The following is a 144179-nucleotide window of genomic DNA, read 5'->3' as shown; positions in this document are numbered from 1 at the left end:
AGAGAAATCGACAGATAGATAAGGGATGGACATGTTGAACAATAAGTTGGTTAGCCATTGATGGGGTAGGCCTTTCGTTTTATGGAGTCAGGCTGGCAACAGGGAGACCTTAATTATTTGGCATACTCGGTGAATAAAACGTAATAAAAAGAGTCTTATATCTTTGGATTTGGAATGACTTCTTCGTAATAAAAAGAGTCTTATATCTTTGGATTTGGAATGACTTCTTTTTACGCCTCCCCTCTCTCTCTCTTTCTCTCTCTCTCTCTCTATACGGCCTCTCTTCCTCTCTCTTTATCTACCTATCTATCTTTCTTCATCCTCTCTCTATCACTCTTTCTCTTTCTCTCTCTTGATCTATAATTTATCTCTCTCTCTCCACTCTCGCTGATATGCAGGTCTCTATCTCTTTCTCATTCTAGTCTCTCTTTCTCCCGCCCCTCCCCCCTCCCCCCTCCCCCCCCCCCTCTCTCTCTCTCTCTCTCTCTCTCGCTCTCTCCCTTTCTCCCGCCCCTCCTCTTTCGCCATTCGGTGTTGAGTATATTAAACATAATTATGCCTATAAGTATAACAACAATATATTAAGGTCTTTAATTATGGTAATAGGTAAACTATAAAGGTTTTACGGGCCGACTTTTCCCTACTCTAGTTTTTAGGTGGTATTTCAAGCGTCAACGGAATTATAATAGCCTTTCGCAAAAAAAAAAATTGTGTGTGGTGTATAATAGGTCTACCTTTCAATGATACGTTTTTGTCATACTAAAAAAGGCCCCTAGTTATATGATTTTTGGCATTCCCTGGTTAATAAGTATAAATTAAAAGTTAAGTTTTGTGCGATTTGAGGACAGTGGGGCAGTAGAAGCACCCCCCCCCCCCATATCACCCCTAGATCCAACCATTTATCATCGTCATCAACAAATGATCATCATTTAATATCATCACCATGCATCACATCGAATTTATCATCATTCATAAATTATCATCATCTTCTTCTTCTTCTTCTTCTCCTATTCTTCTTCTTATATTCTTCTTCTTCATTTTATTCTCCTCCTTCTTCTTTTCCTTCTTCTCCTTCTTCTCCTTCTTTTCCTTCTTCTCCTTCTTCTCCTTCTTCTTCTTCTTCTTCGTCCTCATTTTTCTCCCTTCTTCCTTTTTAATTCTTCATCATGTAACTTGGTTATATACTCCCAGGTATATATTTTTCACGTATCATGATGAACATCTTTTTCTTGGCTTCTCCTCCTCTTTCTCATGAAATCTTCTTAGTTAAAAAATAATAAAGTTGCTTGTTCTTATGCTTCGTTTAGCATTCTTTCCTTCCTCTACTTAGTCCCCCTTCTTCTCTTTATATTCATATTGTAAAGACTGGTAAAGAACGTTTATGACTACCATATATAGATGTGTTACGTATAGTAGTTAGCTACGCATTATTTTATTTCGAGATTTTTCGATAGAGCAAAGCCAGCTAGCTAGCTAGCTGAGCTCAGTTCACAAGCGTGCGAGATTGATCAGCACGACCCTGGCCCTACGAGTCCGACTATCTTGACCAAAGTTTCTGACCCTGTCGCAAGTCCAGCTCTATATCCAAGATGAGGTTCATGCTCACATTTTTGAGGCAGTAAGTTTCATTATCTTATCATGCTTTACTTTTAAAGTTATGGAGTCGAATACTGAAATCGCCGCATTGGCAAAAGTTTAACCATTGTTTACTTCAGTCCCAGGAACTGGAAATTGTGTTGGCTGGTACTCATCGGTAAGGTATTTGTCAATTGTTGTGTGATGATGTGATCATTGATGATCGTTCTATGACTCTCCAAAGCTCCTAACCGGTCGGATTTTAAACATTTACTTTATTTGGACTCCAGGAATCTCCAAAACAGTGGAGGGATCAACTAAGAAGAAGAAGAAGATGCATTCAAGTAGTAATAGTATGCACAACTTACGCGGCACCAATCAGCCAGTAGGATTATGATGAGGAGGGTCCAGGGAGGGGGGTATTTATGCACATTAAAATTTAGCTTGCTTGTTGTTGCATGTTGGATTTTATGAAATATCATTGTCATGATTGTGAAGTATTATTTACTGGAAGTGGTACTGGTAGTAGTACTAGTAGACCGAAATTTTTGTCTCTTTCGTCCGTTAGCCGCTGATTTGGGTAGAGTCGGTTCCTCTCTTTAGACACAGAAAGCGACTATAGGCGCTCCTGTGTGGGTTTGGTGGATTGATCTCGCCACCCAACTTATGCCCAAATATAATATTTTACCGGATGCAAATCCAATGCATTTTATTTTTAATATTAGGCTAAGGCTATTTTGATTGGTTCTACTTACAAACGTGACTGAAATAATCCGTTTAATGGTCCCTTTTCAGGAAATTATGGGTCAAAATTGACATCCATGTTGAAAATCTTGCAGCCGTATTATAAACTCTCGCTGCGCACGACGTCATCTAAATCTCATCCCTTCTAGTCTATGTGCAAGGCAAAATGATTATGAAGGAAAAACTGTGCAGGTTGGACACACACACACTACCCCCCCCCCCCCTGCTTATTCTCCGGCTGGCTGATTCGCGGATTGTGTCGTTTCCATGCTCAAGCTCGGATCGACGCCCTTGTAGTTGTAGACATGGTATGGTAGAGTCAGAAAACGGCTGAATGGGGAGACTCTTTCCTATTTAGATTCTTTCATCTGATCTTGTCTTGGTTTTCTTTTGTAGCGGTGAAACTGACTGGAATGCCCAAATGAAGTGTCAAGGTCAGTCCGATGTGCCACTCAATACTGAAGGAGAAGAACAAGCCAAGGCTGTAGCAGCTTACCTAGCCACTGAAAAGTTTGACTATGTTTTCTCAAGTGACTTGAGCAGAAGCCTTGAGGTTTGTAAACTTTTATATTCTCAAGTCTGTGAAATTTTCAGAAGGAGTTTGATCGAAGTAGCCATGTATAGGGAGGGGTACAGGAATATTTATTACAGGATTGATTTACCGGTAACAAGAATAATAGCAAGGGGGAGGAGGGTGTGCTTCTGGGTTCTGCATTTACTTTTTACATGGGCCTCATAACAATGGGAAGGGTGGGGGCAGGCTAGGGGGGAACCCCCCCCCCCCCCCCTCTAGAACCATTACTGTTTCAGTTTAAATGAGTTTAAAGCCACGCTGTGCTAGAAGCACTACTGCAAAAATCCCCTCGAGCGCCATCTCGGGTCAGCTGTAGCAGTATGATCCTGTAACTTGCTGCACTGTTGGTTCTTGCATCGAGTCATCTGTCTGCAAAGCAGAAATAAGGTATTTGGTTAAAGGGGCATGTTCCCCGTATTCCAGAGGGCGTTCAAAATACGTACCCGCTGGCGGACGGTGCTGGCTGCCTATTGACACCAACAGAATACTGCTCTTACGCAGATGGCATGTTCCAAATGCCGGCACAATGCCGATTATCGCATACATGTGCCGAAGTAATACCAATCGCAGTTCGGCTCTAAGATTCGGCTGCTGTTTCCACCCACTTTCGTGACGTCACGATCGGCAGCGATCAGCTGGCTTGGCGAAGGCAGGCCAGTCCGCGCGTACTTATATTGACAGCTGTATGCAAATTAGAAGTTGATCTTCGGAACCAAGATGGCGATGACTAGAGCAGCGATAACTACACTGGCGGGAACGTGCCCCTTTAAGCATTCAGTGTTGGCATGTTGACTATGAGGTGGTTCTGTGCTATAAACGGTACACTAGGGCTGGGATATCATCCGTTCAGGAAAGTTTTAAAATTGCAAGATGTGTCCCACCTTCTAGTTGAAGGTAGCACAGTTGAACTAGGAGTAAGCTAGGAATTCAACTTTACATGTACAGATACATGGTCTTGTTTCTCTCTATCTATATCGGATTCAGTTTTCTCTTTCCCCCCCCCCCCCCCCTCTCTCTCTCTCTCTCTCTCTCTCTCTCTCTCTCTCTCTTTCACCCTCTCATTCTCCACCCTCTTTCTCTCTCCCCTCTTTTTTTTCCCCCTCTCTCCCTCTGTCTCTCTCTCTCTCTCTCTCTCTCTGTCTCTCTCTTTCTCTCCCTTTCTCCTGTGTAGCCTTCTAAGCATGGGTGTCAATCCTTACGTAATACCTATTGTTCAGGGGGTGATGAATGAATAGATCATCCCCCCCTGAACAATAGGTTTCAATTACAGATTTACGCCCATGCTTCTAAGAGCCTTCACTTCTATCGACTCTTCTTTCATGTTTATAATTCTCTTTACGTTATGTTTGCTGCAGACTGTAAAGAAAGTAGTAGAGCTTGGACCCAACCCAAAGCTGGAGATTGTACAAGACAAAAGACTGCGGGAACGGGTGAGTTCATGGTGATCTGAGTTTGGCCATATTTGCACTGAAGACATTCTTAAAGGGATCGTTTAACAATGTTAAATCTAAGATGCATGGCCCTACGTGTTACTACCAGTGTATGTGAAATGGTGTAATATTGAAGCCCTACAAAATGGTGCTTCAAAATAATCATGAAGTGCCTCAAAAAAGTAAAAATCTTTACCATACTCTTTTTCCCTTAATAGACTGTAATGTTATAAAAACTGTTAGAAAAACAAAAAAAGGAATTTTGATTTCCAATCATAAATATCCTGATAATCAGACAGGCGCTCGGCTTGTAAAAGTCATGGGATTCCTGACTGACCTAAAGGTTTATAATTATGATTGCAGCATAAGCTAAATCCAGGATTTTGTTTCACAATCTAAGGCAATTTTGTCAAAGATGTAGGACTGGGGTTATGTTTGAGCAAATTGGATGGCTTAGTTACCGGTATGTACAGTAACCATTAATTTTCAAGGTTTTAACTTCAATAAATTCCTCATTTTTACTGTATACTTTTTTTCCTCTTCAAACAAGCTATGGTGACATGAAAATTTAAAACCATTTTATTTGTAAATGAATGGCAAGAGATTATCATCATCTTCATCATTTATTAAAGTAAGCATTATCCCTCCTATGAGAGGTTACTGATTTTCATGCCATGATGACGTTGTGTGTTTGACGTACATCATCACGCATAACATGTACCGGTACCTGTAGAGCTACATGTAGCTAGGTACGTACTATCGCTATAGAGATACTTATTATATTGCCTTTCATTTATTTTGAAATCTATCTCCTTTTCTCCTCAGAGCTTTGGGGTGTATGAAGGAATGTCGTTTGATGTGTACCAGCATGCCCTTCAGAACTGTGTTGGACAGTTTGTTGTAGAAGGTGGAGAAACTCCAGAACAGGTACTCAACAAATTATTTTGTGTTTTTAAAGGAGAAAGTGGTAATCTTAAAGAGAAGGTTGAGTTCTGGGAAGAGGAGAAAAACAACTTGATAGCGTTATCATTGTATTATGCAAGTGTGGAAGAACATCAGATGAAAAGATGTTCCCTGAAAAGCATGGCTCTTCAATTGACTTATTATTCTAAGTATGGTATGTAACATCATAAAAATCGGGACAGATTTTTTATGCCTCGTGTTCGTGTAGTCCCATATACATCTTTCTGTGTACAGTGCTTGTAACTTTACCAAGACTGGGCCGAATTTCTTATCATTTTGATAATTACAGAACCTTGCAGTACACACCAATACTTATTTGCTTGATGGTCAACCTTTTCTGTTCGATTCCACGTTTCTTTCACCATCCAATCGCATGACCAGAACTCAACTTTATCTAATAAAAGATTGGGCGGAGGGGGGGAGGGGGTCTCAAATTAAATGAAACTACCAAACGTTGAAGACTACAAATGGGAGATGCAAAGGTCAAGGGTTCAAATCCCGACACGGCACTAATATCCTTTGGCAAGTTATTTAGCTGCACTTGCTACTCTCCACCCAGGTGTTAAATGGGTACCCGGTAGGATGCAACCGTCATTGTTGGTCAAACAGTTTTTGAGCGTCAAGTAACGCCTGGCTGGAATGCTCTCCAGGGAGTGGAGATTGTGCACACAGTGCGTGCTGAGTGGCAAGTATGGAATCCAATGACCGGGGCAATAGTATATCTCTAAAGCGCTTAGAGACATTTGTATTAAGGGCTATATAAAAGCGGAATATTATTATTATTATTATTATTATATTTACAAGACATATTTGGTATAAAATGTATGAAAGCTGGGTATCAATAAGCATAGGAAGTATTTCGTATATTTTGTTTGTATTTTTTTTTATCCAGGAAGTTCAAGGACAGCAGTTTTTTGACACACTTTTATCAATCAATGAACAAGAATATATGAATAACGTATGTAAGTATCAATAAACATATAAGAAATTTTGTATTCTTTTATTTGACCAGGCATTACAGAGATTAATTGACTTCCTCAACGACATGTGCAGGAATGTGAAGATGCAGGAAGCAAACAAGACCAATAGTGCAAAGAGTACTGGAGGGGCCTCGAGCAGTGCGGAGCCTACATCAGACGCAGCAGGTGGGGCTTCATCCAAGGTCTTTGTATCTGAATTCACAGGAGAGGACAAGGCTGCCAGGATACTCCCTCACATCCTCCTCTCCACCCACGGCTTCATGATCAGAAGCTTCCTCAAGTACCTACACTGCGTCATCAACGTTGAGATCCCCGAGGGCGATTGGCTGATCGACGACGGATGCCCGAACACCTCCCTCAGCACGCTGGTCGTGGAGACGGACAAGGACGATAAGTTTGATTTTGAAAGGCTGATATGTTACTTCATCTACAAGGTGGATCATTTTTCATAGTGACCGAGGGGAGCATCTTTACAAACAGCCAGTATTAGGAACTAACAGGACTAGAAGCAATAGAATAGGCGTAGAGTTAAGAATCATTATAAGATGATGACGTGGATCCTAATCAAATGATTGGTTAAGAGCGTACTCGTGACCAGGCATTTATTTTGCCTAGAACGTAATTTTGATAATGACCGGTCATTATCTAATTCTAATGACCGGTCATTAGTAAAATCATGTTTAAAAACATCATTTTATAAAACATAATCTTATGAAACAAATAATACACATCATTTTGTTGGGCATTAGTAAAATTTCAAAACGGTCCAAACAGAGTGGTAGACTGTTCCAAAGGTACCTTGTGTGGGTAAATCTTACTAATGCCCTTAATGCTGTGTATTATTTGTGTACTATTGACTGAGGAGAGCGTCTTTGCAAACAGCCAGTACTTAGGAACTAACAGGACTAAAAGCAATAGAATAGGCATAGGGTTACGAATCACTAGGCTTTATGCAAAGTGTGTTTGGAACACCCTAACTCTAGCCTTGAATACACAATGTGAACATGTATAGATAAGTCCTTACCCCCCCCCCCCCCCCCTTCTCTGTTTTTCTCGTTCTCTCTCTCTCTCTCTCTCTCTCTCTCGCTTTCTCCTTTTCTCTCTCTCTCTTCCTCTCTGTTTCTCTTCTCTCCTCTCTTTCTCTCTCTCTCTCTTCCTCTTTGTCTTTCTCTCTCTCTCACTTTCTCTCTCACTTTCTCTCTTCCTCTTTCCTCTTTGTCTCTCTCTCTCTCTCTCTCTCTCTCTGTCTTAGTCTCTAGGCTCAGCTTTGAGGGGACCCTCAAAGCTCCAGATTATGGTGCTCAATTGATATTTATTCAAATAAATTATTCATAGTTTTGCTCAGACTAATAGTGGAGTAGTAAACAAAGTGTAAACAGAAATGATGCACACTGTCTTACCTCCTTGTTTTTCCTGCCTCAATGTTTGATCTACTTTGATGCAGTTCAGGGCCAAGAAGGAATCAAATGATTTTATTTCTTGTTTTTTATTTATTCATTTTTCTTGTAATCAGCCAACATTTGATGTTTACTTTTTCTACTTCTCTAAATATGAATTTGATACATATTTTGATTTGCTGTGGTGTTTTCCTTTTCTTTTCTTTTTGGTCAATCTGTGCAATAGATTTAGGCTGCGTAGGAACAGATAAAAGATGAAAATTGGCAATTGTGAGTTTCTTTGACCCATATACTGTAGAGTGCGTCCCAGAAAAAACGAAACCGAGAAGTTTTACTTGCTCTGCTTTATAGTATTTTGATACAACTAGGTTGTTGCTATGTCAGGCAAGCATTACCAATTGTTAACATTGCCAAGACTAACCACATTTATGGTATAGGTATGAGCAGGGAGGTATAAACGCGGATATGGTATATGTATACTTTCTTAATTTATTTGAGGTATGAGGATTGAGACTAGGTATATTTTTATTGAATAATGTACTCATAGAGTTTCTATGCAATACTATTTTAATCATCTTGCCGAGATTTCAAGAAATTGAAAGAATTGGTCAACGGTCCTCCAATATAGGTCATTTTCGCAATGTAATCAAATTTAAAGCACAAATCTCTGTAAAGTGCCTCAAAACAAATTAAATGTATTTCATTCAACTGTTAGGATTAGTAGTACATGTATGTATGTAAATAGTCAGAATCGCGTACATCAGTTTATCAAGTTCAATCATGTACCAGTATTCAATTGATTTAATGGAATAAAACCAGATTTCTTGTCTATCATTACATTCATTCATTTTGGTCAACGAGTGTTGATTATATTTATTGTTAATTATCTGTTCAGTTTATGGGGAGTTGGAAGTAGAGAGAAACCAGAAATGATGGAGTTGTATTGGGGAAAAGAAATTAAAAATAAGAAAAGAAAATGCATGTTAAAGGTAATGCAAAGTTTTTGAAGATTGGATGGATAGTAATTCTGCAAAATGTTGATATATTTGGATGCCCCTACTTTCAAGAAATTGAGTAATCAAAATTTATCGGTGCTCCTGGTTCAATTTCAAATGGCTCTTAAGGCCATTCCATGGTAGCTGCAACCATGAAAATTTCAGATTTTGCAGTTCTAATATATAATTTCCAAACGGGAATAGCGAATCAGTCGATTGTAGTAAAGAAACATTGTTTTAAAGCTAAAGTAATATCAGTCTTGAGAGCAGGGAGCTATACAACATTATTTAATATTAGATAGCTTAGACAGATACCGACATGTGATTGGTCCAGAGCATGGGCGTAAATCCTATTGTTCAGGGTGGGATGAATGAATAGATCATCCCCCCTGAACAATAGGTATCAATTGCAGATTTACGCCCATGGTCCAGAGCTCGTCACGTGATATCAATTGCCAAGGATCCAAATTGTTATATTTTCCTGGCCAGTTATATTTTACGAGCTGGTGAAGTGAATATGTTTTTAATCCAGGGGGGGGGGGGCTCAACTCCGCTTCTGCATCCGTCTAGCCATGGGGAGATTTTGGAGGGTCAAAAAGTGTACGCTGCTTCCACTTATCGTGTATTAGCCTATGCAGACGACAATTTTTTAGTGCACCAGCGAAATGGGGATTTTGGACTGCGCACAGCGCGTAAAATAAGTAAATTAAAATTTGGAATATTCATGAGCTCTTTTCCACTTATCAGCATATTATCGTAATGAAAAAAAGACAATGCGCATACGTTACTATGGACAAAATCCTTGGGCCGGATAAATGTAGAACAAAGGTCAGATTTGGGGAGGTGTGGGGGGAGGAGGAGGGGGGTAATAAACTTTTGAATGGTTCACTTAGTTTGGGCCACAAACTTCGCTGTCACCAGGATGGAAATGAACCTGTAGAACTTCCCTGGCGTTTCTTTCTTTTTTTTCTCCAAAATTTGAAAATTCGGCCGATCGATATTTGATGCGGATGGGGTGGGGGAGGGGGGGGGGGGGGGGGGGGGGTAAGGCAAGCTTTTTACGCCTTTGAATGTTTTTTTGAAACAGATATATGGCGCCATACAAATGCTGTTCATCATCATCATCATCATCATCCATTGTCATAATTTTTTTTATTTTTTTTTATTTATTTTTTTATATTTTTTTATAACAAAATACAAAAGGGGGGGGGGGGGGTTCGTTCAAAACATACACATAAAAAAAGTCAAAGGGGGGGGTTAAACCCCCACCCCCCTCCCCTGCGTACGCGTCTGCATAACCCTGACATCTTTCCCTTTAGTACACATTCACTACCACCATCATGTCATTATCATCATTCTTATCATCTTAATTTTCATCATCATCATCATTATCATCATCATCATCATCATCATCATCATCATGAAGCACAACATCCGCCAATACGCACCAAGAGGACAGCGGCCATTCAACTTTTCGTACGAGAAGAAGAATTCCCGACAAAAAGTAACAGTTTGGGTGTGCCTTTTAGGGAATGGAACGCTCATTTGCGTGTGTGTGCTTGTGCCTGTGCCTGTGTGCAGGCGCGTACGCAGGGGGGGGGGGGGGGGGGGGGGGGAGTCGAAGAGTCGAACCCCCCTCAATTTTGTTGTTGTTGTTGTGTGTTTTGGAGGAACCCCCCCCCCCTCATTTTTGTTTGATAAACATATAAACAAAAATGGGCTAACGGTTGACCAAAAAAAGGTGACCTTACCCCCCCCCCCCCCCCCCCCCCCCCCCCCCAACGAAACGAAATCGATCGGCCAAATTTTCTAATTTCGGGCCAAAAAAAAAAATGTGCTCTTACAGTCGATGATGGTGAGGTGAGGTGATGACGAAGACGACAATCATCGTGTCAACACAACACAACAGATACAACGGAGCCAGACGCGAACGCGAAACCACACCCCCCCCCCACTAAAAAAAAAAAAAAAAGTGCCCCCCCCCCCCCCGCTTATTCAGCCGCGATTTTGAAATTTTAAACCTCCCCCTTTCAAGAATCCTGCGTACGCCACTGAACAGAGCCAGACGATGACAATCATCGTGACAATACAACGGAGCAGATGATGGCGAGCAATGGAATTGACAGATCCAAGTAGAGGTCACGTGGTTAAGACCAAACGCGTTTACACCACCGCTCCGCGATTCGCGTTTGAATGATAACTTAACTCTATATCAAAATATCTTCGAGCGTCTCATGTAGCTTAACGCATACAGTTAACAAATAAATTATTCACACCCCTTGTAAATTTGATGTTTTGTGTATCTTTCGTAACTCAAGAATGAATTGTGGACTGAATTAGGGCCAACGTTAAATACTTTAGATATAAGCTTTAATATGTCACATCCTTGAGAAACATAAGTCAGGACAAATCAATTTTTCACATACTTAAAAAATTACAAAACTTGGTATTAAAGAGTATGAATAATTTAGTTGTTAACTGTATAGTAAAGCATTTATAACTATGCAGAGAACACGTGAGCTTACCAGTTCCAAATGACACAAACAATAATTGTGCTTCTCACTCGTTCGTTAATAGGATCTTGACTGCAAGTGCACTTTTCTGGAGGTCAGAAGTATATAAGTAGCTCAGCTCTTACCAGGCGCGTACGCAGGATTTTTCAAGGGGGGGGGGGGGGGGGGTTTAACATTTATAAATCGGGCCAAAAATTTCGCAACAACTCAGCCAGCCGCTGCATAAGCGGGGGTGGGGGGTAAGAGGTCACTTTTTTTTTTTTTTTTGTCCCCAAAAAATCGCAACGACTTAGCCGACCGCTGAATAAGCGGGGGGGGGGGGGGGGGGGGGGGGGGGTAAGAGGTCACTTTTTTTTGGGGGGGGGGTCTCTAAATTTGAAAAATTGACATTTTGCTCCGTTGGGGGGGGTAAGGTCAGCTTTTTTAGGTCAACCATGGAACTATTTTTTTTTTTTTTTTTAATAGAAAAAAAAAAGAAAAAAAAAATCCAAAAGGGGGGGGTTTAGAGAAATGTAGGGGGGGGGGGGTTTACACACAAAAAATTACCAAAAGGGGGGTTTAACCCCCCAAACACCCTCCTGTGTACGCGCCTGGCTCTTACTTATGTCCAGTTTGTTATTGGTGGGATGACCGCGATCTATCCAATCGCACTCATGAGTCACTTTCAATGTTAGAGGTATAAAGTTGTTTTTTCTTAATTGATAGTAGAAATAAAATAAAATAAAACATTTCAAAAGCACGAATATCAGTATAACAAACTCATTGTGATGATCATCGTTTTTTTTTTTTTTTTAATACATGAAATAAATTAATGTAAAATAAATAAGACAAGTATTTAGCAGGAAAAAGAAATCGAAATGAAATATATCTCTGGAACTGGTATTTATGAATTGGGAAGAACTGGTTATTAAACAAATGTGACTATTGTCTATCGGTTGATGTGATTTTGAATTTCGCATATTCTTTAAATTCGAAAAGATTGACAAAAATACCCATCGAAAGAGTATTATTGGGGTTTTTATGAAATAGACAAAACCGACAGAGGGGACGGGTCATCTTATATAGCCAAAGTTCTGTAATAACATCGTAGTTCATTGTATTCCTTCCATGGGGGTGGCTGGGGTAACGATTATATAGAAGACACAGGAACAGTGGCGTAGCTGCAAAAGAATTGGGACACGTGCCCCGCTCCCATGGAGTGGTGAAAAACAAAAAGATAGAAGAGGCAAGAAGAAACTGAGAGGGTTAAGAGGCAGGAGTAATGGAAAAGACGAGAAAGAGAGACGTTGGACTGGCTATCTTCCGCACTATCCCACTATACTCAGTAGCCTTGTGAATTCCCATTTTATTCCGAGACAGAACGGTGCCCCCAACGGTATATATGTTTTAATTATATTATTGTCATAGTATTAGGTAAGAAAGATGTACACATTCACACACACACACACACACACACACACACACACACACCCCCACTACTTTTTATTCCACTTTTCGCAGTTTCGTCAGGAAATGACGACTTCACGTTTTTCCAAAACAGTTTCTGTAGCACTGAACAAAAATGAAAATTACAAAGCACATAATTCTGTTGCTTGTATTCACACTTTATTTATCACAGCGATTATGTAATTCAAATTGATATCACGAACTGGAATTATAATTAGTACACAGAGAGGGTTGTATATCAGTTGTAACATAGTATACGTACATTAATAATAAGAGTATTAATATTGATTAATTAATAATTTGGCGATATCTGTTTGAAATAGCTTACATAGTCCGGCTATTAAACACAGAATTTTAATCTCTTATACATAACATGTTCATTAGAAATTGCTCTAAATTGCATTGTTTAAATTATTTAACCATTTTTTTTTTTTTTTTTAAGAAGAGATTTTTTTCTCGATATATCTGTATAATTGTACTTTCCTAAAATCTTTCCTTTTTATTTTATTTGTGTTACTTCCTAAAAACTTTGTGCAATACATTTAAGTTATTACCATGTGAATACCAATGATGTACTTCTACTGAACAAATTTATTTTTCCCACTCGAAATTTTAGTTTTTAATTTGAAATATAATCTTTTGCAAATTCTCATCTTGTCTTTAGATGTTTACAATGGTTTTGAACAATCACTAAATTCCTGATGTAATTTGAACAACCCATTTTTTCTGGAACTCACATTTGAACTTGTTTAGTTTTCCGTTTATATATTTTAAAGCCAACTGATTAATATACTCTCGACACAATTATATTGCTTTGAATCTACATGTCTATCACATTATTTTAACTAGAATTTCTGTACTTTAATTTCTATTTCGTTTTAAATTTATGCCAATCTATCTTCCTTGTTATTGATATGTTTATTTTGTAACTTTGCATGTTTTTATCTGTGAACTTTATCACAATTCAGCCATCAATGGCTGCGAAGATATATTTTAATAAACCATAAAACCTTAAACCTTGAATCGAACTTTTAGGAAGAACAGAGCCATTTTGATAATGGCTCTGAATAGAGCTTTCCAGCCGTTTTTTTTTTTAAATTCTTGATTTGTATTATATTTGTAAATTTTATTTGAATTTGTATACGGAAAATAAAACCAACAAACCAACCAATTGAATTGATTTGAAATACAGCCCATCTTTTAATATATTTTTTTTTCGGAGGGAGGGTGGGGGGGGGGGTAGGAGACTTGGTGGATGTTACAGTAACGCTGAGCATCCGTTGTCATGGATGAAATGAGAGTGACGTTAATTGTACGATGAAGATGTGTTGTTTTACAAGCTCCAGTAGACTTCACGAAAACTGGACAATCACTGTAATAAAAGTGAATAAAAACCACACATGAAAACGACATAGTTATTAATCAGCATAATATCCCGTCCCCCCCCCCCCCCCCCCCCCCACTCCGGGGTCGGAGTGACCGCATGCGTGTTACCAAAATGTCCGGTAAAGGGGTACTTTTCGTACGACAAAGTCCGGCCCGAGAATTGTAAGAAAAGGGGGTGTATTTGACTTTCACCCGGAGATTTCTTTAAAAAGGGGGTGTTTTTTTTTTCTTTTTTTTTCTCTCATCTCTTTGGACTCCTGAGAAATTATTCCGAATTTAGGGGGGTAAATTGAGCATTTTTCCGAATTTAGGGGGGTACTTTGAGCATTTTTCCGAATTAAGGGGGTCTCCAAGGCAGGAAAAGCCCGCGAAAAGCCCGCGAAAGGGGGGTTCGGAAATGATGGCAGTCCCCAGATAGGGGGTGCTTTCAAAAAGAGGGAACAAGCATATGCGTACCTTAAATAACACTGAGTGGGTGGGGGACGGGCATAATATTAACTGTTACATGAAACGTGGGGGTCTGCGCTTGAAATATAAATACAATATAGCAATAATAATGATACAGCGTGCATGAACATGGAAAAGATAATCCTATATGACAGTTCCCAACTGGTCAACTAAAGGTTCTTAATTAGGCTTAGCCTCAGCAGGGACAATAATATTCATGACATGACGTTGCGGGCCACCGGTCGTTACACAGTATAATAATACATTATTATGAAAACAATTGTATCTTTATTTTTTTCTCGTTAGACGTCATCATTTTTTTTATTATATCATTTTTTTTTGGGTGTGTGGTAGATTTACAAGCCTACTGATATGGGCATGGTGTGGAAAATAGTCCATGCCTTCTCCTTTCTCATTTTCTCTCTTTTCTGGCCTTTTCTGAATTTTTCTACATTCTGACTACTCAGTGAGATGCTCTGGACACGTCCACCCTTCCCCCGTAACTTAAGAAATGGTAACAAAAAATAATGTTGAGCTGACAGTAATTCAAAATGCGAGTAATACAATATAAGTAATTCATGGTAAATCTTACTTTTTCCCCTCAGCCAGTGGGAGTGCAACCGAACTGAGGAGAACAAATTTTCCCATCCCCTTTCTCGATGACAGTGGTGTCCATATCTCCTGATTCAACTAAAATGATGATATAAAGGCAATCAGCAATACTGTATTGGTTGAATGTGTATCGTCGGATAACGCAGGGACGGATCCAAGGGGAGAGGGGGGAGGGCACAGGGGGCACCTCCCCCACCCCCGACCAGAAAATGACTGTTGAAATCAGCCCCAAATTCGCCAAAAATGTACCGGCAAACATCCCCCCGGCCCCCCCCCCCAAAAAAAAAAAAAAAAATAAATAAAAATGTGCTCTCGACCCCCCCCCCCCCCCCCCGCTTATTCGGCGACCGGCTGAGCCGTTGCGATTTTTGGGGAAAATATATATATATATATATATATATATATCTCCTCTTACCCCCCCCCCCCCCCCGGATGAAGAAAAAAATGTGCTCTTACCCGCCTCCCACCCATTAATAGGTTAAATACGCTGATTATTTGTATCCAATTGTAATAATATATAATTATGCTGGTCCTTCAAGTCAGGGTTTCAATATAAAAAGCAACCTGAAAAAGAATTTTTGGTGATACAGGTTTTGAAACCTTTTATTAATTTCAGTGGTGAAATATTCATCTTTCCTATACGAAAATGGGTTGCCATTTTTGCAATTGATCACTACGATTTGAAGCAGATGGGGCTCTTTCTTCAGTTGCTTATTGTAAAAGCATATTGATATTTGAATCAATTAGGAACAATTAAAAAGAAAATATATATTATGCAGTTTCTTCCGGAATGTTATAATCAAATCACCTGCGCGGTGGCTTAAAATATAATATTAATACAACAGTTGCTTCTAATTAGAGGCTAATGACTTATAGATTGTATTTTGTCGTCATCTGGGTAATAATGTGCAGGTGAAGTTTAAACGTATTTTTTTGGTGGTAACCCACTGGGGGTATTTAACAGTTAGTTTGTAAACGCAATCCTTGCCAGCTTTAACGTATAGCACCTAAAGGGGGCCTTAACCATAGCGTTCTGAGAGAGACAGTTGTAAAAAGCGCACTTACCCTTTTCACATCTACCAAATATTGCTTAACCCCGGGAAATAGGTGGGGCTAAGGGGGCTCTTAGCCCCACCAATTCCTTCCTTAGCCCCACCAATTACCCGGGGTAATTTTAGCCGGCTTTCTGTTCACATTACGTTTTGCCAAAGTGGGCTAACCCCACAAATAGTACGGGACTATCTGGCCCTGCAAAATAGCAGGGTTAGCCGGGCAATTGCGGGGTTAGCCGGGCAATTGTGGTGCTAAGCTGCGTAGTGTGAATCCGAACCGGGCTAAGGAGAAGCGGGGCTAAGCAACAGCCAATCACAGACAGCGTGGTCGTGTGGTCGTGAATTTGCATTTATCGCGCGCTATGCATGCAGTTCACGTTACGCATGCATGCAGTTCACGTTACGCATGCGCGGTAGCAAAATCATTAATATTCATGAGCTATCGAATAGTCCGGGGCTAAGGCGAACGTAGTGTGAATCGCGTGAAATTTCTTAACCCCGGCTAAGCACATAGTCCGGGGTTAAGAAAATAGATGTGAACAGCAAAAAAAATAGTATGGGGTTAAGGATAGTATGGGGTTAAGGATAGTCCGGGGTTAAGAAAAATAGATGTGAAAAGGGGGCGATCAAAGGAGTATGGTTGGCCCTTCCCCTTAAAACGCATGCCAAGACCATACGCGTGCATGTCAGAGCATACGCATGGTTCTTTCATAACGTACGCGTGGGTCCGTCATAACGTACGCAAGGTTCTGACAGAACGTACGTATGGACATTTTCTATTATACTTCTATGAAATTCTTAACGTATGCGTGGTCCTGTCATGTCATACGCGAGGTTCTGTTATTCTATGGAAGGCCGTTGGTGACTTTATTCACATGCCCAAGACGTATGGAACGCGGCACACGTCTGCTAAATAACAGGCAGACGTCTGCTAATTGACCAATCACCGCCTGGTATTTAGCAGACGTGTGCAAGGTGCGATAGCACACGTCTGCTAGTTTATTAGCACACGTGTGCCCTTTGCGTATGCGTGTGTGTATGTGTGTGTGTGTGTGTGTGTGTGCTATTGTGTGTGCACTCAACCAGACAATAGCGAAATCGTGCACAACAGTCCAGGGGGTGGACTAGGGCCAACCATGAAGGAGCTCCAAATAGTTCCACACACAAAATTAAAAGGCGGTGTCACACAGAGGCCAAAATCCGGACTTTAGTTATCCTCTTAATTAACTGTCTGTCATCAATCATCCCTTCAATAAAAAAATCCCTTCAAAAAGCCTCTAACGAAGCAAAATAATTCTCCCTTGAAAAGACTTTTCAAGGGATTTTTAAAGGGTGGCGTTACTACTTCAGCAAGAAGGGATTAGACCACCCAGTGAGCCATCAAGGTCACTGTGACAGGTGGCTATCTCATTAACTCAGCTCTCATTTAACATAAGAAAAAGAGGATCATGGGGGACCAACAGGCACCGATTTGAGAAGTTTTCTACATAGAGGGAGCAAGTAGCTACAAGTAAGACAGTCTGTCTTTAAAGGGATTTTTCTGTCTGACACCAATGTTTATCTACCTAACGGCGCATGCGCAATGGCCCATCAAAAATTCGGATTTTTGTTATCCGGATTATTCGTAGCCTGTCTGTCACCAGTCTGTCACCGACGTAAATGAAAAAACTAGATTTCTAAAATCTGGTTTATTCAAGATGGGTCGGGATTTTTCTGTGTGACACCATGGACCTACCACATGGTGACACCGCCTTTTATGGGAATGAACTATTTGGAGCTCCACGAATTGACCTTTGATCGCGTACGTGTGCGTGTGGCACAACTACCTCTCTCTCTCTCAATAGGCGGTGCTCCTAACTAATCAAGATGTATAGGCATACTCAGGGGCGTACGCAGGATTTTTTCAAGGGGGGGGGGGGGGGTTTTGCTCCCGAAAATTTGAAAATCGCGCCGGCCGAAAAGTCGCTCAGTGGGGGGGGGGGGGGGGGGGGGGGGGGGGGGGGGGGGGTAAGCGGACACTTTTTTTTTGGGGGGGGGGAGTCCAAAAAAAATCGCAACGACTAAGCCAGCCGAAAAGTCGCTCAGTGGGGGTGGGGGGGGGGGGGGGGGGTAAGCGGACACTTTTTTTGGGGGGGGAGTCCAAAAAAAATCGCATCGACTCAGCCAGCCGAAAAGTCGCTCAGTGGGGGGGGCAAGCGGACACTTTTTTTTTTTTTTGGTCTCGAAATTTCAAAATTTGACATTTTTCTTCGTTGGGGGGGGGGGTAAGGTCACCTTTTTTAGGTTAACCGTGGGTATAATTTTTTTTTTTTTTTTTTTTTTTTTTTTTTTTTTTTGGGGGGGGGGGGGGGGTTTACACACATAAAAATACCAAAGGGGGGGTTGAACCCCCAAACCCCCCCCTGCGTACGCCCCTGGGCATACTAGCTTCATAATAGATATCAACGGAAGCGTTAAAGTGCCATTCTACTTGAGGACATGACGAGATATTTCATCTTGTCAAGTCGACTTAATATCCATATCATGTCGACATGTAAAGATATTTAACCTACCATGTCGACTTATCAACTTTTATTAGTCGACATGGCGAAATAAATTATCTTGCCAAGTCGACTTCACCAAAAGTTCATGTCGTCATGGCGACATAAGTTATCTTACCAAGTCGACTTCTAATACATACATGTCGTCATGGCGACATATATTATCTTACCAAGTCGACTACCCAAAAAGTAATGTCGACATGGCGAAATAAATTATCTTGCCAAGTCGACTTCACAAAAATTTCATGTGGATATTATGTGGATATTAAGTCCACTTGACAAGATGAAATATCTCGTCATGTCGTCAAGTAGAATGGCACTTTAACGCTTCCGTAGATATCACCTTAGAAAGGGCTATTAATATCAGGTAGGCCTATTTAATCAGTACTGTTGTAGAGGCACGTTTTTAACAATAAGTACCAACGTAATTTAGATAAGGCAGTTAATTTTCTTTGTTATGTTTAGTACACAGTACCATGCAGGTAGGTTTAGAGCTAGGTTTAGAGTAAGGGTCGTCTACCGTTTATTTTTGTTTTCATTAAAAAATAGAAATCTTGCCTCTACAACTGATTAAATAATGCATACCAGATTAATAATTATGGTCCATGATATCAAGCTCAGGTCAAGTTGCAGTCGCATCATATCAATCAACTCAGCCCTGCCCATTGTAGCTATTTGCAAGCTGGTTTAAACCTTTATTACTGAAACAACTAAAAACACTTTAAATGGTTCAATAAAGTCTGTGCTGGATAATTATCTTACCGCTTTCAGGTTCAGACGAAGATTCTGAGCCTCCGCTTGAACCAGCATGAACACACACCACCATCATCACCACCATTGATAAGATGAATAACTTCATGACTGCTTTTGATCACGGCTACTATAGGCAAGAATCAACGAAAACAGTGTTGCAAATTTATGTTTCACTGATGACAACTTCAAAAATGTATAATAATGTTCTATTTCTTTTTATAGGATATTGCTCAAATTTTACTAATTTGTTTGTCTCACTTTTCTGCTTTTATTAAAACCAACTAAATATCATGGTGGACTTCCCCTTTAAATGTAATATGTCCCATTTGCAGGCCAAAAAATGAAAAGGTTAAATTCCAACGGTATTTAAAAGATAATACTAATTTAGAACTACCCTCAAAACGAAAGCGCTTGAAAACGGTCGTATGTCGTACGTTTTGTGCGGCACAAAGATTCAATAAGTTTAATTTCGGCTATTACAAGTAGGGCCTAGTGGGGAATTGATGTAGACAAATGCTCATGTACCTGTTACAGCTCATTTTGTGTATGTTATTACCAAAGATAAAAAGATATCAGTCAGTCACTCAATAGTTTCTGACAGTGAAGTCTAGAAGGTAAACGTTTTTTTGTGTGCATAATTTAAATACTAGGACACTGCTAATGTTTAAATTTCACAGATAGGACATACATGACATGTTCATAATTCCTGCAAAGTTCTACAGAATTTGACGTTGGCTGCAAAAGGGACATAGTCTCTTTAAAACAGTTGGATAATATTTTACACATAGGAGATAAACAAAAAAAGGACCAGACATGTTTGTTGGGTAAGACATAAAACCAACACTAGGTAATGTTTAACCAATTTCTGGTACATTTTACCTAACTACAAACATGCAATAATAATAATCGCTCATACCCAACTTTGAGTTTGATAACAGTTAGTATTTTAAAAACAAATACCAATTTATGAAGGGAGGTGTAAGTCAGTGGATTAAAGCCTTACCAAAAGACACTAGCACCCTTTAGACCTCCCGTTTACGAGATCACTGGGCCATTGCACCCCTCAGAATTGCCAAAACATAGCTCCTGTTTAATTTGTACTAAAAGCCCGTTGCACAAGAGGCGAACAAATGTCTAAAGAAATGCAGACCTACGCTCAACAACTGAATATACATGAATTATTCCCAAATTTTGAATCTCAACGTCCGAAAAACGTTTTAAAGTGGCTGCTTCGAAAGATAATTAACCTGTCTTGCCACTTTTAAAAGATCCCATTAAAAAATACTTCTTCCCTCAGTAATGAAGTTTGATTCACCTATCTAATAGTTGTTTGTTTTTCTTCACACTCTGTTACTTAGTAAGCGATGAGGTACTTTTATTTCAGCGCTCCTAAATAATCGATATCATTATCAATACAATTACAAACTGACGGAATCAGAAAGACGTATCACGTCTAACAGGCATAACGTAAGGGATGTTGGGTCCTACCTGATTTCGATGCGGTGTTCGAGTAGAATTCTGTGAGATGATGATATACTTTCTCGTAGCTTGATGTGACCAAGTGTCTCTACCCAGAGATCTGTTGAATGACTGTCTAGATAGCTTCTAGTATTATAGAATATCGAAGCCTGCAATGACCTTCTGCTCGTAACCGACAAGTCACCGCATTCAAATTAAATTGCAAATAGTGTTCAACAACACGATGGTGGATGAAACTTTCTAATATTCGAAGATATATGACCCTCAGATCATATTGTTTCATTATTTTTATTCAAAGTTTTAATCATTGTCAATGTCACCATTCTGGCAACTCCGTTTTTTAATTTAATTTCTTGTCTGTGTATAAAGTACAGTGAATTTCGTATTGTTTGATAGATTGAATAGATATCGAAGCCTAGATATCGAAGATATTCGTACGGTAACCGACAAGTCAACACATTTATATGAAAATGAACAAATCAGTCAATGTCAAAGAATTGATTTATCATCGCTCTTTAATTAATTATTTCACCTTTTAATGTACCTTCATTCTTATGCATCACGAATGAACACTGAATAGGATTATTCAATGTTTGTTTTGATTAATTTCCTCCCCTTTTCTTTCTCCCTGTTTAATACTGATAAAATTTCCAATTTGTCTTACAATCAAGGCAAAATATTATTTTCATATTTTCTTTATGCAAGAGAGGGAGAGAGAGAGAGAGAGAATATGTTAACTGAGAATTATCGAGTACAACTATGAATTGCATCCTTTTCAATATTATTCAATTCGCTGAAAATATTCAGAATAATATGATAAATCCACATAATACACCAACGCTGTTCAGCGCATCCAATGCTTCAACCATAGCCCATATGCCAATACACCATATTTATCAAATATGAAAAGATTTTTAAATGAAATTTGAAGAAAAATCTAATTTACAATGCACTGTAGGCATCAGTTGAAATCATGAATTCTCTGTGGCTGGCTTAGACCTAGTTTCTGAGGGACCAGTTACTGAAGATCCATAATTTTACATGTACCTCGAAAAAAAGTATCGCATACAAACACACACGCACACACTTTTTTTGTTGTTAATGTAATTTGTTTTATTCCTCCAATAGTGTAATACATACAGTTAAATATGCAGTATATATATAACTGAGCAAAAATTGAAAGTAAACTAAGAGTACAAAACATAAGTTATACTTCAATTGTACATATTATTCATTTATAATACCCAAAAAAAAAATATTATATATAAAAAAAATTAAAAATGGAGGTTATTTTACTGGTACTCCCAGATCCCCCCCCCCCCCTCACAAAAACACAAATACACACACACCACAAAACACACAACATTTATACACACAAGCATACATAGACACGCACAAATACGCACACACACACTGTGCTTGAGAAGAGAGTTGCCCATTCCACAGTGGCTGGGGGCTTTTTTAGTGGGGGGGGGGGGGGTGATTTTGTTGTTGTTGATTTGGAATGTTTGTTTTTTCTCTCAACAAACAAAAAACGAAAAATTGCACAATTAAGATACAAAATAGTGCAAAATTATATTGCAAAAGACTTTATACAATTTTACTTATAACCTCATCCGAATGCAATTATATAAAAAATAATAGCTTATATTTGATATATGTAAACAATCACAGTAGGTTCTACTTCCATAATAATTCCGCACAACTTATTATATTTCATTTAGAATAGACAAAGCTTACTTCCGTCATTGTTAGAATAAAGTAGATCATACAATCACGTAGTCGTTAAAAGTAGGCCTACTATGTCCCATTTGCAGGCCCAAAAAATGAAAAAGTTAAATTCCAACGGCATTTGAAAGATAATACTAATTTAGAACTTCCCTCATAACGAAAGGGCTTGAAAATGTCTTATTGTGGGAAAATAACGACCACTAGTTGTCGAGTCTAGTTAAGGAATTGCAGTCATTTTATTAAATAGTCTGATTTACAGACCCTTGTACCGAATGGTCGTACGTCTTGTGCTGCGCAAAGATTCAATCAGTTTAATTTTGGCCATTACAAGATGTGGGTTATTGATGTAGACAAATGCTCATGTATAACATTTACAGCTCCTTTTATGTATGTTATTACCAAAGAAAAAATTAAGTCACTCACTCACTCATACAATTATAGTGTCTGACAATGAAGTCTAGAAAGTAAACGGGTTTCCTTGCATAATTTGAATACTAGGCCACTGCTAATGTTTAAATTTCACAGATAGGACATACGCGACATATTCATAATTCCTGCAAAGTTCTTGATGTTGGCTGCAAAAGGGATACACTACCTTTAAAACAGGCTCCATCGCTCACAAAATCGGTGCCATCTTTCAAATTGGTAAAATCGGCGAAATGTCCCATAATATTGATGCCCTCTATACTAAAATAGGGGTCATCCCATGAATACAAACCAGAAGTAATGAAAGTTCATATTCATGTAAAAGATGTCAGCCACCTAGAGAAATGATTTACACCAATGAATATACATGTATGCATATACAAACGGGAGGGGGTGGGGGTAGGTTGTTGTTTTATTTCTTATGCACCTGTTCGGTCTGTTCACGATTTTCACAAATACGGCGCCTCTAAATTTAATGTAGGCCTACTCCGCTATAATAATAATAATAATAGTAATAATAATAATAATAATAATAACCTAATAGTCCACTCCAAATTTTATTAAACCGAAACGGAAATTCTTTTTGCCCAATTGAGCGTGAGCCCGGCAGCCACTGAGCAGCGCCAGATCGACGTTGCTCTATCCCTTATTGTTGAACGCCAAATAAGGTAGCAACAACTCCCATCTTTTAACGTCTTTTGGTATGACGCAGCCGGGGTTCGAACCCACGACCTCCCGGTTGTGAGGCGGACGCTCTACTGAGTGAGCCAACACTCCGCTATGCAGTATGCAATCCCTGATTTCAAAGGTAGTATCCGCTAGTGAACAAGGTCATGTAAAATTAGGTTAAAAATAGAGTATTGAATTAAAAATTCAATTACATTATTCCAGCCAGATGTTCTGTGATAGCTTTCCACATTTAAATTGAAAAAGATAATCAACAAAAGTAATTCAAGAATAAGTCGATTTGAAAACACCATACGGCTTGCTTTTACAGTTGATCTTGCCATTGCCCGACCTTCACAATGTATGAGCGTATAATGTTTTAAATCTATATTGTTGTAAAGCGCATAGTCATGCCTGTCTACAATGACTCCAACGGCAAAATAGAATAGCACTGAATAACGGATAAAACAGATAGGAAAGAAAGACCATAATGTTGAGAAGATGTGAAAAGGTGGCGAGAGAACAAAACTGTGTGCAAATTATACGGAGGTTATTTGTTTGCACGGAAAACAAATTTCTAGTTTTGTTTCAGAAAATCATTTCCTCTTTTCATGCAAAAACTAATGGTTTTCAGGGTTACACTAATCAATATGGAGAGAGAAAGAGTGGGAGAGGTAGAAGGAACATGAGAGTCAGAAAGAGAGACATGGCGAGAGAGAGAGAGAGAGAGAGAGAGGAAGAGAAAGAGAGAGGGAGATAAAGAGAGAGAGAGAGAGAGAGAGAGACAGACAGACAGAAGGAGAACCCGAGAGAGAGAGAGAGGGATAGAGCATTATCTAGAGAGAGAGAAAGAGAGAACGAGAGAGAGAGGGAGAGAGGGAGAGAGAGAGAGCATGTGTACATTTGTTTTTAGACAAGACGCGTCTAATAATTGTCTTTTGGGGTCCTCTCTTTTGGAATCCCTTTAGTTGTAATAATTTGTTTTTTACTCTTGAGGAAGGTTCAATTATTAAGAATTTAAAGGTGTTTCATGTAATAGACAAGTAGGAGAGTCTTGGGAGAGAATAGATGAAGCAGGGATTTGTGATCACACGCCCCTGGATGAAGGCTCTCGGGTGATGACCCTGAAGTGTATTGAAGTTAAGAATTTGATTCAATTATATAGGGATAATGAGTTTTTTTTAACAGATAGGGCAGAAGCCACCAGTACATGATTGCGTATTGGATTCATTGTTGTCGTGACCCCTAAGGTACTAGACAACACTATGAACATGACTGACAATGAGAGCGGACAAAATATACAGTTCCTCAGGTAGACAAAGGAACATCCCTTACTGCTATTATGTAAAATGTGTAGAACAGGTGTCACATGCATATTCACCTTTTTACATAATAGCTGTGAAGGGATGTTCCTTTGTCTACCTGAGGAACTGTATATTTTGTCCGCTCTCATTGTCAGTCATGTTCATAGTGCAAATTAATGCAACAGGGAGTGAGTGGTCTCTTTGTGGGTGCTTGCCCTTGGATGCATTGACGGTTTGGAACTAATTGCAGTTGTATATGTTGGGATCCTCCCTATTGAAGTCCGTATTGTTGTTGTATTATTGTTTTATGACACTGAAATGTATGGAAGTTAAAGGTACTATGTCCCATTTGTAGGCCAAAAAAATGAAAAAGTTAAATTCCAACTGCATTTGAAAGATATTACTAATTTAGAACTTCCCTAAAAAAGGTGGGGCTTGAAAATGTCTTCAAGTGGGAAAATAATGACTATAAGTTGTCAAATCGACTTTAGGGCTATAGAGCCCAAAAGTAATAGTCTTGATTTTCAGACAATTGTACCGAATGGTCATACGTTTTATGCTGCGCAAAGATTCAATTAGTTTAATCTTGACCATCACAAGAAGTGGGTTACTGATGTAGACAAAATGCTCATGTACCCTTTACAACTCTTTTCATGTATGTTATTACCAAAGAAGAAAAAAAGCCAGTCAGTCACTCGATAGTGCCTGACAGTGAAGTCTAGCAAGCTACGGGTTTCCTTGCATATTTTGAATATGAGGACACTGCTAAAGTTTAAATTTCACAGATAGGACATACATGACATATTCATAATTCCTGCAAAGTTTTACAGAATTTGAGGTTGGCTGCAAAAGGGACATAGTACCTTTAAGGGTTTGATTCAATGATATTTGATATATGTGTATAGATCAATGAAAATCAATGAATAGTGTCAATTTTATTTCGGTAAATGTTAGAGGTTTAAGGGATAGGACTAAACGATTAGCTATTTGTAATTGGATTCAATCCAAAAGTAAGAAAGGGCCGGGTTGTAGTAATGTTGCAAGAAACGTACAGTACACCAGATATCGAATTGGCGTGGAGAAAGGATTGGGAAGGGCCAATGTACTTTTGTCATGGGCAGTATCAAAGGCAGTATCATGTAAAATTAGGTGAAAATAGAGTATTGAATAAAAAATTTCAATTACATTATTCCAGCCAGATGTTCTGTGATAGCTTTCCACATTTAAATTGAAAAAGACAATCAAAAAAGTAATTCAAGAATAAGTCGATTTGAAAACACCATACGGCTTGCTTTTGCAGTTGATCTTGCCATTGCCCGACCGTGCCTTTACAATGTATGAGCGTATAATGTTTTAAATCTATATTGTTGTAAAGCGCATAGTCATGCCTGTCTACAATGACTCCAACGTGCTCATACTAATGTTTTGTTCTACAGTAATAAGCTTTTGAAGGTTGAAGACATTTACTTTATACAGTTAGGCGCAATTATGTTGGAAAAAATAGACTCATTTGAATTATTCATTGTATTTAATTTCCTTGAATAGCGCCGTTGTCCTCCTCTTGTTTTTGGTCAGTATTCAAATCAAGATTATTTTCCATTTTTCGTTGTGGCATCGTTGAGATGATGTCGCACCTAGGAACCAGAAAGTCTTGAGCATAGGCGCCAGAATTAGGGGGCAGGGGGGGGGGGTGGCAAAACGCATTTTTGCCCCCCCCCCCCCCCCCCCAAAAAAAAATAGGAATTAAATTTCCTAAACATTGCACATATGCCGCCACCTATATTTATCAATGGAGGATTTTTTATATTATAGCGATACGCGCATATCGTGGACATACCATGAGAGAATGGGAAAGCGTGTCTGTTTTTTTGTTGTTGTTATAGGGGTGAGAAGACATGAGCCCCTGAACGCTGGCGTACTGATGGGGAGGGGGGCATTTCTTATTCGATACCACTGATTTACAAATGTTGCTGAATGACATAATTTTCCGGTATTTTTTTCATACCTTTTCATGCGTTTGTTGAAAATTAAATATTCCCAAATTTACAGTCGGGCGAAAAAATATGCTTATTTAGAAGCCTTTATGTCATGGTCTGCAAAACGACTGGGCTCGGGGGTTCGAGGCCCCGTCACTTTTTGAAAAAGTATGTTACAGAGAAAAAGAAAGAAAGAGAGAGAGAAAAAAGAAGTGACCTGCCAATGTCACAAATGAGGTATCAAAATATGCTCATCTGACCGTAATTAAATAGCTAAAACCCCAGAGCTTATATGGAGGCTCTGCCCCCGGACCTCACCAAGGTCCCTAGCTAGATATGGCGCTTCCCTGAATACTCATCTGACCGTAATTAAATACTTAACCCCCCCCCCCCCGTGCTTCCGGGGGCTCTGCCCCCTGGAACCCCACCAAGAGCCCTATAAGGCGGGCCCCTGGATGCTCATCTTATACCGTAATTAAATACCTAACACCACTGAACTTCCAGGGGCCCTGCCCCCTGGACTCCCCGCCAATTAGTGACCTGCCAGTGTCACAAATAAGGTATCTTAATATGCTTATTATGACCGTAATTTAATGCCTAAAAACCCTGAGCTTCCGGGGGCTCATGCCCTGGACCCCACGCCAATTAATTTACGCTCTACCTGATAGTTAATACTCCACTTCGAAAAACATTCCGCCGGGCCTGCATGTAACGTGTAAGACTAGTGGGGATGCAGATTTTTCTTCTGCCCTCCTCCTTCCAAACGTTTTTGCTCATTGTACGCCACTGCCCCTGGAAGGTGAGCCCCCTGGAATGTTTCAGCCCCCTCCCCCCAATCCCAAACTGCTTCCGTACCTTTAAAACAAGGCCGAGTGAATGAAAGGGAGATATGTGCTCTGTATGTGCTAGAGATCTGAGGTAGTAGTGAGAAAGGAAAGGAAGATATAGATAATAAAGAAAGAAGACAAGAGAGCATTTAAATGGAAAGATGATCGAGTGAGGGGAAATGGAAGTTGAGACAGATTAGGCCATGTAAAAAAATATACATGTTTAGCGTCCCCGCCCGCTTCCTTTTTGGGGGCCGCCTCGTATTTGTTTGATTTTTTTTTTAATGAATTTCTTAAAGAAAAAAACATGAAAAACACTGCTAAAATGGATCTATTTCTGATTAAAAAAAAAAAAAAAAAAAAAATGTCGGTGGCCATCTTGAAAAATAGCCCGACTGTCACGGAAAATGTACCGAGCGGCCATTTTGAAGAAAAAAAAGGGCCTCCTCCTTCCTATTTTTCGAAAAAACAGGACGCTAAACATGTTTTTTTTTTTTTTTTTGGCCTTATCGATTGAGGGCCCCCATGTAAAGTGATATTGAGAAAAAACAAATGAAGAAAGGAGACTTTTAAAATCTCTATCAAATTCCTTTCGTTTTTGTCACCACACAATATTTATCATGGCACTGAAAGTTGGTTGGATGGTTTATTTCCCGATAATAATAATGATAATAATATTAGTGATGATAATTATAATTATATTATTGTTGATGATGATGATGATATCAAATATGGTGATGATGATGATATTGATGATAAATTAATCATTACACACGTTTTTCATTTAAAAATTCATACAGCTACTTGAGGTACCCGAGTCTAAATTCCACCTGTGTCAGCTTTGGTCAGACCAGGGTAGATCGAGATACTGTATTTTTAACCATGAAAAAATTCATGTCACAAGAAACTTTGGCCAAAGTTCCAAAAATGTTGTCAGCGTAGATTATGGTGTAGATTAAGGTGTCCAGACGCTTTATTGATTATGTCTGCACAATAGCACAGCGCAACCCATGCAACATGCTGTTAATAAGCCTACCATTTCTAGTGCATTATGTGGTAACGAAACCAACTCGCCGAAATACGGTAAGTTTGAGTACTTCCAAATGTAAGATTTTGCTTTTATATGGCTGATAAATACTGCATATTTGATTTCAAATGTTTCACAAATTGACTTTCAATTTGAGGCTTAAAATGAGTGTAATTTTAATGTTAAAATGGGCAAAGAGTTCAATTCAGTCCCATTTGTTGAAAAATGTGTCTGCATCATGACTTCATGACCATGTCTCATAATTTATGTAGATCTAGGCCTAGATCTCGGCCTAAATTGTATTAAAGCTCATCCTTCTCCTGGGGGTCGTTTGAAGAAACTAACCCCTTGACAGTCATACCTTTGTCCGCGACCTATAGAGATGTCAGGAAGCGGACATCCTTTTTCACAAAACCATGTCCATGATGATCATGATGATGATTGTCTGATTGATGAGCGTCAAAATCATCATGATTAGCCTTAAGGGCTCTCTCGAAATGTTTTTTAATGATCTCGAATAATATCATTAAAAAACATTTCGAGAGAGCCCTTAAGGCTAATCATGATCATGTTTTCGATACCGATAAGGCGATAGATATAGAGTCATGATTGATTGGTTGTTGATAGCACACATGGGTGCATTACTTTCCTGGCCGTGTATTAAAAGCTGTGCTTTTGATTCTCAACATTTCAAACACCACTGTACAAAACTCAACTAATTTAACTCAAAATCGGTACTTTACTCTTTACTTTAGTGACAATTGATGACACCTAACTAAATAAATAGCAGTAAAATACAAATTTTTGGAGCTTTCAGATGTTAGAAAGAATAATTAAAAATTCAATTATGAGTCTACAGTCAACTTTGCCGATCAGTCGCATCGGCATGATTGTGTGCATTTGCGTGTTGTGAGTGTATTGACTATTTCATGTATGCAAATGCTGCCTATTAACACGTAGTGCAGTGCTAGAAGTCAATACGCATTACCATTGACTCTCTATGCTTTGCTGGAGTGGTAATTTGATAGACGATCACTTGTTGTGATGCATGATACCTTCGACTATCGTCATGATCGTCACTAAAAAAATATAGTCTTTGAACTTTGAGTTTGTCATAATCCATCAGATTTTATTGTGATTTTTACCCAAAGAGATTATGAAGCTTAATTTCGCTCAAACTGTTTGAAAAAGTTTAAAAAAAGAAAATGGCAGCACAAATGATACAAACATCCAATTTGCACATACACATGTGTTAAGTTATTATAAATAATGACATCTAACAATTTATAAACGATGAAGCTCAAGTAACCCTGTAAGTTGGGGCTCTGATCGGATCGGAAGATCGGAGCGACACCCTCGCACCTTTGATCGGTATCGGATCGGAAGATCGACCAAAAAAATCAGCTGATTTTTTTTTTTTTTTTTTTTTTTTAATGACGAAAAAAAGAAAGTTTTTGGCTATCAAATGCTCAAAAAAAATTCATGGCTGGGATGATTTTGTCATTTGGAGTTGTTGTAGACCATGTTTGTTGATATTTAGTGCCTTTTCATTGATCGGCGTTCGTAAATTATTATCCGATCACCCCTTATCGGCTCAAGATCGGCCCCCCAATCCGATCATCTGTTACAGGCCTAAGCTCAAGGTTGTTTGGCAACATGACTCGAGGGCCCTAGTTCACACATGAATATTTTGTTGTTGGTTGTTGGACTTATTAAATGTTTTGAGCTTTTTATACAAACTATAGTAGACTCTAGTGTAAATTACTTTTCTTTTCTTTTCTTTTTATTTTGTTTACTTCTTATATCAAATCATCTAAACTCCAGGATGCTGATACTGAGTATCACAGACATTGATCTTGATTCCCCCTGCACTGAGGGACTTCAGTCTGCTGAAAGTGATGAATAACTCTTGAGCCGAGGATTGTCATTGTTCTTTTCCTTGGCCTGGCTGTACAAGCTATTGCTAGAGATTGGAGCTTGGGAAATTGAAACTTCAAGGAGACTGATCAGCTTACCATACATAATGTCAAAAGCAAGGTTTGTCACGTGTAGAACACTTCAATTTGAGCGAATGATAAAAATATGAACAGTAAACTTATTAAAGAGAAGGTTGCGAGTTCTGAGAAGACGTGAAAAATAATATGTGAGCATTATTATGCAAGTGTGGAAGAACATCAGATGCAAAATGTTCCCTGAAAAGCATGGCTCTCCAAATGCTTTCATATTCTAAATACGGCATTTAGCAACATAAAAATTGGGACAGATTTTTATGCAACATGTTCGTGTAGCCCCATATACTTATTTCTGTGTACAGTGCTTGTAACTTTACCAAGACTGGGCCAAATTTCTTATCATTTTGATGATCTTCTAGAACCTTGCAGTGCACATCAATACTTATATGCCAGATGATCAACCTATTTTGATCGATTCCACACCGTTTCTTTCACAATGCAATTGCATGACCAGAACTCAACTTTATATTTAAGAAACCAGTTTCATAGCTCTCTTTGTTAATAGCATCTTCAACTACTTTTCAGTTACTTTTCCAATCATAGCATATTTTCTATTTTGAATCATAAATCTTCGGGAATAAAAAAATTGAGACAGTTTGAGAAGAAAAATGCTACCACATAAAACCCTCTGTATCAATCATAAACTTGCCCAGTAATAAAATTATGAAAGAGAATCGTGAGCGATTCAGCTCTCGAAAGCTCAAAAATACCTCTGGTTAAAAAAACACAACAAAGTACTTCAACAGGAGCATGAGAAAATTGCACTTATACAACACCAAATCCTAAAAGAGCTCCAGCAGACTGAAAATTATTTTTATACTAGAATTGCCTTTCATGTCTGACTTTCAAACTTTTAGTACCTAGTATTATGTTGCTATACTTTTGTTATGTGATCTAGTTTGCATTTTTGTTGTGAAGATGAACAATTGAGTTAAATGGCTGAAAGACAGAGTTTTCAATAATTATGCCATTGTTATTACCGGTATTATAATTACCCCGGTACATTCAAACCTGTTTTTAGCAACCACCTCCATAGAAGGACTACCTATCTACAGAGACCTCATTTTTTTTGTTTCCCTTGAAATTGGTTTATCAATGAAATGTGTACTACAGGAACCTGTACAAAGAGACCACCTGCCTATAAAGACCACTTCTCTTATCTACCTGGAGTAGTCTTTATATACAGGTTTCAGTGTATACACAAATGTCATCAAATGTTCTGTATCCATGTTTTTCTTTTTGTATACAGGTACCCGATTTATCTCCTAGGCAACCCACAGAACAGGGTTTTCTTTACAGATTTCTGTTTGAAGCTGGTGAAGAATAAGAAGCCTCAACCGCCCAACGTTGTTACATTTGAATGTGACCCCCAGTGAGTAGAATTATTGTTTGTATCTTTTATCTGAATTTAGGGGTTCTATTTAGGTGGCTCATAGGGGAAAGTCCACCCTGAGGCAAAGATGTCTTTATTAGAAGCAAGAAAAAGAGGGTACATGTCAGTGAAAATTTGAGCAAAAACCGATAACAATTAAAAAAGTTATGAATTTTTGAAGTGCGTTTAATCAAACTAAAATTGCAAGGTATCCTCCCATTTGCCCTGTACTATTAAAAATAAGATTAAAATTCTATATGTCCCATTTGCAGGCCAACAAAATGAAAAGGTTAAATTCCAACTGCATTTGAAAGACAATACTAATTTAGAACTTCCCTCAAAACAAAAGGGCTTGAAAATGGTTTTTAATGGGAAAATAACGACCATTAGTTGTCAAATCGTCTTAAGTGACAGCCTAACCTTCTCTTTTATGTTTGATTGTCGTTACATTCAGGATGACTAAGTTTGACGTCAAGAACTACCTGGAGAATGTTTATAAGGTTCCCGTGGCCAGGGTGAACACCAGTGTGATCTACGTACCGTTCAAGAGGAACCATAAAAACCAGAGGGTCAAACTCAAAGAGGACTACAAGCTTGCTTACGTCACATTGGTGAGTAAAGCCTCGTAGTCATTCATATATGTTTTGGAACTGCTGAAATGTGCACTGAATGCCAAGTTGGAGGTTAAAAAGAAACAAATGTGAATGCAGCAAAAATGTGGACGCTGTGATCTGTGTGTTGTGATATAAATTGCTGAAAAGAAAAAAAACAGCAACGGACGTGAAATACATGTACCGTATATTCATTTGAATGCAAACTTGGTTCGTCGGTCGGTTGATCTGTATGTTATGTTATGAAGATTTTGTATATGTACTTTATGTATGTGATTTTATTTTGTTGCAGCAATGCTTTGATCGTTGTTAAATTTGGCATGTGTGAACTAGGCCGAACTCGTCGGTCGATCGGAAATCTTCTTCTTTTTTTAAACTCTTTTTTTTCTCTCCCTCTTTGTGCTAATATTACTCAGTTTTGGATGTTTTAATCTTTTTTTTTAACGCCTAATAATGGGACAGAAAATTATACTGCAGTACTACTGACAGAATATCATTACTCCTGAAAACTTAAGCAACAAAATTCTTGTCAATTTGTCATTATTTTTGTGTGTGACATGTTTAAATGGTGCCTGCTCAGTCATCACCAGTGAATTTAGATATCAATATACATTGCCATGTACATTATAAAATGCATGTTACAAGCACTTTCAAACATTGACTCCTTTATTACAAGATTTGAATGTTTTTAAAAATTGAATGGAATTCAACTTTGTCCCCATTATTATATACCGGTACACATTTTAATTTCAGTTTGTACATGTAAGATACCAACCTACACTTGCTACTCTCCACCCAGGTATTAAAATGGGTACCCTGTAGGATGCGACAATCATTGTTGGTCAAACAGGTTTTGAGCGTCAAGTAACGCCTGGCTGGAATGCTACCCAGGGAGTGCTTAGAGAGGTCCGAGATATAAAAGCTGCATTATTAAAAGCTGAATATTATTATTTATATTATTATTATTATGCACCTCTTTCTCTTTTCTTATTGTATTCGAACAGGCTGAGGGCCAGACATTTGAGTTCCCTGACCTCTTCCCAGATACCGAGGAGAAGAAGAACGAAGAAATGGCGGATGAATTGAAGGAGAAGGAGGAGAAGGTTTCTAAAAGATTTGTATCGAGGGGAGGAGTACCTAGCTGGTTTGGCTTATGATAGATAGAACGAGTGACGATAGAACAATATACAATGAAACCTGTCTATAAAGACCGTTCCTTTAGTACATGTTTCAATGAAAAACAATTTTCAAGGGAAACAAAAAATGTGGTCCTTATAGACAGGTGGTCTTTGTAGACAGGAAAGAGTTGTGATTGACAGAACGAATGAGGATAGACGAAGCGAGTGATCTCATCATGAAGGGCAGACGTTTGGTCGACAGTGGTTCTGCAGCAATTGGATATTTTTGGCCGTCAGTGGGAAGACAGTTCCTTTGATAAAGACCGTCTCCAAGCTGAGGATTGGCAAAGCAACTGTAGCGGATAGTGTTGCCATGATGTTCAATCCATTTGCTGTCATTGTTATGAATACGAGAATGTTTGGGAGATTGCTACAAACTTTATTTACTCGGACAGAATTGAAGATTATGATCCTATTCAGACTGTCATAAAAGCTATACTGATCTGTCATTTTTAATAAAGAGAAGTGGAGAGATCTGAGAAGAATCATGAAGTATGTGTGCTCTATGTTGTGAAAACTTCTCGATATGAAGAAATTAAATTCAAAAGGAGCTAAATCCATTGTTGTAACTCGAGAGAAAAAAGATTGGCTACCAGACTTTGTACAGGCGTCTATAGAAAAGTGAAAGAAGATGCATTTTTTCATAATTACTCCCAAAGTTTATCGAAATACTTTTGTTGAAAGATGAGTACCGATTAAACAACGTTCTGATATCAATAACTCAGTTTTCATTAAAAGTGGATTTAGCTCCTTTTGGAATTAAACTCTTCATATGTACATTTAAGTACTGCGTCAGCGATTTCTTTTCAATCAGAGGTGGGGGGAGGGGGGGGGGGAATATAGGATGATTTATTAACCCATTAGCAACTAGAGATTTTGTAAAATGGCCTATTGCTCAATCTGAACAATATGAAACGCTATTTTTCTATGCAGAATCCTACTGAAGACATTGCAAGGATTACACATGTATAACATTATAACGGTAGACCCTAGAATGGAGACTATAGCGTGTTGAAAACGGACAAGCGGTTATGGGCGGTTCAGTGAGTAAAAGGAGGGGCAGTTTAATTGCTATTGGGTCAAGATTTTGTTTCCAGGTTGCATGTATTGAATAAGTGGCGATAAAAAGATATGGACAACAGTGAAACTTCTATACAGGGCGTATCATAATAAAGGATATTGAAGTTTAATGACGATTTATATGAAAACTACTGATTTCATAATCAAGCATTTTATGTCTGTTGTAAAGGACAGAATGTCCTCTTTTTAATGACATCCCGATCATACTACTACTGTCACAGTTGACTGAATAACAAAGCATTGCTGTCCACCATGTGAAAGGTGCACTGTGCCAAGTTTGATAACATTTCCTTCTTAGACACATAATCCACTCATTGTTCAGCATTTCAATATGTCTGGGCTGACACAAGCACTAATCTTTATAATTTATCTGTGAATGCTAACTTGTCACAGTGCACCTTTCACATGGTGGACAGCAATGCTTTGTTATTCAGTCAACTGTGACAGTAGTAGTATGATCGGGGTGTCATTAAAAGAGGACATTCTGTCCTTTACAACAGACATAAAATGCTTGATTATAAATTAGTAGTTTTCATATAAATCGTCATTAAACTTCAATATCCTTTATTATGATACGCCCTGTATAGTGAACACTCAAGAGAGACCGGATACACAGCCTTTATAGGTAGGTTGTGTTTATGTGCAGGTTTTAAAGCTTTAAGTGAGAAACCCTTTACAAGGAAAACAGAAAATGTGGTCTCCATTGTCTTCATAAATAAAAAAAAAATCTATACACACGGATCACTAAGCAGGGTTTTAAAAGAGAAGTTTGAAAATTGATACAGTACATGTAACTTCAGTTATATGTATTTGTAAATTCAGTTATCTTGACATTTTTGTAAGCACGACACCCTAACCACCTTTCACTCTCTCCCTACATTGTACTCTTCCTTTCTACTTTGTATTTGTGTGTTTTTCTCCATTTCTCTTTGTCTCTCCCTCTTCCTTCAATCCTCTTTGTCTCTCCCCTCCCCCTTTTTTCTCTCTCTCTCTTTCTCTGTTGCTATGTGTTCTACTAGAATTATCTTTCACCGCTGTCGTTTCAATATGTTCATCACAAATAAATCACAGGTTTAGCAAAATACATTTCCTCGGGACAAATTTTTTCCATCAAGATTCAAAACCTATATTTTTTCTTTATCAAACTTCAAACTCCATTCATACAGCAGACTCACGAACAGATTGAACAAAGGCTCTGAAGTTATTACAAGATATAATACAGCATTTAATACATTATTCACAAGCCTCACAGACTTTTCAATGATACAGAAAACTTATTCCGATGCGGGATTATGGATACAAAACAAACATCTTCCAAAAGGCTTCTTCAAAGATACATTACAAGCCCTTTCATTTAGGCATTGGAATATCATTTTTTGTTTAAAACAAAAGAAAGGAGTGTTAAAAGCATTCATCCACGACTTTCAAACGTAGTATTCTAAGACCATGTGGAACACAATTCTAAGATAAAGTTGAATTCTGGTCATGTGAATCCATTGTGAAAGAAACGGGAAGGAATTTGGAAAGGTTGATTTTATAGCACACAACAATTGGGGTATTGAATGAAAGTTGCATGCACACAAATTGGACTACACAAACATGTGGGCATGAAAGTTTGGTGTAAACACTTCAAATTTCTCTCATCATTTTTCATTTGTTTCCTGGCATTACACTTTGGTGATTCTGAAGCACTCGCAATCTTTGCAAACGTGTGATGCATGCAAAGTTTCTGGTTTTAAGAACTGATTTTTAATGTTTCATGTGACTCCTTGTGGTGCTATACAAAAATTGTTAGATTTCTTCTAAACAGGGATACTCAAAGTCCATGTACACATATTACGTGCTTAAGCAATCATAAACAATTCATATTTTCATTTAAAACAAGAATAATCATGATTCTGTACAATAGAAAATCTACTATTCCCCTAAATTTTGATAGAAGAGTTAGTCAAACTAAAGGTATGCTGTCTATAATAAACTTGTAATGAAAAATAAATGTTGATCATGAGACATTCTCCATTACTTTGGAAATGATTGTTTTAAAATAAATAAAGTGGGGCCTTACGATCTGTGGGTATTTTAGGTCTGATTGGGCATGTGAACTCCATATTGGTTTTCAGACCAGAAAGGTGTCTATTATTCGTAGGGAAGAATTTGTAATCTTTAAATTGGCAACACTGAAACGTTGTATTTTCTACAACTGCATTATTGAGAGACAGACTTTTTGGCTCTTGGCAGACAATATGTATTTGTTTAGCTTCAGTTTTATAGATACTTTGTATTTAATTTGAATTACATAAATGAATATAAAACATCAATGTTGCCAAATTCAAAGGGGAGAAGCTGATATACTTCAGCCTTGACAGATATTTCTTTGTCCTTGACGCATGCTTTGGAGGTCTACTAGAAGATCAAGGTTCGGCTGGAAACAAGTGGATCCTCCGGTCGCCCCCGACAGCACAGATGGGTAAGAAAGCATGCCATGATAGACCGCCTAGGACTGGTAGACTCTCAGTGACTGGGACCTGGTAATAATAATAATAATAATATGTCTTGTTTACCCAGGGTCACCTCATACTGTTCTCCCTGAGGGCCCTACAATCATATCATGAGATAAAACAATACTTATGAAGCAAAGATTGGTCTAAATTTCTATGATTAGAAAAGATTTGCGCCCTGTATGGAGTCAACAGACCAATTTGACCTTCCCCCCCCCCCCCCCCCCCCCCCTCCCCCAACAAAAAACAATATATGTTTTGCATCTAGCATAGTTTGGCCACAAATATAATGATTAAACTTGAGAGAAAAATTCGACTTGTGCGACTGAATTATACAGAGTTGAATGTATGTACCCAGGCGCGTACGCAGGGGGGGGAATTGAACCCCCCCTTTGGTATTTTTTTATGTGTGTATTTTGGAGGAAAACCACCCCCCTTTGGTAATTTTTTTTTTTTTCCTAATAATTTTTTTTTTTTTAAATTAAAAAAAAATTATACCAATAGCTGAAAAAAAAAAGTTGACCTTACCTCCCAAAATGTCAAATTTTCAAATTTTGAGACCAAAAAAAAAGAAAAAGAAAAGTGTCCTCCCCCCCCCCCCCCCCCCCCCCCCCCCCCCCCCCCGATCGGCCCGATTTAAAAATGTTAAAACCTCTTCCTTGAAGAAATCCTGCAGACGGCCTGTATGTACCTATTTTTTTCTAACCAGAGCCCTTGTAGATCTTATCAGAGCTATATCACTCTCGCCTTCTGTAGATTTCTGATCCCTTATACTCTTGTTCTTCGTTTATTTGATGTTTGTTTATTTTCCCACCACATTATGACCGCGGTAGACAAAGTACATGTTTCTTTTTAATCTTTGCTATATACATACACATGTTGATTGTATTTCTTTGTTTTCAAACAAATGTGGAAATAAATAATTGAATGGAAATAGATTGAATTGGGTAACTAGCTTAAAGCCCCACTGCACTTCTTATAGCTACTTGCGCCCTCTATACAGCCAACAATGCCTAAGCGTTACCTGTTGATCCCCCATGATGCCCTTTTCCTTATGTTAATTGAGAGCTGATTTGATGAGATAACTACCTGTAAGTGACCTTGCAGGGAGGTCTGATCCCCCCTGGCCAAACTAGATGGGCTTTAAGAATTCTGATTACCCACCTGATGGTGTCCTAGGTGATAGACCTTGGCTTCATTGTTGGGACGCCCTGTAGTAGCAAACAGGTTCTCACTTGATCTGCACCATCTAAACTCCTTGCCCCATTCACCATGAGCTAGCTCAGAATCCTGTGCTTGACTGTGAGTGTAACACGGTAAAACACACAAATTCAATAAAAAATTCTGTAAATGTACAATCTTTAAATATTTCATGAGTACTACCCGTTATCATTGGTAAACAGTCGATAATGATTTCAAGTCCAATTATTTTGAAAGGCAAATACAATTACCAGAACTGCAATATTAATTTAGCATGAATTGCAGTCAAACCAGTTTTGTAGACAGAAGATCAATGCAAGAACCTCTCGCCTCCCATTTATACTTTGAGGATGATTGTGAATGACCTTGACCTGGTGATATCCCAGACCAAGCATTCCCCGCTGACGATGGCCCCAACCCTTGAAGGATCGCAGAGGCCGTGCAAAAAAGTGTTCTATATTGCATGCTCTTGCACTTGCATGTGTAACAAAATGTTGAGTGTCACGTGATAGCTTCTCACCCAACAAGATCAAATATCCTATTTTATTAAGTCAAAATAAAAAAGCGACTACCTGTATAGAAAGACCAACTGTCTACAGAGACTACATTTTTTGTTTCCCTTGAAAATAGTTTCTCATTGAAACATGCACTAAAGGAACCTGTCTACAAAGACCACTTTTTGTGTTTCCCTTGGGCGGTCTTTATAAACAGGTTTCGCTGGATAATAGATTGTATACATGTAGTTATTGTGAGGATGATTTAGAATTACCTTGATCTGGTGATGTCCCACACCATCCATTCCCCACTGACGATAGCCCCAACCCTGGTAGGATCACAGAGGCTCCAGTCTGCACACATAAGACCTGGTCTACCGGTCTCTAGCGACATGAACGGTTGCTCACTGACTAGGTCATAGAAACGCAGAGTTCCACCCTTCTCTGCAACCATTAGCTGTAGTGGATTGCAAAGATGAAGTCAGGTTAGATAAGAGTATTCTAATATGAAATAGGTCAGAATCTTGATAAACAATTTACTTGGAAGTGTTAACTTCTTTAATAGGAGGTTGCTATGAATTTTCGAGAGTACAGAAAAGGATCAATTCAATTTAGAGAATCAAATATTTCTTTACTATAGCATAAAGATATCAAGTTGTTTTCAAAATTCCACAGGAGCCTCACTCTGATGCCAGCTGTATGTTGAAAACTCTTCAATATGTTTCTATCTAATGTTATTTATGTCATCATTTTCAAATATATATTTGGAAAATGAAGACATGAAGATATAAGGGTAAGCAAAAATGCTTTTCATCGTAATCGCAGTGAAAAGAATAAGTTACTAAAAATATATTCCCACAAATATGTACCATGATTAGTTCAACCATATTCTATTAGGAATCAGACAGAGATGTAGAGGTGCCGTGGTCTAGTGAATGTATGTCACCCTACCATGGATCTCCTAGCTCGCAGTTTGAGTCCTGCCACGACACTAATGTCCTCTGACAAGATAATATCTACGTTTACAACTCTCCAGTCTCCAGTCTCCACCCTCCACCCTCCACCCAGATGAAGTAAATGGGAGCCCAAGAGAAAGAAAGTAATTGAATGCTTCAGCGCCTTATAATGGCAGCTCTGCTACAGCAGGGGTAACAATGTGTTACTTTGTATTAAGTGCAGTAATAATAATAATAATAATGATATTCAATTCTTGTACAGCACATAAGACGTTATGAAACAACATCTCTATGCGCTTCCAAAAAGCTTTGGAAATTATTACCCTAGCTTTAGCTCCAGCAGCTGTTATCAGCACACAGTGCATTTCAAGAGTATATTTGTATAGTAGCTGTGCTATATATATTAAGAATGGATGCATTATTATTATAATCAAATATTCTCTAAAAACGAACAGCACCTGCTTAAACAAGTTAAACTGTACCTTATTAGGATCACTCTGATTCCAGCAGACAGACATGCCAGCCGACTTGAGAGGAAACATCGCCTTCTGTCGACCATCGAGACCCCAGAGCCTACATGTGTGATCGTCACTCACGCTCGCTATCACTTCTCCTTTGACAGGTTCAAAGGTCAGGGAGTTGATGAAGTCCTGGTGACCCTTAATGACCTGGTGAAAAGTACAGATTAAATAGCTCTTTGAATGATAGAAATGATAAACATTTCTTCTACAGTGGAGTACCACTTACAATGTAATAGACCATTTTCAAAATGTAACCAAATATAATGCATACGTCTTTGATTATTCTACAAGGGCTTTGATCAGGGCCCTATTTTAAAAAACTTGTTAAAAATAACAAGTTACCATGCTTAGTTACTGTAATTAGTGAATGTTATTGGCTGTGAGCAAATTACACAAAAGTAAACCTTCTTATAGATAAAAAGTTTTATAAAGCACTACCCCAATATCAAGTCACAAGGAAAATGACATATGAGTAAAGGTGATTTTTGTTTTAATAGTTAAAGCTTAGTTTTCGCTATTATAGGTAGCTTATGGAACACCAAATGACCAAATACATTGGACTTGCCAGATAGTAGTGAACAATTAAATGTATGAAATCAAAAGAGTTTTCCCTATTAAAATTCATAAGATGGAGAATGGATAGTCAAGATAGTAAGACAAGTATTTTTCAGCTAATGTAGTTACCAGAAAGTTTGTATTACTTTATTTTTTAACATTTTATGATAAGTGAGAAAAGAAATCCCAACTCTTCAAGACGTGAGAAATATTACCTGAACAGTGTCCTGATCTTTAAGGTCCGATGTGAATATCCTGATCTTATGGTCTACACCAGCTGTGCAGAATCTGTGAGAGAAGTAATAATAATAATTATAGCTAGTTCTTACATGTACATTATACTTTTCAGGACCCTCTCAAGGCCCTCTCAAGGCACTTTACAGACTTACCCACTTACAATGTATGCAATTCTCCACTCCCTTGGGAGCTTTTCAGCCAGGCGTAATTTTACAAGCGCACACTTGCTAATCTAAGCATATTAGGTTTTGTATCCTACCGGGTACCCATTTAACACCTGGGTGGAGAGTGGCAAAGGACATTAGTGTCGTGGTGGACTTGAACCGCAGACCTTGTGATCCACAGTCTGGTGACATATCCACTCGTCCACGACACCTCTACAAGTAAGACAAGGGACAACATTTTACATTGACAAGGTTACAATTCCTCTTTTTCAGTTTATAATTGTCAGCTAAAAAGAACATAACATGAGAATTACTACCGTTATCCAAATTCTATATTTTACAGGAAATTGCCTTCAAAGATTGAGCAATGATGACTGAAGTAGTATTAACACCAGCATTTAATTTCGACGTCAAAGTCAAACACAACAGCAAATCACAACTGGACAGAGAGATAGATGGAGTGCTGGAGCGCCTTGAGCATCATGCATGGTGGATATGTGCGCTATATAAATATCCAATATTATTATTATCATTAAAAACTGTATTTTTCTCTGAATGCTGCTCAGAGCAAGAAAAAACATCTAAACATTGTAATTCAGTAACAAGGACAGGGAGGGAGAGAAGGAAGGAAGGAAGGAAGGAAGGAGGAGTGGAGAGAAAGAGGGGGGAAGATGGAGGGAAAGAGGGACGAAGAGGGAGAACAAAAAGAAATAGGAAGAAGGGAGAGAAAAGGAAAAAGAAATTTACATAAAGAGTAATAAAGAGATAGGAGAAAGAGATAGGAGAGAGAGATGGAGAGAGAGAGAGAGAGAGAGATGGAGAAAGTGTTGGTTCTTGAGAAAGGATGGAAACGGATCATAGAAATATGGTCTTCCTAAACAAAAATCAATATATGAGAGATATATAAATACAACAAATAACATTTTGAAAATAGGTAAAAAAATGGTAGAATTAAATATATTTAGCACTTGATCAGCAGATGCTGAGAAAAAAAGAAAAATTTGGTAGATCCTTCTCAATCTATAAAGTGTTTCTGGGTTTCACTGCGATTGGGTTTTCAAGACATGTATCAATGAGATACGATTATACGTCTGGGAACTGACCTTTAACGTCACCATCCAAAAGATACTGATCAATCAGTTTTGAACCAGAGTTTGTCTGAGTCACTTTGTCGTTTGTAGGGGGAGGGTAAATGTGCCACAAGACCAACTTACATCTCTACAGTGTTAGATATTTGATATACTGCTGACTTAGCTTACCTGATGCATCTTGGGAGGACATCCAGCGATGCTTGCGGACTCCAAGCTATACTCATCACCCTTGTGCGATGGTGGAAGTCCCGTATATGCTGGTATTCACACCCACTTAGTGAGTTGTCTTGCTCCTGTAAGAAATTGTTTTTTATTTATTTGTCTCTTCCCAAGGACTCACCACCACTAATGGTCAAAGGCAAATGATACTTTCAAGATCACATACACGTATATGTACGTAAACAGACACTCCACAATTTAAAAATCCATCAATAGGAGAACCTGGAAGCTCAACTGCTGTCTCAGCATTCTTCCAGTATTTGCGGTTAAAAGGACAGGCAGAAGGATTGATTTGTTTAAACGAGGTGTATAGAGCGATTTCTTTGAAATTAAAGACCCCCACCCTAGTCAAAATGGACTGGCAGAACTTTTTTTTTTTATATACTCATCCACATCTTGGTATCTCCAAATCCGGCGCACGGCATGACCCCACAGACAATATCATCGGAACGGGTCTCCGAACTTTCTACGCCCTCTCTGGTACTGGTGCGTATACTGGTGGCCTCATCCCTACACTTGTTTCCCATCTGTGGAAAACCTTCTGCATCCCGAGAATGCTACATGGCTCGTCCACAACCAAGTTCACAAAATCAATGCTGCTGAAACTTGACAGGGCCCAATCACATCTCTTCAAACAGATATTAGGGGTGCCGAAGTCTGCTGCTGATGAGATTGTCTACCTGCTCACCAACCTCTTGCCAGTCTCAGTGCAAATTGATCTTGGTAGGCTCTTGCTTTTAGGTCAACTCATCAAGCTTGATCACAGCCGTTTTGAATTCAGAACATTCCTAGATGCCCTCAAAACGCATACACCCTCAATACTGGTCCTTCAAGAGGCATTGAGGAAGTATGATCTTCCAGACCTCCAAAGCCTCGTCTCGAACCCACCCCTCTACTCAACATGGAAAAGGATGATCAACTACAAAGTCATCCTGGTGGTAAAACACAATACTCTACAAGGAATCCGCTCTAAGTCCTCTCTCAAGTTCTGGATAAATATCACTCTACCCTCTGCAAATCTCCTATATCCAAAGAATGCATCATCTCCTCCCATCCGAAGAGCTCTTATAGTGAGAGCCCAATTACTCACATCCACTTACTTGACACAATGCCGTCTTTTCACGCTTAAGAAATCGCCTATCTCTACATGCCCCCTTTGTAAAACCAACGATGAGACAGTGGAGCACTTTGTTGGAGTCTGCTCATGCCTGGCTCATCTCCGTCAGGATTTCATCAGCAAAGTCAAGGAATGCCTCGTGGATTATCCCATCTGTCTAAACCTATATGTTGTTGATGACCCACAGCAATTTACTCCTGCTACTCTGTTACCCCTGCATCCATGCTTGCCTTCCGAAATTCATAATAACTTACTTCTACTATCGCTCTTTTTCCTACACAAAATTGATGCTTCTCGTTCTAAGACTCTCCAAAGCTCCTAACCGGTCGGATTATAAACATTTACTTTATTTGGACTCCAGGAATCTCCAAAACAGTGGAGGGATCAACTAAGAAGAAGGTGCAATTTTCTAGAAATCAAGTAGCTGTGGCGCTAAGTCGGAAATAACAAAACTGCTTGGCTCTACCGCCAAACGTTACATAACATTACAATAAGTAAGTTACAATCACAATACACAAATTCATCAAACATGCAAATAAATGAGAAAAGGAAAGAAAAGTCAAGAAGAAGAGATATTTCACGCAGAAATAGGAGGAGGAGGAGGAGGAGGAGGAGGAGGAGGAGGAGGAGGAGGAGGATGAGGACGGGGAGGAGGGAGGAGGAGGAGGAGGAGGAGGAGGAGGAGGAGGAGGAGGAGGAGGAGGAGGAGGAGGAGGAGGAGGAGGAAGAAGAAGAAGAAGAAGAAGAAGAAGAAGAAGAAGAAGAAGAAGAAGAAGAAGAAGAAGAAGAAGAAGAAGAAGAAGAAGAAGAAGAAGAAAAGAAGGAGAAGATAAGCAAAAGAAGGAGAAGAAAATCACGAAACACAATTATTAGTCACAAACACACGATCGAGTCATGAAAAAATTTTCACTTTCAAAAATATCATGCACACGCAAATTGCAATCACTAACATCAATAAGAATGAGTGGGACTGAACTCTAAATCACTTACCTGAAATCTGCATGTTCCAATGCTAACTCGCAGATCTCCCCCGAATGCAATAAGTGAAGAGGAGTGCTCAAAAGCTGAAAACTCTACACATGATACTGTATCTCTCGATTCGAAGCTGTAGCCATTTCTTTTCGATGGAGAACTCATCTTTTAAAATTTATTTTGAGTTTTGACTGAAGCGCCGACTACTTTTTTTCTGGCTCGTTCTTAGTAATGTTATTCTATGATGTTTATAATTCTAAAATAAATATTTATATGTATAATTTTTTTAGTTGAACTTAATATTTACAGTTAATTGTTTTTATTTAATTAAAAAACTAAATTTGAATCAATTATAAACAAAAATTATTGCAAATATAATCTGTTGTAGCTACAGAAATCTCACATGATCTAAGGCTAAGCATACCTAGCGCAGAGCGCAGACAGAGATAGAATCATAATTTCATTGACGTGAGGAACAGGGAGGTTACTGTTTGCCGGAGATTTGGACCCTATATTTCCTTCTTGACTGTAAAATTAAGAGGTCTGCAATGGCTTTAAGTGACGAAGATGTTCAGAAACAGGTTAGTTCTTATTTTTGCATGATTTGTACACCCTAAAAATATTGCAAGCAAAAACAGTAGAGTACAGAGAGAACTGCCTTAACTCAATATCTGGAATGGTCATGATGATGGTGGATGGTGGATGGAAAGAGAGAGAGAGAGAGAGAAAGGAAGAGAAGGTGGGCGGGGGAACAGGGAGAGATAGGGGAAAACAAATCGAATAAAAATTAACTGAAATTAGATGTAGATCTACATTTCAGTTTTCAACATTATTTAAATCAACTAACTTCTAATCTAACTTAGACCCTATCTAACTCTAAGCAACAAAAAAACGTTATCATATCAGTTGGGGCGCTGGTCCGAGAACAAGGATCGTCCGCATCAACAATGATTTCCTTGTAAAGGCGGACAAATCTCGTCTGAAAAAAATTAGGATCGTCGGCACAAATGCGGATGATCCTTGTTCACGATCCACACGCTGGCAATGCGAAAAACGGATTCTGCGATGATGCTCCATGATGCATTTCTCATTGTCAAATTTGATGCAGCACCGAGACTTTCATGTTATCGATAAATCCTCAGGAAGACGGACAACCAGGGCTGTGTCTCACGAAACCGTCATAAGTACAAGTTGAGCGACATCCCATTGAAACGTGTGTATTAAGTTTAACACACGTTTCAATGGGATGTCGCTCAACTTGTACTTATGACGGTTTCGCACTTTCATGAGACGCAGCCCTGTAAAACAAAAGTTCACTATGTAGATGGTGAACTGGTGGTATTTTAAAACGCATTGCCAGCGCGCGGATTGGGACCCCAACACCCGCAGAGCTGCCAACCAGTACGATTTGATCGTATTTCGTACAATTTTTAGAGGTTAATATGACAATGTCAATGCGATTTTTTTTTTTTTCTCCATAAAATATGATTTTCGAAAAAAAAAAAAAACCAGACCCTAAACAATTTTTTTTAAATATTTTTTTTTAATAAATATTTTATAAGTCCTCATTCTCGGACCTACTGATTATTGCTGGTCAAAAGACAAGAACTAGTCTATAGTACTATTGACTTCATATTTGTAGTTAGCAGTTATATCCCAATTAATTGTTAGTACAGTATTGGTCAATCAGCTTCATCACTGAATATCAGACTGTACAATGTGCAGTCCTAATTTCATCTTTTATTCATATTTTAGTGTTGATTTTTTTTATTCACTGTCGTTTGTTATGAAAGTAGATCTAGTCTAGTGTTACTGTAATAATGGCAAGACCATCTCCAATGGCATGTAGTTTACGCTTTATACAAATAATAATCTGACCTAATCATTCTCACAAATCCTATTACCGTAAACAAATTGCAACAGACCTCTAACATTAAATCTATCTTATGAATCTTTGTCATTGAGAAATGAGAATTTTGTTCATTTTCTATATGGGCAGATTTTTCTAACATCCTGTTTAATCTGTTACTATATTTACCTTTTTCATTTTTATTTTCAGTTAATTCAGACTAGATTTGAGTCTAACAAGGCACATCAAATTCACACAATTCAAATTGTAAAGAGTTTTGTAGACCTACATGTACATGTTTATGAATCAAACACTAAATGTACATGTATATTAGAGTCCGTCTGTACTAGTTTGGCCAGGGGGATTATCATTATAGCTAGCTCCCTGCAAGGTCACTGACAAGTGGTTGTCTCATCAAATCAGCTCTCAATTAACATAAGAAAAAGGGGATCATGGGGGACCAACAGGCATCGATAAGGCATTGTTTGCTATATAGAGGGAGCAAGTATAAGTAGTGCAGTGGGGCTTTAAGAAATGCAGAACTTTAAATCATTTTTCATTTTGTTTTTTCAGATCCAGCACATGATGGCTTTCATTGATCAAGAAGCCAAGGAGAAGGCAGAAGAGATCGATGCAAAGGTCAGTAGTCAGTACAGTCAAACCTGCTTTAGTGACCACCTGTATAGAAAGACCACCTGTCTACAAACACAACATTGTTTGTTTCCCTTGGAAATGGTTTCTTATTGAAACATGTACTAAAGGAACCTGTACATAAAGACCACTTGCATATAACAACCACTTTTCTTGTCTTCCTTGGGTGGTCTTTATAGACAGGTTTCACTGTATATGATTGAGAGGAGGGCAGGGAACGGATGTGAGAACAAATAACCCCCCCCCCCCCCCCCCCCACGCTCCCTCCCCTCCACCCTGAAGCTTGTTTAAGATTTTTGAGGATTCTTTCTACAATGTTCACTGTGATGTTAGCTAGGGGTTAGAAACTCTGCATTAACATACGGTACTGAAAATAAAGGGACTGGATCTAAACTAACATGAGTGAAGTCAAAACCAATCTTTTGTAGAATCAGGAAGTTGCAATGATTTTTTTTTCAGTCACATCCTCTTTCCTTCTCTCTATCTCTCTCGCTCTTTCTCTCTCTCTTTGTCACTCTCTCTCTCTCTTTCACTGTCTCTCTTTCTTTGTCTCTCTCTCTCTTTCTCTCTCACTCTTTGTCTCTCTGTCTCTCTTTCTCTGTCTCTCTTTTTTGTCTTTCTCTCTCTCTCTCTCTCTCTCTCTCTATCTCTTTGATAGAGAACATAAATCTCTCATCCATTTCTTCTTCTTTTCCCCCCTTTTTGTCTTTCTTCTTTTTTATTTACCCCCCCCCCCCCCTTTTTTGTTTTTGTTCCTTTCAATTTACATGTACACCTGTACTTGTGCAAAGTTTTTAATTTCTCTTTCTATATCCACCTAAACCAGTGTCCTTCTGTACAGGATGCACATGGGTCAAGCTCTGCCCTGACTATGTATTTAACTGCCCCCTCCACCACCACCACACTCAGAGGTGGATTTTCACCTTTTCGTCTTTTTGTTGTTGTCGTGTTTGCCAGAGAAACATGGAAAAGTGAGATAAATCAATGATTTTTGTTTTGCAGGGTAATGTACCCTTTGTGTAAGGGCTTTGAGCATATGTTGTGCATTGTAAACATCTGCATTATTATTAAATCTTAGTTGAAATGTTTATAATTTCTTTATTAAATATTCAACTTGCTAACTGATGATGCCTTTCATTTTTTGTTGGTATACAGGCAGAGGAAGAGTTCCAAATAGAGAAAGGTCGTCTAGTCCAGCAACAGAGGATAAAGATCACAGAGTTTTACAGCCGTAAAGAGAAAAATCTGGACCTCCAAAAGAAAATGTAAGAACCTTGAGTATATTATCAATTACCAAGATGTATTCAATTTACAAAGACAAATTTCCTTCATTTTACTTGTACATGTAGTGACCTGTGTTAAGCACATGGCGTCGGGCCTACTTACATGTACCTTGATTTCCTTATCTTTCTATGCTCATTACTCAGCCCCTATACATTTTCTACCAAATCGTTTGGCACATGTCATTTATTTGTAATCTCGAACATTCAGTGTAAGTTTTGTTTGATTTTGTGAGAATTTATTTTCTATCATTACCAGAACTCAAGCTTATCTTTAACCAATGTACATGTATGTCTTATCTTTGGTCTTTAGCCTCCAGTCCAACATGTTGAACCAGGCCAGACTGAAGGTGCTGAAATGCAGAGAGGACCATGTACAGGCTGCACTGGACATTACCAGAACTCAAGCTTATCTTTAACCAATGTGTCTTATCTTTGCTTTTTAGCCTCCAGTCCAACATGTTGAACCAGGCCAGACTGAAGGTGCTGAAATGCAGAGAGGACCATGTACAGGCTGCACTAGACATTACCAGAACTCAAACTTATCTTTAACCAATGTGTCTTATCTTTGCTTTTTAGCCTCCAGTCCAACATGTTGAACCAGGCCAGACTGAAGGTGCTGAAATGCAGAGAGGACCATGTACAGGCTGCACTGGATGAAGCCCAGGAGAGGCTTACAGAACTCACCAAGAACAAGACCAAGTACAAGCAGGTGCTCCAGGGCTTGATCACGCAAGGTCTCTTCCAGCTCCTAGAACCCAACGTCGTCATCCGCTGTAAGGAATGCGACGTCAGTCTGTGCAAGGTAAATACAGCGAAACCTGTCTATAAAGACCACCCAAGGGAGACAAGATAAGTGGTCTTTATAGGAAGGTGGTCTTGATGTACAGTTTCCTTTAGTACATGTTTCAATGAGAAACCATTTTCAAGGGAAACAAACAATGTGACCTTTACAGGTCTTTACAGGCAGGTGGTCTTTATGTACAGTTTCCTGTAGTATACTGTATGTTTCAAGGAGAAACCATTTTCAAATGTGGTCTTTATAGACAGGCGAGGCGGTCTTTGTAGACAGGTGGTCACGAAAGCTGGTTTGACTGTATCATGTATTTACACATATTTAGAGAATTCTTGGTTCAAGGACTTTGGAAAGAGAGCTTTATATAAGTTACTCTCTTGCTATTATGATTAATACGAATCTTAAAGATAAACTTGAGTTCTGGTAAAAAAAGAAAATGAATTCTCACAGAATCTAACAAAACTTACACTGAATGTTCAAGATTACAAATAAATGTCATGTGCCAAACAATTTTGGAAGAAAATGTATACTGGCTGAGTAATGAGCATAGAAAGATAAGGAAATCAGGGTAGTACTAGCCCCGACACCACGTGTGTTGTCCCATATACATCTATCTGTGTAAGTGATTGTTACTTTACCAAGACTCTGCCAAATTTATGATGATTTTGATGACTGTAGAACCTTGCATTACACACCATTACTTACATGCTATATGATCAACTTTTCAGATCCATTCCACACATTTCTTTCACAATGCAATCGCATTGTTTATCTTTAAATGAATAGAATGTGTTGTTAGCTGAAGGAATGTGATGTCAGTCAGTGTTGGGCAAATATCATGCATTTACAGTACCTGTTAAATAAGGTTCTTGGGGTATGCATGATGCCAAGCATGGGGGTTTCAGAAAGAGGAACACCACATATGCACTCTTTCTACACATAAAGCAGGGCTGGTATTCTGAAGATGAACAAAATTGTCTTTTTTATTAGTAAAAATTGTTAATGTCCATAGCAAATCAAACTAAGGATAAGTGATAATTTAATGTCTGCAAAAATGATGGCGTTTTTTACATTTAAAAGAAAGGAGATATATTCACAAGCACAATTGACAAGTGTAGTTCCACACGATTTCAGTTTGTTATGACAGTTAACATCTCTCCCTCTCTCCCTCTTCCTCCCTCTCCCTCTCTCTCTCTTTCTCCCTCCTCTCTCTCTCTTTCTCATTTATTCTGCTAGGAATGTGTTCCTGATTCAGTGAAGACTTACCGAGATTCTAGCAAGAAAGAGTGCAATGTCGTCGTAGATCAAGAGAACTACTTGTCCCCTGAGCTGTAAGTAATACCACTATATTAGGCCTAAAAAAAAAGTTGTACTGCCCTTTGCGACCGACCGAAAATTCTCGAAATCTACGGTCGGCTTTTTAATAAAAAAGAAAAAAAAAATTACCCGTTTTTTAGAGAAAAAAAAATATTAAAGCATTCGAAATTGAAAAATATCAGCCATAAGAGGGAGAAAAAAAAGAAGAAAAAAAAAATTATTAAAAAAAAAAAAATTTCCGACCTAGCGACCCAACTTTTGGCACCTAAAGGGCAATACAACATCTTTTTTTTTTAGGCCTTATCTTGGTGATCATATCCTTCAGCAGAAATTGCTCCATCATAGATACAGGGTTAGGATTGTAATAGGGTTTGAGGTTAGGTTAGGTTTAGGTTTGTTCCAATACGAAGAGCTAAACCACAGTGGTTCTTTTGTTAACTGTGGTTTGAGATTTTTTTTCAGGATTTATTTGTATGTTAGAGGGTAAGTACAGTAGAACGAATGTAATAACCGAGTCACTTTAATTTACCATTCTTCTTTTGTAAACGTGAATTGAGGCAGCTAGATTAATTTCCATTATTTTTACAATTGATTATGAATCATTCAATGGTTTCTATCTATCTCTATGGTACAGGAGTGGTGGAGTGGAGCTGTATACTCCAAGTGGAACAATTAAAGTTGAGAACACCCTGGAGAAGAGACTAGCTCTTACCAGCAGCCAGGTGAGTTGACCATTATATTGGGTAAAAAAATAATAATGTAAAGAACTGGGACCAGCAAAATTACCTGTTATATCTAGCATCTGTAATCTCAGAGCTCTTAACTCTTAACCCTTACTGTACTGGGGGGGGGCCTGGGAGGCCCCCCCCTCGACATTTTCGGAGATTGCGCCGCAACCGCTTGGTATTTTGAATTGTCGTTTCATGACTATTTTCCCTCAAGTCTTACGCACATTTTGATACCATTTTCGTCGAAATCGGATATACCTATAAGGCGTTACATAACAATTAGTATGCGCATGTCATCAAAAAAAAATGAAAATCGCATCAAAATTTGCATAAATTATCATTATTATTTACATTAAAGGTAAAGACCAGTATTGGTAACGCCCCAATTTCAAAAATGAAATGGAAGCTCTCATTACCAATCATGTGAAAGAATATGTTTTGACTAATACATGATGATAAAAAATTTGCCGGGAAACCGCCAACTAATTCATATATTTGGTAAATTTATTTCTCTCATGGTCGTGTGAGAGAGATAGGGTAGTCCCATATACATCTTTCTGTGTATAGTGCTTGTAACTTTACGAAGAATGGGCCAAATTTCTTATCATTTTGATGATTCCAGAACCTTGCAGATGCTAGATGCTAGATGATCAACCTTTTCTGATCGATTCCACAACGTTTCTTTCACAATGCAATCGCATGACCATTACTGGTCTTTACCTTTAAAATAACTTTTTTGTGTTAAAAAAGAAGTTTCATATGAATAATGAGTTTCAACATTCAAAAAGTGGAGTTTGACACGTTTTCGGTAAAATGCATAAAATTAGCGCATTTTGCATAATTAATTAGGCTAACGACAAAAATTTGCATATTCGGAAAAAACTAATTATACCATCTTGTTCCTTACGTAAATATCTACAAACATGCAAATTTTCGTGTTCATCGGACAATCGACGGCCGAGATCATAGGGGGGGGGCCTCCCAGGCCCCCCCCCCCAGTCAGTGGGTGCTCAAAATAGCCCAGTACAGTAAGGGTTAAGCTGCCCCCATGCAATTCACCCAGTGCCACAGTGCTAATCCCTATTGTGCCAGCCACTAATCTCCTGTGTGCCAAGTTAATTTAGGGTTGGTTCAAGTGCGTTTAGTTTAAATTGTTACTATGTTTGATCCACTATAACATCTCATCTGTATATTGTATTATAACGAATTTTACATTAAAGTTGTAGGAAATTTAACCCTCTTACTGTTGATACCAATATCATTTCATGAATCTGTAATTTTGGTAAAGTAAATAAGCTCTATCAGTGAGTTGTCAAACCAATCCGTTGTCTCATTTCCTGCACACAATCTGAGGGGCCATGATCAAAACTGACAAATTTGATGATAAAATATCGCAATTTTCTCAGGAAAATCCAATGTAACGGTATATGTGAAGCACGCAAAATCGAAACAACAATAAACCCCCTCCACAAATACAGTAAGCATTCATGCGTGCACGCAATGCGCATCGCACAATAGGCATAAACAATTAGCGTGTGTACTTATGCACGAAAATGTGTACGTGGCACGGGAGCGAATGAGAGTTTATGTGTGCATGGCAAGTCAACAGAAACCCGATTATGTGAGCGTGGCACGCCAGCGCATGCACAGAACAGTGTTCTTGGCACGATAAGAGTTAATAACAAACTTCCACTCTAATTTAAAGGTTATGCAAAGTTTTGGGAAATTTTTAAAATTGGATGGATAGTAATTCTTTAAAAATTGTAATATATTTGGATGCCCCTGTGGATGTATACTAAGTACTAGAAAAGTTAGCCCCTAAAACACTTCTGCTTTCAAGAAATATAATAATCAAAATATTGATTAAGGCCATTTCATGGTAGCTGCCAACCATGAAAATCTCAGAATATATAGTTCTAACATATAATTTCCAAACGGGAATAGCAAATCAATGGATTGTAGTCAAGAAACATTGTTTTAAAGCTAAAGTAATATCAGTCTTGAGAGGGAGCTATACAACATAAAGAGTTTATTGTTTACAATTTCATTACTTTAGACTCAATTTCAACAGCGACAAAGATCGCTGAATATTGTAAAATCGCATATGCTTCCAATGCGTTCATTTGAACCAAATTCATGACCCCATAGCAAAACTTTGTATTATATTTAATATTGAAGCAGTACCTGGTTTTGATTTTGTTTGTGTTTTTGTGTTTCTCTCATTTTTACAGATGCTTCCCGAGATCAGGAACAACATGTTCGGTGCAAACGCAAGCAGAAAATTCTTAGATTAAACCTCCAGGTCACCCTTCAAATATATATATCTAATAGAAGTCTATCGTAATGTTATCATTTTAGAAATTATATTATGATCTGTTCTTGTCTCTATGTTAATAGGTGTTAGGTTTGTAATAAATCATCTTATGTTAATGAGGTATAAAGTATTTGTATCAGGGTTCGGGTATTGGAGACTAATAAAAAGGGCTAATTTTCACTCTCTCCCTTTAAAAAGGGGTGTGAGAGAATTTTCTTTTGATATGAGGAACGGGGTTATACTCAAAGTTCTGGTGAGCGTTCATTGCGCTTGCTTTTCAATGTTTCACAAATTCAACATTCTTAGTCAGTGTTTCAAATACACAGATGAAGTTTATTAGTCTTTGTTGGCATTAATATTATTCTTGAGATGATTTTGTAACTGGAAATAATGGAAAACAAAGATCAGTTCCAAATATTGGACGAATTTGATAGATATGTAGTATACATTAAATACATTTACTGGCAATTCATACTACATGTACCCATGAATTCTGTCTTGTTCTTATTCACCGAAACATGGTGTCTGTAAAGTTAGATTGTTGGTTGATAAGGAATGTTTAATTAGTAGGGAAGCCATTTTTGAAAGGCACTTACAGTGTAGCTGATATCAGGTTTCATTCTGTACAGGATGAAGAGGGGAAGGGGAAGGGGGGGGGGGGGCTCCAACATCTCATGGTCTCTTTTCAGGCCAATGGAGTCAAGGCAAGTAGTCAAGTCAATTAGTCATGGACTATTAGGTAGTCATGTGGCCCAAGTTGAGGATGTAGTCGCATGGCATGATCATGTAGAAAGCAAGCAACTCTTGTTGCTTTTGCTATGGGATTATCGTATTGGGTTTAGATACCCCATGGTAGATGTGAGGTGCTTGGTATGGGATGGTCTCCTCCTTATATGGTAATGGTCTAATATGTAATTTGTGTGTACCAATTGTTCAGTATTGATATCGACAACATATTATGATATAGGGTAATTATATAATGTGCGAAAATTGCAATAATAGTACTATATTTGTTTTGAATGGTGAAGTTTGTACAGATGTGAACATCATTGAATACACACAGTGGTTTATTGTGATAACAGGGATATCCAAGTTACAGAAGCTATGCATCACTGCAGTGCAGAGTTTGCAGGTTGTTGTTGTTTAGCGAAGAATAACATATTGTCTGAATATTTCCTATTTGTTCAGAATGAAGATTGATAACATCACCTATCGATGACTATTCTGCTAAATATACGTTGGATAAAGCATGCTATCATTACCAATACCCACTTGTTAATAATAATAATAATAATAATGGTGGCTTCTTATATAGCGCACATGTCCGTCACGTTGTGACGCTCCTGGCGCTGCCCTGATTATTACCCTGGCTTTAGCAAGGCAGCCACTGCGGCGCACTAGCATTTCAAGGAATTAATGACTTTCATTTTCAATTTTACATAATGTTGCATGATCTATGAGTATGACTTTGTTTTCAAATAATTGTGTTTAACATTCCAGTGTTATTTCTTTATTTGAAATATGTTTCTATCACTGTATTACTAGTCCTAGTAGCTATACACTTTGTAAGGATTCTTCTTCTTTTCTTTTTTTATTTTTTTTATATGATTTGATTCGTCTTTGTCTCATTATCAGTTTGTCTTAAATTAGTTTAACACAGACTCAATATAATACCTTAAAGCCTATCTGGGGGGGGGGGGGTGTTTCATAAAGCTGTTCGTAAAGTTATGCATGACTTTACGATTTTACTGCAGAACAGTAATTTTTCAAGAGCTTCTCATAAGTAAAGGTAGCATAAATCTGTAATTTGCATTAACTCTTGTTTGAGTTGTAGGTTTTTAAATTGTCAGACTAATGTTGAAACCAGAATCGTGCCATTGTATCGTCTGGCATTGGAGTATTTTCTTTTCTTTGGAGGTTGTTATGTTAGGGTTGTTGATAATGATATGGTGTTCATATTTGTACATGTAAATGTATATTCCTCATATTAAAATACTGAAAGTATATATGATTTGATTCGTCTTTGTCTCATTATCAGTTTGTCTTAAATTAGTTTAACACAGACTCAATATAATACCTTAAAGCCTATGTGCACTAGTCACTGGCCAGGGGGGGGGGGGGGGGGTGTTTCATAAAGCTGTTCGTAAAGTTACGCATGACTTTACGAACGACTTGTACATGAAGTGCCAGATATGATGCCCAAAGTTTTTTCCTGATGTTTTAACAAGTGTGACTATATTTCAAATAACCTCAATTAAATTATAGCAAAAATCCCATTTGGCTTTTCATATTTAGGTCATTCTTAAAGTCATGCGTAACTTTACGAACAGCTTTATGAACCCCCCCCCCCCCCCCCCCCCCCCCCCCCCCGGAGGGTTTAGACCTCCATGCACTGACGGGTGGTTATCTCATCAATTAACATAAGAAAAAGGGGACCAATGGTCACCGCTTGGGCATTGTTTGCTACATAGAGGGCGCAAGTAGCTATAACTGGGTTTTCTCTCTGTACTCTCACCCCTATTTCTGTCATCTTTTTGTGTCCGTCTCTCTCTTTTCTTGCCTTATTTTTCTCTTCTCTTTCCTCTCTTCTTGCAATTGTCTTTCCTTTTCCTGGTTTTCATTTTTCTCTACTTCCATCTCTCTTGTATTTTCCCTGTATATCTTGATCTAATCAAATGTCTTTCAGCGAAGACAAACTTAAAAGCTTTTGCATGCAATTCTGCTTTTAGTTCCCGTGCAGTTTGATTTATGCTTTCTGTCAATTTTTGCAGTTCACTTTAACAAGTGCAAAATGAAAGCTTCAGTACGTCTTCATCCAAATCTATTTTTTCATTTTACAGTACAACTCATCTCTTTACAAATAACACAATTACAGCAAATTTTCATTATCATAATGTTTATTATATCATTTTTTCCTCAAAAAATACCGATTACAACAGAAGCTTGTATTTCGTTTAAATATAATAACATGCAAGTAAACCTCCACATTACATTATACTGTAGTATTAAACGGCAGCCACAGCGCTGACAAGAAGAACCAACAAATGGATAGGTTTAGGTAGTACTTTGATAACCCAGTAACAGTACATAACAGGAATATCCATGTAACAAATAACATCATCATAATAATACATATCAAATATATATCAATTTGAGAAAAAAATAATATAAATACAATATGCATTGGTTACATGGATACAATGATAAATTCTTTCTTCTGTTTTAGCATTCTCAAAATATTTACCAACCAGGCGTTTGTTAAAAAATATTACACTTTTGATTAATGGTAAACGACATTCAAAAGTTGTAAAATTTTCTTTGGATAAGCTTTGGAATAGCTTCAACCAGTTTTCTTTTATGTCCTGCAATTAAAACAGGATCTCCTTCTTTATTTGCTTCATTTTTCATGAGAATTCCAAAATTCGAAATTTCTTTTAATTTTCTTATTATGTTTACACATTCTTCTGTCACTTTAGTCAAGAATTAAGAGGCATAAATATGAATTATATCCAACAAAACATCACCAAAATATAATAATTTAGAGCAACTGTTACAAACTTATTACTTGACTCATATCATAGTAACCATACACTACATATCATATCAATTGATATTTTGATATTGATCATTTTAGTCTCAATTACAATACAATAACAAGGCTTTGGGTAGGGGGAACACAGATATATTGAAAACAATGCTCATACATTCAATAAACTTAATTTTTCTAACTGCACGATAATAAGCTTTTAGCTGCAATAATAAATTCCACATATCAATACAGCTTTCATAGATAAAACTTAATAATTAAAATAATGGATCAACATTACATAAAGAGCAGGAAACTGTGGTAAATTTGGGCATATATTGCTTTACTCTTTGTAAGATGAATGTATTTTGGGGGTAAAGGCTCATTTTCATTTGACCCAGTAAACCAACTAAAAAACTAATAGAAAATGAATACTATTAACTTTATAATGGGCCATACATTTCTGTATCTTATAAAATGAAGGTACATGTAAGCATGGATCTACTACGAAGTAGGTCCATGATGTACCTGTAAGTGAGTTTGCTAGGGGCAATTTTTGTTTTCTCACTCTGACTTGCCAATCCTTTATACATTAAATACATGTAGGTTACATTGTACAGCATTAGTTTACCGCATAATGTGTGAATGTGTCTGATATGAGTACTATCATATGAGCAGCATTATAAATGTACTTTTGGCAGCGTCTCTTTCAAGAAGAAACATTATAAAGCAACTTAGTGTCTATATGGTGTTCCAAGGAGGCCAATGATAGCATTTAAAAGATAAATCCTATAAAATTGGAAGGGCCTTATATAATATTGTAACAAAAATATAGTTACTTTACATCAAAATATATATTTCCACACTCAAAATAATAATAATAATAATAATGGATTCTTATATAGCGCACGTATCGACCTTGCAAGGTCCTCAAGGCGCTCCAACATTACCTGGCTATGCTAGGCTGCCAATTTCGATGCTCACAGCATTTCAAGGAATAAAAACTGAAGAAAAATATCAACAATTTCAATTAAAACAAAATAGAACAAAACAAATGAACAAAGAATAGAGTTAGACTCCTATAATTCTGTTTGAATATCTAAATGAAATAAAATCATATTGTTAACTGCCTGCACTAAAGCTATAACAGCTATGTATCATCAATTGCAGTAACAGCTTTCTTGCGGGAAGCCGAAAATTTGGCATGGAGACTATTAAAATAAGATTCACATCAATGTGTTTATTATCCTCACACTAACACATACGCCCTTATGTCACAGAAGAGAGTCGCATCTGCATGTATCACTGGCATGGGTTTCTCATTGAGGATCGGGACGCAAGTCCCATACTGTGCAAAATTGAACTTGATGCATTACCCATTTATTGCTATGGACAATTAATTCACTTTGCATCTGCAGCAAAAGGCCTTATGACAATGAAACGGAGAAAGCGAACATTATATATTTATGTACATACATTTTATGATAATGAGGGGTACATATTACATTCATTTACTGTAGCACCAATCAGCAAAAAATAAATAAAAATAAAAATAATAAAACGATGTAAGACACAACAATTTTTCTTGCGAGTATTTAAACTCGTCATATGATCTTTGGTGAATAAAACATGTATGAAAAATAAAAGTAGAATTATTCATTTGATCTGTTTTGTTTATGAACTTTATACATAATGATGCGAACTACAAATAAAAATGATACAACTGTATGTTTACTGGTACTTCATAAATGTTGTCTGTTCGGAGCCAGAGGGGCGTTTACTCTGTGTTACAGTATTTGAGTTAATCCCTACTGGCTGCAAAAAGATATGTGAAGCACTGAAGTTGAGAAAAGAATAAGAATATGAAGGAGGGAAAAGGGCAAGAATAAAAAATACAAAGAGAAAGAACAAGAATGAATGGAAAAGCAAGATGCAGATGAAGGGGTGGGGGGGAGAGGAAAAGAATGAAAAACGCACAGAGAAAGAATAAGATTGAAACGGAGGGTAAGATGATGGGGGAAGAGTCTCCTGATGGAAGAAAAATTGATGTTTACCGTGACAACGCACTGACAAGAAAACAACTTTCCATTCAGAAATACTGTTCATAAAATGGGATGCATTGTGGCATTATATACTTCACAAGACATAATATATTTTGCAAATAATAACATCTTATTTACATTTATTATATACAAATATACCACTGACCCATTATTGCTTTTTATCAATTATCAACTATTCTACTCTATAACCCTTTCTATTCTATTCTAATCATAACACTACACACGTTTAAAGATAAAGTTGAGTTCTGGTCATGCGATTGCATTGTGAAATTAATTTTCACCTCTACCCAGAACTCCACCTTCTCTTTAAATAGAGGCGTATTTTATATTAACTCATTTCCTATAGGACTGGGTGACTCCTGTATTTAAGCATATCGTCGGTGGGGTGACAAAACCTTGTATCTCAATTTTTTGAGATTTTGACTTTTTTGCATAATTGTGTACCTAATGACCTACGACACCACCTGATAAATCCATGGAACGCCTCCTGTCTCGGTTTTTTCACAAATTCCACACAAAGGACGGTGTCACAGCACTAAATCTGTGTTGAGACAGGACGGTTTTTACGCTCTCCTGAAAATTCATGATTTTTGAGATACGAGGTTTTGTCACCCCACCGACGATATGGGAATCAGAGAATTCAGTTGTTAATGTTTACTTGATAAGCGGGGGCCAAAATTAAAAGCTATATTGCTGTTACATCTTAAACCTCCATAAAAACCACCCTGATACAAGTGGTTTAACATGTAGTGTACCGTAGGCATTATATTGCATTTGGTATACTCTCTAGACACGTACGTCAAGGTTATATGTACTTTAAACACACACATACACACAAGATTACAGATAGTCTGTTGAGAGCCAGAAGGGTGTTAACTCTGTATTGAAGTACAAGTCGAACCTGCTTTAGTGACCACCTGTCTACAAAGACCACATCTTTAGATTCCCTTGAAAATGGTTTCTCATTGAAACATGTACTAAAGGAACCTGTACAGAAAGACCACCTGCCTATGGAGGCCACTTTTTGTCTCCCGTGGGTGGTCTTTATAGACAGGTTTGATTGTGTATGAGTGAGCGCCCTTCTGGCTCCGAACAGACCATATGAATACTGGGAATGATGGATGGCATGGACGGCATTAAGGTAGGATAGACGGAAAGGCGTCGGCAGTCGAGGTGGAACAGATAAAATCAATGTCTTATGAACTAAATTAAGACTCTCTGCCTACACACTACAACTCCAATCATTTGCATAACACGAATAAATCAAGCTCCTACAAACCATTCCGTTTTCTCTCTCCTCCTGTAGCCATAAATCCAAATCAATGTCGTACTGTACATTCACGACTGAGTTGTTAAAATGGATTTGATGCTAAATCCACATTACTAATGTTGGGTCTACATGCATGGATTAATAATGAGACCAACATGCAGTATTAATCATCAATACCCTCTACTGTCATACATTCAAAACTAAAGTCCCTTTCCCTCTTTGCCAAGCACTAACAATGTTTGAAATCATACAAATTAATTAAAATATTGCAGATTTTTCATCATCTGTGCAGCACGAGTACATACAATCAAATTGTCTTATTTGGTGCCCGAGATATTATTGGCACAGCACACATCAGATGAATAGATTATTTACTTCAAAGGTACGTTTGAAAACCTTATCATTGGTTCAGAGCTGGGACCCGTTTCACAAAGCCTTTTTTTCAATGACAAATGACTAAGATCAGTGACAAATCTGCTGATAACTAATCAGAAGCAAGGATTTCACTAGCTTATAACAAATACTGTCATTTGTCACTGATGACAAGTGTTGTGAAACGGAGCCCTGGAAAAGATTTAACTGTGTTAAAATACTGAAGTTAATGGCCCTTCTTGCTCCAAACACACATAATACTTGTTCAATAACTTACTGCATGGACAAGATCCCTGATCTCTTGCTTAAAATGATGAGATACACAGAACAATGAATGCTACTAATGATTTTAACAATGACCAATATAATTTATAGGCTCTAAAGAAATATTCATCTCAATAAATATCTTCAGCAGCCTACCCTGTCCTCGTTCGCTCTGCTCTTAGCAAAGAATACAAAGCTACAAATATTTCAGGTTTTAGATGGAACACTGTTTCGTGGAATCATTTCAGGATGATTTTCAGCCGTTGAATACCGGTATGGATAAATAACACAAAGGGTTGGATTTCACTTGTTTATGTAATATGTAATGTTCTAATGATAAAGGCTTGTTATCATATCTGAACGCACCTTTAATCCAATTTTCTTCTACATTTATGTAGCATTACTGGGGGGTGTGTTTCGCAAAGACTAAGATTGACTTTAAGTTGGACGTAAATATGGCAGGCCATTCATGCCAATGGTTGACCTCACCATTGGTCTCCCAATTATGATCTTTAGATAATATTTTTCCTTCAAATAATGTAAGTTTTGTAGATTAGTGAACATGATTTGTACGTCCCTTGAGAAACCATTTCGAATGGTCAGAGGAACTAGTGGCACTAACGGCCTGCCATAGTTCAGTCCAACTTAAAGTCGATCTTAGTCTTTGTTGAACACCCCCCTGGTCTATCTAACACTTCAACAAATGTCAATAGACAGACTAAGAGAAGGAACTCGTCTGTTGCGAGTCAGAGATATGTTTCCTTGAGTAGAAGGATGATGAACTAATGCCCTTCTACACAGTAGCTACCAACAGACAATATTACTTGTGAATATAATATGTTGTAGTCTACAATGTATGTTGCTAAATGAGGTACATAAAGGTACGCATGACTTTACAGGAATGATGGAACAAAATACCTTGCAAAAGTAGTCTATACATGGACACTGATAGTCCCTCTCATCTACCAATTCTTTGTAGATGCCTTACTTCTTCTACTACATATTATTCAGTCAATGACGCACAAATAAATGCAGCAATGAGTAAGAGACATGTGCGTGTACTGTATGTCTTAACATTTTATCCATTTTTTTTTCTTTCTTTTTTTCTTTTTATTTGATGGTGTTAATGATGATTAGTTTTCAGGGATACCAGTTGATTTGACCTGACCAGCCTGAAAAGTGACCCAGAAATATTGGATCGGCATATACCAGTATTCAGTCCGATAAAAAGTCGGAAAAGTTCTGCTTAGACAAGTAGCAGAGCCTAAAATCAGACAAAAACCTACAAACTGGCATCCCGTAGTGAAGGTACTGTTAATAACAATAAAAAAGTGCAGGTACTGGAAAGCATTTGGCAATTAGTTGATCAACATTGGACCTTTCATTTCACACATTAAAATGTTATGCATGCAAGTCAGTGATCTGTACTGTTTCTTGAAGCACTGTGAACTAAATCAATTTAAAAAAAACTGTTATCAAGCATGAACATAAAAATTATACCAACAAAATAGAAAATAATAAAATCATTAAAATTAAATAATGAGTTGCACAAAATTCAACCAGTTTTGTCAAATTTCAATTGTGTATTGTGGATGGGTTACAGAATGACAGGGTAAAAAATCAGAGCTTTGTCATGAGGATGACTTTTCAAATAATTGTATCAACATCAATCCTTTTTTTGTTTCCTTTTTTTTTCAAAGAGGTCAGGGGGGGAAATTGCCCTCATCCATAGACTTTGTATTTTATTTCTATTTCTTAATTATTATATTTTTTCCCCTAAAGGACCATGTACTATTAAAGGATGGATACAATCTATGGATTGCATGCAATTCTGTTTGTGTTAGGTTAGATTAACTGTTTAAAATCAACCATCACAGTCACAATCGACTTCTAAATCTACATGCACCATGTTTCTAGTTCTACTATCTACTTGGAGAGAAAATTTGGTTGAAATGTTCAGTCCCACATTACATGCATAACATCTGTGTTAGTATCCTACTTCTAATTGCATTCTAAATGAATGTCATGCTTATTCATGCATCAACTCTGCATAGATGATACAACTGACATGGAAGGGATGGCATTTATGCTAATTAGGCTCACCAAATACAGTCAAAGCTGCTTTAGTGACCACCTGTATAGAAAGACCACATTTTGTGTTTCCCTTGAAAATGGTTTCTCATTGAAACATGTAGTTAAGGAACCTGTACTTGAAGACTACCTGCCTATAAAGGCCACTTTTCTTGTCTCCCTTGAGCGGTCTTTATAGACAGGTTTCACTGTATTACGACCTGTTGAGAGCCAGTAAGGCATTGATAGACTGTGTTTAATATGGATCAATGCCCCGCTCGCTCTAAGCAGATTAATTGGTAGATGATTATGGTATAATGAAATCACACACGTTTAAAATCATGGCTCTGGGCCCCGTTTCGTCCAACTTCTTATCAATAACAAGTGACTCATTTCTATAACAAATTTGCTCTCAGCCAATCAAATGCAATGATTTCAGGAGCTTATAACAAAAGTTTTATGAAACAGGACCCAGGGTCTCGCCACACATCACAGACAATAAAGTATAATTGCACCGAACAACTTGCCTTTCACCTGGCTTCACAATCAGATTTTGATTCCATTTAGTAGTTTCTCATTGAAACATATACTAAATGAACCGGTACATAGAGACCTTTGCCTACAGCGGTCTTTAAGTACAGGTTTCACTGTAATACTGTCTTATAGTCAAACCTGCTTCAGTGATAACCTGTACAGAAAGACCACAGAAGAGTTTCTCATTAAAACCTGCATAAAGGACATCAAAGACTGCTTTTCTTGTCTCCCTTGAGCGGCCTTTATATACAGGTTTCACTGTAATAATAACTGTTTCTTATGACTGAACACTCGATTGACTGCAGCATGACAGGTGCAGATACAATCAATGCTAGCTAGCACACTCAAAGGAACTCAATTGAGATGTAGGTGTCCAGGGACCAGTTTCACAAAGCCTTTTTGCAATGACAAATGACAAAAATCAGTGAAAAATCTGTTGATAACCAATCAGAAGCAAGGATTTCCGTAGCTTATAACAAAAATTGTAATTTGTTACTGATGACAAGTTTTGTGAAACGGGCCCCTGGAGCAACATTACAATCATACATGAAGCCGACACTGAAGCAAGGTGAGGCGATGATGACATTGACACAACCTTTGACCTTCCTCACGACGTCAGTGCATTGAAGTGATCGATCATGTACTCGCCAACACCGAAGTAATAGACCGCCTGGGCGATGCCGAAGAGAGGCGCGATGACGAGGATTCGGCAGGTGGCGCCTTTGAAGAATGCCTGAGGTCCCTCGTGCTTCAGGATCTTTGTGAAACAGTCCCTGACTCCGGTGTAGGTTTCCTCTCCCTCTGCATGCTCTAAGAGTTGGAGTCTGGTCTTTATTACTGTAACAAGATAAGTAGAGGTAATAATAATAATAATAATATGGAATATCTAGGAGGGCTAACAACAATAAGTATTGCACAGTGTTTTAATACAGATAAATATATATGAAAAGAGGACAATTTACAGTCTCACAGGAAGTAGATAACTGGGGAAAAGGTAAGTTTTGAGGGATCTTTTGAAGGTGGCAAGATGGGTAATTTCCCTTATAGAAAGGGGGATGTTGTTCCAAGTCTTTCATAGAGCAACACGTTTTTGCAGAATAAAGAATAATCACTATTCATGTCTTATGGCCTCAAAATTAAAGCTCTAATTTGATGTATGATGGCACACTTATTGAAAACCCAAGTGATTTCAAATACACCCAATGGATTAGAACTAAAGATGATCATTGAACTCTCTTTGTTCTTGTCACAGTTTACTTTGATACACAGTTAATAATGAGTCTTCAGCTCATGTCCAATACATAAGGCAATAATGGAAATTATGAAGTACTGTTTCATGTACGTATGCAGGATAGATGATATCTGATGGTTACATTAAGATACATACAAATACTGTATTTTGCTGTTTTAAGTACATGAGAGAGAGAGTGTGTCAGAGACAAAGGGACAGAGAGAGAGAGAGAGAGAGAGAGAGAGAGAAGAGAGAAGAGAGAGAGAGAGTTCTACATGTAGATTAGTGCATGCAGCAAAGGGCAGCAAAACATCAGACCGTAACATGAGCATTTGTTGGGAAAACAAAAACACTTCGTAAGCAGATAGGAATGTTTTAGAGCAGTACACGGATACTGGAAACTTATTCAGAGAAATTCTAGATTCAAATACATGCAAATACAGTCAAACTATGATGACCGTCTGTAAAAATGTGTTATATAATTTCAGCACTTCATATTAATGACAATTATATAATACGGGGCCCAGATTAACATTTGAGAGATAGTGTTCACAAGAAATGAAAATATGGTCTCTATAGACAGGTGATCTTTTTATACAGGTGGTCAATATGGCAGGTGTAACTGTAATAATAATACAATGAGACCTGTCATATAGGCCACCTCTCTACAGTGGACATATATTTTGTCTCCTTCAAGAAAGAAACGTGTATTGTAGAACCTGTTTAGAAAGGCCACCTATCTACAGTGGCCGATTTCTGCATTTCTTACGAGTGGCCTTAATAGACAGGTTTGACTGTATATGATTAAGAAAGTGTAGCCTACACCTGTCTAGAAAGACCAACTGTCTACAGTGGACATATATTTTGTCTCATTCGAGAGAGAAACGTGTATTGTAGAACCTGTCTACAGTGGCCAATTTCTCTGGTTCATATGAGTGACCTTACTAGACAGGTTTGACTGTATAAGATTTAAGAAAGTGTAAGCCTACCATCTACAGGGTTGACGGACACTGCAGCTGTTGTGGCAGCTATACTGCCCGATACGAATGTGTGTAAGAAACTAGCTCTCCGTGTCTCCTCTGACTGGAAGCCCTGCAAAACAAAACAAATGAAAGATCACAATTAAAAATGTATGAAGTATTCAGGACTACACACACTCAGGAAAGAAAGATTACTGACAGTCCTTTGCAGGACTCCCCAATCCTCCCTCTCTCTCTCTCACATGATGCAACCGTAAACCTACTGTATATCTACATCACCATGCAAGGCTATACATATAAAGCAGCATCTAAGTATGAAGTTTGTTATCGACGAACGGAATGGTAAAGTACAAAGGAGCAGAGATAGAATGGCTCTGAAAAGCTCAAAAACAGGTGGTCAATAAAGCAGGTTTGACTGTAAATCACACATCAAAATCTCTTACAGGGTTGTGGGGGGGAGGGGGAGGGGGAGGGGGAGGGGGAGGGGGAGTTGGAAGGGGAGGGGAGGGGGAGTTGGAAGGGGTAGGGAAGGGGTAAGGAAGGGGTAGGGGAGAGGAGAGAGAGGAGGGAGGGGGAGGGGAAGGGGGAGGTTCTAAGTGGTTAGCTTCTAATGATTGACATAACAGTCCTACTATATCTTACCAAAGCATTGAGATGTGCAAAGAATGGAAAGTAGATCATTGAGAAGGGTATATCCCTCATCAGTGTTGCCCCTAGACCTTGATACAGACCAAAGAACCCTTTAGTCTGGATCAGGTCCCGGGCGATGGCTAGACCGGATGATGGGACGGTGCGTGTGTTGGCTGAGTAGGACCGGGCTAGGACGGGGTTGAGTTTGCCTGAGGTGGTGAGATCGTTGACGGAAACGGAGCCGACGCCGTTTGGCTTGAGGAGCAGGGCTTCTGTGGTGAATGAAAGGATGGAAACTTGCTAGACTTTGATTGGAAAATGCCAGAACAACAAAGAATAACGTGACAAACCACATCCTGCGACCCATTTCACAAAGCATTTTTTCAATGACAAAAATCAGTGACAAATCTGCTGATAACCAATCAGAAGCAAGGATTTCACTAGCTTTATAACAAAAACTGTCTTTTGTCACTGATGATAAGTGTTGTGAAACATCCCCTTAATCATTATTATTGGATATGATAATAATAGTGGGTTCTTGTATAGCGCTCTATCTGTCAGACTTGGCACACCTGGCACTCCACAATTATTACCTCAGCTTTACAAAGAGTTGATATCAATTGCAACTTATTTGCCATTGATATCAATCGCAGCTATGTACATAAGAGATAGGAGACTGCAAACTTGCGATTGATTTGGATGAATCGCAACTCTTTGTAAGACGGGACCCTGGTGCTTCACAATTATTACTCTAGCTTTGCCATGGCTACCATGGTGGCACTCTAGTACTTTAAATTAATTCCTGTCAGGTACCCATTTACCTCACCTGGGTCAACCGTGGCAAACGTGGATAAATGTTGGTGACTTACATGTATCCCTTATACCATGAGACATAATGTACATATAGCAAACAGAAAGTACTTCATTTCGGGTTCAAATTCAAATTTAAATTTTGTTTCAATGCCTGCAGGGGAGTTTTCACACTTTCCAATTGACACCTTATAAAGTTCAAGCCTCTTTCTACTGAAACCATATAAGATATGAATAATTGACTTCAATGAGATGGGCCTAACCCACACCACCTGAGGTATCCCCCTATGGCGACGTCAGGGAGGTGTTTTTCTCACACCTCGACCTGATCGACTCATCTACATGTACCTTACAGCTAAAACACTGCTTGCTCTCACCATAACTCATTTATTCTTTCTTTCAATATTTCAGTCACTCTTTCTTTCTATCTTTTGTTCTATACACCTGTATTTCTTTCTTTATTTATCTATCTAGTTACAAATCCCACACATTTTATGTAAATTCGTCTTTTTCGAACTCCACTTTTTGAATCAAAATAAAATATTCTGAGTTTCCTGAAAATTCTATGATTTCGAGCTCCAGACTTGGGATTTTTTATGCCCAAATGTCCCGGCACCTGTTAGTATTGAGCTTCATGTAAAGGCTTGTTCACATACCATGTCGCAGGAAACCACAACAGTTTAATACTTAGGAGGGAAGAGCATACTGCGGATCACATTTTTATTTCTTTTACCGCACTGTAGAAATAAAGTTATAAGTTGATAGTGGCAGTAGTATTTTGCAAAGTAAGAAGATACTGGTACCCATATCCGTTCCAAATTAAATGGGTATCAATAACAATTTGCATTTAGATGGAGACTCAATACATTTGTTACTTTTGCTAGTCCTTTTACAAATTTCTATACAAAAGTAATCACCAAACACAGCAGATGGTGATGGGGGGGGGGGGGGGGGGGGGGGGGGGAGGTACCGGTAATATGAACTTTGCTTATTTGTATCATGCAACAGATGTCATGTCATTCTAAAATTGGACATTGGGTCAGAACTGGATAGAACTGGATTTTATCACAAGCCAAGTGCATTCCGTAACTATTCTACGGTCCACATTAACATGATTCTACTATTGCAACTTTGGGACTTTAGTCAATGCTAATGCGTATCAACCTCTAGCACTGCACTACGTGCTTATAGGCAGCAATTGAACACATGAATAGTCAATACACGAATAACACACAAATGCACACAATGGTGCCGATGTGGCTTTAAGCAAGTTTGACAGTAGACTCTTGATTTGAATTTTTAATTATTCTTTCTAACATCGGTGAGTTGAAAAAAATGGTATTTTACTGCTATTTGGGTGTCATCAATTGTCACTAAGGTACCGATTTTTAGTGAAATCGGTTTAGTTTTGTACAGTGGTGTTTGAAATGTTGAGAATCAATAGAACAGGTTTTAATACACAGCCAGGATAGTAATGCAGCTATGTGTGATTCCAATCAGCTCACCTAGTTTCATATTACTCTTCGTCCATGATTCCCATCAGAAACTCTATCTCTACAACAAGCTGCCCTCTTATACAGAGGGAATAGGGTAGCAGCTGTTACTATCACTGCCCTCACTCCCTCTGGAAAAAATACCCTTCTGTATTTTGACATCCAATGAACCGCCATATTTCCAGAGGGAGGAAGATCACCGTTGGTCAAATCCAGAGTACTGATATCCATGTTCATGTGTCTGTCTCATGCTTTAACAATGGATGGAGCTTTAGAATTTTCACTTAAATAATCAGAACATAAATCGCAAGTTTTGTTCAAGACTACACAAGAACATTATCATATTCTTTGCATCATATAACCCTGTTGGGAATGACCAACCATTTAGACACTATACGGTCCATATGCTACAAAAATTCCAACCCAACACCGGGTTTATGCTTTCGTTCAAAATCAGGTATAGCAAAACAGAAGTTAGTCTAAGGTTTAATGTTTTCCTTCTTCTGAATGAGATCTTAGACCCTGGTTGTGTTCAGCTGAATTTGTAGAACATGCAACAAACACGACGTATGCAATCCACATGCCAGATAGTGTGAAATTTTGCAGCATTGGAAGCTATGTTACTAATGCAGTTATAAACATCACATTGTACAAACCAAAGCAACTTTGACAAATGTATTAAACAAGTCAAAACCCCCTGCACACATAAATCCCATAGATCATTAATAAATCCACCAAAGGGTGTTTTACTAGTTACCCTCCCTCCCACTGATACTTACTTTTATGACCTGCATCATGTAGCTGTATTTTGAGCATTTCCTCAGGGGTGGTGATTATCACCTGGCAACACCCTTATGATTATAGTGAGTATATTTGTTAACCTCCCTCCCTCTGGTACTTACTTTTACGACCTGCATCTTGAAGCTGTATTTTGAGCATTTCCATAGGGGTGGTGATTATCACCTGGCAACACCCTTATGATTATAGTGAGTATATTTGTTAATCTCCCTCCCTCTGGTACTTACTTTTACGACCTGCATCTTGAAGCTGTATTTTGAGCATTTCCATAGGGGTGGTGATTATCACCTGGCAAAACCCTGCACCTCCTCCAGCAATGGTCTCTCGATAGAGTGGCAAGTGCCCACTGTACAGAAAGAAAGAGGGACAGAGACAGAGAGAAAGAGAGAGAGAGAAAGAGAAAGAGAGAGACAGAGAGACAGAGTAAGAGACAAAGAGAGTAAGAGACAAAGAGAGAGAGACAGACAGAAAGAGACAGAGAGAAAGACAAAGAGAAAAAGAGAGAGAGACAGAAACAGAGAAGATAATATTACTGAATTCATTTCACTCTTACATGTATAATTTCTACATTACATAAGAATCTTCAGTGTTAGATGGGAGATAGGCAGAATAATTGTGCTTTCAAAATCGTGCACAAGTACGGCAAGATTAAGCCAGAGTACTTTTTTTTTTAATAATGCGCAAGCTCTTGAGTTTGGGGGGCCAAAGACGTGATAACACACTCCCAGTGATCCTGTTCAAGTGTAAAATATGCGAGAACATTTCCCTGACGTGAATTTACGACCATGGGATTCAAGCTCAGACACCAAGACATGTGAGAATGTAGGATTCTAAGAATTGACGACGGAATAGACTCCTACTTGCTTATGAATTATTTGTTGACGTCTCTTCATGACTTTCTCAGCAATAAACAAATTTATACTGTGTAGATGACAATTTTTCATTTTAATCTTTCATTAACTACACAAACAAAAGGAATCTGGTTTACATGTATAGGTGCATTAAGACTCATTAACTCTTAAGTCACCAAAAATCAGAAAAAGCATGGGCCCTAACGTGGTTCCCTGTGGGATGCCACTTGATAATTCCCGCAAGGGAGAGTTGTATGTACTCTGTACTTTAAAACTTAATGCTGAGTGCATAGGTAGGTATGTCTGGAAAACTTTTGATCATTATTATGCCAATTATAAATAGATTACTCTCTTCACCTATTTCATTGACACTAAGCCAAAAAGTGGGGAAGTTATCAATCAATGTACAAGTTAAATTTGATAAACAGATTCATTTCAAGCTTTGTTTTAAACTGTTCTATAGGATGAAAAGTTTCAGATAAATATAGAAGGAAGCGAGTTCTGGGGAATGGGTGCAGATATGGCAAAGGACAAACATGTATAAAGTGTAAAATGTAAGACCATTCTCGTCCTCGGCACAACCACTCTAGTGACCTCCGATAACCTAAAATGATCTTATGGGCCGAGTCACTACACCGTCTAAGGAAGGTTGACAGTCGTCAGAAAAACCTTATGTACTGGTAGCCAATGCATTTGGCAAAGGTTAGGACTTATTGGATGGAGTAAATTTAGGTTTAGAGGTGGTAGCTTGACAGTATATTGTAGCAAAGTGGAAACAGCTGATCGACATTTAATCCTGGGAGAGGAACTTCTCGCATCCAATTGATATAGTTTCTTTAAGAGCCTGTGTCACTATTAAATAGCTGGCTGGAGTGGAGGTCCTTCAGATCATGTACATTTGCTGGTAGGACTATGACATTTTGGAGTAAGCTTAGGCTAAGAAGGGGTAGTTTCAAAGTGGATACAGCTGATCAACATTTACATCTGGGAGAGAAACTTGTATCCAATTGATAAAAGTTTCTTTATGAGCCTATGTCACTAATAGATGGCTGGAGGTCCTTCAGATCATGTACGTTTGCTGGTAGGACTATGACATTTTGGAGTAAGTTTAGGCTAAGAAGGGGTAGTTTCAAAGTGGATACAGCTGATCAACATTTGCACCTGGGAGAGGAACTTCTCGTATCCAATTTTATAGTTTCTTTACGAGTCTGTGCCACTTAACTTAGCCATGAGTTCTTTAAGTCTTGTATAGCTTGCTGGTAGTATATGTACATTATTCCCATTACACAAGGTTACGCAAAGATGCCCTTTTTTCAAAGGATGTTGCCCTCCAGGATTTAGGGTGATCGACAACAGGTTCAAACATGGATCAGTGACAGCTTTGAATTTTTATTGTACATGTACATGTATAGGTTTTAAAATCAATAACTGTTATAAGCTACTGAAAATTAAGGCATTTGATTGGCTGAGAGCAAATTTGTCATAGAAATTTGGCATTTTTTATTGATAAAAAGCTTTATGAAACCATCAGGGTCATCATCCCCACAAGTTAAGAGACACCTGGAGAGTTAATGTGCACTTTTGATGGGATAAAAGTAATTTTAAAAAATATGTACTTTTTACTTCAGCTGCTGAGATGATTATGATATTCTGCAGGTCCTGACTGAAGTTGATACAAGCTCTAGTAGTTTTATTGAACAGTGAAAAGCATGGTTTGCGGTTTATGTCACGGCACGGCACTAATATCTTTTGGCAAGATATTAATCTATATTTGCCACACTGCACCCAGGTGCAGTAAATGGGTAACCAGTAGGAAGAAATTCCTTGAATGCTTGAGCACCTTTTATGGTAGCTGGGCTAAAGCCGGGGTAATGATATGATTGCAGGGCCCTCAGGGAGAACAGTATTAAAACTAATGAGGCTACCCTGGGTAAACAAGACATATTATTATCATTATTATTACAGTAATCAGATGTACTACAATCTCAGATGTAGCCAAGATTGGACAAAATAATTTAGAACTGGCCCATGAACCTTGTACATAAAGTGCGTCCCAGAAAAAAACGAAACCAATAATTATCAATGTTTTATCATAACTTTCACAATTATAATTGATAAATGACACAAGTTTGTAAAGCTTAGATGCTCCTCTTTCATTTGATACAAGTCATATGATACATATTTCCTGCATGAATGATTAAAAACAATTTGACACACTGTACATGTACAGTATGTAGGGATTTTTTTTCTTAAATCAATTTTTCCTGGAAGTAAAGCTACACATGTAGACATAGCAGCAATGGGATGAGTATTTTGATCAATGGGCAGGGGGTAATTGCCGTGTCACTTGATGCAATAGTAATGGGTTCAGTCAAATGTGAAAGTTATAGTAGCAGCTCCCGAGTCTATCTCTTGGATGTTAATTAATAGTACACCATGCAATGGCTTGAATGAATGGGCTAAGAGGTGCAAAGGGATCTCTCCAACGTCACACACCGAGGTAAATAAGGAGCAATCACTTGTATACAAACATCTAAAGGAATCTCTACTCATAACGCAAAGGTAAATACTGTACACTGTACAGAGCACTAAAGATGTATATACGGTAGTGCCTATCTATTCTACATGTATGTTGACAAGACAATTTTATGAAATCTTGTAACATTTCTCAAAAATAAAACATACAGTCGTAGCAAGAAATATTAAATGATCTCCTTGACAAGAGGTTTTAAGGGACACATTCACACTTAAATTTAAGCCTGCTTACATACATGTTAGTATGAAAGTGACCTCCTAAATGTAGCTACTCTGGCTTCTTTGTGAAACCACCAGAAAGTTGAGCTTGCTTCAATGTCTAGCAATCAACTTTGATGCTTCACTGTGAAATAATGCAGAAGATGAATTGTCTTGGGATATTAATGTTTCATGATTGATGTGCACCTTCGACTCTAAAGTAATTTTAAGTCCAATAAAAAATGACTAAACTCATTATTGTCCAATACAAACATTTCCATTTCTTTTTATCTGCAAGTAAAATAAGACAGCAAGGGGAAAGCAGTTTAGGCATAGCATACACGTACATCCAAATTTTAAACGTTTTTTTTTTTTTGGGGGGGGTTCCGACAGATCAATATCTACTTCAGGAAATTAAACTTTTGTCCAATGATAAAGCAGTGATAAAAAAACTTGGCTCAATTCTGTCAGAGAATTGCAAGGCACTATTAAAGTCACATACTACAAATGGCACTTGAGACACACTTGATTTATTTACAATAAGCCATCAAAACTCAAATCTCATTTCATCACCTGTTAAATGCCAAATGGCCTTTTAACCCTTTCAAGGCAATCATTCCACATTTTGTGGTTTGGCTCGATAAATTTTTATTCAGAGCCCTAAAAAATAAATAATAATATAATAATAAAAACATTACTTATAAAGCGCTTACCACCGAAGTCTCTAAGTGCTATAAATACACCTGATGCATTGGTAGAAAAAGCCAAATTCTCTGTACAATATATATTAATTTTTGTTTCATGACTACATGTACATGTACATGTACATGTATATTGCGTGTGATACCAGGGAAAAAAGGCTATACAATCCTTAAATTGGCAACACTTTGAGAGATTCAAAATCATTGTTTTTCAATCAATCTCCACTATTTTTCAACTTTTTCACAATCTTGCAAATGCTAAATGTTTTCAGAGACATTACATTTTATTTTAAAGTGGTAGCAATAAAAGTCAATATAATTGCTGCCAATTTGAAGAATGATATGTGATCGATTTAGTCCTAAAGATAAATCCTGTCCTGAAATAGTTGGAAAATATGATGAGAAAAGTAATTATGGTAGGGCTGTATGGAGATCATCTCTCTCTCTCTCTCACAGTAATTTACTGGTACTGCGCCTTATTGAATATTCTGACATAATCTCACGAGGGTTGTGACGTCTCAATTACCCGCGCTACGTAAATCTTTTATAGATGCATACGTGTAATTAGTTTCAACGACCGCTTCATACAGAATGGTTACACGTGGGAGGGAATAAACAAGCTGGAGGCAATATTTCGATGGGAGAAAACCGGAAGAGGAAGAGAGGGAAAGACAACACAGAGAGGGCAGAAGACTCATAGAGAGAGAAGTATTAAAGATAAAAGAAAGAAATTACGTGGCGGAAAAAAAAGAGAACAATAATAGAATGATAAGTGAATGAGTGTGAGTGAGGGACAGAGAGAGAGGGAGGGGGAGAGAGGGAGGGAGAGAGAGAGAGGGAGGGAGAGAGAGAGAGAGAGGGGGAGAGAGGGAGAGAGATCAATACACATGTCTTGAATTAGAAGTAAGAGAGGCAACCCTGAATATCACGAGATGGAAATAACAAGCAAACAGAATCGCTCACTTCCGGTGAAAGCAAGCACATGCGCCGATCGATAAAGTGCAGCTTTGAACCATTACCAATCACGCGCCAAACGACACAAGCAAAGAGGAGGAGGATGAGAAATTCTTTCCGCGCTGAGCCATAGTCAGATGCTCAATCAATACACTTAAGAGCTCAGTGAGGTTTACTCAGCGTGGTCCCATCCCGCACCATCCCCTCAAACTGATACCCTCCCTTCCCTCAGTTCATGTTTGAAGATGAGGAATGATTCAGGGTGTTGGAAGAATAAGATAAGTCATCTATCATCAAGATTGGTACTCAATATTAAAACCTAGAAATGTTCTCAGTTGAAATCATGTCCCCTGATTCAAGGAATTACTGTACAATCAAAAGAATTCTTAATTATCTATCTCTATTTAAATGTTTTGATATCACTCCTATATGATATTGATGAGTTGTAACACTTTGTTGTCATTATTACTGAATATCTGCAAGTTTATGATGAGGGATGGATGAGAGTGTTGGATGAATAGGATGTTTACTAATCTAATGTTCACCACCAGTACTGAACAAACCTAGAAATGTTCAAAGCTGGAATCATGTCTCCCAATTTGATGAATTATGATCAATAATATTCTTCATTATTTCTCTCTATTTATGCTTTAATATCTCTCTGATATTGATGAGTTGTAATACTCTGTAATCATTATCACTCCATATCTGCAAGTTTCTGATTGCAATCATTGTATACCTGTCAAGAGTATAAATTTTCTATTCCTGTAGCCATCATGACATAAAAATTAAATCAATAGATACATTTCTAAAATTTCCACACCCCTTCTATTTATAAAGGGATAAAAAGTACCTTACAGATCTCAAGTAAAGGCTTGTTCACCTGTTGCGATAAAATGCTGAAGTTTACCGCTAGATTATTTTTAAGCTTTTTTAGGCAAATTGCACTTCACATTTGTGTATCTTATAACAGACAGAGTACGCATGACACATTTGTTGTGCGCAACTACCTTTTTCATTCCTACTTGTCATTTATTTAGTACACAAAATAAATTGCTGGAGTTAAAAACTGTCCTATGTGAACACGCCTGTCATCCTCCAGGAGGAGTGGCAGTGTGAAGAGGCCAGCAATCACTAAATTACACATACAGGCCATCATATGGGCAGCTAGCGCCATTAGGAATATTAATTGGTGCGTAGTAATGACACGTTTATTGACATTTGGTTGGTGCTCTAAAACAGACAGACTATTAGAAATTCCTCCGTACATATGTGTGAACCACAAAATAGATGTCAGTCAGTCAGTCAGGAATCCCATGACTTTTACAAGCAGATCACATCAAGATATTTATGATTGGAAATCAAAATTTCATTTTTTGTTTTCCTAACAGTTTTTATAACACTACAGTCTATTGGAGAAAGTGAGTATGATAAAACCGGTCACTCAAAGATTTTTTACTTTTTAAGGCCATTCATGATCATTTTGAAGCACAATTTTGTTAGGGCTTCAATATTACACCATATATCACAGACACTTATAACATGTAGGGCCATGAATCTCAGATTTAACATTGTTAAACAATGCCTTTAAAATGTAAGTTTGTAAACGCTAGAATACTATAGTAATACTTAACATGATACTAGACTTTGGGTCTAGGCAATCCTAATGTGATGAATAAAAGATGAATATCAAGCATGCATGTACGCCCCTAATGTGAAAGGGCCTTCATGCATTCATCTACAATGAAACTACGTAAGAGAGGAGTCTCTCTTCCCCCAAGCAAATTTTCTGAGACACGCATCACGCATCCGAAAATAGCAGATTATTTCCGCCATTGTGTCGTGCTGGTATCAAATAGCAAAGCCCTGCATATTGAATTGGAAAAGCAATTATCCTCCTACTACGCTGGTGAAAAATCTGATGGAAAATAAGACAAAACCTTTTCTGGGATGTCCTTCAAAGAGGCAGAATAGAGATTGAAATTAAAATAATTTGTCTTGAACCACAAGAACCTTTAAAAAGAACAATTATAATTATCATTAACCCTTTTTTTTAATTTCTCTTTCAGCTGCCATAAATTACTTCTTAATATCCATTTCCAGGATTGTATTTCATTTCCGTTTACATAGAGCAATCATGCCCTCATCATTACAAGCATGTTTCCATTTTTACAAGGGTGAAATTCAAAGGTCGGTCGACCTACCTGTAATTCTCACAAAGCCACATCCTGACAACTTTCAAGAATGGATTGTCATAATCTTTCAAATAAAGAGGCGAGTTTGCTCAGTCGATAAGAGTCAGCGAAAGAGTTAAAAAAAAACTAAAAAACTTGCAAGTCAAAACCATGAAACGCAGCACGAATTTGTACATATGGGACAACAATGAAAGGTTATGGACATTTCTAGAATAATTGTCTAGAATATCACATGTCTTACCGACCATCATGTGTTATATTTATTAAATGAAGGGCAAAGGTTTGCCAATCTCGTAAATAAAATTCATAACTTACCAACCTAACTCAACTGGTAGATCTAAATTTAAGTTTTTGCCGTAGCTAAAGCCTCTCGATCGCGTGAGCAAACCTATGCCGCAATAAGAGAGAGGCTTAATGTATACATGAGAGAAAACTGCATGCTGTAGTATCAGTGCGGAATGGCCGAGCGGTCTAAGGCAGTGATTTTGGTCACATCAACATTTGTAGGGAAGGGTTCAAATACAACCGACGACACTTTTTTTTTTCTTTTTTTTTTCTTTTTAAATGGCAAAATCGGGGGTGCGGCCTATGCGGCGGTGCGGTCCTATGCGGCGGTGCGGTCTTATCGCCGGCAAATACGGTATTCGTATTAGAGTAGGGGGAAACCCCCGGTGTAGTGGTTCACCTGCACACACCCCCAGTATAGTACGATAATACTCTGTAAAGAGGTCTGTGCTCAAAAGGAAGAAGAAACTATTCTTGTGTTTTATTACACATACTGTATCACTATTTTCTCCAACATTATGCTAAATATTACTGCCATCTTAATTTAACTGTAGTTTGTTGTTACTAAATGAAATCAATGACCAGTTCAAAACATCAATCAACATGCTTGATTTACACTATACACAAAAGAAATTAATGTTTGAAACAAACACAATTTCAATGTATTGAAGAATTCCACTGAGCCAAATTTCTAACAGAGCAACGTATATTTTATAGTGCCATCTTTAATAATTGATTGCCCTTCTCAAACTTGTAATCAATCTATCTTCCACGCAATAAACTATTTCCTTCATATTTAGAAAAGTACACTAATTTTTAATGAGGGGATTTGTATGATGTACAGGTACAGGTACTCTGTGGTGCAACCGTCACATCCCTAACATTAGAAGTGATATTAATTGCATTATATGTGCATTAGGAGACACAGAGGCAGAACTAATGAACAGGTACCAGCTATTGTCAATTTTCTCCGGTATCTCATATTACCTACGTAATTTAATCACTTCCAACCAGGTGTCAATCTATTTCTGTCAGAAGGTAACTTAATAAATGACCATTAACGAGTTTGTGATGCAATACCGGATGAAAATATGGAAGGGTTCACATAAAGCGTTGCCCATTCCATCTTTTAATTCAATTTCAAATGCCATGTATCTGACTGGCTTGGAAGAACAAATGACATCCCGAAGTATCATGATGAAGAAAAAAAATTGAGAATTAAATCCATGACACTATATGTATACAGGGGTCTTGTTAATTATTTTTGAAGGAGGTAATTTGAATTTTATAGGAGGTACCATCACTGCGAGGGAGCGAAGCGACCGAGGGGGGGAGGGTGTGGGAGGGGGGTGTCCCCCCTCCCACGGTAGGGACCTTTTGGGATTTTCCACTTGAAATCGTGCAATCTGGTGCATACCTAAGAAGAAAATTTGTAGTTATCTTTCCTACCTTGTATTACACATATAAATAAACACACATATTGTTAATGTTTAATATTACATGAACAATCATAACTCATAGAAAAGTTATTAAGTTGATAATTATTTATCACTTTGTACCATTACTTTGTAATTTTTAATTAAACTGAGATGATGCACCATACTCAATCTTTCTACATCATGATTTGTTGAATACATGTACAGTATTTAAATAATGGGCAGCAGAGGCTAGATTTTGATTTTTTTTTTTACTTGTGACTTTTATTTGGCTCCCCATATGAATTCTCATTTAATTATTTTTTTTGACATGAAATTATTGAATACATTTAAGAATTTACTTTTGAGTATTCGCGGAGCGCGAGCCTGCATAGGCCTATATCATGCGAGCTAGCTGCGGGGGTCCGCCGGGGACGGCCGTGGCCGGCCTAAACTCAGCCGAGTTCAAAACTCTGTTGCCGATTTGCGCATCTCAGAATCTAAAGTACGTTGTCTCTATACATTGCACGCACGTGTATAGGCCCCGGTTTCCGTGATCTTCAAATATCAAATCGGCAACGGATAGTTTGGTTACTTCGAGCTAGCTTCAGTTTTGTTATGATCAGTGTGTATATATTTTGTGCAGTCCTCTCGTCCTCTCGCGTGCACATCGGGATCGCAATGGGGTAGGGACGGGCGGGCTTGGCCGCCGCGCTGTGGGGGGAGAACTGCGATGTAACGTTAGATTGATAGGTCTAGGTAAGTACGGACGACGTCGCGTTCGTGATCGTAAGGGATTTCGTCGACTGCGGCCGTGTATGTGCGGCACTAATTATATCTTGGACGAAATTAAGGAAATTTTGGATTAGCATTGATTTAGATCTACTTTCTGTGATTTTTGCAAGGTTTATTATAGGAATTATAGCCGGTAAGAAACGAGTGAATAGGCGGCAAGTTTTACCGGTTACCGGCTTTAAACGACAGCCCTGTGTATATTTGTATACTGTTCAATCCAGCACAATAATCTGGGCGTGGTTTCACGAAACCATCAGAAGTACAATTTCACCAACATCACATTGAAACATGTGTTAAATTGAATACACGCCTTTCAATGGTTTGTTGGTGAACTTGTACTGATGACGGTTTTGTGAGACCCTGCTCTGTTCTTTATAACTTAGAAGGCTTGCTCTTGAAATAACATAGCATGCCTACACTCTGGGATGCGATGGGCAAGTAAAACAGTAGATGTAAATAAAGCTGCAAGCAAGCTGAAAGCAGTTCTACATTACTAAGATAACACTTCAATTACGCTGCTTACGTCCTTATCTCTCCTTACTATCTACATAGCTGATCTTAATCATGATTAGTCCAACTAAAACCTGAAATCAAGTGCCACAAGGCATTCACCATCAAATAAAGACACTTTCTATCGATCGTAAATGGAGATTTGAAATAGATGCTATAAATAAAGAAAGAGACTTTGTGTACATACTGGAAGCATGCATGGCATCACAACTCATTAAAATGAAGTACAGTCCATCTTTGGCTCAATACAAGATAAATTCCTATGCACTAGACGCAGGCACAGCACAATTCATTAAAATTAAGGACTTGGGGTCCGTAGCGCAAATGCCTCAATAATTGATGGATTCACTTGTACTTGGGGGAATAAACAGAGCACCATGACAATTCGTTAGAGTAACGGAGATGGATACGAACCTTGGGGTGCGGAGGAGATGGCGGAAGAAATCATTGCCGACAAGTTTGATGGCCTTTTCCGGGGAGATCAGCGTGGCATTTACTGCATAACCTGAAAGGAGATTGTAAAGAGAGGGGTGATCAGACAGAGGAATGAGGATCAACGATGGATGCGAAGGAGGAAGGAGAGAGATGGAGATAGAGAAAGAGATGCATCTAGGATGAGATAACACAGCACAAGACGGGCATTGGGAGGAGAGAGAGAGAGAGAGAGAGGGGGAGAGAGAGAGAGAGAGGGGGAGAGAGAGAGGGAGAGAGGGAGGGAGAGAGAGGAGAGAGGAGAGGGGGAGAGAGAAAGAGGGAGAGAGAGAGAGGGAAAGAGGGAGAGAGAAAGGGAGAGGAGGGAGAGGAAAAGAAAGAGAGAGAGAGAGAGGCATAAAATAAAAGACAAGGAGAACAAATAGAGAAACAGAAATGGGGGACACAGGCAAGGTAAGAGAGGGCGTGAAGAAGAGGAGAGTGAGAGAAAGAGATGGGAAGGGAGGCACATATAGCAGTAGGCATTGATATACTCAAAAGCACATCAAAGATTAAAGGAACACTAGAGTGTTGGCAAAATGTACGAGCACAATGTACAGCTGAAATAAGTAACTGCTCAACATTTGCCTCCTTCGATGAAGCCTTGTCGAAGAAATTGCAATGTATTTAAATATTTTCATCCATTCTAAAAGTGATTATAAAAGTGATTATGAAAGCGAAATAAAGACAGAGAAGTATGTTTTATCACACATACTTTCAAATTTTCTTGTTTGCATTCCTCTTTCCTAACAAACTGGACAATGAAAAGTACATGTATTTCATCTATTGCAGTGATTTAAATCAGGATTCAGAACATGACAAAGCAAACAAGTATTTTATCATGCTCTTCTATTGCTGGAAAAGGATCTCATGTGAAAGATTCATTTTTAATAAATTGAGCTAATTATTCTTTCCATTTCAACTAAGTTCTTTTGAATCTAATCGTATACTTCATGGTTCATATTTCAAATGAACTTATCTCCAGAGATCATTGTACTTTGCCATTTATCCGCACTCGTTTCAGAGTATTTTTGGATGCAAACTGAAACTTTGGAGTATTTGTTCAGATGATAAAAAACAAACAACCGCAACCCCGCTACTCCGGCAGGCTGGCTGACGTCAAGAGACCCTAATTCAGATCAATACGATCTACGTAGGATTCTAGCTGTCTCAAGAGGCCTGATTGATATACTCAACAAACCACACACTGTATTTCTTTCATCCCTAAATTCCCTTTATATTGAATGATAACCCACTTACTTACTATACAGTGATTGATAACTTTGGGATACCATTTTCATTTGCTGAGAGCCAGATGGACGTTAGTTCATAGTCACACATACATGTTCATGTAGCTCAATAGGAATGGAACACATGAATGAAATACAATGTAAACATTAATGATCACTCACCATGGTATAGACCCCTTAAGCCTTCAGCTCTGGTTGTCTTTATGAAACAATCTAACCTGAAAGATAAAAGGGAAAAGATGAAATTAAGACAACTTTTTATCTTACAGGGTTGCCAAAGTAGTATGGTTATCAACCCTACAAGGCTTGCTAACAGAATTGAATTGATCCAGAGTAGATATTAACATCCTACTAAAAAGTACATTGTACATGGGCAAGCCTATGAAATGTGTGCTTTCTTTGTCCAATATATTACAAGGTATCATGGGATTATGAATATTTATTTTTTATGTTGTCATTCGTCTGATCTCAGCTAGAGTAATTGCTATCAATAATACAATCATCACGTATACTAACAAATTTGCTCAGTAATTTATCAGACAAGCTTTCAATATTTTACATTGATAATACTTACAGGTTGTTGTAGATGCGCTTTCCATCAATAACTTGTTGGTTTTGAAGCCGAGTCTTGACCAAGTCAATCGGGAAGGTACAAGTCACACCGACAACGCCAGCAACACAACCATTGATTACCTTGGCAGGAAGACTGTGGGTGGAGAAAAATTTAAAAGCCTGTGATAAAGACTAGATTGCAAAATTTGTTGACAGTCAAACTTGCATGTACTCAGAGTTTTCAGACACCGTCCAACTTTCCCTGATGATTCAAAATTCTGCTAAATTCAAAAATTTTGCTAGAAACTTTATAGAATGCTTTGTCACACAATAATACATTTTCAATGGTGTTTTTTTTTCTTCTTTTCTTCTTCATTTTATGTAAAGCCTGGGTCACAAATGCCATTACGAACTGCAACGAACGCTGTGCGAACGATTTTCAGACAATTGAAATTCGGGAAGACAATGGAAAAACAGGGAGATTCGTACAAATTTATCGTTCGTACAAACCTTAGTGACTGTACATGTAGCATTAGGTGTAAGCAGATTTGATCCTACAATGAAAGTACTTGCTCCAGGCCCCCCTCCCCCCCCCCCCCAAACGATTTAAAATGGTCTAGAAACATAAAAATGGCAACATCATAGGAAACCCCCTTTTTTTCTTTCCTTCCTTCCTTCTTTCTTTCACTCTCTCTCTCTCTCCATCTCTACAATTACCTAACATCAGACTATGCAAATATTAATGTACACACAATTTGACCAATACACTGGGAACAAACGTTACATGTGTCATGCACATGTACAATGTAAATGTACATGTACCTGTAGGTGTGTAAACATGCAGTTTGGGGAAGGGAGAGCTTTTAAAAGGTCATGTGACAATACAGAGTAATGAGAGTATGCACATGTATAATTGCAAGTCAGGATACATTTGTTTACATGTACATGTACATGAGCATTCATTAGCAACGACAAAAACATATAATCAAACTGTCTGTTTGCAAATTAAGTTAATTAAAGCAAGTACGCAGGGCACTGGTAAACAAACATGTTGAATACAAAGCTACACAAAACACTGACATTGTGGCCTTATGAAATTATATTGTTTATTCATATTGTAAAACTTAACCTATCCAATAGACCGGTTTACAAGGACCTAATGGCAAGGTGTTCCATTACCTGTTATCAATGAATGAACTACAATACTTCAAATCCAGTCTACATACTTTATTTGTTACTATGTTGGGCAAGCCTTCATGTCGTCAAGAACAATGTTTGTTTAAAAAGTATGCATCCAATTGGAATATACATGTATATGTTAATCAACCAGTCTATTACAATCAGTACACCTCTCAAGCTGAATTTCTTCCACGGCCCCCTGCCCACTCGCCCACTTGTCCCTGCCCCATGCTCATTGCCCCCCCCCCCCTCCCCTCTGCCCCCTGCCCACTTGCCTTCTGCCCCCGCCCTCCTGCCCCTCATCCATTCTTCATCTTTTCAAGTACCTCTTTTGACATCCAAGGACAGATAACACACAAACAAATTGCTGGTAATTTGCTGGCCCCAATTTCTCTCCCTTTCTCTCCCTTTCTCTCTCTATCTCTTTCTCGCTATCTCTCTTTTTCCCCTTCCCCTGTACTGTATCTCTTTCTCTCTCTCTCTCCTCTCCCACTCCCTCTCTTTCCCCCTCCACATCTGTCTTAATTTCTATCTGTTTCTCTCTCTCTCTCTCTCTCTCTCTCTTTCTCTCATTTTCTCTGTTTTTTTCTCTCTCTCTCTGTTTCTCTCTCTCTCTCTCTCTCTCTCTCTCTCTTTCTTCATCCCCCTCTCTCTCAGAAAATAGGACAGCCTACGTCATTCTCCCAATTACAGCATGGCCAGACATAGCCTCTTAATATTCCTTCCACCCTTTCTAATTCATCATTCATAGGATATTAGTTTTCTCCTGTATCATGTACACGTATGCTTGTTACTCGATAGAGCACACAAAGAAGCATGAAGCATGCAGAATTAAATGCGTGGGCTTACTGGGCTAGCAAGATTTCATCAAAATTAATAAAAAGTAGACTGTACAGCATTAAGTGTATAGCCTTAACTTTAATAAATAAAATGCATGCACAAAAATATGAACAACCTGTATGCAAATGGTATGGAAACTGGAAAGTTCTGTCTTTCTAGCTTTAATCCCTTTTTAGGAAAAGACAGATTGTCATTACAATTAAATTTTAGTTGTCATGGCCAATTCCAAAGATGTGTTGTATTTATAGATACCAGGTAAACAAGGTTAACAGATTGAACAGGAATAAAATTGGAAAAATATTTTGATATCAATGTTTCTACACCAGGATTGGATTGATGCGCACAATTTCTAATCATTTTTTTTATTCATCATGACCGAATGAAATCAAATGAAATGGAAATGATGTGCATCAGTACCTGGGACAGACAACTATTTTGAGGCACTTTCCAGTTTTTGTTCCTTTTCAAAGAAGTCTTTTGGCACTTTACATGTACCTGCTTTTGTTGAGTAGGGGACTTAGTCACAACTGACTGGGCACCGAATCCTGACCCCCCCCCCCCTCCCCCATCCCTGTGTGATTGATATGTTTTGAAAATCCTTGCAGAAATGTTTCAATGTCTTACGGTAAGTGACATCCTCTTTCGCCATCAAATTTTGGGGACTTCAAACACTTTTATAGAGGCGCTTTAATTTTATGAATACTGCATGTCACAATTTAGCAGACTTTGACGATGAGTGTCTTTACTTTAACCCCCGTGACAAACATGCAGGTACACAAGTGATTACTTCATAACTGCCTTATAATCTTGACATTATTGACAAGTACTTGAACTGTACCTGTATAATCCTGTCAGTTAGGCATTATTAAAGGGCAATCCTACCCTTGTGATATTAAACTTCATTGGTATGAAAGCAGAAAAATAAGATAATCAGAACAGGCGATAGTTTAAAATTAGGGAGATATGAATATATGTATGAATCCAAGCAAATCTCTAATTGGGAAGTTGGTCATTGGATTATAATAATAATAATAATACTCAGTTTTTATATAGCGCTTATTAGAATCACTAAGCGCTTCCAAACTTGGAGATTATTACCCCGGCTTTAGCTGTGCTGCCATTGCGGCGCTCTAGCATTTCAAGGAATTAATTCCTACCAGGTACCCAATTACATCACCTGGGTTGAGTGGATTATGACATAGTCATGGGACAACTCTCCCATTTATCGTATACAAAAATATCATTAATATCTTTTTTTCACCCACGTGCCTTCTACCATGGGGGACTACTCAAAACATATAATGGATAGCTTAATACACATACTGACTGTACATACACTGAACAGTACAGTGTAGGTCCTCCAAAAGGAAAGACCCTCCTAAAGCATGCATTTTGAGAAATTGACATTTCCATCATAATATGTTTTGAAACAAATTGAAAAGTGGTGAAGCACTTCATCACAGTGACATTAACAGATTCAGCCAATTTGAAGTGCCCATATGTTAACATATTGATTACAATTTTCAAAAATTCATAACTTTTTAACATTTTTGTCAGATTTCATTTGAACTTTTACCGGTCCGCTACTCTGATTTTTCTGCTTTCTTTTAGAATTGATGTCCGTTAAAGGGATCCAGTAACTTTGTCTCAAATTCTGAAAACATATTCTAGATTTAGCTCATGATGCAATGATAATTATAAACCTTTAGGTCAGTCAGGAACCTCATGACTTTTACAAGCCGATCGCCTGTCTGATTATCAAGATATTTATGATTGGAATTACAAATTTTGAAAACCGTTCGCCTGACGGTTTTCATAACACTACAGTCTATTGGGGAAAACGAGTATGGTAAAACCGGTCACTCAAAGATTTTTACTTTTTTGAGGCACTTCTTGATCATTTTGAAGCGCAATTTTTTTAGGGCTTCAATTTTACGTCATATCACAGCCACTGATAACATGTAGGGCCGTGTATCTCAGATTTAACATTGTTAAACGATCCCTTTAAAGGGACTTGGTAAGATTGTAAATATGAGACAAACAAGGATGACATTGATCCGTAAGCACAAATCAATTGAATCAAAAACCAAATTACAGTTTCACATTCACATGTCATACTGTATGACATGTGAGTGTGAAACTGTAACTTGGTTTTTGATTCAACATATAATGTACATGTATACTGTACATTATCCTAGTAACAAAATATGATTACAATTATACAGTCGCATTATATAAATGCAAGAAGCTAACTGGAGTAGTTGACATTAACATGATCAATACATTTTCAATGTTACCAATTCAAAGTTTCAAACATAGCATTAACTAAGAGCCTGGAAGCACTGATTTACTGTCTGAATTTGATTTCAACATGAAGAAAAAAAATAACTGCATGCAAGCACAATTTTTTGGCTGGGAAAGAATTGTGGGGAACAACTACTGTAACTACCATGGGAAACAAAACAACAACAAACTTGTTGGAACAATTGTGCTACCTGTCCACATATTGAAGTTCTATCTTATCTTTGGATTCCGCATGACTTCATAAATAACGAGTACAAGTGAGATAAAAGAAATAAATATCTTCAGTCATACTCATATACAATTATAAAATATGGAGTATGATATTTCTTTAGTAACAAATACAATATACACTGTATGTTACAAACTCAAGATCATGAAGATAGAATATATTGATATTAGATTGTATTTCATATTTTAGGGCAGAGATGAAAAACTCCTCCCAAAAGTGGTTCTTTTTACAGAACTCAAAACTAAGAATAAAAAATAATATCGGAAGCCAATATTTTGTAACACACTTGGTGACTTGGCCATACATTCACATGTACAGAGCAGATATTATTTTTACTGAGAACAAAATTTATCACACAAAAAATTAAAGGATGGACTGTAGAAATCTAGGAGAAAGCAGGCAAAGGGTTGAATAATTGAAAGTATTACTTACTTAATGTCACCCATTCCACCGCTCTCCCCGTGAAAAATATTCAAAGCTTGAACACAACAAGGATGGTATAAAACTAAACTTTAAGGGCTGTCCAATAACAACACCTGGGTTCACGTTTTGATCTCCCTCAACTCTCCCTCACCGCCGACGATGATGACTGGAATTCTTCTCCTCGAGAAATGCAGCCGTGTATCCAGATCCCCGGGTGAGAAAAGAAGATTGAGACAGTAGAGGACGGAGATGAGGGACGTTTCTTCGTGAGTGTAGCAGAACAGAGTTGGAGAGCTGTTGTAAGAGAGAGCGGAGACACGATAGCATGAATGCGTGGTTTAAAACGAATGAATGAAAGAAAGATGCAGACAGATCTCTGTATAGATTTGTAAACTAATCAATGATGTCTGTTTCTAGGCAGATCAATGGACCGTACTATAGCCCAGCCTTTCAGTCAATCACACCAGGGTTTGTGAGTATCCCTGATCACACCGGCCGGCCTTTACAACTTGTGCTGATGCATGCATAGCTGAGTAGTCTCTCAAATCAGACTCTACCTTCATTCTTTGACAAAAAATAGAATTCATTTCTGCTGTGAAGCAACATAAACTAATACAAAGCAACCATCGCTATGCCATATACCTTTTTAAAAACATTTGTTTCAATGTTTGTCACTTGTTCATATTTTATTTTTATTTTTAAATTACAGCTTAGAATCTGCAGCCTGCGTACATGTACATATGTACAATGTACATGATGGACTTCATAGACTAGTTTGTGCAGCACTGCACTGCATGGTCATTCTGCATAACTTCACACTCAGTGTACAGTAGTTAGTCTTCATGAACAGACCCTGTGTGAAACTGAGAGCTGCAATGATTGTGATTGGTCAAGTCTGGAAGACTAAATGTAGTACTACCTAGCTTTCTACAGATGTTAGGGTTATTTAATCTTATATGTACATATTCCAGAAACTAGACTCAGTATCATTGAGAGAAGGAAAATTCCCCTTGCCATTGAATTTTGAAACTAGGCAATTGTACAGATTGTGCAAATGTTTAAAAGGAAACCTGCCTCTCTGGCTGTTTATGAATCAAGATTAATTGTATTATCTTGTAGACATAATATCTTTGCACTTGTTGATAAACACCTGTAAATACAAATGAATGTTTTTTGTTGCTGGTGTTTTTTTGTTTTTTTTTATGTTTTTTAATTGCAACGTTCAAATAAACTCTTGAAAATATGAGAGTATTCCATTCTCCATAGCACACTCATAGGTAAACTGCATGTACAGTACCGGTATGTACTTTGCTACTTCCACACACAGCTCTCTCTCTCTCTCTCTCTCTCTCTAGCTCTGTCATTTTTAAAGTCCAATCACATTCTCCATCCATGTTAGGGCGCGTTCATGCTTGATTTTGACGGCCAGAATCAGGCATCTGTTACGCGTTTAGTTTAAAACACGCTTGCGTTCATGCTCACTTTTGTAGAATCACCGAAAAACCCTGATCACGATCGCCGATCGTAAACTCACAAAAAGATGCGTTTACAATTTGTAAACGCGTTTAAATGGGGTCAACGCACTGACCTCTAGTGGGTCTACGTAGCATGCACAGTGAAGGTTTGCGAATCCAGCTGGAAGACCAATTAAGGCCACACACTGAGAATTGCCTGGGGGAGCCAGAGAAGTAAGCATGAACAGTGCATCGTGGAACTGCGATCACGATGAGCATTTACGATGAGCGTTTCAGATCGCTCATTCTGCCTTCAAAATTTAAGCATGAACGCAGCCTAAGTTCACACAAAAGTTAACATTTTCCTAATCTCAACCTTGAATTCCTTAAAGGGGAAGTCCACCCTGAAATTAAGTTAGTTTTAATAGGAGTAGAAAAATGAGAGAAACAAGTCAGTGAAAGTTTCAAACTTTCACTCACCTGATTTTCTTATTATTCTGCCTCTATCGAAACAAACTTATTTTGGGGGTGGACTTTCCCTTTAAAAAGAATATACATTTATTTATTATAAAGATTTGTTTTCTTCTTCACGACAAGACATTTTCTGTTGAAGACTGAGCAAAATATTTGTTATATAATTAGACCAAACAGAGTCAATTCTTAACTGTATTCACATAAGTTTATCAGAAGTCCATATTCCACTACAAAATAAACAAAGAAAATAAATGTGAACTTGAATCATTTTCATATTTCAACAGATACAGTGTATATTTCATCAATTAAGTGTCAGGGCCCCTTTTCACAAAACTTGACACAGTGACAAATGGCGTTATTTGTTTAAGCAAGTGAAATCCTTGCTTCTGATTGGTTATCAGCAGATTTGTCCTGATTTTTGTAATTTGTCATTGAAAAAAGGCTTTGTGAAAAGGGTCCCAGAACAGTAAACTATCAAGCTACCCTTCTTTCTGTTAAAAATGTACTGTTATGGACACAGGTGGCAGTATTACAAAACGGGGACTCATGGCATTGCAATTCAGCTTCAAGCTCAACACCAAACAGTGACTGCTTTTTCTGTAGAAAACATGCTAGAAAGTCAGGTCAATATAGGGTTTGCCTCCTCCCACCCCCCCCCCCCCACAAAAAAAAGCTTATTCAATTGGTTTCTGTAGTGTTTTACATCAGGAACAACATACTAAAAATCTTTAAAAAATCAGACCCCGGAATGTGTTATGACCATATTTACATTAATATTTACATTAAAGCTGTATTATTATTAAAGACTATAAGTATATTTTAGAGATTAGGATATTCATTGGTGTGGTTTGCATAAAATTCATAAAGGATTAAAGGCCGTCTGTACTAATGCTCTCCCCCTGGACCCCATTCGTAAAGATATGTGTACATGTTGTTCCCAAGACAACCTTTTGTTGAATAAGTTGTCCTTAGGAGTGCGAGTTTTATGTAGTGTAACTGTGTAAGCTTCTAACAACCTTAAAATTCACTGAAGCTTTTGTCCACTCCTGTGGACTTTTGATTTTTTATAAAATTTCTTGCCATCTGCTGCCTCAAGATCATAGTAATATTCATCTGCTTGAGTCTGTTTGTAAATAATGTACAAGATTTGTAATTGTATGATAATAATATTCTCATTCTCTGTTTATTTGTAAGTATTTCTTGTTTGTGCGCATTGTACATGTATCTATTGAAAAGGCGCTTTATAGATGTAATATTATTATTATTAGTATTAAATGTCCATTTTTTTAAAGAATTGTGTGTGTGTGTATTGGGTTTTTACAGAAGTGTATCAATCAGATATGATTATTTACGTCTAGGTCTCTAGGAACTGACCTCTAAACGTCACCATCCGAAAGACGCGACTCAGTTTCGAACCTGCGTCCTCAGCTGAATCAGTTTGTAACTTCCATTGTTAGCTGGATTACAGGCACACGCTACAACGCCTAGTTGTTCTCTATTACTATTTTAGTCTTTAGTTATACTATACTGAGTATTACTATTTATAGTAGACTATTTTTAATGTAAATAGATCTAGACCTCTAGATCTATTTCTGTAACTTGTTGTAAGACTAAGACTAAGATTCTGTCCAGACTCCAGACCTAAACTGATCAAAATACTTCTTAAATTGGCTCTGAGTCTGACAGACTATCCAGTTTTCAAAACTTAATGTTACATTTATCAGTCTTTAGATCGTTGTGTGTTAACGTGGCCCTTCCCTTGTTCATAGACGCAGGTTATGTCAAGTGGAAAACACTCCGTCCCTCGGATAGGACGTTAAATTGAGGCCCTGTGTACAGGAGAGTCACCACCCTTGCACGTTAAGAACCCATTGCACTATTCGTATATTAAAGAGTAGGGCACTAGGGGGAAAGCCCGGTGTAATGGTCCACCTGCGCTGCACACCCCAATCAGGCCGAATATACGGCATCTGCACAAATCTTCAGTATTGAAAGAGGCAGATTATCTTGAAGAAGAGGAACCAGCCAAAAATCTTGAATTTTAAGAAGCCAAGCACCCGGCCCCATGACCCTGCACCTCTCATCTCACACCGCACCTCCACGGCTCAGCTCCTGCACCGGCTACCACCACCGTCACCCCACTCACTCATTCTCAACACACGGCTCACGAGTGTGTGGCTTCTTTAGCTCTCTCTGACCTCACGACTAACGCGAATCAATGACAATGATGCAATCACAATTAACGATTATTTATTTCATACGATTTACCGTCATAAATCTTTTTGCATCCTGTCATTGCCAAAAGCTAACGTTATAATAGATCTAGACCCCTAGGTCTATATCAATATTTAACATCATGTTTGATTGTTTGATAACATGAACCGTTAGGAATAGGAAACACGCACAGCAAGGTCAGAAGTTTACCGGTTCGTGAATACACGCCATCGGGCAAGCCAGCCGGCTGATCATACTACCGGTATAGCCGGTGCCGCCAACATGACGTTGGTTTTTTTCATCGCATGCATGATACAAATTCTGCAAAAAATCTTCAAAATCTTTAAAACATGGGTTTAAAAAATGTATAAAAGGTGAAGACCAAACGCTTATATTCACTCCTGAGAAAAATCAAATCAATTAACTTACCTAGTTTACCGAAATTACATAAATAAAGTGAAAAATACACTGATCCAGACTGAAATCCCAGTTACTAAACTATATTTTAGACATGCAAGCGCATGCGTATCGCTCGGCTAGGCTTCGGGCCGATCGCGCGCGCGCTCGAGCGATTCATTCTGAAATTTATTTTCTTATGATAATTAGGTACCGGTACTGGCCAATCGGGATAAAGATGAATTATTCATTTGGGGGTCAACCGCACGCTCGACCAATGAAGGATGCCATTAAAATAAGTATTGTACCAAATATGGAAAAGGATCACACGCGTTTCACACATGTTCGCAGCATGTACTAAGAACGACGTTTGAGGGGGAAATAATTACGACTTGTCAAGCATAGAGAGAGCAAACTTTCTCTTTTTTCTCTTTCTACCCCAGCATTCTAAAAAATGGCAGCCAAAGTGGCAAATGTGCCAGAAAATGAGCGCTATCAAAGAACCCACTGTAATGTTGATCATCATCATCATCTTCATCATAATAGTCCAATTATTATTATTTTATTTATTTCATTTATTTCATTTATTTATTTCACTCTCTTTTAAAAAACATCAAAAGTATATACATGTTCGTTCATTATCAACATAAGATAAAAGGAAGTGAATCATGAAAGCCAAACTTGGCTTGATGAGAATGATCCCCAAATAAATTCTAAGCATAAACAAGATGCAAACTTATTTTATATAAAAAAAAAAACACATACATTTACAACAACAGAGGACAGAAGAACAATAAAGATTTTTTTTTTTTAAATATTTTTTCCCCTTCCACAGGGTTCTTTATTTTCAAAACAAATTTCATCATATACAGAACATCCATATATCATATACAAATAATTAAATAAATAATTTCCATACATAATGGCTTGACACAGATAATAATCATCACGGCCGAAAACTTTTGTGGCAGATAAAAACAAACATTTATGACAAAATTAGTACTTTAAATATATCAACAACAAAAAACCAAACATAAAATACATGATCATGTTTATGTTAGCACATTTCCAACATTCTCAAAACATTTTCTAAAGTGAAACCATTCTTTTTTCAATTTATTCTCTCTATTTGTTTGGTATATATATTTTTCCATTTCATAATAACGTTTTACAGCTGATAAAATTATATCAAATGATGGTAAATGATTTCGTAATTTAGCTGAAAATATTTCTTGTCTTACAACCATCAGAACACAGTTGAGTGCATTATTATTGCTACCGCAAAATCCAAACAATTTATTTTGATTTGTAAGTTTGATCCTTTCCCCCGTATTACGAAATATCAAGAACTCTAACTTCGACCATACTTCACTAGAATAGTTACAAAAGCAAAAAACATGTATGATAGTTTCATCATTGTTACTACAAAAAGTACACTTCTTGTCAGCCACTACACCAAATCTTAACAAACTGTCCTTCATATATAATATTCTATTTAAAATCTTGATTTGAAACCACCTCATGTTGATATCTATTGTTGACTGAAATACCCCCAAAGTACATCTTGAAAATCTAAAAAACTTTTCCACTTTGTACTAGGGCTTTACATTCTTTTACTTTGTTTTTTAGCAAAGACTGATAAATATGTAAACAACCAACATTTGTATTCACCACAAGGTGCACGGCTTCGGGAATGATAGGTTCTATAAGGCCTTACTATAAGGAGCTACATGTGTAGTCATTTTAAAACCTGACTGAATTGCATTTCAAAGACCATAGTACTGGAGAAAATTTGTTTGTAAAAAGAATCATCTATTTTTAAGATGTCATTCACAAAACGTATTCCTCGTAAATTCCAAGCCCCCCCCCCCCCCCCCCGCCCTCCCCCCAAAAATACCACTTTGTCATTTATTTTAATGTGGGGGTTATTCCAGAGAGGTTGACTTGCAATGTCGTCAATAAGAAGTTTGACCTAGTCTGACCAAGCGAAAAGGACCTCTTTCCAATATGGATTTCGGAGTCAAGTCTGCTAATTTTCTAAAAAAAAATGTGAGCCCATATATAAGTTTTGGGCAAGAATGAATTGAACATATGAAAAGGGAAACTTTCTATCTGAGAATCAGTTACAATCTTCTAATCCATGATATTTTCAGGGATTTAGCATGAGTGCAAATATCAATCATCTTCAGGTGCGTAAATCCCGGGGGTGGGGGGGGGGGGCTGCATCCCCCCTGGCTTGAAGTAGGGGGTGGGATGGCCTGTACAATCATCCCCCTGATATTACCACCAAAAAAAGAGAAAAAAAAGGAAGAAGAAGAAGAAAAAAGTGTGATTGTTTCAATTTCAGCAAAATGCATGAGAAATGAGTTATTTTGTTATGTATGTATAACTGTATAGCCTACACGTATACAGTATGTCACTATCATTAAGAATTGTTGCGCGACGTGCGCGAACAAGCACTTCATAAACTTCAGAATAATAAGAATCCCACTATATACACAAAATGCATTGGGCCGCGCCCCGGCCGGTGTGACCGCGCCGTTTGTCCTACCAGTTTCGTTTGTCCGTCGGACATAATTATGCGGGTTTTCTGCTCGCACGGATCGTCCGTGACTCGCACGGATCGTCCGAGGGACGATCCGTGCGGATTGCTATCCGCGCAGTCTGTCCCCCATTGTTTTACGTGTATATTTGATAAAAGGAAGAAACTCGGCAAATCATGTGTTGGCATTTTTTTCTAGAAATTACATAATAATAACTCTCTACAATTTTTGAAAGTAGAAGTGAATATTTTCTTTAAACCCTTTATTCTATGAAGGCATACTCGTGATATCGGCCCCACAATTACTGTTGTAATCGATTGTACGTGGCTTCGTACTTACGGTCAGATGAGCATATCATGACACTGGCAGGTCACTAATTGGCGTATGCTCCAAGGGGCGGAGCCCCCGGAAGCGCATGGGTTTTAGGCATTACAGTTAAGGTCAGATTAGCATCCAGGGGCCAGCCTTAGGGCCCAAGATGGGGTCCAGGGGGGCAGAGCCCCCGGATTTAGCTCAGGGGTATGGGCATTTAATTACGGTTACATGAGCATACTTTCTTTTCTATTTCTTTCTATTTAATTCTCTTTAATATGCTTTTTCAAAAGCGTGGGGGTGGGAGGGGGGCTTGAGCCCCCAAGCCCGCCGTTCCGCGGGACCTGACATGTCGGCCTCTAAATAGCAAATAAGCACATTTCTTGCATGACTGTAAATTGTGATATATGTCATTCTCCAACAAACGCATAAAAAGTATAATTTACTAAAAAGCGAGGAAAAATCCCGGAAAATTAGGCCATTTCAGCAAGATCTGTATATCACTGGTATCAAATTAGAAAAAGAAAAAAAAAAAAAAGTTTATATTGGTGGGGGGGGGGGTAGGAACTGGCTGAATACTTACACCTATGGTGTCGAGGGGCTCTTTCTTCATTTTTTTGTAATGTAAATAAGGTTAGTTTGTGTGGGTGTCACTCAGGCGCGGATATACGGGGGGCTATGGACCCGCCCTCCCCCCCACCCTCTTTGAAAAAATAAGAAAGGAAAGGAAAAAGTAAAGAAAGAAGGGCTAAAAACACGAGTTAGAAGAAGACCCATCAGGGCACTCACTTATCCGTATCAGGAGGGAAAATACACGGGGGCTCGGGTGAATTAGCCCCCGAAATGCCAAAAAGAGCCCCCGAAAGTCATAAAAGTAACCCCCGAAATGTTTAAAGTATTTTTTCTCTGATCCGTATATAGGACAAGGCCCTGGGGCAGCTAGCCGTACTCCGATATTTTGGTCGTTTTCCGATCAGAACTAGCCCTAACTATCATTCTAGGATTTTTTGTTTCAGAACCTAAGGCAAAGTTACCCAATCCCTTTAAGTTTAAAAAAGTAGACTTCATTGAACTGTAATTATGCTTAGGAACCGGGGGGAGGGAGATTGGGGGACACAGCCCCCCCCCCCTCCCCCCCCCCAAAAAAAAAATATATATATATTGGGGGGGCTCAGAGATCATTGAGCCCCTCCCCCCCCCCCCCCAATATTTTTGGCGGGGCTTATAGATATCATTAATTGAGCCCCTCAATCTTTTGGTGGGGCTTAGATATCATTGAGTCCTTAGGGGATAAGATACCATTGAGCCCCCAATATTTTAAGTGGGGCTCAGATATCATTGAGCCGCCCTCCTCCCCAATGATTATATTCTAGGCATGAAACTCATGTATACCTATAATCTACAGACGTACCATTCAAATATAAACATTTTATAAATATTTACTTAGGGAGGAGGGAGGGGGGGCTCAGACATCGGATCTCGCATATCATTGACCCAAAAATATATTTGGTGGATCTCGGATATCATTTAAACCCCCAAATATTTTGGAGGGACTCTGATATCATGGAGCCCCCCCCCCCATATGTTGGTGGGGCTCAGATATCATAAGCCCCCCCCCCCTCAAGTGTTTTTGGTGGGGCTCGGATAACATCACGGAGTCCCCCGATATTTGTGTGGGGCTCAGATAACATCACGGAGCCCCCCGATATTTTTGAGGGGTCCGGATATCATTGAGCCACCCCCCCCCCCCCAAAAAAAAATATATATATATATTTCGGCCGGGCTCGGTTATCATGAGCCCCTTCCCCAATATTTTGTTCGTGCTGATGAGTTGAGGGAAGTGTATGCCGGAGATATTGACTTTGTAGCATTAACTCGGCAGCTAACAAGCCTCCAAGACGTGTGTGACGATGGATGAGAGTAAACCTATCAAATATACATTAAAACAATCTGTGAGATTTTCAACAACAGTCCATAACAGTCTATAAGTCTATAAGTCTTATAGACTGTTCATTCTCAGAGGTGCACATCCTTTTTCTCATTTACCTTACAATCCCGGTTACAACGGCAAATAGCGAGAGAACATTCTCTGTCTTGAAACGGATCAAAACTTCTCTGATAAGTACAATGACCCAAAGAAAGCTCAACCAAAGCTTAATATTACACATCTCGTAAAGATAAACTGAACTTGAAAACTATTGCCCAAACTTTGTTTCCAGGAACACAAGAAGACAAAACTTCTTTGGCACATTTGTCTGAGGATGCATGAAAAGAAGAAAAGTCTGAAATTTTTCGCCGCGATGACATAGACGAGGAACAAAGAATTTATTTTCAGGTGCAAATTAAAGACAAAGAAGGATCTCAGAATTATATTTTTGGGTGGTGCCACATTTCAGTTTTTAAATATGTTCGATTATAGGCATGTGTGACAATAAAAGTTTTGTTTTTCACGTTCCTGGGGTATTATTTTTTCCAAAGGTGTTAAATGTGTGTTTTGTCATACTTAATAAAATAAACTGAATATCTTATAATTCAACGATTTCTTCACGGTAGACCTACTTTTATTAATTTCTTCAACTGCTTAAAAGTAAGGCTACAAATGCTTTGTTATTGTAGAGCTGTAGTGTGAACAGGCTACTTAGTAATTCACATTTATAGATTGGTGCACATCATTATGCTTGATCATCCTCTCCTATCTGTTTGTTTTCATTCCTCTGTTAGTCATCCTTTATTTGCTACCTATGATATTTAAATTTTCATTATTTTCCTTTGATCATGTAAATCCCTATAATATATGCAAAATATGCAAAATAAATCCTGGAGGTTTAAAGTTGTAAAGCCCATGGCAGTTCAACACACGCAATCATTAAATAAGGGTGTCTTCATCGAAGTGTCTCGGTAAGTTTAAAACCACGCCCTGTGCCTACCCGCTCAGGCCACTCTACATTCAGGGGCGTCGCTAAATGCGTCGCTAAATTTTTTTTGTCGGTCGGCCAGCAATTTTTTACCCTTAGAACTGTGACTTTTTATCGGACAAAGAAACATTTTTGAAAATTCAGACAATGATTTAGAGTCGGTTCAATGAATCGTCTTCTTTTTCTAATAATTTAATGAAACGTCCCCTCCCCCACCTAGGGAGCGCTTTAAGTGATTCGCTTGCTCAATACCGCCCCTCCCTAAAATAAGATCCTAGCTACGCGCCTGCATTAAAATATATAGCTATGATGCTTACTAAGTTGACGAAATAATTTGTATATTTATGTCGTCGACGAAAATGATCATTTGCGCATAACAATAAGCCTTTGGCCCCGGATTTATAGGGTTAAATTTGTAGATATTGGAACATTTAATTTTGTCGGTAATTAATTGGTGGCTTGTTTTGTCGGGAATCGTTGGCCTCTATACCCCCCCCCCCCCCCCCCCACAATGAAAAAGGACTAGCGACGCCACTGACGACACATCAGGCCTATACTTGCGTTTTGTGAGAGGCTCAAGTATCCGGGCCAGCTATTTATAGTTGAGTAAGTTTTGAAGATTGGTTATTGGGGAATTTCGAATGTCATCAAATATGTTTTTTTCCTTTTAACATAATAATTGTTTTGCGACTCAATTCAGGCCTGACTAAATATAAACTTTTTCGTAAGGCAACAGACAAGTACTGATTAACATTTGAAGATTTCCTACACTAGTGCCTGGCCGTGCGTGTTCCATATTTGAACACTAAGTTGCACCTGAAATTGCAACATGTGCATTATAAGCTCCAAACGCTTTCTTTCATACAAATACACCAACAAATAATCCCCAAAGCTTGAATGCATACAATTTCACAAGATGTAATTAAACAATATGAATTATATTAATGATACACTTACATGTACATGCAAATGCATGATCATTTTTGCGCTTCTTGCTCCCAGAAAGATAGTTTCCTCCTACATTTAATTTTTTTGCTGTTATGAGTTTATGAGTTTATATTCATATTTTTGTTATCAAACAGGAATAAATAAATGAATATATAAATACATTTGTACAATGATAATTGTAAAATGATGATAGAAGAACCAATGAAAAATCGCAACTGATCTTCCCTAATTCCTTTTCTTTTCTTCCTCTTTGTTTTCTGTCCCTTTCTCTCCTCTTTCCCTTTCACTTCCCTTACTTCTCTCTCTCTCTCTCTCTCTCATTTAAGTTTGCTGAGGGTGGCAGGGGCCCTTTGCCCCCTCCCCCCTATCCACGCGACTTTGATGAGATTAATCGCAACTGATCTCTGCTTCTTTTTACCCTTTTCTTTTCTTCTTCCTCTTTTGTGTTCCATTTTAGCTCTCCTCTTTCCCTTTCCCTTCTTTCTCTCTTTTTTTGGCGGGGAGGTGGTGGGGTGGTCGGGGAGGGGGCAGAGACAAAGGCCTTTCTCCGCGATCCACATCTTGTTTGCAGAAAAATTGCAACTGATATTCCTTCTTTTCTTTTCCTCTTTTGTTTCTTTCCCTTTCCTTCCTTCTCTCTTGTTTTGCGCGCGGGGGGGGGGGGGGGGCAACAGCATGGGCGGCGAGGCCCTTCCGGGCCCCCAATCTCCTTCTTTTCGCCTTTTTCTCTTCTTCTTCCTTTTCTCTTCTTTCCCTTTCCCTTCTTTTCCTTCCTTCTCTCTCTCTCTCTTTGCTAAGGGGAGGGGGAGGGGTACAAATCTGGACAAATTGCAACTGATCTCCCCTACCTTTCTTCTTCCTCTTTTTCCCCCCTTTCCCTTCCCTTACTTCTCTCTCTCTCTCTCTCTCTCTCTCTCTCTCACACATTTAAGTTTGCTGAGGGAGGCAGGGGCCTTTCGCCCCCTCCCCCCGATCCACACGATTTTGGTGGGATTAATCGCAACTGATCTCTGCTTCTTTTTACCCTTTTCTTTTCTTCTTCCTCTTTTGTGTTCCATTTTAGCTCTCCTCTTTCCCTTTCCCTTCTTTCTCTCTTTTTTTGGCGGGGAGGTGGTGGGGTGGTCGGGGAGGGGGCAGAGACAAAGGCCTTTCTCCGCGATCCACATCTTGTTTGCAGAAAAATTGCAACTGATATCCCTTCTTTTCTTTTCTTCTTTTGTTTCTTACCCTTTCCTTCCTTCTCTCTTGTTTTGTGGGGGGGGGTGAGGCAACATCTGAATAATCTGATTATGATGTTCTTTCATTCATAAGCGAGTTCGTAATTGCACATTCCGCATGCGCCAAAATCGGGAACGAACTTTTACAAAGGTCACATGAACATAAAGAGAGCTGAGAGAGGAACTGTATTTTTTTGTGTGTGCTGGCCTTTCCTTTGTGAATGATCACATCAGTCACCGAAAATCATTTCTGAATGTCGGAATTGGTTCTTTATAGTAAACTTTACTCGAAATCTGGTCATCGGTAAAGTATTATCGTGATCCAAGTCCCCAGGGACTCGACCTTTATGTCTAGACGTTGCATAATGCAATTCGTATTGGTATTTTATTCCATCTCAGAGTGATTATAGACGTTATTTTTTAAGGATAATAAAGATAAAGCTGTCTGGGTTTTTAAAGATAATGCTTCAAAACAAATCGAACAAGCTGTTTATTTCTTTATTCATGATTTGTTTCTACTGTTTATCTATTTTAATTGCCAACCATCGAAAACGAATTTATTATGCATTTCACAGAGGAAGTTTGCATAGGAGAACTATGCTTTCTAATGGATCCGTAAAATATGGCACAGCTTTATGGGCCTGGGAGAGCCCCCACCGGGGGTTCCGGGGCGGAGCCCCAGGATACTCTCGAGTTAATTTGACTTTAAAGAGCAAGTGTCTCTAAGATATAAAGAGAGATTATTTCTTCAGTGAAGTGAAAGGAATCTTGAAAATATAATAGCCCTTTCATTTCATTTTAGAAATAAACTCTAATCCATCCCTTGATATTTAAATTGCACTGCTCCTATTTCGTGCTTTGTTCACACTCTCCCTGTTCTATAAAGGGTGCTTTCTCTATTTGATCATCAACAGAAGCAAAATGCTAGGCCACGAACTTTTCGAAGCGTGACCAGATTCAAAGTATGCTTAAATGGGGGGCATTGATGTATGTAGAAAAAAATGATTAAGATCCCATGTAACGCTTCGAAATGTAAAGAAGAATGAGAAAACTAAAGTTGAGATTCGACCTTTACGTCTAGACGTTGCCTAATGCATTTCGTATTGGTATTATCTCCCGTCTGACAGTGATTATAGACGTTATTTATATGGATAATAAAGATAAAGCTGTCCGGGTCTTTCAATACAATGCATCAAAACAAATCGAACCAGCTGTTTATTTCTTTATTCATGGTCTGTTTCTATTGTTTATCTATTTTCCTTGCCAATCCTCGAAAACGAATTTATTATGCATTTCACAGAGGAAAGTTTGAATATTGATGAAACATATGGGCAAAGGCACTGGCGTACCTATGGGGGGGGGGGGGGCAGGGGGGGCAGAGTGCCCCCCCTGACGGGCTCCAGGGGGAAAAAAGAAAAAGGGGAAAGAAAAGAAAAGAAAGGGAAAGGAAGGAAGAAAAAAAAGGAAAAGGAAAGAAAAAAGGAAAGAAAGAGAAAAAAGGAAAAAAAGGAAAGAAAAAAGGAAGAAGAAGAGAAAAGGAAGAAAAAGGGAAAAGAAAAGGAAAAATCGTACAGTTTTTTTCCTGAAAATGTAGTGTAGGCCTATACCAAATCCTTCAATTCTACTTTTGAAAATGCAAAATTACCCTCATGACCAGTTCGGTCGCTCGAACTCCCTTCACTCCTTTTGCTTTTGAGATTCTTCGAAAACTTTTAACGCATCTTTCTACCTTCCCCCATCAGAAAAATATTCCGCATACGGCCCTGAAAAATTAAAACAAATGAAAATAGGAAAATATAAGTGATATAACTAATATGAAACTCTTCGCTGGCGCGAACTGCTTGCTAGCCTATTTAGTATTAAATGTTTTCACTTCCTCGTCCCCCTGAAAAAAGAAAAGGATTAGTATTGCCTAGAATATTATTGTGCCTGCCCCGACGGGCCCCGACCTGCAACCATGGCAACAATAACACACAATATATGTACCAAATGTTACTAAAAGAGACTAATTCATTTTTCTCGCTCGCTACGCTCGCTCGCGAATAAAATGAATAGACATTGCTTTGGAAACAATTGTGCCCACCCTTGACCTGCAACAATATCATTAAAAATGGAAGAGTTTTTTCGCCCTCTCGCCAAAAAGGAATTGAATCGCGTTAAACGCGATTGCGTCCATCCTGACCTGCACCAATAAAAACAAGTTTATTTATTAATTTCTATTAAAAGAGAATTTATTTTTTTTGCTTGCTCGCTATGCTCGCTCGCCAAAATGGAATTGACACCGCTAACGTGCCCGCCCCAACCTGCAACAACCAGTTAATAATTATGTACGAAACGTTATTCAAAGAAGTTTTGGTGTGCTCGTGCTCGCCAAAACGGAATTAACATCACCTTAGACATGATTGTGTAAGCCCTGCCCTGCAACAAAAAAATCTGAAATTTATGAACCAATTATCCTTACAAAAATTTTGCTCGCTCGCTACGCTCGCTCGCCAAAATAGAAATAACACCGCTTTTAATAATCACGTCCCTGACATGGAACAATTAAACCAAGTTTATATACCATATTTTCCCTATAAAAAGAAGTGATTTTTTTTTGCTCGCTCGCCAAAATAGAATTAACACCGCTTTTAATAATCACGTCCCTGACATTGAACAATGAACCCAAGTTTTATGTACCATATTTTCCCTATAAAGAAAAGTGATTTTTTTTTTTCGCTCGCTACGCTCGCTAGCTCGTGGAATTATGTACCCACCACTAACCTGCTACAATATCATTAAAAAGAGAAATGTAGGGGGTTGCCTGCCCGCCAAAATGGGATTGACATTGCCTTAAACACGATTGTGCCCGCCCCCTACCTGCAACAATGAAACAAATTTTATATAGCAATTCAATGAGAGAAAGATGTATTTTCGCTCGCTAGCTAAAATGGGTATGAAATCACCCTAAACACAATATTGTTCCCGCGCCCTGCATGGGACAATTGAACCAAGTTTAAGTGGCAATTATTAAAAAAGAAGTGATTTTTTTCTTGCTCGCTACACTAGTTTGCAAAAAAATGAAATTAACGTCGCTAACAAGTGAATGTTCCCACCCCCAACTTGCAACAATACCAGTTTATATACCAAACGTTACTTCAAGATTTTTTTTTGCTCGCTCGCTCGCTCGCCAGAAGTGAAAATTAGCATCGCCTTTTTTGTTTGTTTCGGTCGCTTGCCCCCCCCCCTGACGGAGTACCCCAGGTACGCCACTGGGCACAGGCCAAGATTTAAACCCACTCAAGTGTGAATTTGGCGCATCTTCCCTCATCTTCTTCAACCAGGAAATGGACTTCATTGTAGCCTTAGGACAGGATGGTGAAATAAAATTGATTAAAAGAACATCATAATCAGATTATCCGACCCCGGAAACCCCATGAATTCATCAACTTTTATCATACTAGCCCATTTTCTTTCGTAACTACACTTGACCTGTAACTATCAGATGGCGGCCATTTTGGATTTAACCAATATGACCAGTATGGCAGCCCCAAGGAGATCTCAAATGATGAAAGAATATCATAATCAGATTCTCTGACCCCCAAAACCCCATAGATATATAAACTTTTATCATACTAGCCCATTTCCTTTCGTAACTACACTTGATGTGTAACTATCAGATGGCGGCCATTTTGGATTTGACCAATATGACCAGTATGGCAGACCCTAGGAGACCTCAAATCGATGAAAGAACATCAAAATCAGATTCTCTGACCCCAAAAACCCCATAAATATATAAACTATTATCATACAACCGCTTTTCCTTTTGGAACTACGCTTGACCTTTAACTCAGATGGCGGCCATTTTGGATTTGTCCAATATGGCATACCTAGAGGGTGCCCTCTTGGCGGCCGGAAGAAATCGTAAAAGTATGGTATAATCTACCTCTGGGTCAAATTTGGTGCTTTTAGAAGAATCTGCACCAAACAACCCCTATTTAGCCCTAACAGCCTCCACTATATTGACTATGTATATGTGTGGACTAGAGTACGGACATTCGGTGCGGCAGGCGGACTATTGGTGCGAGACCTCTTCCGCACGGATTGTCCGTCAGACATTTGAGGCGCGCACGGAATGTCCGACACGGACATTCTGCGCGGATAAAATCCGCACCGATCGTCCACTCTCGATCGATCTCTAATAATCGGACGATCGGTGCGGGTTACATTCTACGCGGTCACACCGGCCACGCAGTCTTCTGCATATTGCACCGCATGCATGCTCGACGTAATGCTGAGACGACGTAACGCATGCGCAGTGCCTTAAAATGACGTCACACGTTGCCGACGTGCAAATCTAAAAGTCCCTATTAAGAGTAGTTGCGCGACGTGCGCGAACAAGCACTTTATAAACTTCAGACTAATTTTTCGTTATATTAAAAGGTATTATTACAGCCCAGACGTAAAGTGCGCCAGCGCGCGAGCGCTTAAAAAGTGCAATCATATACAGTAGATGCCCGGCTCCCCCCCCCCCCCCATTAAGTGTTATTTAGGGTCCGCGTATGCACGTCCCCTTCCTTTGAGAGCACCCCCCCCCCCCCCCCACCCTATCTCAGGACTGCCAACGTTTCTGAATCCCCCTTTCGCCGACTTTTCTCTGGCTTTTCCTGCCTTGGAGACCCACTCCCCCCCCCCCGAATCCGGAACACTGCTAAATGTACCACATCCCCCCCCCCCCCCCCCCAAAAAAAAAAAAAAAAAAAAAAAAAAAATCAGGTGATCCCGGGATTTTATCTATTCTTCTATGAAATTCAAGATATTTTATAACCTCCTTTTTACATTTCTCAGGATTCCAAAGAGAGAGAGAAAAAAAAAACCCACCCCTTCTTAAAGAAACTAAGAGTCAAGAACGGTACAACGAATCGTCTTCTTTCTCTAATGATTTAATGAAACGTAAAAGCTTCCGCGCTTCGCGCGGGAGGGGGCAAGGGAAAAACTGAATTCAGATGAGGATTAAAAGTCAAGAACGGTACAACGAATCGTCTTCTTTCTCTAATGATTTAATGAAACGTAAAAGCTTCAGCACTTCGCGCGGGAGGTGGGGAAGGGAAAAACTGAATTCAGATGAGGATTAAAAGTCGAGAACGGTACAACGAATCGTCTTGTTTCTCTAATAATTTAATGAAACTTCAAAGCTTCGACGCTTTGCGGAGGAGGGAGGGGGAAATCGCCCCTCCCTGCCCCCACCCCCTCCCCCCATTACGCCAATGCTGGTCACCATTACGTACCAATATTTGGCTCGCATAATTTCAAATTTGGGAAATCCTGGATCTGTGTATGTATGCATGTATAAATTTATTTACATGTGTTTGGGTATGTGTGTGTTTGTTGTTTGTTCGTGTGTGTGTGTGTGTGTGTGTGTGTGTGTGTGCGTGCGTGCGCGAATGCGCGCGCTTGCTTAAATTAGTGTGGGCGTGTGCTCGTGCTAGTATGTGATGGCTATCGCCGATCATCCCCCCCCCCCCCCCTCCCACTCCTCGGTACGGATTTACGCCCCTGATCATCTTAACCCCACCTTTATTCTGATACCCAATTTAGTTTGTGCTCTGGCATTAGCTGTTTTTTGCAGGCTCTATTTTTCCCAATCCATATCACATGAGTTTTTGTAATATTGATCTTTAGGTTTGACATTTCTTCAAAATCACCCAATGATTTCAGTGAGCTCTGTAAATCTTCTTTTGTACCGTTAAGTGTCAAAATGGTGTCATCTGTGTATTGTAGTAGTTTACTATTTTTTCCCTGTAGATGCAAGCCAATTAAATCATTGGAATGTCTAATCAAAATTCCTAATATTTCACTAACAATTAAAAACAGGTATGGAGATAATGGGTCTCCTTGACGACACCCTTGTCCTATAGTAAATCTTTCTGTGCAAAAACCATTTCCTGTGACACAAGAAGAAGCATTTTGATAAAATAGATTAATCCATTTTTTCAGTGATGGCCCAAAATGAAGAAAAAAGTCAAGGACATTGATTAGAAACTTGTGAGATATACAATCGAATGCCCTTTCAAAATCAATCATCAACAACATGCCTGGAATGTCATTGAGTTCGGTATATAATAATATATCATAAAGTAAACGAATATTTTCTCCGATAAAACGGCCTTTCAAAAATCCTTTTTGATTCTCATGTATCAAGTGGGCCAATACTTGCTTTATTCGATTAGCTATGCACCCAGATGCTATTTTGTATATAACATTTAAAAGTGAAATAGGACGCCAATTCTTTAATAAATGTCTAGGCTTGTTTCCTTAAGGAATTAAAGTGATAATTCCTAATTTTTGTGATTGCGACAATTCTCCTGTAAAACAAGCAAAGTTCAAAGATCTGATCATGAACGTTTTAAGATATTGCCAAAAGAAACGAAAAAATTCAACGGTGAAGCCATCTTGCCCAGGGGATTTATTATTTTTCATACTTTTTAGCATTAAACAAACCTCATTTTCACTCAAAGGACCTTCTAATAATTTGGACAATTCTGGAGTTAACTTAGGAATATCTGGATAGTTTAATAATGTGTCTATATCTACCTCTTCAGTGTCTTTCGCCTTATATAAGTTTGAATAAAATTTAAAGATTTCGTTAGATATACCATCTCTTCCACTAATAACATCTCCATTTTCTGTTGACAATTGCCGTATTTCTTTATTTACTTTATTCTGTTTTTCCAAGTTTAAATTTTTTTTTTTAAAGATAACACGGTAAAGATAGTGACAGGAAGACAAGAAGAGAGAGAAGATAAGAAGAAAGAAGTTACAGCTTGAGTGTTACATTTTATATAATAAATTAAAAAAATAACCAACAACAAAACGTGTTTTCTCGTGCCCTCCCGCTTTCCTTTTGGCCGCCGCCGCCTCCTTTTCCCCCCCTTTTTTTTAAAACTATTTACTATTCCGAAAAAAAAACCTAATATCTAATAAAGCCCCCAAAAAGAAAAAAAAAGAAAGAAAAAAAAGGCTGTTATATTTATTCTGTAGGCCTATAAATAGCTTCTAAAATGATACAAATCATTTGTTTTGTCATAATTGCATCAGTAGGCAATAGCCTACCCAAATAAAATATCTGTGATTAAATATACCTTGGCCAGCTGTAATATTATATAGCATGGCGGCCATCCTAGGAAATTTTACTATTACTTTTATTAAAATTATTTCTACTATATATTAGTATATTACTATCATTAATAATTGTTATTATTATTATTAATATCATTATTATTAGTAGTATAATCATCATCATCATCATTAGCATCGTTTTTATTATTTGAGGTGTTGGGTTAGTGAGTAAAATGCCCGATAATAAGTTGGTAGAATTTTAAAGTAAGGCTTATATATCATAGGGCGTAAGGCAACGAGAATAACGGGGGATATGTTGATTTGTTCAAATCTTGAAACCTTTTCCCAACCCTTCCAAAGTACCCCCGGAAAACTTTTCCTAATGACAATTAGCCCCGGAAAACTACAATCAGGGACAATAACCCCCCCCCCCCTCCGGAGAGTTACCTCAGAAAAATTAACCCCCAAGGATAACCACTATTACCCCCGAAAAAAATTACCGTTTGGACACTGAGTACCCCCCCCCCCTCCAACAACCAAGGAACAACCAAGGAAAACCACCCCGAGGACAAACACCCCCCCCCCCCCGGAAATAGGGGGGGGGCGGGTAATCTGTTCTTGGGAGGGGTGTGATTGTCGAATGGGGTTATTTTCAGGGGGGGGGGGGTAATTGTCCACGGGGGTTATTTTCCGGGGGTTGATTATCTTCGGGGGGTCCTTGGGGGAGGATAATTATTGTCCCTTTTGTAATTGGCTGGGGTGATTGTCCAGACTCCAGAGGTTAATTGTCCTAGAACTAAACCCTTTTTGTATTTTTTTAACCCAATTCGTGGAGCGAAATCACGAGTTTCTACAGAAATAATTATGCTACAAAGCAAATCAACGGAGCATTAGACGATCTTCGAGGTTTAAACCTAAAATCATTTCAAAACTATATGCGGTCTACCCTGATATTTTTTTTTATATGAAGGGACATGGTTTCAAAATACAGCCTAAGTTCGAGTTCGGAGTACTAGGTCAAAGGTCATAGCTTATTAAATATGCGACAATAGCTAATCATATCTATGTGCGAAAATTTGATATGAAGGTACATGGTTTCAAAATACTGTCTTAGTTCGATTTCGGAGTTTAAAGGTCAAAGGTCAAAGCTCATTGCTCATTGCTCATTACATATGCAAAAATAGCTAATTACATTGTATAAATCTGCCGAAAATGTGGTTTCCGTTCAATGACGTAAGTAATGTTGTTGAGTATGTAGGCTATGTCAAAGGTCACAACTCTTTGAATGTGCAAAAATTGCTGTATAGGCCATTTTTACCCGGATGCTACGCTTTGCATCGACTCGTTATAATTATATTTGCCCTAACATTTGAGAGGGGGAGGGGAATTGTCCTTCGGGGGGGGGGGGGTGGGAGTATTATATTGACCCGCAGGTGCGGATCCAGGATTTCTTATAGGTGGGGGTCCAAATTTGAAATCGTGCCGGCCAATACTTCCCTTAGTGGGGGGGGGGGGGGGGGGGGGGTAGTGAGCACTATTTTTTTTTTTGGCCCTCGAAAATTTGAAAAATCGCACCCCCCCCCTTGAACGCCAGGAGGGGGCCTCTCTCAGTGTCACAAATACGGTATAAAAATATACTCATCTGACGATAATGTGATGTATAAAACCCCTTAGCTTCCGAGGGCTCCGCCCTGGGGAGGGGGGGGGGGAGTTGGAAAAACACGTTAATTTTAACTTTTTTTGAGAGAGGCCCCCTCCTGGCGTTCAAGGGGGGGTGCGATTCTTCAAATTTTCGTGGGCCAAAAAAAAAAATAGTGCTCACACCCCCCCCCCCCCCACTAAGGGAAGTATTGGCCGGCACGATTTCAAATTTGGGCCCCCACCCATAAGAAATCCTGGATCCGCACCTGCGGGTCAATATATTACTTCAACCCCCCCCCCCCGAAGGACAATTCCCCTCCCCCTCTCAAATATTAGGGCAAACTATTTGTGACACTGGCAGGACACAAATTAGTGTTGGGTCCAGGGGGCGGAGCCCCCGGAAGCCCAGGGGTTTCGGGCAATAAATAACGGTCAGATGAGCATATTTTTATACCTTATTTGTGACACTGGCAGGACACAATTTGGTGTTAGGTCCAGGAGGCGGAGCCCCCAGAAGCTCAGGGATTTCATACATTAAATTATCGTCAGATGAGCATATTTTATACCTTATTTGTGACACTGGCAGGTCACGAATTGGCGTGGGGTCCAGGGGGCGGAGCCCCGGAAGCTCAGGGGTTTTGGGCAATAAATAACGGTCAGATGAGCATATTTTTATACCTTATTTGTGACACTGGCAGGACACAAATTAGTGTTGTTAGTTAGTGGGGTCCAGGGGGCATTGCTCAGGGGTTTTGTACATTAAATTATCTTCAGATGAGCATATTTTGATACCTTATTTGTGACACTGGCAGGTAACTAATTGGCGCGGGGTCCAGGGGGGGTGTTTCACAAAGATCCTAAGTTGAACTTATCTCTAAGTTGGACTTAAAAATTATGGAAAGCCATTAGCATCTTTGAAAATATTTTGTAAAAGTTATTTTGAAAGGCATTAATTGTTTATTTAAATCATTCATATTTTCTATCATCAAGGAGATTTCATGTTCTGGATGTGGAATTTATAAAAAGTCTAAAATACTTGAATTTCTGCTTTTGAATATATTTCATTTTAAGACTCCAATGGCTGTCCATAATTTTTAAGTCCAACTTAGAGTTAAGTTCTACTTAGGATCTTTGTGAAACACCCCCCAGGGGTTTTAGGAATTCAATTTTGGTCAGATGAGCATATTTTGTTACCTTTGATATCTTTCCCCTTTTATTTCCTTCGTTTTTTTCCTTCTTTTTTTTTTGCCGGGGGGGGGGGGGGCCGGGCTCCCGCCCCCACCCCTCCTGGATCCGCCACTGTTGTCCCACCTGGGAGTTATTGTTCAGGGGGTAATTGTCCAGAACTCTTTTTCTTTTGATAATCGTGTAATACACCTCTTACAATAGATTTCATTCAAGACTGATCATGTTGTTCCCCCGTAGTTCCCATGTTACACGTAATATTATAAACTTTAAAGCTTATCTGCCATAGTATACAGGAGGGATTTGACCGCCCTGCAAGGTCACTGGGCAGGTGGTTATCTCATCAACTCAGCTCTCAGTTAACATAAGAAAAAGAGGATCATGGGGACCAATTGTCACTGATTAGGCATTGTTTGTTATATAGAGGGCGCAAGTAGCTACCAGTAGTGCAGTGGGCCTTTAAAAGAACTGTTTTGTTTCAGTTTCCTTATATTATCTCACGGGCTTGGGGCATTTTCTATAGCAACCTATCTTCTTATACCATATCACAGGGGGGAAGTCGGGCACCCCCCCCCACACACACACACACATAGCTACGCCACTAGTCACAACCTGTGGCTGTAGTAAACCGCTAAAAAATCACAGCAAGATTCAGAAATTAGAAGAGTGTATGAGTGTATTTCACATTGCTATCTCTTAGTACAAACAGGTCATTGAATATGCATAGGAGTCATGTTTTTTTTTCCTCTTTCCCAGTATTGTTTGTTGTGGTGATATTTTTTTACAAGTTTCTTCACCATGTCATTTCTGAATAAACTTTAATGTTCAATTTTTAAAACGTACAACAGAATGTTTACAATGAACATTTATTGTTATTTTTGCTTGAAATTTATCATAGTGCTACTTTGCTGGATATCAAGAGAGGAATAGATAGTTTATGTAGACGAAGATGTCAAGCTCATCGTATTCACAGCAACACTGGAAATAGTATAGTAGTCAGGGAAAGATCCAGCCGGCGGCAAGGGAGGGGCCCAATAGGGGGCCCCAATCCGTGAGAAATATTTAGCGGCGAATCAGCCAGCCGGCGAATAAGCGGAGGAGGGGGGGGGGGGGGGGGCGGAGCACTATTTCCCCCCAACGGTGAGAAATTTTAGCGCCTAATCAGCCAGCCGGCGAATAAGCGGGGGTGGGGGGGGGAACATAATTTATTTTTCCTGCTCAACGGGGGGAAGAGGGGTAGGGTAGTGAGCACTTTTATTTGTTTACTAACTCCCCCCCCCCCCCTTGAGCCATGGGGAGGGGCCCGTCCTCTTATTTTTCTTTAAAAAAAGAGTTAAATTACCTGTTTTGGGGGGCAGGGGAGCCTCCCCCCTCGTTACGTTAACATGCATCATTATTTTACAGGGAAAAAATACTAATTGTCAATGTCCAGGGAGTAGGTGTCCGGATATTCCCAGCAAATGTAACACGGGTGACCCTTAACACGAGGAAGGAAGCTGTAGCTTATGCCCCCCCCCCCCCATCCTTTGCGCCTTTTTGCCCCTTCATGGGCTGCCATATATAGGAAGGTGCCCCTTGCATCCCCATATTCGCCACTGCTCAATCCCATTATTATGGCCATTTGGAGGACTGGTTTAGGATAAAAATAGCTTAGCGGGGACGTTTATTTTTTAAAAGGGGTGCTGTTAAACATCGGGACGAATATAAGGAAAGAAAACAAAAAAAGATGAACGTTTTTAGTATGATTCTCCTTTTTCAGACCACTTTCACTTTAAATAAAATCTTGATGAACAAAATAAATCCAGAATTGCGAGAGGGAGAAAGCATTGCTTATTTATTTTTTGCACTTTCCCGAAAAAAAATCTTGTTCATTCCCTTGAATTTGCTTCACCCACAATTCTGTCGTCGCCACTCGTCTTTGATTATTTTTTGCTTTTATTTTATCATCCCATCTGGCATAATCAAGCGGCATTTCCATCATTTGTTTGTTTGTTGAGATACAGAACGTTCATGATGATTTCAAGCCTGTGCATCCTTCTCTCGTGTTTCACCATTAGTGTGATCGCTCAAAATAATGGTAAGTGTTATTTCTTTCATAAATGGATACCTGAATGATGGGATCGATTCTAAAGGTTTTTTTTTAAGGATATAAAGATCTTTAGGGAGGCACTCATTTTCCCAAAGGTTCATAATTCCCAAGGTTCATAATTCTGAAAAAATAAAATTGGGTAAAAGAAAAAGGGTTCGGTATTCCAAAGGTTCATAATTCCGAAAAACAATAGGCCTGCATCTAGGTTCTATTTCATGTTCGGGATCGGAAGTATACACCTTAGGGATTACGATTCCTATTTATTTTCGGAATAGTGTACCCTATTTCATTTTCAGCATTATGAACCATATTTCATCTTCAGAATTACGAACCTTCGGAATAACGAACTTTCGGATCAAACTTAGGTAATTACGACATGTAACCGAGTTTTATGCATGCAGACTTTAATGACTTACTCACTTTTTTGTGTCATGTCTAAGTCTACGAGTTAAAAATTGCAATATAGCCGAGTGCCCCCCCCCCCTTTAATAGAAAACATATATCTGCCTCAATGTTTTAAAAAATCCAAGTTTGATACTAAAATGTAATTAATGTGTGATACCGGTCCGCCTAACTATATGCGCATATGAAATCAAATCAAAACCGAACATGATACATCAGTGAAACCTTCTATATCAGACAGGTATGGAAATATATTTCATTTGTAATAAAATAAAGTCATGAATATTCATCAAATATGCAAATTAGGTCATTTCAGCTAAATATATATTCGCACACTCATTATGCAAATTAGGAAAGTCAAGCTGTTCATTTTGGGGGCATTTTTTAAATCATATATTCATAGATCATATTTACACCAAATATTGACCTTAAATTCCTAATATTTTTGCAATGCCAATACAATATGGCGATGGAAATTACTTGGATCAATCCTCATGTGTTTCACAAATAATTCAGAAAAACCGATCATGTGATAAGAATTTGTAGACTTTCAGCATGGACTTACTCAGCTACATCACAGTATATCTGCCTTTTTCAAAGATGTCAGATTTGAGGATTTATGACGATTTTTCGAGATACCATTCAACAGGCTATAACATTCCACAGGGACTGAATTTTAGAATGGCAGAAACTTTAATAACCCCAGTATAGTTGTGGCTACCTTGAGTGTAAATAACAAATTAATTTAATGAGTGAAACACATGAGGATATTGCATTTTTGTAGGGGAGTTTTATACATTGAGGTGCATTTTTTCACCACGCGGAATAGCAGCGCGAGTCAATGGGCGTTCAGCGGGCCATGTCACACATGGCTGAAAAGACAATATTCAAATTAAATAATTTAACATATATCCCACATGCCTATAACAATGAAACTACACAGAATTGTAGTTAAAGGTATGTTTGAAAAATATGTGAAATAGAAATTCAAAAATATTGTTTTTTTTTTTTTTTAATACATTTACAAAAAATGCTATTTCTACCAACTGACTGCTGTTGTGTGTGTGTGTTCGCGGGGCAGACTGTTTGCACAGGCAGTGTGATCACCCTAGTAAAAGGGAGTTTACAGATACAATCTGCGCATGGGCAGATAAAGGTCATTTGTACCAAAAAGGTAAAACCCACAGAGATGAATACTAGATATGCGCTCATGAAAGTTATGTAACATTATTCATTTATGCACCAACGGTACATTCTATGATGCGCAGGTGGAAGTATTCTTTTCAATAGGGCAAACACATCTAGGACTTTGGCAGTTATTATTCTAATATGCTCAAAGTGGAAATTCTCCATGTGTAAAAGATCTGTGGATATTTTGGGTCATTTGTACCATGTGTTATCTGTAAACTCCCTATTATGTGATTATGGAAACAGGTTTGACATGTTCGGTATTGAGATGCGTCCGGTATTAGTGAAATATAGATAGTGGCGCTGCCTGAGTCCGTTGGGGTGGGGCATCAGTCTTACCAATTGGTTGAAATACGAACCAATAAGACCATCTAGTCCGGGGAGAGTGTATAGGATAGTTATCATCTTTTTCCCCACCTTATATTTCCCATCTCGATCCACCCCCCTCTCTCTCTCTCTCTCTCTCTCTCTTTTTCTTCTTTTTTCTTTTCTTGCCCTTTTTTTATTTTGCCATTGTGTGTCTCCGTTACTTTGCTGCTTCCTTTGGACTGGCAAAAAAAAAAATCGAAAGTCTTTTAAGGATTAATGAACCCTAGATTGTCGGCAAAGCGGTATTGTGAGGCGTACCGTTTGTTCCTAGGAGCTTAATGCTTCTCTATCCACTAATTTACATTTTATGTAGACGTCCTCTTTCCGTATGGGAGCTCAGTAGAGTTTAACGACTCGATGCTACCAATGCTAACAGAGGCTAGTCACACGATAAGTATCTCCAATCCCTTCAAGTTCGCCGGGGAGAGCTACGACGAAATCTTTGTAAGTTTGCTCTGATTTAATTCATTTTTTAAATGGTATAATAATATATGGGACCACGTGTCCTACTCCCCACGCTCATGAATGCCATTTATTGCGTCTTGATCCTCTCTTCTCCTCTCAAACACTTGACCTTATATAAAGTCAAGTGTGTGTGTGTGTATGGGGGGGGGGCGGTCAATTTTAGTCACGGCATGGCGTGCTATTTGTTCTTTTTCGATGTAAGGAATCATGTTCATGTATTATTGTCACACACACACCCCGCACATACACGCAGGGGCGGCGATCCCGGGGGACGGGGGACCACGCCCCCCCCCCTCATTTTGTTTAGGGGTATCGTCCCTCCCCGGAAATTTTGAAAAAGTGCACACAAAAAATGTATAGTAAATAATGACTAAAGACTGCAACACTCTTTCAGGCTCTGGAGGGCCCAACAGCGCAGCGTTTAAACGAATACAAATGCAAAAATCAAGCTCGGTCGCTATACGCTCCCTCGCACAATATCCCCGGTAGAGAGGGGGGAACTCAGATTTGGTTTGGACGGGGGTTAAAATCCACTTTGCCCCAGAGGTCCGGGGCAAAGTGGATTTTTACTATTTTCATAGTGTTACATATTATGATTATTACAGATTATGTAAGAAACAAATTGTTCGTGTCATTTGTTAGTGGTAGTCCTAAAGTAAAACTATAAACGAAATATTTTGCTTTACTTTGCTTAATCCTGTTCTGGTCGTTCCAAAGGATCACAAAATAGATTCCCGTCATTTTATAAAACAGTTTTTGAGCTTCAAGTAACGCCCGGCTGGAATGCTAACCAGGGAGTGTATATTGTGCACACAGAGGCGGCCCTCCCGGGGGGGGGGGGGGTGGGAGAACAGAGGGGGCACAGTGCCCCCACACTTTTTCAAGCACCCGAAAATGCCCCTTTTTACATAGGAAAAGTGCCCCCTTAACTTTGTAAGAAGTGCCCCTTTTTACATAAGAATAGTGCCCCTTTTACCTTGACAAGTGCCCCTTTTAATTTGTAAAAGTGCCCCTTCCCCTTTTTACCTCTGTTAAGAGCCCTTTTATTTTCACACGTGCCCCCTTTTCCTTCGACAAGTTCCCATTTTCCGTTGCAAAAAGTGTCCATTTCCATTCTCATATAAAGTGCCCTTCTTAATCTTTATAGTAAGTGCCGCATTTCAGGTACGAGAAGTGCCCTTTTTCACTTTTAATAAGTGCCCCCTTCACTTTTGATAATTGCCCCATTTAAATCTGAGAGGTGCTTCTTTTACTGTGACAAGTGCCCCTTTTCCTTTGTAAGAAGTGCCCCCTTTCCTTTGTAAGAAGTGCCCCTTCACCTTTTAATGACAATCCCCATTCTAACTCGGATAAGCGCACCCAATAATTTCACATGTACCCCTTTACCTTTTTAATAAGTGCCCCGTTTCTTAATGAAAAGTGCCCCCATTAAAAAAGGGCCCCTTCCCCTTTTCATAAATGCCCCTTTTAATAAGTGCCCTGTTTCTTAATGAAAAGTGCCTCCGTTAAAAAAGGACCCCTTCCCCTTTTCATAAATGCCCCTTTTTATCACTGGTAAATGACCCTTTTCTCTTCAGATAAGTGCCTCCTTCACCTCCGATAAATGCCCCTTTAAAATCTGATCGATGCCCATTTTTTTTCAACAACTGCACATTTTTCTTTATTATAAGTGCCCCTTTTTCACTCACATAAGTGCCCCTTTTCATATCTGATCGTTGCCCAATTTCAGGAGCGATAAGTACCTATTTTCACCTCTGATAATTTCCCTTTTAACCGTGCCCCTTTTCCTTTCTAATACGGGACCTATCCCCTTTTCACCTCTTATAAATGCCCCTATCAACATCTGATGGGGCCCCCTTTTCGTCGACAAATGCCCATTTCCTATTCTCATGACTGACTTTTCTCATCCCTGGTGAGTGCCTCTTTTTGAAGGTGTAAGAAGTTAGTGTCCCCTTTTCCTCTCATCATTAAACGCGCCCCTAAATTCACGCGACTAAGAGCAATTTCCCCAAAGCTCGCTCGCTACGCTCTCACGCATTTATAGATGATATACTTATATTATTTATCAAAGTTCTTTTCAGTCTTCCGTTATGAAAATGTGACAATAACCCCATCAGGAATGGGTTTGTTCCTCTTTATAAGATTTTTTCGCACTGCGACCTCTCAAATCTTGAAAAATTTCCTTGTTCGCTTCACTCGCTCGCAAATAAATTTTCAGACAATCAAACCCAGCTGCAAAGTATGATGCTTAAGCAATATCTTTTATGGTGTATGAAGTGAAACAAATATTGAAATCATCTCTGATAATGTAGTCACAATGTAGGGGTAAATACTAATGTCTAAAAAATTGTATATTTTCGCTTTGAGATTTCCCTTTGTAGGTGCCCTTTTTTCCAGAAAGTGCCCTTTTGGGGGTGCCCCCACTTTGGAAGTCGCTCGGCCGCCCTTGTGAGCACATATTGTGTGCGGGCAAGCATTGAATCCAATGACCGGGGTAATACTAATAGTATATCTGTAAAGCGCTTAGAGACGTCCGATATGTATAAAAGCTAAATATTTTCATTATCAATATTCCAGGAATAGTTGTTGTATAGGCTTTCGGGGATGTTATATCTTGCTATCACCCCTTTGCACGCCTCGGGTGATATCAGGATGCAACATCCCCTTGAGCCTATACAACAACTGTTTCTCTCATAGCGGTCATTATATCCATAATATCACTTTTCCTTGAGTCTTGAGTAAGGTAATAATGGCTTTAAAATTGTTTCTTGTTTTTGTTTTTTTGCTATGAAAGTGCATTGTGGAGAAGAAGTGTTGAGTGAAATCTGGACACAAACAATATGTGTGCTCACTTTTGTAAGCGACAATCAAACTCGCGTACTATTTTGCTTTTGTATTATTTTTATGTTCCCATGTCCACGCACAAAGAACAGCTAGCCTTCAAACAACAAAGGGTTCCCAACCAGATGTCTATATTATCGGGTATTTGGGTGTTTCCACTATTCAACGTGTGAATTAGTTTGGCGCGGTTATTATATTGGTTCCATATGGTGATATGACGCAAACAAGTCTTTGAGCATGGTCCATGCTTTGACTCTGTTCTGATTCAGGGGCATTTAGACCTAGTGGCGGATCCAGGGGGCCGGGGGCCCGGCTTCCTCCCCTAGGGGAAAAACGTGTAAAAACACGGTTATTATACCCTTTTTTGGAAGTGGGCCCCCTCCCCTGGCGCTCAAGGGGGGGGGGGGTGTGCGATTTTTCAAATTTTCGAGGGCAAAAAAAAAAATTAGTGCTCATTACCCTCCCCCCCCCCCCTCCCCCACTGAGAAAAATATCGGCCGGCTATTTCGCCGCTAAATATTTTCTCACGAATTGGGCCCACTTCCCTGCCGCCGTCTAGATCCGCCCCTGTTTTAGACCCCCCGTCCCCGCACTGTTAATTTATACTTTCATCTTCTAGCTCATTTCACGAATCTATCATCTTTCCTTGAGTCTTTAGTTGATGGAACAGTTAATTATGCTTTTAAACTTCTTTTTTTTGTGGGGGGGGGGTATTAAAGTGCAATGTCGAGAAGAAATTTGGTTGAAATGTGGACACGAAGAAATTGTGTACTCACTTTTGTAAGCGACAATAAACAACACGTGTGGTTTGCTCATTTTCTTTCTTTCTTGCTATGTGTTTCTTCTCACATAAGATTGCTAGCCTTCAAACAACGAATCATCTTCTTTTTCCAAAATTCAATGAAACGTCAAAACTTCCGCGCTTCGCATGGGAGGGGAAAAACTCCCCCCCCCCCCCCCTCCTCTCTCTAGCTCTGCAACCACCCCCTCTACGCGGCTTGATAATTGCAGTCTCGTTTACATTCTAACAGCGTCACAAGACGGTTGGCCCGCATGACGGAATCTTGAAATAGCAGATATGGCGGTCTCGCTATCCTTAATAGTCTCACAATTTGTATCAGTAACTGACCTAAAATAATGGAATGGCCGATGTCGGTCTCGCGGACCAGGGCCCTGTTTCATGAAACTTGATATCATTAACAACACTATGAACGTGACTGACAAAGAAAGCGGACAAAATATACAGTTCCTCAGGTAGACAAAAGAACATCCCTCCACTGCTATTATGTAAAAATGTGTAGAACAGGTGCCACATGCATATTCACCTGTTCTACACATTTTTACATAATAGCAGTGAGGGATGTTCCTTTGTCTACCTGAGAAACTGTATATTTTGTCCGCTTTCTTTGTCAGTCACGTTCATAGTGCAAGTTACAAGCTGTTATAAGCTACTGAAATCATGGCATCTGATTGGCTGAGAGCAGATTTGTAATAGAAACTAAGCACTCCTGACGACGGATAGTCACCTGTTCGAAACGTCGAGCCGCTTATCCTCTCCAAGCGCTATAGTTCTCCTTAGAACTATATGCTAAGAAAGATAACAAACAATCCTTTTCAGGACTACCACACCCCCAAGAAAGATTACTGAGTCAGAGTCCTTTTCAGGACTCCTCAACCCTCTTTCTCTCTCTCTCTCTCTCTCTCTCACATGGTGCACCCGCAAATCTACTGTATAGAAACTAAGCAGTTGTTATAGATAACAAGTTCTATGAAACGGGCTACTGACACCCTTTGCAAACTCTTCTGAGTTTTCGTGAGACAGACAGCGTCGCAGGTTTGTCGGTTTCTTCGGACGCCGGCGAATGGGATGTCACTGGAACCCTATCATTATTGTTAATATAAAAGAGGTCTTTGTAAAAAAAAAAAAAAAAAAAAACATTGCAATTACAATATATACCCAATACAAATGTTATACTATTTTGTCTCCACATACAGGTATTTGATAACGGATTTGTAAGTTTCAATGAGATAGCGAAAGGAGTCCTGTCACAAAATCTAAATCTTCGTCCTCTCCGACGCAATGTAGATATCAGAATCGACGGCGATGTCTATTTCAGGTGCTGTATTACATTTGGACTTGATTAGATCTTATTGGTCATGTAGAGGTGATGTTAGTTTCCACTTAAAACTTTCGTTATATGATTAAAACCAATGAAGTTCAACGTCAAAAAAGAAATTGCTCATCAAAGATGCAACACGAAATGGAAGAAAGCAGGGATATAAAGAGAGGTTAAAAGAAATTCAGATATACTATTCGAGAGAGAGAGAGAAAGAGAGAGAGAGGGGGTGAAGGGGGCTAGACACTCAATACTTTTTTTTCAAAATTCTCCTCCCTCTTTTTTCTTTTTTTCTTTTTCTTTCTTCTCTTTTCTCTCCTTTCTTTCCTTTCTTTTCCCTTCTTTTCTTTCTTTTCTTTTCTTTCTTTTCTTTTCTCTCCTTTCTTTCCTTTCTTTTCCCTTCTTTTCTTTTCTTTCTTTTCTTTTCCTTTTTTTTTTTTTTTTTTTACTTTTCTTTCCCTTTCCCTCTCTTTTTTTTTCCCTCCCCCTTTTTTCTTTTTTCCCGACGGCAGCGCAATTTTACCGACAATATAAATAAATCGTTACATAAAAATTAAAAAATATGAGGGAAAATAATCATACTGCAGTTTATAATAAACATTTTTTTTTTAGACAGCAATAAAAGAATCATTAAAAGACCCAAATCACCATTTTGACAATGCCTGAAAAGTAAGTTGACATCCATTTTTAAAATTACGAAACAACGTGCATAATGTTAAGACCTTCTCTTTCATTAAATTAATAAATGTTTCTAAATATCCTTACAAGATTTCCTATACGGCCGTTGTTTTTAGTTTTTTTAAAGACTAATTGGCAACGGACTAAATCGTATTTGGGAAATTGGCATCAATCAAAATTAATCTTAAGTCCGCATTCAGTTTCCTTTTCCCATCAAATATAATTTGCTTAAAGGCCCTCTGCACTACTTGTAGCTACTTGCGCCCTCTATATAACAAACAATGCCTAATCGGTGACCATTGGTCCCCCATAATCCACTTTTTCTTGTGTGAACTGAGAGCTGAGTTGATGAGATAACCACCTGTCCAGTGACCTTGCAGGGCACTCTAATCCCTCCTGTAAACTACGGCAGATAAGCTTTAATATACTCTTCTTAGTGGTTTTTGTACATTATTTTAAACATTATATTATGCATTAATTTTTCTTCTGGGCATATTCTCATTCTTTTCTTGGACATCTACCATGCAAAAATAAATTTCAGTGTTATATCCCATAAAAGACATCATCTTCAAGATCATTCATTTAGTAGTCATGGTAATCTGTCCTCAAACATGTAAAATTGATACTGACATTTTCTGACAAGGAAGAAATATTCAAATATTGTTTTATTGGCAAACAAATCTGCATTCGAATCCGTAAGGGGTACGAGGCATGAGGTGGCGGGGCGGAGAAGATTTTTTTTTAATACTAGGTTCGGAATCAAGATAGTAGTGAAGTGTATCTTTATGGTGAAATAAGATTTGTTACCAAATAAAGTATCTTTTTAACTTTGCTCTCTTGGGTCGCTGGCAAACTTTAGAAATAGACAAGTCAATACTGTCGTCGTCGCCCCCCCCCCCCCCCACCACCCCTAGCGGTTAAAATGTGCCTGTACCCCAGTAAATCCGCTGTGATTTCTATTTCTTTTGCATTGATTGTATTTGTTTTCAATCTTGATATCGCTTTGTATTACATATGGAATAACTCGCTTTGTTAAAAAAAAAAATTGTGACATTCATGAACCTGCAGGACATCAGATCAAGGAACTGACCAAACAACATTCAGTAAAGCTGAGCGTGCAATTCGAAGAGCTACACCAGAGTTTCTCGGCCGTTCTTTACTCACAACTGTTGTTGTTTCATGGATAGAAGTACCTGCATTCAGTTTCGGGTCCTCACAACGGGTTCGTACAAAATGTTTTCTCATTCCTAGAAATCAATCAAGATAGAAATAAAACCATAGAGTGGCGTCCTGAAAAATAAAACCAATTCTTTTATGTTCCCCTTTTTTGATATGGTGTCCAGAGAAGTACGTTTCAAGTACTAATCGGAACAGATGGCGAGCTGACTTACGTTATCTTTAACTATGCGAACATCGAGTGGGACGTCTACCGTGTAAGTTATAGTGGCAACACAAACAAAACAAAATAGTAAACAAACAATCGAACAACCAATCTAAGAAACCTAAAAAAAAATGAACGAATACAATATATTATTTTAATTTATTTCAGAATACGTAACGTAACATCTTTTCTATGATACCCTAAAAATGGTAATTTACATGTAATCATTTTTATATTTTCTTTCTTCCCACATTGAAGGAGATATTTAACATCAATCTATCCTTAACATATTGGGAAGTTACATATATATTTGCATTTGACCATCAACGGTTAATTAAAAGAACCTAGATACATGTCTTCTATTTTAAGTTTCAAGAAGCTTAGTTTTTCACAACTGATGTTAAAATGTTAAAAGGGACTATTAATTTTTTATAGAGCAAGTTGTATGACATTGAGTTATTAGGAGTTGGTCTTAAAAGAATGCTTTGATTTTTCAATAAGATGACTTATAACAAATCAAAGGTATAGGCCTAAAGATTGCTTCTGACGTTTAAAATGCCATATATAATTTTTAAAAGCTGTTACTACTCATTTCTAGGAAATTTTGAATTAACACTAAAGATTGTAGGATCTCTTTCAAATCTTGCAAATTACATGATGAATGGATAATAGAAGGAATTCCAGCAATACTTATTGTTATCAATGTCCCCATCATTTACACCATCGTCATAATGTTCATTATCACCTTCATTACCATCATCATTATCACCATAATCATAATATTCTTCACCATCACCATAACCATCATCATCACATTCATCATCATCATCACCATCGTAATTATCATCATCATCATTTAACACGAACATCATCATTATCTTCATCACTATCATCATCATCACCAATATCACCACCAATGTCATTACCAACATAATCACCATCTCATCATCATCATCATTATTATTATCATCTTTATCAAGGCTGGAATAACTGATAGCGATGGCAACCAGTTAGTTGACCTCTCCGACATCGATCTGTTATCAACTAGTAACTATGGAGTGCCAGGAAGTAGGATATTCGAAATTTCAGATGCAGTGCGTGAGATAGGGAAAGGTACATTATTTTACGTAGTAATGTTATATCAGACTATTATAAATTATAACATCTAGTCTTTATCGTTTAGTACGCATTGGGGCTAAGTCCAAAAATATCCGTACAAAATATTTGAATATGTTGAATTGACTGAGTAACGTTTTACACTGATCGTCTAGACGGGTAAATTTTGAGCACATAGAAAATCAGTTAAGTGACTATCTGTGGCGGGAATTTTCTGTGGCAAGAAAGGCACAAATACAAGTAAGAGGTTAGATTGAGAGGCTGTCTGTCGTTATTTGCATCTTGTGAGCAGAATACAACTATATCCGCCTCCATTGCCTAGTGGTAAAATAATTGTGCGTATAGTCAAAGGCCAGGGCTCGATTCCAGTGTAGGACAAGCTTTCGCAAGCTTTGTAGTAATTTCCACAAAAAGGAAGCATTAATTTTTTGTGTGTCATCCAGTTTATTTCTCACTGTATATGTATATATATATATATATATATATATATATATATAATTATTTATTTATATATTCGTACGGGGTAGCCCATTCAACATCAGTTGGTCTCCCATGGGGCCCCTAAAAACATACATCCAGGAATGCAACACAATATGTTAAAATAAAATCATTCAAAATACATACACAATAATGCCAAGTAAATAGTTTAAAAATAGCATGTAAAAACATTGAAATATATCAAGGTGAATGTTTGCAATATAGAATAATCAAATATTTAAAGTACAATACCGAGTAACAGAAAATAATGATATTTTAAAAAAGATATGAAACAGATTATTGGTGAGTAATTAGGTGCCATAGATTCCCTCATACGTCCAATGACTTGAGATAATGTTTAAGATTAAATTTGAGAGATACCAAAGAGGGCAACTCCCGTATAATAACCGGCAAATTATTCCACAAATTTGGACATAGGTAATATAAAGAGTGTTTGTAGTATTCAGTGCGGGAACGACAAGATCGTGTCTGGTCGCTTGCCTCGTATTTTTATCATGTTTTCTACTTAACTCTTGGAAATAATTTGAGTAGTAATCAGGAGAGAGGCCTTGACAGCATTTATAAACAAATATATATCGGAAACAAGTTATTCGATATCTGAACACAAAAGGAAACTGATTTTATTGTGAACAACTGCGTTTTCTATTTCTTTTCAACAGTTCAATGTCAACCGTCCAGCCCTTGTCAGAATGGAGGAACGTGTACGAACGATGAATGCTTTTGCGCCGAGGGTTTCCACGGAAACTTCTGTCATTTAGGTAAAAAAAAAAAAAGTAATATCAGTTCTGTATTGTCACAAATTGTGCGACCCAAGATAGGGGTGTCGTTAAAAAAAAAGACATATGCAAACTCTACTTTTCTCTAGGCTGTTAGTAAATATGAAAAGAGAGATGTTTTGGGTTTTGTGAAGAAAAAAATGCTGGCTATCGTGTGGGTAAATTGGGTCCGATAAGCCTCCCCCATTGGAAATAATTTGAGTAGTAATCAGGATAGAGGCCTTGACAGCATTTATAAACAAATATATATCGGAAATAAGTTATTCGACATCTGAACACAAAAGGAAACTGATTTTATTGTGAACAACTGTTTGTTTGTTTTTATTTCCGAAATCCATATATATATATTCAAGTTTAAAAAAAAAACATACATATAAAACACATTTCAAACGATAAGAAAGTAAGTAAAAGTGTAAAGTATAGACAAACGGTTGGATAGCCCATTTCAGTACCATTTTCAAAATGGTCCTGTTCTTCCATGGGGTCCAAAAGCAAAAATCATATTAATTTACATACAATATCAATTTTTATAAACATCAAAGTAATTTACCAATACACTACCCCCCCCCCCCTTAGCGTTCCCCCTAACCTCACCACCCCCGCCACCCTCTCGATATTGCCAACCCTTCCCGCTACCCCTTTCCAAGTCCTCCAGTGTATATTATCTCTGTCATAACATTTAAAAATATTTTTTTTTATTTCTTTATTAAGTATAGCCAAACTTCTTGATTGTCGAATGTTAATAGACAATCCATTATGCAATTTACTTCCGCGATACAGAAACATACGCTTACAATTCTGTTTTCGGTTTAGGCAAAACTAGATTAGTACTTCTAAGGGCATAGTTAGTAGTCTTAACAATAAACTGCGTTTTCTATTTGTTTTCAACAGTTCAATGTCAACCGTCCAGCCCTTGTCAGAATGGAGGAACGTGTACGAACGATGAATGCTTTTGCGCCGAGGGTTTCCGCGGAATCTTCTGTCATTTAGGTAAAAAAAAAAAAAGTCATATCTGTATTGTCACAAATTGTGCGACCCAAGATAGGGGTATCGCTAAAAGGACATTTCAAAGAGTTACGTTACTCCATTCACATATCTGTTGACAAACTCTACTTTTCTCTAGGCTGTTCGTAAATATGAAAAGAGAGATGTTTTGGGTTTTGTGAAGAAAAAAATGCTGGCTATCGTGTGGGTAAGTTGGGTCCAATAAGCCTCCCCCATTCGGAAAAGTCTATAAACTATAGGTTGTTTCTTAACCAAAGGAAAATTTCGTTTATATGTTTTGGGATCCCTGCTTTATTCGTATATGTATACAAAATGTACGTTCAGTTAGGTAGCCCATTGGCATGATAATTGCTATTCCTTTGTACAAGTAACGGGATGAAATGTGATCAAGGGCAAGGGGTCAGGGTAACATCTTATAGGACAAGAAGCTGTGTTACATTAATTTGGCTATAACCATTAAGATGCTGCTTCGTACATTTAAACGCACATTTTGATTAAATGAGGATTTTACTTTACAATTATATATTCATTCGTTTCGAATTATACAGAACTAATCAAGTTTAACATAATTAGATGAGATATAACAAATGAAAGCAATTGATACTCTGGCTTTAATTTCAGTGGATTGCGGGAAAGTTACCTGTATGAATTTGGCATCCTGTCACATTGACCAATGCCATTACATATCTGGATTCACAAATTCTCTGTGTGAAGATAGTGCTATTTTCCTATACCGAGTACTGTTTTCTATATCTATAGTAAAGCTAATCCCGTAATGGCGTAGTGCCCCCCCCCCCCCACCTACGATGACAGTATGTACATCGATAGCCTATTACGAACGCTTGTGATTCTTATCTCGTATTAAAAGTGTCAGGTCGAGACACAAGTTTTCGTAGATGTTCGGTAATTTACTTTTTCAAAAAGTGGTAAACTGCACCCAACACTTTGGCGATTAAATAGGGATGTATTTCAAAAACGTTGCAACTAGACCCTTCAGAAGATAGGGCTTGATCATTCACAAAAGTTGAGGTATCCCGAAATTTCGACCCGAGACGAAGCACGAAGAACAAAGTAAGCCCCCCCCCCCCTTTTTTTTTTGTTTCTTTAAAGTTGAAAGGCCGAGGAAAAAATAACGAAAGTAGTACATGGTATTCATAAATAATTTGAAGTACTTGGCTGGACTGCTAACTAAGTAAATCACTGTACCACTCTCTTTGTGTAAGCTCGGTTTAAAGGACGTGCACGTTATTTTGAGCCATAGGGTTAGAAGTGTTAAGTCCTTGTAAGATTAAAATTGTTGTCTGTTAGGGTATGAAGGACAGCTATCTGTCTATCGCTTTCCGATTGCTTGGGGAAAATTTAGCAATATGTTTACCCCATATTATGACCATATTATGCTCATATTATGCTCGGGTGTCTGGATGAAGATGTGATTAGCTTTTTGTCATGCCAATTAACCAGATTTTATCAGATTTCATAGTATACTTATAGGACTACTTTGTAAGTAATCAGACCTTTTTATATTTTGTATTATTATATTTCTTGTGATAATCATCCATATAGAAATATGTTTTTCTAAAAGAAATGTTAATTGGGTTGAAAAATGATTAACTATTAATTTGAAAGTGTATGCATTTGACATTTAGACAATTGGTGATAAAATATGACTAGTTAAATGTTATAGCTGAATTAACATGTATTATTTTACGAATATTTGATATTAATTGTTTTGTTAATTAGAATCATTAATTAATACGACGATAGCTGAAAGTATTGATTTCTTACATTCTTGTATGTATATATATATAATTTGTAAACGGAATTTGTAAACGGATTTGTAATTCGTACAAGTTAACTTCCCAGTTTTTAAAGTGTCCGAAATGAAGACATTTGTCCGAAATAAGGCGAAAGCCTTTTGCTTTGTATTTGCTATATCAGAAGATCAAATACCGACATAGTTCCTACGACGATTCGATGCTTGGAGACTTGTGAAGGTTGATGTCCCGTAATCGCTCGTTACGGCAATCGGTCACGTGCTTCAAGATCCCGGATATAATGTCTCGGCGATTCTTGGATGCTAATTCGACGATTCGATGCTTGGATGCTTGTTCGATGACGATCAGCGTGCTACACGTTAGTAGTGAAGAACGTTCTTGTCCGCTCTTACGGCTATAAATGAAATTATCAATATATCCTTAAAATACATGATATTTAATTTCTACGGTTTCAACACTTATTTCTAATACTCATTTTCGAATAAATCAAACGATGAAATAATAAAGGTTATTTCACCAGACTTTCTATATCCGGTTATAACAAAACCAACATGGTTTCCTTCCACTACACTTTCATTTCATTATTAACTAGGGTCACCAATCTAACTGACCCGGGCAAAAATAAGATTTAATTGCTATATCAGAAGATCCAAAACCGACATGGTTTCTACGAGGAATAGATCCCTGGAGACTTGTGTCGGAAGGATGATGACCCACAAACTTAATCATTATAAGAATTTCGTGATGTCAATAAAAATTCGTTAGAGAAATTCTAGCACAATAATTTCAATAATAACTTGTTTCTCATCATTACTACTAGGTTGTACTGCGTTAATTCATTAACACAAAATAAAATGTTCTTTTACATATAATTTCAAAATGTATGCATGAAGCGTTAAAGCATTTATATCAATAAACGTATATAATTATCCCTATCGAACGACGCTCAGGAGAACGATAGTTCATGAACGGCTCTTTCGTCACGTGTTCGTGAATAATTACTTTTGATACACATATACGAGCTACTTTCCTCTAACGTGGTGCTTCTTGCACACTGTAAATATGTAAATTATCTGAATCCATTATCACACGTAGGTTATGTATAGAAAACTACTTACAGTTATGTTGACAAAGTTGTGCCAATGGCAGGAAAATCGAGGTTCTGGGCTACATGGAGGATACCTCTCGTACCGGTGTCGCCTGAGGAAAAGGACTGCTTGCGCCGAATACGAAATCAAGGCTCTGGTAGCAACTTCCACAACACACATAAGGGTACATGTTCAAGACCTCTCACACGTCCAGCTACAACCACGTCTTCTAGTCAACTGCCCTGATTTAAGTCCACACGTACACACCTTTAAGCATTCTCGGCACCACACCCTAATTTGCATATATTCAGACAAGCGAAATATTTTCTATCACTAACGCCCTCTAATGTCTAGATGACCTTGAAAATAGGAAAACAAATAAAATAAGAACAAATTTCCCATTTTACTCTGACACTGTATCCGGCCTTTTTATTCAGCATTGTTTTTTGTTTTTTGATAAACCAGAATTGAATTTAGTTGAATTGAATTAGCAAGCGTTTTGTTTTCAAATCAGGGTATGGGTAAACAATTTTTTTATTTATTATCATTTACTTTGCTGCTTCCTTTGGAGAAATTAAAGACTGGCAAAAAAAATAAAATCTAAAGTCTTTTAAGGATTAATGAACCCTAGATTGTCGGCAAAGCGGTATTGTGAGGCGTACCGTTTGTTCCTAGGAGCTTAATGCTTCTCTATCCACTAATTTGCATTTTATGTAGACGTCCTCTTTCCGTATGGGAGCTCAGTAGAGTTTAACGACTCGATGCTACCAATGCTAACAGAGGCTAGTCACACGATAAGTATCTCCAATCCCTTCAAGTTCGCCGGGGAGAGCTACGACGAAATCTTTGTAAGTTTGCTCTGATTTAATTCATTTTTTAAATGGTATAATAATATATGGGACCACGTGTCCTGCTCCCCACGCTCATGAATGCCATTTATTGCGTCTTGATCCTCTCTTCTCCTCTCAAACACTTGACCTTATATAAAGTCACGGCATGGCGTGCTATTTGTTCTTTTTCGATGTAAGGAATCATGTTCATGTATTATTGTCACACACACACCCCGCACATACACGCAGGGGCGGCGATCCCAGGGGAAGGGGGACCACGCCCCCCCCCCTCATTTTGTTTTAGGGGGGATCGTCCCTCCCCGGAAATTTTGAAAAAGTGCACACAAAAAATGTATAGTAGATAATGACTAAAGACTGCAACACACTTTCAGGCTCTGGAGAGCCCAACAGTGCAGCGTTTAAACGAATAAAAATGCAAAAATCAAGCTCGGTCGCTATACGCTCCCTCGAACAATATCCCCGGTAGAGAGGGGGGAACTCAGATTTGGTTTGGACGGGGGTTAAAATCCACTTTGCCCCGGAGGTCCGGGGCAAAGTGGATTTTTACTATTTTCATAGTGTTACATATTTTGTTCAAGTTCATAGCATTCAATACAACTGATTATGTAAGAAACAAATTGTTCGTGTCATTTGTTAGTGGTAGTCCTAAAGTAAAACTATAAACGAAATGTTTTGCTTTACTTTGCTTAACCCTGCTCTGGTCGTTCCAATTTTGTTGGTCCATTTTGCCCCGGTTCCCCTACACAGTCATTATTGACGTCTTAGCAGCGCGCATCCAAAGTAAAGGCAACCTAAATGTAATCGAGAGGGCTTTAGTCCAAAGGATCACAAAATAGATTCCCGTCATTTTATAAAACAGTTTTTGAGCGTCAAGTAACGCCCGGCTGGAATGCTAACCAGGGAGTGGATATTGTGCACACAGAGGCGGCCCTCCCGGGGGGGAGGACAGAGGGGGCACAGTGCCCCCACACTTTTTCAAGCACCCGAAAAATGCCCCTTTTTACATAGGAAAAGTGCCCCCTTAACTTTGTAAGAAGTGCCCCTTTTTACATAAGAATAGTGCCCCTTTTACCTTGACAAGTGCCCCTTTTAATTTGTAAAAGTGCCCCTTCCCCTTTTTACCTCTGTTAAGAGCCCTTTTATTTTCACACGTGCCCCCTTTTCCTTCGACAAGTTCCCATTTTCCTTTGCAAAAAGTGTCCATTTCCATTCTCATATAAAGTGTCCTTCTTAATCTCTATAGTTTTTCACTTTTGATAAGTGCCCCCTTCACCTTTGATAATTGCCCCATTTAAATCTGAGAGGTGCTTCTTTTACTGTGACAATTGCCCCTTTTCCTTTGTAAGAAGTGCCCCTTCACCTTTTAATGACAATCCCCATTCTAACTCGGATAAGCGCACCCAATAATTTCACATGTGCCCCATTACCTTTTTAATAAGTGCCCTGTTTCTTAATGAAAAGTGCCTCCGTTAAAAAAGGGCCCCTTCCCCTTTTCATAAATGACCCTTTTCTCTTTAGATAAGTGCCTCCTTTGCCTCCGATAAATGCCCCTTTAAAGGCCCACTGCACTACTTGTAGCTACTTGCGCCCTCTATATAACAAACAATGCCTAATCGGTGACCATTAGTCCCCCATGATCCTCTTTTCCTTATGTTAACTGAGAGCTGAGTTGATGAGATAACCACCTGTCCAGTGACCTTGCAGGGCGCTCTAATCCCTCCTGTAAACTACGGCAGATAAGCTTTAAAATCTGATCGATGCCCATTTTTTTTCAACAACTGCACATTTTTCTTTTTTATAAGTGCCCCTTTTTCACTCACATAAGTGCCCCTTTTCATATCTGGTCGTTGCCCAATTTCAGGAGCAATAAGTACCTCTTTTCACCTCTGATAATTTCCCTTTTAACCGTGCCCCTTTTCCTTTCTAATACGGGACCTATCCCCTTTTCACCTCTTATAAATGTCCCTATCAACATCTGATGGGGCCCCCTTTTCGTCGACAAATGCCCATTTCCTATTCACATGACTGACTTTTCTCATCCCTGGTGAGTGCCTCTTTTTGAAGGTGTAAGAAGTTAGTGTCCCCTTTTCCTCTAATCATTAAACGCGCCTCTAATTTCACGCGACTAAGAGCAATTTCCCCCAAAGCTCGCTCGCTAAGCTCTCACGCATTTATAAATGATATACTTATGTTATTTATCAAAGTTCTTTTCAGTCTTCCGTTATGAAAATGTGGCAATAACCCCATCAGGAATGGGTTTGTTCCTCTTTATAAGATTTTTTCGCACTTCGACCTCTCAAATCTTAAAAAATTTCCTTGTTCGCTTCACTCGCTCGCAAATAAATTTTCAGACAATCAAACCCAGCTGCAAAGTATGATGCTTAAGCAATATCTTTTATGGTGTATGAAGTGAAAAAAATATTGAAATCATCTTTGATAATGTAGTCACAATGTAGGGGTAAATACCAATGTCTAAAACATTGTATATTTTCGCTTTGAGATTTCCCTTTGTAGGTGCCCTTTTTCCAGAAAGTGCCCTTTTTGGGGGGTGCCCCCACTTTGGAAATCGCTGGGCCGCCCTTGTGAGCACATATTGTGTGCGGGCAAGCATTGAATCCAATGACCGGGGTAATACTAATAGTATATCTGTAAAGCGCTTAGAGACGTCCGATATGTATAAAAGCTAAATATTTTCATTATCAATATTCCAGGAATAGTTGTTGTATAGGCTTTCGGGGATGTTATATCTTGCTATCACCCCTTTGCACGCCTCGGGTGATATCAGGATGCAAATCCCTTGAGCCTATACAAAAACTGTTTCTCTCATAGCAGTCATTATATCCATAATATCACTTTTCCTTGAGTCTTGATTAAAAGGTAATAATGGCTTTAAAATTGTTTCTTGTTTTTGTTTTTTTGCTATGAAAGTGCATTGTGGAGAAGAAGTGTTGAGTGAAATCTGGACACAAACAAATATATGTGTGCTCACTTTTGTAAGCGACAATCAAACTCGCGTACTATTTTGCTTTTGTATTATTTTTATGTTCCCATGTCCACGCACAAAGAACAGCTAGCCTTCAAACAACAAAGGGTTCCCAACCAGATGTCTATATTATCGGGTATTTGGGTGTTTCCACTATTCAACGTGTGAATTAGTTTGGCGCGGTTATTACATTGGTTCCATATGGTGATATGACGCAAACAAGTCTTTGAGCATGGTCCATGCTTTGACTCTGTTCTGATTCAGGGGCATTTAGACCTAGTGGCGGATCCAGGGGGCCGGGGGCCCGGCTTCCTCCCCCAGGGGAAAAACGTGTAAAAACACGGTTATTATACCCTTTTTTGGAAGTGGGCCCCCTCCCCTGGCGCTCAAGGGGGGGGGGGGTGCGATTTTTCAAATTTTCGAGGGCAAAAAAAAAAAATTAGTGCTCATTACCCCCCCCCCCCCCCCCCCCCTCCCCCACTGAGCAAAATATCTGCCGGCTATTTCGCCGCTAAATATTTTCTCACGAATTGGGCCCCCTTCCCTGCCGCCGTCTAGATCCGCCCCTGTTTTAGACCCCCCCCCCCCCCCCTCCGTCCCCGCACTGTTAATTTATACTTTCATCTTCTAGCTCATTTCACGAATCTATCATCTTTCCTTGAGTCTTTAGTTGATGGAACAGTTAATTATGCTTTTAAACTTCTTTTTTGTGGGGGGGGGGGGGGGTATTAAAGTGCAATGTCGAGAAGAAATTTGATTGAAATGTGGACACGAAGAAATTGTGTACTCACTTTTGTAAGCGACAATAAACAACACGTGTGGTTTGCTCATTTTCTTTCTTTCTTGCTATGTGTTTCTTCTCACATAAGATTGCTAGCCTTCAAACAACGAATCGTCTTCTTTTTCCAATATTCAATGAAACGTCAAAACTTCCGCGCTTCGCATGGGAGGGGAAAAACTCCCCCCCCCCCCCCCCCTCCTCTCTCTAGCTCTGCAACCACCCCCTCTACGCGGCTTGATAATTGCAGTCTCGTTTACATTCTAACAGCGTCACAAGACGGTTGGCCCGCATGACGGAATCTTGAAATAGCAGATATGGCGGTCTCGCTATCCTTAATAGTCTCACAATTTGTATCAGTAACTGACCTAAAATAATGGAATGGCCGATGTCGGTCTCGCGGACCAGGGCCCTGTTTCATGAAACTTGATATCATTAACAATTAGTTACAAGCTGTTATAAGCTACTGAAATCATGGCATCTGATTGGCTGAGAGCAGATTTGTAATAGAAACTAAGCACTCCTGACGACGGATAGTCACCTGTTCGAAACGTCGAGCCGCTTATCCTCTCCAAGCGCTATAGTTCTCCTTAGAACTATATGCTAAGAAAGATAACAAACAATCCTTTTCAGGACTACCACACCCCCAAGAAAGATTACTGAGTCAGAGTCCTTTTCAGGACTCCTCAACCCTCTTTCTCTCTCTCTCTCTCTCACATGGTGCACCCGCAAATCTACTGTATAGAAACTAAGCAGTTGTTATAGATAACAAGTTCTATGAAACGGGCTACTGACACCCTTTGCAAACTCTTCTGAGTTTTCGTGAGACAGACAGCGTCGCAGGTTTGTCGGTTTCTTCGGACGCCGAGCGAATGGGATGTCACTGGAACCCTATCATTATTGTTAATATAAAAGAGGTCTTTGTAAAAAAAAAAAAAAAAAAACATTGCAATTACAATATATACCCAATACAAATGTTATACTATTTTGTCTCCACATACAGGTATTTGATAACGGATTTGTAAGTTTCAATGAGATAGCGAAAGGAGTCCTGTCACAAAATCTAAATCTTCGTCCTCTCCGACGCAATGTAGATATCAGAATCGACGGCGATGTCTATTTCAGGTGCTGTATTACATTTGGACTTGATTAGATCTTATTGGTCATGTAGAGGTGATGTTAGTTTCCACTTAAAACTTTCGTTATATGATTAAAACCAATGAAGTTCAACGTCAAAAAAGAAATTGCTCATCAAAGATGCAACACGAAATGGAAGAAAGCAGGGATATAAAGAGAGGTTAAAAGAAATTCAGATATACTATTCGAGAGAGAGAGAAAGAGAGAGAGAGGGGGTGAAGGGGGCTAGACACTCAATACTTTTTTTTCAAAATTCTCCTCCCTCTTTTTTCTTTTTTTCTTTTTCTTTCTTCTCTTTTCTCTCCTTTCTTTCCTTTCTTTTCCCTTCTTTTCTTTCTTTTCTTTTCTTTCTTTTCTTTTCTCTCCTTTCTTTCCTTTCTTTTCCCTTCTTTTCTTTCTTTTCTTTTCTTTCTTTTCTTTTCCTTTTTTTTTTTTTTTTTTTACTTTTCTTTCCCTTTCCCTCTTTTTTTTTTTCCCTCCCCCTTTTTTCTTTTTTCCCGACGGCAGCGCAATTTTACCGACAATATAAATAAATCGTTACATAAAAATTAAAAAATATGAGGGAAAATAATCATACTGCAGTTTATAATAAACATTTTTTTTTTAGACAGCAATAAAAGAATCATTAAAAGACCCAAATCACCATTTTGACAATGCCTGAAAAGTAAGTTGACATCCATTTTTAAAATTACGAAACAACGTGCATAATGTTAAGACCTTCTCTTTCATTAAATTAATAAATGTTTCTAAATATCCTTACAAGATTTCCTATACGGCCGTTGTTTTTAGTTTTTTTAAAGACTAATTGGCAACGGACTAAATCGTATTTGGGAAATTGGCATCAATCAAAATTAATCTTAAGTCCGCATTCAGTTTCCTTTTCCCATCAAATATAATTTGCTTAAAGGCCCTCTGCACTACTTGTAGCTACTTGCGCCCTCTATATAACAAACAATGCCTAATCGGTGACCATTGGTCCCCCATAATCCACTTTTTCTTGTGTGAACTGAGAGCTGAGTTGATGAGATAACCACCTGTCCAGTGACCTTGCAGGGCACTCTAATCCCTCCTGTAAACTACGGCAGATAAGCTTTAATATACTCTTCTTAGTGGTTTTTGTACATTATTTTAAACATTATATTATGCATTAATTTTTCTTCTGGGCATATTCTCATTCTTTTCTTGGACATCTACCATGCAAAAATAAATTTCAGTGTTATATCCCATAAAAGACATCATCTTCAAGATCATTCATTTAGTAGTCATGGTAATCTGTCCTCAAACATGTAAAATTGATACTGACATTTTCTGACAAGGAAGAAATATTCAAATATTGTTTTATTGGCAAACAAATCTGCATTCGAATCCGTAAGGGGTACGAGGCATGAGGTGGCGGGGCGGAGAAGATTTTTTTTTAATACTAGGTTCGGAATCAAGATAGTAGTGAAGTGTATCTTTATGGTGAAATAAGATTTGTTACCAAATAAAGTATCTTTTTAACTTTGCTCTCTTGGGTCGCTGGCAAACTTTAGAAATAGACAAGTCAATACTGTCGTCGTCGCCCCCCCCCCCCCACCACCCCTAGCGGTTAAAATGTGCCTGTACCCCAGTAAATCCGCTGTGATTTCTATTTCTTTTGCATTGATTTTATTTGTTTTCAATCTTGATATCGCTTTGTATTACATATGGAATAACTCGCTTTGTTAAAAAAAAAAATTGTGACATTCATGAACCTGCAGGACATCAGATCAAGGAACTGACCAAACAACATTCAGTAAAGCTGAGCGTGCAATTCGAAGAGCTACACCAGAGTTTCTCGGCCGTTCTTTACTCACAACTGTTGTTGTTTCATGGATAGAAGTACCTGCATTCAGTTTCGGGTCCTCACAACGGGTTCGTACAAAATGTTTTCTCATTCCTAGAAATCAATCAAGATAGAAATAAAACCATAGAGTGGCGTCCTGAAAAATAAAACCAATTCTTTTATGTTCCCCCTTTTTTATATGGTGTCCAGAGAAGTACGTTTCAAGTACTAATCGGAACAGATGGCGAGCTGACTTACGTTATCTTTAACTATGCGAACATCGAGTGGGACGTCTACCGTGTAAGTTATAGTGGCAACACAAACAAAACAAAATAGTAAACAAACAATCGAACAACCAATCTAAGAAACCTAAAAAAAATGAACGAATACAATATATTATTTTAATTTATTTCAGAATACGTAACGTAACATCTTTTCTATGATACCCTAAAAATGGTAATTTACATGTAATCATTTTTATATTTTCTTTCTTCCCACATTGAAGGAGATATTTAACATCAATCTATCCTTAACATATTGGGAAGTTACATATATATTTGCATTTGACCATCAACGGTTAATTAAAAGAACCTAGATACATGTCTTCTATTTTAAGTTTCAAGAAGCTTAGTTTTTCACAACTGATGTTAAAATGTTAAAAGGGACTATTAATTTTTTATAGAGCAAGTTGTATGACATTGAGTTATTAGGAGTTGGTCTTAAAAGAATGCTTTGATTTTTCAATAAGATGACTTATAACAAATCAAAGTATAGGCCTAAAGATTGCTTCTGACGTTTAAAATGCCATATATAATTTTTAAAAGCTGTTACTACTCATTTCTAGGAAATTTTGAATTAACACTAAAGATTGTAGGATCTCTTTCAAATCTTGCAAATTACATGATGTTATTTAATGGATAATAGAAGGAATTCCAGCAATACTTATTGTTATCAATGTCCCCATCATTTACACCATCGTCATAATGTTCATTATCACCTTCATTACCATCATCATTATCACCATAATCATAATATTCTTCACCATCACCATAACCATCATCATCACATTCATCATCATCATCACCATCGTAATTATCATCATCATCATTTAACACGAACATCATCATTATCTTCATCACTATCATCATCATCACCAATATCACCACCAATGTCATTACCAACATAATCACCATCTCATCATCATCATCATTATTATTATCATCTTTATCAAGGCTGGAATAACTGATAGCGATGGCAACCAGTTAGTTGACCTCTCCGACATCGATCTGTTATCAACTAGTAACTATGGAGTGCCAGGAAGTAGGATATTCGAAATTTCAGATGCAGTGCGTGAGATAGGGAAAGGTACATTATTTTACGTAGTAATGTTATATCAGACTATTATAAATTATAACATCTAGTCTTTATCGTTTAGTACGCATTGGGGCTAAGTCCAAAAATATCCGTACAAAATATTTGAATATGTTGAATTGACTGAGTAACGTTTTACACTGATCGTCTAGACGGGTAAATTTTGAGCACATAGAAAATCAGTTAAGTGACTATCTGTGGCGGGAATTTTCTGTGGCAAGAAAGGCACAAATACAAGTAAGAGGTTAGATTGAGAGGCTGTCTGTCGTTATTTGCATCTTGTGAGCAGAATACAACTATATCCGCCTCCATTGCCTAGTGGTAAAACAATTGTGCGTATAGTCAAAGGCCAGGGCTCGATTCCAGTGTAGGACAAGCTTTCGCAAGCTTTGTAGTAATTTCCACAAAAAGGAAGCATTAATTTTTGTGTGTCATCCAGTTTATTTCTCACTGTATATGTATATATATATATATATATATATATATTAATTATTTATTTATATATTCGTACGGGGTAGCCCATTCAACATCAGTTGGTCTCCCATGGGGCCCCTAAAAACATACATCCAGGAATGCAACACAATATGTTAAAATAAAATCATTCAAAATACATACACAATAATGCCAAGTAAATAGTTTAAAAATAGCATGTAAAAACATTGAAATATATCAAGGTGAATGTTTGCAATATAGAATAATCAAATATTTAAAGTACAATACCGAGTAACAGAAAATAATGATATTTTAAAAAAGATATGAAACAGATTATTGGTGAGTAATTAGGTGCCATAGATTCCCTCATACGTCCAATGACTTGAGATAATGTTTAAGATTAAATTTGAGAGATACCAAAGAGGGCAACTCCCGTATAATAACCGGCAAATTATTCCACAAATTTGGACATAGGTAATATAAAGAGTGTTTGTAGTATTCAGTGCGGGAACGACAAGATCGTGTCTGGTCGCTTGCCTCGTATTTTTATCATGTTTTCTACTTAACTCTTGGAAATAATTTGAGTAGTAATCAGGAGAGAGGCCTTGACAGCATTTATAAACAAATATATATCGGAAACAAGTTATTCGATATCTGAACACAAAAGGAAACTGATTTTATTGTGAACAACTGCGTTTTCTATTTCTTTTCAACAGTTCAATGTCAACCGTCCAGCCCTTGTCAGAATGGAGGAACGTGTACGAACGATGAATGCTTTTGCGCCGAGGGTTTCCACGGAAACTTCTGTCATTTAGGTAAAAAAAAAAGAAGTAATATCAGTTCTGTATTGTCACAAATTGTGCGACCCAAGATAGGGGTGTCGTTAAAAAAAAAGACATATGCAAACTCTACTTTTCTCTAGGCTGTTAGTAAATATGAAAAGAGAGATGTTTTGGGTTTTGTGAAGAAAAAAATGCTGGCTATCGTGTGGGTAAATTGGGTCCGATAAGCCTCCCCCATTGGAAATAATTTGAGTAGTAATCAGGATAGAGGCCTTGACAGCATTTATAAACAAATATATATCGGAAATAAGTTATTCGACATCTGAACACAAAAGGAAACTGATTTTATTGTGAACAACTGTTTGTTTGTTTTTATTTCCGAAATCCATATATATATTCAAGTTTAAAAAAAAAAATACATATAAAACACATTTCAAACGATAAGAAAGTAAGTAAAAGTGTAAAGTATAGACAAACGGTTGGATAGCCCATTTCAGTACCATTTTCAAAATGGTCCTGTTCTTCCATGGGGTCCAAAAGCAAAAATCATATTAATTTACATACAATATCAATTTTTATAAACATCAAAGTAATTTACCAATACACTACCCCCCCCCCCTTAGCGTTCCCCCTAACCTCACCACCCCCGCCACCCTCTCGATATTGCCAACCCTTCCCGCTACCCCTTTCCAAGTCCTCCAGTGTATATTATCTCTGTCATAACATTTAAAAATAATTTTTTTTTATTTCTTTATTAAGTATAGCCAAACTTCTTGATTGTCGAATGTTAATAGACAATCCATTATGCAATTTACTTCCGCGATACAGAAACATACGCTTACAATTCTGTTTTCGGTTTAGGCAAAACTAGATTAGTACTTCTAAGGGCATAGTTAGTAGTCTTAACAATAAACTGCGTTTTCTATTTGTTTTCAACAGTTCAATGTCAACCGTCCAGCCCTTGTCAGAATGGAGGAACGTGTACGAACGATGAATGCTTTTGCGCCGAGGGTTTCCGCGGAATCTTCTGTCATTTAGGTAAAAAAAAAAAAGAAGTCATATCTGTATTGTCACAAATTGTGCGACCCAAGATAGGGGTATCGCTAAAAGGACATTTCAAAGAGTTACGTTACTCCATTCACATATCTGTTGACAAACTCTACTTTTCTCTAGGCTGTTCGTAAATATGAAAAGAGAGATGTTTTGGGTTTTGTGAAGAAAAAAATGCTGGCTATCGTGTGGGTAAGTTGGGTCCAATAAGCCTCCCCCATTCGGAAAAGTCTATAAACTATAGGTTGTTTCTTAACCAAAGGAAAATTTCGTTTATATGTTTTGGGATCCCTGCTTTATTCGTATATGTATACAAAATGTACGTTCAGTTAGGTAGCCCATTGGCATGATAATTGCTATTCCTTTGTACAAGTAACGGGATGAAATGTGATCAAGGGCAAGGGGTCAGGGTAACATCTTATAGGACAAGAAGCTGTGTTACATTAATTTGGCTATAACCATTAAGATGCTGCTTCGTACATTTAAACGCACATTTTGATTAAATGAGGATTTTACTTTACAATTATATATTCATTCGTTTCGAATTATACAGAACTAATCAAGTTTAACATAATTAGATGAGATATAACAAATGAAAGCAATTGATACTCTGGCTTTAATTTCAGTGGATTGCGGGAAAGTTACCTGTATGAATTTGGCATCCTGTCACATTGACCAATGCCATTACATATCTGGATTCACAAATTCTCTGTGTGAAGATAGTGCTATTTTCCTATACCGAGTACTGTTTTCTATATCTATAGTAAAGCTAATCCCGTAATGGCGTAGTGCCCCCCCCCCCCCCCACCTACGATGACAGTATGTACATCGATAGCCTATTACGAACGCTTGTGATTCTTATCTCGTATTAAAAGTGTCAGGTCGAGACACAAGTTTTCGTAGATGTTCGGTAATTTACTTTTTCAAAAAGTGGTAAACTGCACCCAACACTTTGGCGATTAAATAGGGATGTATTTCAAAAACGTTGCAACTAGACCCTTCAGAAGATAGGGCTTGATCATTCACAAAAGTTGAGGTATCCCGAAATTTCGACCCGAGACGAAGCACGAAGAACAAAGTAAGCCCCCCCCCCCTTTTTTTTTTTGTTTCTTTAAAGGTTGAAAGGCCGAGGAAAAAATAACGAAAGTAGTACATGGTATTCATAAATAATTTGAAGTACTTGGCTGGACTGCTAACTAAGTAAATCACTGTACCACTCTCTTTGTGTAAGCTCGGTTTAAAGGACGTGCACGTTATTTTGAGCCATAGGGTTAGAAGTGTTAAGTCCTTGTAAGATTAAAATTGTTGTCTGTTAGGGTATGAAGGACAGCTATCTGTCTATCGCTTTCCGATTGCTTGGGGAAAATTTAGCAATATGTTTACCCCATATTATGACCATATTATGCTCATATTATGCTCGGGTGTCTGGATGAAGATGTGATTAGCTTTTTGTCATGCCAATTAACCAGATTTTATCAGATTTCATAGTATACTTATAGGACTACTTTGTAAGTAATCAGACCTTTTTATATTTTGTATTATTATATTTCTTGTGATAATCATCCATATAGAAATATGTTTTTCTAAAAGAAATGTTAATTGGGTTGAAAAATGATTAACTATTAATTTGAAAGTGTATGCATTTGACATTTAGACAATTGGTGATAAAATATGACTAGTTAAATGTTATAGCTGAATTAACATGTATTATTTTACGAATATTTGATATTAATTGTTTTGTTAATTAGAATCATTAATTAATACGACGATAGCTGAAAGTATTGATTTCTTACATTCTTGTATGTATATATATAATTTGTAAACGGAATTTGTAAACGGATTTGTAATTCGTACAAGTTAACTTCCCAGTTTTTAAAGTGTCCGAAATGAAGACATTTGTCCGAAATAAGGCGAAAGCCTTTTGCTTTGTATTTGCTATATCAGAAGATCAAATACCGACATAGTTCCTACGACGATTCGATGCTTGGAGACTTGTGAAGGTTGATGTCCCGTAATCGCTCGTTACGGCAATCGGTCACGTGCTTCAAGATCCCGGATATAATGTCTCGGCGATTCTTGGATGCTAATTCGACGATTCGATGCTTGGATGCTTGTTCGATGACGATCAGCGTGCTACACGTTAGTAGTGAAGAACGTTCTTGTCCGCTCTTACGGCTATAAATGAAATTATCAATATATCCTTCAAAATACATGATATTTAATTTCTTTCTTAACACTCTTTCAAATGTTTTTTTAATATATTATTCGAGAAGCCTTAAACGCTCCCATAACCCCTACGAGAGGCATGTAAACAAAACTCAAAAGTGGTCCAAAATCACACTTTCACCCGACCAATATTGACAGGGCTTTGATAAATTTTGTCCGATTTTGGTCTTAATTAGCGCTTTAATTTCAAAATCGGATCTAAATAACAAAATAAGAGCAATTTTCTTACCAGACCGATACAGCTCAGCTCCCTTTTCACGTGTACCGTGTGAATTCACGATGTCTACACAATGGTGATGACCTCTGACTAGCACTTCGTAAATGTGCTGCTTCCGTATAATGCGCTGAATAACACTCATACAGCGCATTATACGGAAGCAGCACAATTTACCCACAATTACGAAGTGCCAGTCAGAGGTCATCACCATTGTGTAGACATCGTGAATTCACACGGTACACGTGAAAAGGGAGCTGAGCTGTATCGTCTGGTAAGAAAATTGCTCTTATTTTTTATTTTTAGATCCGATTTTGAAATTAAAGCGCTAATTAAGACCAAAACTCGGACAAAATTTATCAAAGCCACTGTCCAATATTGGTCGGGTGCGCGAAAGTGTGATTTTGGACCACTTTGAGTTTTGTTTACATGCCTCTCCGTGCAGGGGTATGGGAGCCGTTTAAGGCTCTCTCGAATAATATCATAAAAAAACATTTCGAGAGAGCCCTTAGGCTATCCAAAACCGACATGGTTTCTACGAGGAATAGATCCCTGGAGACTTGTGTCGGAAGGATGATGACCCACAAACTTAATCAATCATTATAAGAATTTCGTGATGTCAATAAAAATTCGTTAGAGAAATTCTAGCACAATAATTTCAATAATAACTTGTTTCTCATCATTACTACTAGGTTGTACTGCGTTAATTCATTAACACAAAATAAAATGTTCTTTTACATATAATTTCAAAATGTATGCATGAAGCGTTAAAGCATTTATATCAATAAACGTATATAATTATCCCTATCGAACGACGCTCAGGAGAACGATAGTTCATGAACGGCTCTTTCGTCACGTGTTCGTGAATAATTACTTTTGATACACATATACGAGCTACTTTCCTCTAACGTGGTGCTTCTTGCACACTCACACTGTAAATATGTAAATTATCTGAATCCATTATCACACGTAGGTTATGTATAGAAAACTACTTACAGTTATGTTGACAAAGTTGTGCCAATGGCAGGAAAATCGAGGTTCTGGGCTACATGGAGGATACCTCTCGTACCGGTGTCGCCTGAGGAAAAGGACTGCTTGCGCCGAATACGAAATCAAGGCTCTGGTAGCAACTTCCACAACACACATAAGGGTACATGTTCAAGACCTCTCACACGTCCAGCTACAACCACGTCTTCTAGTCAACTGCCCTGATTTAAGTCCACACGTACACACCTTTAAGCATTCTCGGCACCACACCCTAATTTGCATATATTCAGACAAGCGAAATATTTTCTATCACTAACGCCCTCTAATGTCTAGATGACCTTGAAAATAGGAAAACAAATAAAATAAGAACAAATTTCCCATTTTACTCTGACACTGTATCCGGCCTTTTTATTCAGCATTGTTTTTTGTTTTTTGATAAACCAGAATTGAATTTAGTTGAATTGAATTAGCAAGCGTTTTGTTTTCAAATCAGGGTATGGGTAAACAATTTTTTTATTTATTATCATTTACTTTGCTGCTTCCTTTGGAGAAATTAAAGACTGGCAAAAAAAATAAAATCTAAAGTCTTTTAAGGATTAATGAACCCTAGATTGTCGGCAAAGCGGTATTGTGAGGCGTACCGTTTGTTCCTAGGAGCTTAATGCTTCTCTATCCACTAATTTGCATTTTATGTAGACGTCCTCTTTCCGTATGGGAGCTCAGTAGAGTTTAACGACTCGATGCTACCAATGCTAACAGAGGCTAGTCACACGATAAGTATCTCCAATCCCTTCAAGTTCGCCGGGGAGAGCTACGACGAAATCTTTGTAAGTTTGCTCTGATTTAATTCATTTTTTAAATGGTATAATAATATATGGGACCACGTGTCCTGCTCCCCACGCTCATGAATGCCATTTATTGCGTCTTGATCCTCTCTTCTCCTCTCAAACACTTGACCTTATATAAAGTCACGGCATGGCGTGCTATTTGTTCTTTTTCGATGTAAGGAATCATGTTCATGTATTATTGTCACACACACACCCCGCACATACACGCAGGGGCGGCGATCCCAGGGGAAGGGGGACCACGCCCCCCTCATTTTGTTTTAGGGGGGATCGTCCCTCCCCGGAAATTTTGAAAAAGTGCACACAAAAAATGTATAGTAGATAATGACTAAAGACTGCAACACACTTTCAGGCTCTGGAGAGCCCAACAGTGCAGCGTTTAAACGAATAAAAATGCAAAAATCAAGCTCGGTCGCTATACGCTCCCTCGAACAATATCCCCGGTAGAGAGGGGGGAACTCAGATTTGGTTTGGACGGGGGTTAAAATCCACTTTGCCCCGGAGGTCCGGGGCAAAGTGGATTTTTACTATTTTCATAGTGTTACATATTTTGTTCAAGTTCATAGCATTCAATACAACTGATTATGTAAGAAACAAATTGTTCGTTTCATTTGTTAGTGGTAGTCCTAAAGTAAAACTATAAACGAAATGTTTTGCTTTACTTTGCTTAACCCTGCTCTGGTCGTTCCAATTTTGTTGGTCCATTTTGCCCCGGTTCCCCTACACAGTCATTATTGACGTCTTAGCAGCG

General features: G+C 38.3%; 5 protein-coding genes across 8 annotated transcripts; 3 read left to right on the top strand and 2 right to left on the bottom strand.

Moving 5' to 3' along the window:
- The first annotated feature begins 1451 nt into the window (after positions 1 to 1451).
- Positions 1452 to 7315, top strand: LOC593203 (fructose-2,6-bisphosphatase TIGAR). 2 transcript variants are annotated; one of them, XM_795653.5, is made up of 5 exons: positions 1454 to 1618; positions 2716 to 2872; positions 4249 to 4323; positions 5149 to 5250; positions 6299 to 7314. In XM_795653.5, exons 1-5 carry the CDS (start codon positions 1590 to 1592, stop codon positions 6716 to 6718), a joined length of 783 nt encoding a protein of 260 aa, XP_800746.4. In that variant the 5' UTR covers positions 1454 to 1589; the 3' UTR covers positions 6719 to 7314. The 2 variants fall into 2 exon arrangements, with proteins under 2 accessions (XP_030844278.1, XP_800746.4); XM_030988418.1 differs by lacking the exon at positions 4249 to 4323 and having other exon boundaries at positions 1452 to 1618; positions 6299 to 7315.
- Positions 7316 to 28811: 21496 nt separating this feature from the next.
- LOC587414 (39S ribosomal protein L23, mitochondrial) lies at positions 28812 to 34501 on the top strand. The gene is made up of 5 exons (XM_787142.5): positions 28812 to 28899; positions 30668 to 30880; positions 32105 to 32227; positions 32682 to 32838; positions 33843 to 34501. The coding sequence occupies exons 2-5, from the start codon at positions 30867 to 30869 to the stop codon at positions 33993 to 33995; spliced, it is 447 nt and encodes a 148-aa protein (XP_792235.2). The 5' UTR covers positions 28812 to 28899; positions 30668 to 30866; the 3' UTR covers positions 33996 to 34501.
- A 1799-nt stretch (positions 34502 to 36300) lies between these two features.
- On the bottom strand, positions 36301 to 45346 carry LOC587442 (nucleoporin Nup37). Its single transcript, XM_030988416.1, has 7 exons — positions 45139 to 45346; positions 42981 to 43105; positions 41536 to 41608; positions 40727 to 40912; positions 39564 to 39745; positions 38759 to 38894; positions 36301 to 37621 (listed from the first exon to the last, which is right to left on the bottom strand). Exons 1-7 carry the CDS (start codon positions 45283 to 45285, stop codon positions 37508 to 37510), a joined length of 963 nt encoding a protein of 320 aa, XP_030844276.1. The 5' UTR covers positions 45286 to 45346; the 3' UTR covers positions 36301 to 37507.
- A 209-nt stretch (positions 45347 to 45555) lies between these two features.
- On the top strand, positions 45556 to 54984 carry LOC594178 (V-type proton ATPase subunit E). 2 transcript variants are annotated; one of them, XM_030988414.1, is made up of 8 exons: positions 45556 to 45701; positions 47543 to 47608; positions 48776 to 48885; positions 49214 to 49413; positions 49547 to 49705; positions 50933 to 51027; positions 51648 to 51735; positions 53973 to 54984. In XM_030988414.1, the coding sequence occupies exons 4-8, from the start codon at positions 49273 to 49275 to the stop codon at positions 54033 to 54035; spliced, it is 546 nt and encodes a 181-aa protein (XP_030844274.1). In that variant the 5' UTR covers positions 45556 to 45701; positions 47543 to 47608; positions 48776 to 48885; positions 49214 to 49272; the 3' UTR covers positions 54036 to 54984. The 2 variants fall into 2 exon arrangements, with proteins under 2 accessions (XP_030844274.1, XP_030844275.1); XM_030988415.1 differs by lacking the exon at positions 49214 to 49413 and having other exon boundaries at positions 49480 to 49705.
- A 7336-nt stretch (positions 54985 to 62320) lies between these two features.
- LOC753367 (mitochondrial glutamate carrier 2) lies at positions 62321 to 92471 on the bottom strand. Of its 2 annotated transcripts, none has more exons than XM_030988412.1 (9): positions 92355 to 92471; positions 87793 to 88077; positions 82831 to 82962; positions 82419 to 82474; positions 80950 to 81040; positions 70324 to 70442; positions 67008 to 67267; positions 66375 to 66477; positions 62321 to 64991 (listed from the first exon to the last, which is right to left on the bottom strand). In XM_030988412.1, the coding sequence occupies exons 2-9, from the start codon at positions 87804 to 87806 to the stop codon at positions 64762 to 64764; spliced, it is 1005 nt and encodes a 334-aa protein (XP_030844272.1). In that variant the 5' UTR covers positions 87807 to 88077; positions 92355 to 92471; the 3' UTR covers positions 62321 to 64761. The 2 variants fall into 2 exon arrangements, with proteins under 2 accessions (XP_030844272.1, XP_030844273.1); XM_030988413.1 differs by lacking the exon at positions 92355 to 92471 and adding an exon at positions 70201 to 70261 and having other exon boundaries at positions 70385 to 70442; positions 87793 to 88264.
- Positions 92472 to 144179: the final 51708 nt, after the last annotated feature.

This window comes from Strongylocentrotus purpuratus, unplaced genomic scaffold (genome assembly GCF_000002235.5).
Source record: "Strongylocentrotus purpuratus isolate Spur 01 unplaced genomic scaffold, Spur_5.0 spur5_scaffold_17, whole genome shotgun sequence".
Taxonomy (NCBI): Eukaryota; Metazoa; Echinodermata; class Echinoidea; order Camarodonta; family Strongylocentrotidae; genus Strongylocentrotus; species Strongylocentrotus purpuratus.
Note: the sequence above shows the minus strand (reverse complement) of the source record. Positions and strands in the feature narration are given on the sequence as shown.

What these genes read in the sequence shown, in the direction of transcription:
- LOC593203 (XM_795653.5), top strand. Translation starts at nt 1,590, where the DNA reads ATGAGGTTCATGCTCACATTTTTGAGGCA. An exon ending in ATGCTCACATTTTTGAGGCA is followed by an intron (nt 1,619 to 2,715) that starts GTAAGTTTCATT and finishes TTTCTTTTGTAG; the next exon opens with CGGTGAAACTGACTGGAATG. An exon ending in ACTTGAGCAGAAGCCTTGAG is followed by an intron (nt 2,873 to 4,248) that starts GTTTGTAAACTT and finishes TGTTTGCTGCAG; the next exon opens with ACTGTAAAGAAAGTAGTAGA.
- LOC587414 (XM_787142.5), top strand. An exon ending in ACATTTGAATGTGACCCCCA is followed by an intron (nt 32,228 to 32,681) that starts GTGAGTAGAATT and finishes CGTTACATTCAG; the next exon opens with GATGACTAAGTTTGACGTCA. An exon ending in AGCTTGCTTACGTCACATTG is followed by an intron (nt 32,839 to 33,842) that starts GTGAGTAAAGCC and finishes GTATTCGAACAG; the next exon opens with GCTGAGGGCCAGACATTTGA.
- LOC587442 (XM_030988416.1), bottom strand. Translation starts at nt 45,285, where the DNA reads ATGAGTTCTCCATCGAAAAGAAATGGCTACAGCTTCGAATCGAGAGAT. An exon ending in AAGATCAGGACACTGTTCAG is followed by an intron (nt 40,913 to 41,535) that starts GTAATATTTCTC and finishes ACTTTTCACCAG; the next exon opens with GTCATTAAGGGTCACCAGGA. An exon ending in ATCACCTAGGACACCATCAG is followed by an intron (nt 37,622 to 38,758) that starts GTGGGTAATCAG and finishes TATTATTACCAG; the next exon opens with GTCCCAGTCACTGAGAGTCT.
- LOC594178 (XM_030988415.1), top strand. Translation starts at nt 45,669, where the DNA reads ATGGCTTTAAGTGACGAAGATGTTCAGAAACAG. An exon ending in CAGAAGAGATCGATGCAAAG is followed by an intron (nt 47,609 to 48,775) that starts GTCAGTAGTCAG and finishes GTTGGTATACAG; the next exon opens with GCAGAGGAAGAGTTCCAAAT. An exon ending in AACTACTTGTCCCCTGAGCT is followed by an intron (nt 51,028 to 51,647) that starts GTAAGTAATACC and finishes TCTATGGTACAG; the next exon opens with GAGTGGTGGAGTGGAGCTGT.
- LOC753367 (XM_030988412.1), bottom strand. An exon ending in CATCTCCTCCGCACCCCAAG is followed by an intron (nt 70,443 to 80,949) that starts GTTCGTATCCAT and finishes CTTTCTGTACAG; the next exon opens with TGGGCACTTGCCACTCTATC. An exon ending in GTCCGTCAACCCTGTAGATG is followed by an intron (nt 64,992 to 66,374) that starts GTAGGCTTACAC and finishes ATCTTGTTACAG; the next exon opens with TAATAAAGACCAGACTCCAA.